Consider the following 144,179-nt stretch of genomic DNA (forward strand, 5'->3'; position numbering starts at 1 on the left):
CTGTACCAGCTCCCCTGGCTTCTCAGTGTGCCGAAGGCCACCTGTGGGACTTCTCACCCTCCATAATCATGGGAGCTAATTCCTCATAATAAATCCTCATAATAAGTAGGTAAGTGTTCTGTGCCTCTGGAAAACCCTGACCAATATGTTGACTGCTGGCTTTACATATTGTAGGAAAATTTTCAGCCCAGTGGGAGCAGTTTGTTAGAGAGATGATGGTCAATTTGAGTGGGTCGATGAACATGTGAAAATGGAGGAAACGGACTGATTATGGGAAGCTCTTCAGAAAAGTTTGGTTACAGCATTTTATAAAACTGCCTTAAAAAGTCTAAGTTTTTCAAATTATTAAAAGTTAACAAAAGTATCATTAGACACCATAGAAAAAATAATTTGAAATTGTTTAATGTATGTTTTTAAGATCTGTGAGTTACCCTTTTGTGTGGTAGTCAATGGAGGGAATTCTGTGAAGAAAGAAAGAAAGAAAGAAAGGAAGAAAGAAAGAAAGAAAGAAGAAAAAAAAAGAAAAAGCTACATCATCCATATTATACTCAACTCGAACAATGTGAAGTTTAGAGGCACCAACCCCTGAAAGGATCAAAAATCCACATAGACCTTCTGACTCCCCAAACACTTAACTACTAATAATCTACTGTTGACCAGAAGCCTTAGTGATAACATGAATAATCAATTGATATATATTTTGTATGTTGTTATATTATATTATATTATGTTATATAATATAAATATATATTACATATAAATTTTATATACATATAAAATGCACTGTATTCTTAACGTAGGCTAGAGAAGAGAAAACGTTATTGAGAAAATTATAAGGAAGAGAAAGTGTATTTATGGTACTATATCGTATTGAAAAAATCCGCATATAAGTGGATCCACATGGTTCAGACCCATGTTGTTTCAGGTGCGACTATGCACATACCCACTGTACAATGGCATATAAGAAAAGTCCTTAGCAACACTACAATCTAACTAGACATACAAGTCCATTAAAATAAAAAATAAAATTAATTGTGTTACAAAATTTATTTGATAAGCATATATCATTATTAGATTATTCCAAGGGATAATTAATTTTTCTGGAAAAATATGGCTTAAAAAAAAAGGCTCTTTATTTTATAGCTGTGACTGTTCCAAAGGCAGATATATCCAAATACAGACAGCAGTCCCAATTAGTGTCTGACCCAGGTCAAATCACTTTTTTGGTAGCTGCTTAATGAGCAAAGTAATACAAAATGTCCTCAAAGATGTTGGAATGATAGTTGCAAACCCATGAACTGGCACTTAGAAAACTTGTCAAAATTAATAGAAAAGGTATTGTCTTACGTTCTAGTTGTGACAATTTTAATAAAAAGATCTCATCTTCATAGTTAAACTCATTTTTACCCAGATTATTCAAGTAAATTAGTTTGGGCAATGTAACATCAAAAATTTATTAAAGTAAGCTATGATAACAGGCTTTTTTTTTGTTGTTTCTTTTTGCTCCTTTATTAACACATAATGTATTATTTGCCTCAGGGGTACAGGTATGTGAATCCCCAGGCTTACACACTTCACAGCACTCACCATAGCACATGCCTTCCCCATGTCCATCACCCAGCCACCCTCTCCCTACCCCCCACCCAAGCCGCAACCCTCAGTTTGTTTTGTGAGATTAAGAGTCTCCTATGGTTTGTCTGACAACAGTTGTAATGAAGAGTGTCCAAGGATTTAGTACTAGCCGTCGGCCAATCAAACCAAACAGCATAATTGAGGTGAAAACTTTCTACTTCGAAGACACCATATTTTAAAATAAAATATGCAAAGATCTAACAAGGAATTCATAACCTGAGAACGCATATCATAAAACTTTCTTAGCTAGTCACTCAGGGTTTACTGAACGTGAATCAAAAAGGTTTAAAGGTTTATACGTTTGCAGTTAGCACATCAGAGTCTTAACGTACCATTTTCACCTAAATGAGCACTGTTGTAAGAAGTACTATGGTGTTTCACATGGTCTGTAAGTCACTAACGACTAATTTATAATGACTATAGAGCAGCATCTATATTTCATTTATTCAATTTCTTTAGATGTTTATTAGTAAATTTAGGTTGTAATTCCTTTTTAACTGCATGGCACTCAAAGCAATTACGGCAACAATGAAAACATGTTGATATTCTCTGCTGTGAAGACTACACGTAAGGGCACAGTTACCGGCTCTGGGATTCATTACTGCTACCAGGCCACGGCTCCCAGCCAACCACTGAGCACATCAGGGATACTGAGGCAAGCACTGAGGAGACAAGACATTCTGACTGGAAACTCTGACAAGAACTCTCCACCGGCCTTGCCAAGACTTTCCTAGAAGTGCACGCCAATCTACAAGCCCTCTCTCCTGCATGTTTGTTACACCAGTATCTTGCCCCCCGCCCCAGGCCACAGCCCCCCCCCCCACTTTGTTCTTCCCTCTCCGTTTCAACTCAGGGGCATATACACCCCAGACAAGGTCTTGTAAGTTTAATTCTTAATCTCGGTGTACGCTTGTGGGAAGGCCTGGGTTGAACATTCATTGTTTAGAAGAGCTTCATGAGGAACTGCTTGATGTAATCAGAGTTTTTAGATCTACAGGGGATCTTAGAAATCAATTCATTTCACATAGTCAAGGGGGACAAAAAGGCCTGGAGAGGTTGGATGAGTCTTCCCAGTAAACGCAGTTATCGAAAGGATCCAAGCAAGACGAACTACACCAATTGGCGCTTCATTTTATTTTGATTCTGGTACTAATGAAATATAACTGTAGGCGGCAGGTAAATTATGTCCCGAAGCTGGGTGATGTCCGCATTATCTCTGGGAGGAAAACTCACTGCTCTTGTGATAAGACAGCATCACTACCACCAAGTCATTACCGTGTCATTGCCCAAAGGAACATAATAGAAACCCCAGAAGGCCCTGTCGAGGACTCCACTCCTGTTTATAGAGATCCTAAATGATAGGATCGTTTTTATATTTTTTAGCTCTTTAAATATATTTATTATCATAAGTACTTTTTTATTTTAATGCATGAACATTACATGTAATGTTTTCCCACTGATGACATTATCAAAAGGATATTTTTGTAATTTCTTACCAGTCAATATTATTAAACAGTCAAATATTAGGCTTCCAAGAACGGTTGCACCAAACTGCAAGGCAGCTTAAATACGAATTCATTCAATATTGCCTCCTTCTGCCTAACCGGCAAATGAGAAGTTAACGTCACCTTCACTCTTTCCCTCTGGTTCTCTATATCCATTTTGAAGTCTGATGCACCGTTGGAAACAATACTGCACAGAAAAATTATAGAAATAAGAAGAGGTCTGGAAATGAGCTGCTTTTTTCTATAAAATGCTCTATCCTATTTTTAATAGTTTTTCACACAGTATAGAAAAAGAAGTGGGGTGCCTGGGTGGCTCGGTTGTTCAGTGTCTGCCTTTGGCTCAGGTCATGATCTCAGGGTCCTCGAATGGAGCCCCTCATCAGGCTCCCTGCTCAGTGGGAAGCCTGCTTCTCCCTCTCCCGCTCCCTCTGCTTGTGTTCGCTCTCTCGCTGTCTCTCTCTGTGTCAAATAAATAAATAAATAAAATCTTTAAAAGAAAAGAAAAAGAAGGAAAAACATTCTTGTGCTCTGTAAATCACTTCACGTAGTTTTATTCATGTGAATTGCAAAGAACATTCTATTTAATAAAAATATCTTCACTTTGTAGCTTAAAAACATAGTGTATAAATTAAGTTAGAAAAAATAAAGAATGTGTTGACATTTAAGAATATCACTAATGCCCCCAAATGAGAAAAACTAAGCTTGTTGACAATTTGAGTATCAAAATTTATTTGACAAATTCTGATTTCTGATTTTGAGGCTGCAACTCAGTTTTCCATTACTCATTAAATATAAAGCAGAATAAAAAGGGACCACAAAAACACCCCCTGCTATTAGATGAGCCATAGTACCACCTTATAAATTCTCTTGAATCTTTTATTTAAATCAATATATAATTTTAGAAAGGAAATTATAATTCACTGTTAATTTACACATTAGTGAATATATTTGAACCTAGAAATGGTTATTATTTAATATAATTAATGGTTATGCTATTTAATATTCACAAAAAAGTCAAAAAAGAGATAATACTACTTTTATCAACAAAGATAACAATTCTCAAGGAATTGATTGATTGATTTAAAATATTTATTTATTTGAGAGAAGAGAGATAGACAGTAGGATGACAAGGCAGAGGAAGAGGGAGATAGAGTCTCAAACAGACTCTGCTGAATGTGGAGCCTGTCACAGGGCCCCATCCCCCCACCCCGAGATCACAACCGGAGCTGAAACCAAGAGTTAGTTGCTTAACAGACTGTGCCACATAGGCACCCCCTCAAGGAATTTAAATACTTAGTCTAAAGTCATGCAGTTCTTTTATTGTGGAATTTAGATTTAAACCCATGCATTTCTGACTGTATGTGTTTTCTTCCCAATATAATAATCTAAAATCTTGTTTTAAGAGGTACTATTGATTATTGTTCGAGTGACTATACACACTTTGATTATTCATTCACTTAGTGGCAGATATTTAGATTACTTCCAGTTTGGGATTATTACCCATGAAGAATATACCAACAATGATATAAAATCCCGGTGTGGAAATGATGCTTTGGCCAGGTCTAAAGGCCCTTATTACCTCTGCAATACACTGAGGGAAGGATGTCATCCTCTATGCATTTGGTTTTTTCCCCCTAGAAATTCCATTTGGGGGTCATTCTGTTTTCTGAGAGTGTTTCCAAAATGTTGAATGGGAGTGTTTCCAAAATGTTGAGTGGAAGTCTCCAAAGTTCTAGAGACATGCCTACCCCCCAATCTCTTGTGTACAGCCCTTACTGTGAACACTTATCTTATTCTACAGGAAAATACAAACACACATTAAAACTTTTTGTAAGGGGCCGCTGGGTGGCTCAGTGGGTTAAAGCCTCTGCCTTTGTCTCAGGTCCTGATCCAGCATCAGGCTCTCTGCTCAGCAGGGAGCCTGCTTCCCCTGTCTCTCTCCCCCTGCTTGTGATCTCTGTCTGTCAAGTAAATAAACAAATATATCTAAAACACACACACACACACACACACACACAAAACTTTTTATAAGCTGCTCTGTTTTATGCAAAACTTATCTTTAGGTGGGCTTGGACTCCAGGGGGGTCTTGCCCAACAAGGTCACCTGGGGTTAGCAACTACGGAGGAAACTATACAGTTAAACGGCCAAAAGAGCCATAAAGGGAAAACCCTGAAATATCATGTAATGATATTTGAATATTTAAGAACAAGCATTTGTTCCTAATTTTACCTTTATATATATTTACATAGCATTTTAAGGAAAAAATAACAGGAGTCATTGAGTTTTTTCTCCTTTAGAAGCAGTTCATATATTATTTAAATTTGAATCTTTTCAAAGTATTAGAGGGATTCCTCAATGATTGTAACCTTACGTTTTTAAGGAAGGCTTTGCCAATCAAGGAATTTATAATCTGGAGTAGATATCTATGATAATGGACATGCCAGGAAGCAAAGGTAATACTTAAAATGCTTTAAAAGTGGATCAATATTAGACTCGATAATTGAAAATCGTGAATATCAACCATTGGTGAGGACATACAAATGAACCACAGTCGAACACCAGCCCTGCCTAAGGTTATTCAGAGTTGATAATCTGCTTTTTTCTTGCGTGTTTTAACTAATACAACTTAGCACAGTCAGAGCCAGTACTTTTGGTCATCAGGCTGGCTGATGTCCCTCAGACCTGCTTGCTGTCGCATCAGAAACTAGTCTTTGGCGTCCCAGTAGTTATGAATTGGTCATCCTGGTGATGAGGGAGAAGAAGGCAAACTGAGGACAGAGCAAACAAAGCTGGCATCCCTCCCTGCCAAGCCATCCCACCCCACCCCTGCAGATAGGATATATGTGACATTCCCCAGGCACTTCTGGCTGCCCTAAAGCTGAGGAAAGGAAAAACAAATCCTTAACTTACAGAGATCACAATCCTGCATGACAGGAGTCTCCCTCGGTTTACAAATGTCTTAGCAAACTACAAGAACAAAGCTTCCAGAAGGAAATGCAGATACAACTAAATGTCCTTACAACCTGCAGCCACTGACAGACACTTGAAGTGGGCAGAGTGTAATGTTCCTCCCGGAAGCTCCCAACTATCTCAATGTTAATGCCTTGCCACTGGGAAAAACCACCTCAACTTGACAATGCAAGGCTTCCAGAATCCTGTGAGTCTTCTTTAACATGTGAAAACCCTTTTGAAAACCCCCCTTTTCCTTACTGGTCAGGACCCCACAGTATAGAATCAGCTACGTCTCACAACCCCTGTGCAGCTGCTCTTCCTGCGTACGGGTCCTGTCCCCTCACTTTAATAAACCACCATTTTGCACCAAAGATGTCTCAAGAATTCTTTCTTGGCGGTTGCGTCTGGACCTCACTCCACTAAACCTCATCTACATTCCAAAACCCCTTCACTGGTGTCTTTAGCATTAACTCCCGGACTTGTTCCAGAGTTAGTGATCATTCCTGAAAGCAGAAGAATATTCATTTTTCACTTCTCAAGCTTTTAAAATCTGTTTTCACAGATCTATCATTCTCTTAGACATAGGGTCTCCTACCTAAACTTGTTAACCAGCCAAAGACAGAGAGGATAATTTTGAACTTTTAAATAAATTAGAAGGTAATTTGGACCTGGGAATTAGATGTATAAAAGCAAAATGTTTTATCTCAGATACTGTCTTCCTTCCTTCTTATCCAGATTTCAATTTGCAGAGTTTGAAGCCTCCAGCACTCTTCGGGTCCTCTGTGTTCTTTTATCCCCATTTCTCATGGTGCTGCTGAGCACCACAGCAGGTGGTTTATGTAGGCTCAAGATCTTTCAAAAGAGCAGTTATCACATTTTCCAACAGCTCAGGTAGTAGGAATTTGCTTTTTTTTTTTTTTTTTTTTTGAAAGGCACATTTTTGCCAACTGTAAATGGAACTCAAACCCCTGGGAGTTTAAACTCATTTCTAGGTTTGGAATCTACATTACTCAAGTGTGTTTGAAACATGCAAAAATCATTTCCTGTTCAGCTCAGGGATGTCCAAGTGGCCCCAAACCTGAGCCAAACAAGATGATAGCCAGGAACGGTGAAATATCTTCATATTTTATTTCTGTTATTTTTCCCATTGTATTAGACATATGTGGTCCCAAGGCCGTAGAATAATTTTCAATACCTTAGAATACCTGGTATGTTTTTTTAATGATTTTCTTTATAAAGTCCGTTTCAAAACCTCACTAAAAGGAAAACAGTTTTTTCATCTTACTTTTGTACCTAAATTCTCTAGGAGGTACTATTGTTGACGAATATTTTCTATTTCATCAGGGTGGTTTGTCAATGCTTTAAATTACTAATATTTTCGAAGTTTACATATTGAAATATCTCATTACATCATCACAAACAGGGGGTTTTTATGATGAATATTAATAGGGTTGCCACCAGAAATCTGGAACTGCCCTTCACCACCGCCCTGATGAGTTTTCGCCCATTTTGAACTTCATATACATGGAGAGATTGCACTCTTTCCTCTCTGATTGGTTTCATCCCACACTGGATGGGCAAGACCCACCCATGCGTTGCCTTTTTGACCATTTGCTCATTCTCAATGCTATGTACTTTAAATAGATAAGATGTCTTCCAAATTGCCTTGTAGACCTGATGCAATTTCAATTAAAATCCAAAGAGGGTTTTTGGAAATTAATAAATTTATTCTAAAAAATTAAGCAATCTTGAGAAAGAAGAATACATTTGGAAAACTTATAATATTTCATCACTAATGATAAAGCTATAGGATTTTTGAAAATATGAAAATAGTGCGAAGAAACCAGAAAGAGCAAAGGAACATGATAGCGAGACCACAGCAGTCCTCTGATTTTTGCCAAAGTAGACATTGTCGTCTGGTGGGGAAAATATGATATTTTTAAATAAATGATATTAAGTGATAAGTGGTAATGACTTAATTAGTTATGCACACAGGAAAGTGATTTTTTACTTCGTCACATGATATGCAGAAAATTAAATTCTAAATGTGTAAGACAACCAATTAAACCATTAATATAAGTGTAAAAATTAAAACAAGTAAAACAAAAAAACATTTTGGGAGAAATACGCTCATGGTTCTGGGTAGGTAAATATTAACAATCCTGCATATGTGCGGTAATGCCCCTGGATTTCTTTTCCCTTATATGATTTTTCTGAATGAGCAACAAATTATTGGATTACAAATGTCTCCTTGAATCTTTAAAAAAAAAAAAAAAAGATTTTATTTATTTATTTGACAGAGATCACAAGTAGGCAGAGAGGCAGGCAGAGAGAGAGGAGGAAGCAGGCTTCCCGCCGAGCAGAGAGCCTGATGCAGGGCTTGATCCCAGGACCCTGGGACCATGACCTGAGCTGAAGGCAGAGGCCTTAATCCACTGAGCCACCCAGGTGCCCCTTCCTTGAATCTTTTAACTCTATTAACATCTTAGAGAAATCAGAAGTGAATTTTTTTTTAATCCCTCCTTTTTTGTTTGAAAGCTTAGATGATGTTTTTTTATTCCTAGATTTAAAAAATCACAATAATGTTTGAAAACACCTGAAAAAATTATCAATGGCAATTCTTACTTTACAGGTTTAAAAAAATCCCCCAAGGGGCGCCTGGGTGGCTCAGTGGGTTAAAAAAATCCCCCCAAAATACAAAAGTAAACATTTGAGAGAAAAGTAGGACAGTCAAAATGATGTGGGAAACAGAGGCAGAAGAAAATCATTAAAATTCCTTACCTACTGGCAAGCCCTTGAAACAGGCAGAGTGGCTCTCCTCTAGGGACTCAACTGCCCTCATCTTGAGGTTTTGCTAAGGGCAAAGGACAGTCCTAGCCTGACCAACCACCTACCCCTAACCAGGATCCTGTAAGTCTACTTCAACAATTCCTTTAAGAAACTTTATCTCTAAACCTCCAAGATAATGTCGAGAATCATTCCCCAGCATATGGCCCACTGATAGACATCTAAAGGATCTCACGAGAAGGTTTTATTACTGGTAATGAATAACCTTTTCCCCAGAAAATAGCTAGCCCCTCAAGGTCCTAGAAACCTTGCTTCCAAAATCCCTTAGAGACTTAGGCCATCCCTAATCCCCTCCCTAACTTACAAGTATATAATAGACCACCCCTCACATCCCCAGGGCAGCAGCTCTTCCTGCCCATGGGTCCTGTCCTGTGCTTTAATAAACCGCCATTTTGCACCAAAGACATCTCAAGAATTCTTTCTTGGTCATTGGCTCCGGACCTCACCCCACTGAACCTCACCTATGTTCTAGAACTTCATCAAAGACAGACTAAAAGAGGACAGTAAATTATTCTACCATGGTTCAATGTCTACAAATTAGAAGAGTCTAAAATGTTTGGTTAATAAAAAGACTTTCACATTGAATCAAATGTGAAATAAAGCAAGAAAACCATGACACAACCAAACTCAAAGCAGAGTGGGAAAGGACCAGGCACAGGGAAGGATCAGCACAACGGAGATCACAGCTGAGGACCCCACCACAGAAGGGCCTCACACCATCTCTCTCTTGCCCTTCCCCACTGCCCCCTGTGGACAGGCAACTTTTCCACAGAGAGGACACGTAATTATCACGAGAGACTCCTTACCAAGAGGAAATGCAAGAGCCATCTTAACCTCTGGAGTATTCCCAGAAAGATGTTTCATGACTCATTTTGGAACTTTTATCTGAATCCAGTTAAGGCGTTTTTGCATCTACTTACATCCATGGGACATCTCAGGGAAATTTTTAGTACTTCTTCCAATTGTCCTTCTATGTCTACCTAAACTGACAATTTCTAAGTCCCAAGTGTAATTTCTCCTCATTGTAATCAAGACTTTCTTGTTGTTACTGCATTTCCAGTGTTGCCGTTTTCTGAGGTATGATGCTCACATACTGATCCCTTTCGGTTACAACCAATTTTATTTTTCGTTTCTCTGAAACCACAATTCTGTCTTCAATAGGCAAAGCTGTCATGATTTAATAACAGAAGAAAAATGAATCCCAGTCATCAGGTCGGGGGTCCACAAATGTCTTCTGTTGAAGGCCAGATAATAAATGTCTTAGATGTCACGGGCCACATACCCTGGTGCTGTTCCTGATTCTTTTTTTTTTTTTAATTTTAAAAATGTGAAAACAATTAATAGCTATCCCACAACAACTGGCCTCCCATGCTTACTACCTGTTGTGGCATTCCAGTGGTAGGAAGACTGGTAGCCGCCATCTTGGGGCCATCTTCAGCTTTGTTGTTGGGTTCGAATACACACCTACAGAAGCACCAGTAGGGTTAGCGTGTCCCTGCCACGAGAATCGACCTTCTAACCCATGATACCAGGTTTAGGTCAGGTTTCTTTCACATTTAGTGTTATATATTTCAGTCATTTGTGATGTTCAGTGAGCAGCTTTCACTCCTTCTCCCCTTCAGTGATATTGTTTCATACATCTTTAAAACCAGTAAGACCATTTTGATACATTCTGCAATCCATCATGGGATTCTCTTCCTTCCTAAATGTTTTCTTCTTAGTGTTATTATTTGCAAATATTAGGGTTCATTCTCTTTTTTTCCATAAATTTCTATGCATTTGGACAAATGCACACTGAACTATAGGCATCATCACAGTAGCCTACAGAAAACGTTCATCACTTTACAAAGATTCCAAGTTTTATTGACTCTGCACTATCTTCTCCAACGCCTGAATCTCTGGTAGCCACTGATGTATTAACCCTCCTTATAGTTGAGCGTTTTGCAGAGTGCCCTATAAATGCCATCATGCAGCCTTTCCAGGCTGACTTACTGCTTCTAATTGCTGAAGAGTGTTAATACAACACTACTGAGGAGTGTTGCACCCATTCACCTGTTGAAGAACATCTTGGTTGCTTCAAGTCAATTATGAATGAAACTATCATAAACTTTCCACGTAGGTTCTTGTGGACCTATGTTTTTAAATCAGTTGGGCAAGTGCTCAGGACACCAGATGCCACGGCTGGGGTTAGTTTTGTATGGAACTGCCATATTTTTTCCAAGTTTCTGTACCAGTCTACATTTCCACCAGTAAGCCATGAAAATTGCTGCTCCTCTACATCTCACCAGCAAGTAGTACTGTCAGTTTTTGAATGTGGGTTATTCTAATGTGTATAGTGGTACCTCAGTGAGGTCATTTGCCTTTTCCTGGTGACAGATGAAATCGAATATCTATTCATGCAATCTCTATATCATCTATGTATCTTCTCTGGTGAAATGCCTGCTGAGACCTTTGGCCCGTTTTTCAATCAGGCTGTTTGTTGTTTATTGCTGAGTTTTAAGGGTCCTTAGTATGTTTTTGGCACAAGTACTTTTCAGATGTGTTTTGACAGTGTTCTCCCAGTCTATGCCTATCTTTTCATTCTCTCAAGAGGGTCTTTCAGAGGGCAGAGATTTTTAACTTTAATACCTTCCAAATGTTTTTTTTTTTTTTTGTTCACGTAACATGCTTTGTGCATTGTATTAAAAAAAATGCATCAACAATCCCAAGTTCACGTACATTTTCTCCTTGAAGTGGTACTATTTTACATATTACACTTAGATATAGATCTGCTTTGAGTCACTTTTTGTGAAAGATATGAGGTCCATGACTAGGCTTATTTTTTTGCATATGAATATCCAATTGTTCCAGCACTATTTGTTGAAAAGGCTACCCTTCCTTTATTGAGTCCGCTTTGTCACAAAGCAGTTGACTTTATTTGTGTGGATTTATTTCTGGGCTCTCTATTCTGCCTCATTGATCTATGTACTATTCTTTTGCCAATACCATGCTGTGTGATTATTGTATCTTTATAATAATTCTTGAAATCAGATAGCATGAGTCCTCCAACTTTGTTCACTTTTAAGGTTTGTACTGTCTATTCTAGGTTTTTGCCTTTCTGTGGACATTTTAGATTCAGGTTGTCAATATCTACAAATAGTTTACTGGGATTTTAATAGGTTTGTGTCATAGTTACCTGTTTATAAGGATGTGGGTAATAAATCCTTCCTGGAATTTACTGCCAAAAGCGAAGTTTACGTCTCTTCAGAACACAGAATGTTTTTCAGGGAAATCCATCTAAGCCTGGACCATTCCCGTTTTAATATTGGCATCAAGAAAACAAAGAAATAAATCATATTTAGAAGTCTTTTTTTTGTATTATTTTCAATAAGCTTATTATTTTAATATCTAGACCTACATCTGTATATGTGTACTCAAATACACACACACATATATATATAGTTATATGTGTTTATTCATATATAATCCAGCCCTATCCTATTAATGGCAAATATTAGTTATAATTAAGATTAGAAATAAATTAAACATAAATATAAAGATAGAATAAAGTAAAACTGTAAATAAAAATATTGATAAAATGTTATTACATTTTGTTTTGGTGGAATTTTTATAGATAGCTCGTATCAGTCCATCTTCTATGTTAAATACAGCAGTTGTTTTTTCATATATGCCGTTTTACTTTTGTTTCAAGAGATTCTTGAACTGGAGACTATCCTATATGTAATTTCAAGGTCCCCATGACCCATCGAAGAGGAGTATTTGAGCCGGATAATTTGTTACGGTGTTTTTGGTTAGTGGAGATTCCAAAGTTTTATTGGAGCTAGAATTCAAATTTATCATCTTAGAAAAATATATTTGGAAATGCACTGAAGCATGACCTGTGGAAAAGTACAACAGGGCCTACTTTTCTTAGATTGTGTTAGTAGCTAAACACTTGCTGAACAGAGAATTTGAAGATGTATTAACAATACTGTACAGTGATATTTCCTCTGATTCTGCACAGAATCCACACAATAGTTTCTCCTTTAACTCAGTGATGGAAAGAAGGAACACTATTTTTTTTAATGGTTAAACTATGTAATCTGGTTTGGCTTTTGTAGTTAGTGAAAAAGATATTTTGCATAATGCTGGCTCTTCTTTTGCACGTAAATAGCACTTTCCATCAACACCCTTGGGCAAGAACAAACAACTACTTTTGATAAAGAAGTGTGCAGAAGAGATGTGGTGTATGCAATAGAGTAGTAGACCTGAGACTAGGACCCAGACATCTCATAAAGTTTCTGCGTTCATGAAATATACTACGTTTTTTTCCTTCTTATTCAAAATGTATCTGGGGCCTATTGAGAACTAAAATATTTCCAGAAATAGACGATCTCCCTAAGCCATTTGTGCATTCAAAATGTCACCCACATAGTATTGCTAGAGTTCTTACCTCTGCTCGTATTTCGTTAGTGAGTCCATAACTATCCTTTAAAACCCATGCCAAATGGTAAACTCTTTATGACGTGTTCCTAAGTTCAGCTGGAATTCTAGGGTGGCACACATTTAAATAGACACTTACACATTGGTGTTTACTACTACATCTTGAGCAAATTGATAAAAATGTAAATATGACCAGCATCTTTTTTTTTAACCCGAAATACACATACTGCTTGACACTGCTAGACAGAAAATCTTTACATTACTGCAAATCTTTACTTATTGCGATTTTTGCAAGACCCTTTTATTTGGGGGGACAGAGTACCTCTTCAGGGGTTCCACATCTGAAAACTGGCTCAGATTTCATTAATTGAACAATGGAGCATGACTTCTTGTTAAGGTGACCACCTGCAGTCTCCTCCATTCTTGTCGTAATTTGATTTATAGATGTGAAGTAGCATCTCTACCTCTGCCTCTGAATGCCATACCCTATGAGCCATCTCCACAACTTAGTGGGGCTTGCCCCAAGGATGCTTCACTGACCTTGTAGATATTGTTGGCTATTGGCTTCCAGCAGTTAAACCCACCACCTGATCTCTATTGCTGTGGGGCCCCATCATCCTTATTATTATTTTAACAGTGACCAGATCAATGGGGAGCCCATGGATGAAAATTGCCCATTGGAGGATTGTCTATTGCGCACTTTCCGTTATGGCTAGAAAGGGCTCAGATTTATCATCCACCTCTGGTCAGTTAATGAACTGGAGACAGCACAGGGAATGTGTGGCCTTGGTGGGAACATGGCCATAGATCTCAAAGGTCCAGCAGTTGGAGGCTGTTGGCTCACTGCACTACTCAGAATACCTACCCCCACCATCTTGCTCTTTAGCAAAGGAATATATGTCAGCATAACTGAACTATAGTCCTTAAGCCCCCTTGTATCTACATGTATCCTTTTCTCTTCCACTCCTATTACAGTATTAGTAAGTGTGCTTTTACTTTCTATAGGCATTTTGCTGTTGTTGTTGTTACTTATGTTTCAGAAACAAACTTCCTCCACAATTTTGAGAAAATTATATTACCAATTATCCACTTCATTGCTGTTTCTCTCTTCCTAGATGATAAGCCTCACCGTGGCAGAACTATCTGTTGACTGATGTACCCAGGTGCCTAGAGCAGTACTTGGAATATAGTAGGTGATAAATGAATAGGAAACTTACACTCCTCTTCATCCTGTGGCATTTAAATATGTTTGAATCCCTGCCATCTTTGAAACTAAGTTCTTGCTCCATACTTGGCATCTTATATTCTCCTACCTTATCTTTCTTTACACTGATGACAGGCAGATTTCTAAAGAGAGCTGATGAAGCTGTTTTTATGCCCAGACTTGCCTCATTCCTTAATCCTACTCCATCTGGTAAACACATCATTTTGAAAAAAACCTTTTTCATAAGATGTTTAATGATCTCTGTGCCCCTGTTTTTAATGAACATATGCCAGTCCACAAGGTTGGCTATCTCAGCAACATTTCACACTACTTATCATGCCCTCTTGATTACAAATTCAAGAATCAGATGCTTAACCAACTGACTGAGCCACTCAGTTACCCCCATAATTATAAGTCTTAAGTATAGCATAGTAGCTAAGACTTAGTAAAATATTCAATAAAGGGACATTATACACATGTAAAGTCATAAAATATACACAAATGAGATAATTTTAATGTATTATATGACCTATGTTCTTTTAAAAAAGCTATTAGTCTATTTATGTATCTCTTAAGAAACTCTCTTAGTTTGAGGGTATAATAAAATTTTGCTTGTTCAAGGAATACATATGAGTGAAACAAAAACAGAATCTGAATTTGCCAAATCATTTAGGTAGCTTCTCAGGGGAGATACAGTTTTATGACTTGGTGAAGAAACAAATCTCAAATGTCAGAGAGATATTTTATTAAGTGTTTAGAAAATTGGGGAAGAAACTCTTCCTGTCAGTGTAAAACACATATGTAATCTAGTGGTTTCTACAACCACCAATAAAAAAAACTTTTTAATGTATTTGCACAGAACATTTACATTTCACATTGTAAATCAGTCAATCAAAACATTAGCAGATTCGTATTTTAAGAACAAATTAAGCAGCTATTATTTTGTCTGCAAACTGAACATGAACTTTGAGATCTTGATGAGAAATTTGAATTTATACAAGCCATGCACAAACCCCTCTATGTTATATGCCATGAAAGTTGAACTAGTCTATCTAATAGCAGAGATGAGCATTCCGAGGGCTGCTAGAGGGATTCAGATTCAAGTTTTTGCTCTCAGCCTTCAAGAAGAGAAAAATAGAAAGTCAATGGCCGGGAGTCTAGTCTTCACAGAGATGTCACATTATTCTTGTTTGCAAGTCATTGGTCCATAGTTATTTACATGGTCTTCCCTAGTGTAAAGGAAGCTGAGAACTAGAAGACTGAATGATTGATGAGCAAATGAAAATAAGTAGGTATCAAACAATTGTAATAAATTTGCACTATGGTGAGCAGAAATAATAGAATGACAGACAGTAAACAGCATCATCTTAAGAATAATTTATTGTTGGGGGAGGAGTCAAGATGGCGGAGAAGTAGCAGCCTGAGACTACATCAGGTAGCAGGAGATCAGCTCGATAGCTTATCTAAACATTGCAAACACCTACAAATCCAATGGGAGAGTGAAGAGAAGAAGAACAGCAACTCTAGAAACAGAAAATCAACCACTTTCTGAAAGGTAGGACTGGCAGAGAAGTGAATCTAAAACGACGGGAAGATAGACCGCGGGGGGAGGGGCGGGCTCCCGGCAAGAGGCGGAGGAACGGAGCACAAAATCAGGGCTTTTAAAAATCTGTTCCACTGAGGGACATTGCTCCAGAGGCTAAACCAGGGTGAAGCCCACGCGGGGTCAGCGTGGCCCCAGGTCCCGCAGGGGCACAGAAGGATCGGGGGTGTCGGAGTGTCGGAGAGCTCGCAGGTATTAGAACGGAGAAGCCGGCTGCAGAGACAGAGCCGAGGACTGAACTCTCAGCTCGGGTTACCTTGAACTGGTCGCGGGCTGGGTGAGCTCGGAGCGCGGCTAGAGGCTGGGGATACGGGAGTGATTGGGTGCTGTCCTCTGGGGGCGCACTGAGGAGTGGGGCCCCAGGCTCTCGGCTCCTCTGGGCCGGAGACTAGGAGGCCGCCATTTTCATTCCCATCCTCCGGAACTCTACGGAAAGCGTTCAGGGAACAGAAGCTCCCAAAAGTGAACCCGAGCCGATTACTTAGTCCGGCCGCCGGTAAGGGCGGTGCAATCCCGCCTTGGGCAAAGACACTTGAGAGTCACTACAATAGGCCCCTCCCCCAGAAGATCAACAAAATATCCAGCCAGGAACAAGTTCATCTGTCAAGGAGAAAGCAGGTTCAATTCCTAAGACAGCAGAGCAATTCCAGAGGAGGAGAAAGCAAAGCACGGAACTCATGGCTTTCTCCCCATGATTCTTTAGTCTTGCGGCTACTTCAATTTTTTTTTCTTTTTTCAATTTTTTTTTCTTTTTTCTTTTTTCTTCTTCTGCTAAATTTTTTAAAAATTTACCCTTTTCTTTTTTAACGTTTTTGACTAGTTTATCTAAATATATATATTTTTTCTTTCTTTTTTTATATTTTTTATTTATTTGTTTTATTTTTAAAATTTTTTTCTTTTTTTTTTTTCAGAACCTGTTTTTATCCCCTTTCTCCCCCCCACAATTAGGGGTCTCTTCTGATTTGGTTACAGCGCATTTTTCCGGGGTCTTTGCCACCCTTTTAGTAGTTTATTTGCTCCTTCATATCCTCTTATCTGGACAAAATGACAAGGCGGAAAAAATCACCACAAACAAAAGAACAAGAGACAGTACCGAAGACTAGGGACCTAATCAACACAGACATTGGTAATATGTCAGATCAAGAGTTCAGAATGACGATTCTGAACATTCTAGCTGGGCTCGAAAAAGGCATGGAAGATATTAGAGAAACCCTCTCTGGAGATATAAAAGGCCTTTCTGGAGAAATTAAAGAACTAAAATCTAACCAAGTTGAAATCAAAAAAGCTATTAATGAGGTGCAATCAAAAATGGAGTCTCTCACTGCTAGGATAAATGAGGCAAAAGAAAGAATTAGTGATATAGAAGACCAAATGACAGAGAATAAAGAAGCAGAACAAAAGAGGGACAAACAGCTACTGGACCATGAGGGGAGAATTCGAGAGATAAGTGACACCATAAGACGAAACAACATTAGAATAATTGGGAATCCAGAAGAAGAAGAAACAGAGAGGGGAGCAGAAGGTCTATTGGAGAGAATCATTGGAGAGAATTTCCCTAATATGGCAAAGGGAATAAGCATCAAAATCCAGGAGATGCAGAGAACCCCCCTCAAAGTCAACAAGAATAGGTCCACACCCTGTCACCTAATAGTAAAATTTACAAGTCTTAGTGACAAAGAGAAAATCCTGAAAGCAGCCCGAGAAAAGAAGTCTGTAACATACAATGGTAAAAATATTAGATTGGCAGCAGACTTATCCACAGAGACCTGGCAGGCCAGGAAGAGCTGGCATGATATATTCAGAGCACTAAACAAGAAAAACATGCAGCCTAGAATACTCTATCCAGCTAGGCTATCATTGAAAATAGAAGGAGAGATCAAAAGCTTCCAGGACAAACAAAAACTGAAAGAATTTGCAAACACCAAACCAGCTCTACAGGAAATATTGAAAGGGGTCCTCTAAGCAAAGAGAGAGCCTAAAAGTAGTAGATCAGAAAGGTACAGAGACAATATAGAGTAACAGTCACCTTACAGGCTAATAATGGCACTAAATTCGTATCTCCCGATAGTTACCCTGAATGTTAATGGGCTAAATGCCCCAATCAAAAGACACAGGGTATCAGAATGGATAAAAAAACAAAACCCATCAGTATGTTGCCTACAAGAAACTCATTTTAGACGCGAAGACACCTCCAGATTTAAAGTGAGGGGGTGGAAAACAATTTACCATGCTAATGGGCATCAGAAGAAAGCTGGGGTGGCAATCCTTATATCAGATCAATTAGATTTTAAGCCAAAGACTATAATAAGAGATGAGGAAGGACACTATATCCTACTCAAAGGGTCTGTCCAACAAGAAGATCTAACAATTTTAAATATCTATGCCCCTAATGTGGGAGCAGCCAACTATATCAACCAATTAATAACAAAATCAAAGAAACACATCAATAATAATACAATAATAGTAGGGGACTTTAACACTCCCCTCACTGAAATGGACAGATCATCCAAGCAAAAGATCAACAAGGAAATAAAGGCCTTAAATGACACACTGGACCAGATGGACATCACAGATATATTCAGAACATTTCATCCCAAAGCAACAGAATACACATTCTTCTCTAGTGCACATGGAACCTTCTCCAGAATAGATCACATCCTGGGTCACAAATCAGGTCTCAACCGGTATCAAAAGATTAGGATCATTCCCTGCATATTTTCAGACCACAATGCTCTGAAGCTAGAACTCAATCACAAGAGGAAAGCTGGAAAGAACCCAAATACATGGAGACTAAACAGCATCCTTCTAAAGAATGAATGGCTTAACCAGGAAATTAAAGAAGAATTGAAAAAATTCATGGAAACAAATGATAATGAAAACACAACAGTTCAAAATCTATGGGACACAGCAAAGGCAGTCCTGAGAGGAAAATATATAGCAGTACACGCCTTTCTCAAGAAACAAGAAAGGTCTCAAGTACACAACCTAACCCTACACGTAAAGGAGCTGGAGAAAGAACAAGAAAGAAACCCTAAAACCCAGCAGGAGAAGAGAAATCATAAAGATCAGAGCAGAAATCAATGAAATAGAAACCAAAAAAACAATAGAAAAAATCAATGAAACTAGGAGCTAGTTCTTTGAAAGAATCAATAAGATTGATAAACCCCTGGCCAGACTCATCAAAAAGAAAAGAGAAAGGACCCAAATCAATAAAATCATGAATGAAAGAGGAGAGATCACAACTAACACCAAAGAAATACAGACAATTATAAGAACATACTATGAGCAACTCTACGCCAACAAATTGGACAATCTGGAAGAAATGGATGCATTCCTAGAGACATATAAACTACCACAACTGAACCAGGAAGAAATAGAAAACCTGAACAGGCCCATAACCAGTAAGGAGATTGAAACAGTCATCAAAAATCTCCAAACAAACAAAAGCCCAGGGCCAGACGGCTTCCCAGGGGAATTCTACCAAACATTTAAAGAAGAACTCATTCCTATTCTCCTGAAACTGTTCCAAAAAATAGAAATGGAAGGAAAACTTCCAAACTCATTTTATGAGGCCAGCATCACCTTGATCCCAAAACCAGACAAGGATCCCACCAAAAAAGAGAACTACAGACCAATATCCTTGATGAACACAGACGCAAAAATTCTCGCCAAAATACTAGCCAATAGGATTCAACAGTACATTAAAAGGATTATTCACCACAATCAAGTGGGATTTATTCCAGGGCTGCAGAGTTGGCTCAACATCCGCAAATCAATCAATGTGATGCAACACATTAATAAAAGAAAGAACAAGAACCATATGATACTCTCAATAGATGCTGAAAAAGCATTTGACAAAGTACAGCATCCCTTCCTGATCAAAACTCTTCAAAGTGTAGGGATAGAAGGCACATACCTCAATATTATCAAAGCCATCTATGAAAAATCTGCCGCAAATATCATTCTCAATGGAGAAAAACTGAAAGCTTTTCTGCTAAGGTCAGGAACACGGCAGGGATGTCCATTATCACCACTGCTATTCAACATAGTACTAGAAGTCCTAGCCTCAGCAATCAGACAACAAAAAGAAATTAAAGGCATCCAAATTGGTAAAGAAGAAGTCAAACAGATGATATGATGCTATATGTGGAAAACATAAAAGACTCCACTCCAAAACTGCTAGAACTTGTACAGGAATTCAGTCAAGTGTCAGGATATAAAATCAATGCACAGAAATCAGTCGCATTTCTGTACACCAACAACAAGACAGAAGAAAGAGAAATTAAGGAGTCAATCCCATTTACAATTGTACCCAAAACTATAAGATACCTAGGAATAAACCTAACCAAAGAGGCTAAGAATCTATACACAGAAAATTATAAAGTACTCATGAAAGAAATTGAGGAAGACACAAAGAAATGGAAAAATGTTCCATGCTCCTGGATTGGAAGAATAAATATTGTGAAAATGTCCATGCTACCTAAAGCAATCTACACATTTAATGCAATCCCTATCAAAATACCATCCATTTTTTTCAAAGAAATGGAATAAATAATCCTCAAATTTATATGGAATCAGAAAAGACCTCGAATAGCCAAAGGAATATTGAAAAAGAAAGCCAGAGTTGGTGGCATCACAATTCCGGACTTCAAGCTCTATTACAAAGCTGTCATCATCAAGACAGCATGGTACTGGCACAAAAACACATAGATCAGTGGAACAGAATAGAGAGCCCAGAAATCGACCCTCAACTCTATGGTCAACTAATCTTCAACAAAGCAGGAAAGAATGTCCAATGGAAAAAAGACAGCCTCGTCAATAAATGGTGCTGGGAAAATTGGACAGCCACATGCAGAAAAATGAAATTGGACCACTTCCTTACACCACACACGAAAATAGACTCCAAATGGATGAAGGACCTCAATGTGAGAAAGGAAACCATCAAAATCCTTGAGGAAAATGCAGGCAGCAACCTCTTCGACCTCAGCCGTAGCAACATCTTCCTAGGAACAACGGCAAAGGCAAGGGAAGCAAGGGCAAAAATGAACTATTGGGATTTCATCAAGATCAAAAGCTTTTGCACAGCAAAGGAAACAGTTAACAAAACCAAAAGACAACTGACAGAATGGGAGAAGATATTTGCAAACGACATATCCGATAAAGGGCTAGTATCCAAAATCTATAAGGAACTTAGCAAACTCAACACCCAAAGAACAAACAATCCAATCAAGAAATGGGCAGAGGACATGAACAGACATTTCTGCAAAGAAGACATCCAGATGGCCAACAGACACATGAAAAAGTGCTCCACGTCACTCGGCATCAGGGAAATACAAATCAAAACCACAATGAGATATCACCTCACACCAGTCAGAATGGCTAAAATGAACAAGTCAGGAAATGACAGATGCTGGCGAGGATGCGGAGAAAGGGGAACCCTCCTCCACTGTTGGTGGGAATGCAAGCTGGTGCAACCACTCTGGAAAACAGCATGGAGGTTCCTCAAAAGGTTGAAAATAGAACTACCCTATGACCCAGCAATTGCACTACTGGGTATTTACCCTAAAGATACAAACATAGTGATCCGAAGGGGCACGTGTACCCGAATGTTTATAGCAGCAATGTCTACAATAGCCAAACTATGGAAAGAACCTAGATGTCCATCAACAGATGAATGGATAAAGAAGAGGTGGTATATATACACAATGGAATACTATGCAGCCATCAAAAGAAATGAAATCTTGCCATTTGCGACGACGTGGATGGAACTAGAGGGTATCATGCTTAGTGAAATAAGTCAATCGGAGAAAGACAACTATCATATGATCTCCCTGATATGAGGACATGGAGAAGCAACATGGGGGGTTAGGGGGGTAGGAGATGAATAAATGAAACAAGATGGGATTGGGAGGGAGACAAACCATAAATGACTCTTAATCTCACAAAACAAACTGGGGGTTGCTGGGAGGAGGTGGGATTGGGAGAGGGGGAGGGGGCTATGGACATTGGGGAGGGTATGTGCTATGGTGAGTGCTGTGAAGTGTGTAAACCTGGTGATTCACAGACCTGTACCCCTGGGGATAAAAATACATTATATGTTTATTGAAAAAAAAAATTTGGAAGGGGAGGCGAACCATAAGAGACTATGGACTCTGAAAAACAACCTGAGGGTTTTGAAGGGTCAGGGGTGGGAGGTTGGGGGAACAGGTGGTGGGTAATGGGGAGGGCACGTTTTGCATGGAGCACTGGGTGTTGTGCAAAAACAATGAATACTGTTACGCTGAAAAAAATAAATAAAATCGGAAAAAAAAAGAATAATTTATTGTTGAGCTTCTAAGTCTTTTGGCCAAGATCAAGTGAGAAGAATGTACTATTGAGATTGATTTGCATAATTTTTTAAAGGCTCCAGAAAGATTTGGTTCAATAGATAATGGCTGGGGAAATGACCCCAAAGAGAGAAAAAGTTTGATATTATAGGACATAAGAATAACAATAAGTGAACAGGACAATGAAGGGTTCTGAATGAAACCAGCTCTGACCAGTAGAATTGAGAATAGTTGCCTGTCATAACAAGAGAAGAGGGATGCTTGATGATGAAGGTGGCTTTGTACGTTTAATGCTGGGATAGCAAGGGGGTCCTACTTATCATGAAGTATGAATGTACCCATGTTGGTATCAACTTCTGCCTTGGGCTACAGGCAATCACAAATCTTTGTTGCATGGAAACAGCCTCTATTTATTCCTCCAGGTTTTCCACACAGTAGGAGAATGTCAATATGAATTCCTAGTTTATCATCAGGAAACACCTAGGAAATAGGCTACACTGTAGCCTACTACTACTACTACTACTACTACTACTACTACTACTACTACTGCTACTGCTACTCAAGTCAACAGAAAGAACAACCATATACTTTGATTGTTGAATATACCAAGAATAACAGAAATGGAATTTCTTTTTTATCTAATTTAAAAAAAGTGTTTATTTGAGAGAGAGAAGATAAGCAGGTGAGCAGAGGGAGAGGGAGAAAGAGAATCTCAAACAGCCTCTCCACTGAACACAGAGCCCAACTCCTGGCTCCATCTCACAACCTTGAGATCATAACCTGAGCCAAAATCAAGATCTGGAGGCTTAACAGACTGAGTCATGCTGGTACCCCTAGAAATGGAATTTCTTAGATATAAATTATAAAATAACTATATATGTAACATTTTGTAAAATATTGAAAACAACAGCAAAAGGAAAACAAGACATTAAGAAAATACTCATGCAAATCTCACACAGAGAAATGCTTCTCCTAGGTGTTGCTACACCTCTAATTCTCTCTGACTTTTCTTCTTGGAAACCTGTTTAACTTGAGATTTTGCTTGATTAAAAATCTCTACTATATCCCCAGTAATGAAAATACAAGGACAAACTTGGCTCATTTCTATCTCTAAAATCAAAATTTTCTGCATATGTGTGACTTTCTCAGCCCCAAGTAAGGAAAAAAAAAAATAGGTGTGTGTTCTGTTCTTTTGTCCTTTTTATTCCCTCCCCATGGATGTGAGCAGTAAAGATCTGTAAAATTTCCAAAGGATTTGGCACTTTAAGTTAATGAAGATAATAATGATCAAATACTTCTAGTTAAAAACAGAAAAATGGAAAACTTACATAAAGGGAAGGATGAAAGGAAAGCAGAAGTACTATCTATATTATCATGGAGCACATACTTGAAGACAATAAAACACTTGAATATAGAGAAAGAAAATGTGAATATTTTAAATAAACATATAAAAGATAATTGTTACATTATGAAAAAAATCATTAGTTTCATAGTCCTATAGTGCAGAATAATTTGTTTTTAAAATTAGTATTTCTTAAATTCTGATGGTCTCTGCATTAACTAGAATATATTTCCTTTGTCAAACTATCCTTTGATAAATTGGCATAGCCATAGCACCCTTTCAAGAGCTTATTCAAAAACCTCAATTTGAACATGAAACCAGAGATTAATAATCATGTTCAGTACATGACAAACCTTACAAACTTTAAAACACAGTATCAACTGCAGCTGGTGCACTGTCATCCTAGATCCAACCTTGAATCATTGTTATCAAAATATCGGTATAAATACATTTATACTGTAACATAATGGTTTCTGAGTTAACTGGAGCTATCTCAAACTAATTTACCTGAATGTTAGTTTACTTAAAATATTTCACACAAACAGGATGCATATTTATTGAGAGAGCATGGACAAAATAGATGCATATGATAATATCTCTAGAGCTCTACTCCTGGTCACAAAATAGGATACACACATGGTTCCGTTTTTTCTTCTGGGTGGATATAGAGAGTGATATAAACTACTGTGTTACTAATCCATCTTATGCTTGATTATGTGGGGCACTTATTTTATTACTTGATTATGCAGGGCCCTTATTTTTAATGACAGTAAAAAATGGTATAAATATGATTCTAACAAAATATCGTCTGAACAATAAAATCTGAAGGATAATGGATCAACTTTAGATAACACATACTCATTCCTGCAACCAAACTGCCCTGCTCAAATACCACCACCATATTGCTGTTCTTCAAAAAAAGCAAGTACTTCTTGCTGGGCCCATTTTTCCTGAGATTATATCTATATATATATCTATATCTATATATATACATAATATAAACTATATATTTATATATAAATATATGTAATTATATATGTATACATATTTATATAAATTATATTAATTTATATTATATAAATATATATAATACATGTATAAATATGAAAGAAAAAGAGTTTGTAAAATAAATCAGGACATTTCTCTGTTCACAGACTAATAGCACAAATTTATATCCTATCACTGTACTCCATATCTAATTGAAAACATTTTAAAATTTTTTTCCTCATAGGTAGAATATAGTTTTAACTTTTAAAAGTAAATTTCACATACTTTGGCTGAAACCCGTTTTACTATCTTTATTTGCTAAGAGGAACAGCTAAAAAGAGCTTGAGAGATAAGTAAATATATTTTTTACAATCTATTAGATACCCTTAAATCTAAGGAAACAATTACCTACTTAAACAGAACCTCTTACACTTTCTTACTAAATGACTTTGAAAAACTCTTCTTTCTTTGTGTTTATTATTGCTAAAGAGTAGCTGCTATTTGTTTATACGACAATGTTTAATTCAGGAATATTAAAAAGTAAAATAAAACTCAATAATTTACAGGAAAGTGCTGGCACAGCTGGAAAATGTCATTATTATTCTCCTTTGCAAAACAGTATTTTCATGTTTCCTACTGATATGTGATTATTGTTGCATCTGAAATGCTGACCGATCATTTAATAACATATAATGTGAAGGTATAAGCTTAGTAACTGGAGCAAAATATGTATAGACTACTACTCATTACTAAGAAATAGTGTGCTCAGGGATAGGCTCCAAACCAAGGAAAAAAAAAATCTAGACCAAATGAGGGAAAAACGACAACAATAAAATGCTTAATTTCTTTTTCTCAATTGCCAAAACAGACTATTCCTTTTTTTTTTTAAGATTTTATTTATTTATTTGACAGAACAAGAGATCACAAGTAAGCAGAGAGAGAGGAAGGAAAGCAAGCTCCCCCCTGAGCAGAGAGCCTGATGCAGGGCTCGATCCCAGAACCTTGAGACCATGAGCCGAAGGCAGAGACCCAACCCACTGAGCCACCCAGGCACCCCCAAAGCAGACTATTCTTGATGAAAAATAAGACATGATATTATTCATGTCAAATTATAGCACACTAAAAATGAAAGCCCCATGCTTCTAGAAACCAAATTATATATCACATAATATATAAATATATTATATATTTAATATATTATATTTATATATTTAATATAAATTAATATCATAATTATAATAATCACTTATATATTGTAAGTTATACTGATAATAAGTGTGTGTGTGTATATATAATTTTCTTATGTGACCATCTTAGATTAGCATTCAAAAATATGCACTTTTTGAGCACCTGGGTTGCTCAGCTGGTTGGGTCACTGCCTTTGGCTCAGGTCATGATCCCAGATTCCCAGGATCAAGTCCCATGTGGGACTCCCAGCTCCACAGGTATTCTGCTTCTCCCTCTGACCTTCTCCCTTCTCGTACGCTCCCTCTCTTGCAAATGAATAAATAAAATATTTTTAAATGCACTTTTTGCACTACTATGAATGGCTATAGTGTCAGACAGATTCATGTGTAATTACAGATCTCAACCAACAAAAAAAAATTTACTAACAATGGTAGGGAATAGCAAAACATTATACCCTGACTTTTCTGGTTGTAGCTTCATAAAATCCCTTTTTTAGAGTGATGAGATAAAAATGCATATGGTAGAGATTGGTACAAAAAAAATCCCTTAATTTTAAAGTATTTCTGTTTTTATAACTTGATAGTTATATAGCTACAAATTCTACTTGATTTATGTCCACACTCCTGAAAGTTATATACCATAAACCCATAAATTTCAAACTGATTTCTAATAACCAATCTAGAGTTGACAAGAATATCTTCCCACATGAGAGCTAAGTACAGAACAGTGACTACAGTCTTCTGAGTTTTATTCCAGCCAGTAAACTCCAATAACATGTTTCTCGGATGTCTGATGAGGAACAAGAAGGCCACAGGCCAGATATAAATCTGAAGAATCAGGGGGCACCTTACAAACCCACTGCTAACTCTTCCTTGCCCACATTCAAGGTAAATCATTTGTTCAGGGAATTTCATGTTGAATACAGAAATGTGGCTAATTGAGGCATTAAGCCTAAATTTCCACTTATTGCAGTAAATACAGAAAGTTATTTAGAAATCCACTCTTGAGTGCATAAAAAATACTTAATATGTATTAGTGTATAGTAACAAGTTCAGTGTATCTTTATCATTTAGTTATTTTTAAATTTAGAAACTGTAAATGAGATAAATGTATATCAGTCTGAAATATAACTCTTCCAGATAGAAAATTCTTACAGATGGAACAGATAGAAAATTATAATTTTCAAATTTAATTAATTATTTTACAGAAACACTTCCATATTATTTTTTTAGATTTTATTTATTTATTCACAGGAGAGAGAGCATGCATTTGCATGTATGTCGGTGGAGAGGCAGAGGGAGAGGGAGAGAGAAGCAGACTCCCCACTGAAGTCAGAGCCTGATGCAGAATTCAATCTCAGGATCCTGAGATCATGACTGGAGCTGAAACCAAGGGTCATTTAACCAACAGAGCTACCCAGATGCCGCAGATACACTTTCAATTCTGAACAAATGTTATCGCAGTTCCTCAGCTTCTTAGTTGCACACCTCTTAATCCCATCTTCACAGCATTCCTTTTAAATATGTTAATTTAATCAACACTAGTAGTATGATTCTTTGTTTTGTTTTCTGGAAGTTGATGGTGTCAGTTAACTTTGCAGATATCTGCTTTGTAATCCTTTGAGTTCATCTTCCACAGCCTTCATACCTTGGTAGTGCTTTTCTTCTCAGCACTAATAGTCCATTGTCTAGATGGACCACAATTTACTTACCCATTCATCTGTTGAAGAACATATTGGTTGCTTCCAACTTTTGGCAATTATATATAAAGCTGCTATAAAATCCAAGTGCAGATTTTTGTATGGATGTAAACTTTCAAATCCATTGAGTAAACACCAAGAATTGTGATGGCTGGATCATGGTAAAGGTATGTTGAGTTTGTAAGAAACTGGCGAACTGTCTTCCAAAGAGACTGTACCATTTTGCATTCCTACCAGCAAGGAATGAGAGTTTCTGTTGCTCCACATCTTTGCCAGCATTTGGTCTTGTCAGTGTTCCAGATTTAGGCCATTCTAATAAGTACGTGGTAATATACTTCTTATTATACTATGTTTATACATACTATCAGGTAACTACCAGAAAAATTTTGTCTTATATTCCCTCTAGAAGAATACATGGCTTATTTCTTTATGAAATATAAAAATTCAATAATTAAAAATATAACATGTGACATTACTTCAAGCATCTTTGAATACTAATGAGTTCACCTAAGTTCTGATTTCATATGAGAAAAAATGTCAGTTTCTAAACCTTACCCCTTTTTTGTTTGTAAAAACCAAAGCTGCTTACATAAATGGATTGGGCAGGATTCTCCAGAAAAGATCTAATGGGATACATACATGTGTGCACACACACATACACACACATATGCACAGATTTGTTGTAAATAATTGGATCATGAGATTATGGAGGCTGACAACTCCAAAATCTGCTGTGTAAGTCCAAAGACTGTCTGCTGACAATTGCCTCTCTCTGGGGGGAGGTCAGGCTTTTATTCTAGTTACTTTCATCTTAGTGGTTGAAGTTTAGTCACATTAGGGAAGGCCAACTACTTTACCCAAAGTTCACCCATTTTAATTTTCATTTCATCTAAAAATACCTTCAGAGATGCATCTAGAACAGTGTTTGACCACATAGCTGGACACCACTGCCCAGCCACGCTGACACATAAAATTAATCATCACAATGATATCATATGAGAGTTCTAACATTTCACTTTATTTCACTATTTGCATTACTAGTCACTTTTGTGTCCAGAGGTGTTCAAAAAAACAAATAAATGAGAACTTTCAATCGCTGAAAAATAAAATGCATGTTTTACATAAAATGTATGGTATTAGTGCCACAGATAATTTTCATCTTTAAAAACTCAGAAAAAAGTACTGTTTTTTCCTCAAAAGTTGCAATAAACACTGTAATGTTTGATTGATTCTGTTATCCTATACTAACCAATTGAAACCCAGAAACTAACTTATGAAAAGTAGTTTCAGGAAGTATGTTTCTTCGGAAAATTTTGAACATGAAATGCATTTTGATCTGCGCATTTTTTTCCTTTCCATTTTCCATTTCAAAAGTTTCAGAAGCTTTTTCATGTTTCATCCCCATACTAGGCAGCCTCAGATGTGTTTCATTTCAGAATTGTGAGGATCTTTGAATCCCATTATTCAAAGTAAAATGGAATGAATTGGAGAGTTATCAACCAACATGAAGTGTTCCTTTTTTGGAGGCAAACCTAGGATGACTTAAAAAATTTATTCAGAGAAGACCCAAATGTCATGATTCCTCCTAGGTGCGGGATCATGTCCTGTAAATTTGAGCCTTTGGCTGTGGAGGGCTCTCCCACAGAGTGCCCTGGGTCGGCTCGCATTGTATAAATGGTGGCAAAAATTTCACATCAGTCCTACCTCTTCTCTTCCATCAAACGCATCTGTCATGACAAACAAGGTGATCAAGAAAACTCACTAAACTGAATGCAGCGAAGTATTAATTGTTATTATGTATCCTATGCATATATTCACTTTTAACTATTAAAATACTTTTATATGAAACAATGCATCTCATTGGGACAACAAGTGTCAGGCTAATCAAGGAAGAATCTGTCCCCTTTGCTGATATACACTGAGAGTAGAGCTTTTTAGGTATGTGCAGGAAAGCCACGGTTTAGGGGCTCCAAACTGAAAATCTGATGGTCTAGATGTGTAACGGCATGTTGAAGACAGGCAGGGCTATAAGAGAGAGATTGGAGAGAGAGATTTTCCTGGAGATTTGTAGTACGGCGCCTATGGAATAAGATTCAAGAGACAAGGTCAATAGTATGATAGTTTGTAGCAGGGTTAGCCCTAAATATGGAGCAGCAGCAGAAAATGGGAGGAGCTAAATCTATATGAGTTTCTGTAGGCCTCAGAAAAACAAGATATTAAGCATCTTTTCATATACCGGTCGATCATTGTACATTTTCTTTGGAGAAATGACCATTTAATTCCTGGCCAATAGATATATAAAAAGATAATCAGCATCCAGTAATTCTCAGGAAGACATAAATCAAAACCATAATGAGCTATGACCCCCACACCTGTTAGAACAGTTATTACCTAAAAGAAAAAAAAATAACAATTATTAGGAAGGATGTAGAGAAAAGGAACCCTTGTGATAATATAAATTAATACAGCCATTATGGAAAACAGTATAGACTTTCCTTAAACTACTAAACATAGATATACAAAATGATCCAGAAATCCCACTTTTGGGGATATATCCAAAAGATTTGAAATCAGGATCTCAAATAGAGAACTTCACTCTCATGTTCATTGCAACATTATTTTACAATAGCAGACATGGAAACAACTTTAATTTCTATCTATCTATCATCTCTTAAATGTATATATATATATTTATGTCTTAAAAATAAATATTATTCAGCCTTGTAAAGGAAGGAAATACTGCCATTTGTAACAGCATGGATGAACCTGGAGGACATTATGCTAAGCGAAATAGGCCAGACAGAGAAAGACAAATACTACAAGATTATCACGTACATGAGGAATCCAAAATAATCTCATGGAAGCAGAGACTCAAACAGCGATTTCCAGGGCCCACGGGATAGGGTGATGGGGAGATGTTCAATGGGTATAAAGCAGTTATGCAAGATGAGTAAATTATAGAGATCCACTGGAAAACATAGCTCCCATTGTTAACAATACTGTACTGTACATTTTTTAAAGAAAACAGATCTCATATTATTTAATTATAATAAAAAGCCATATTGATAGATAGATAATTTAGAGAGAGAGAGGGAGAAAGAAATGTGTAGTAGTGCGAGAAGGGAGTGTTCTTTCCATGTTTAATGAAAGAAAATATCACTGTGATGTTCATAGGACTAAGTGGAATACACTACTGATTTGATCATAATAATAATAATTATGTTGATATAATAATAGCTAGCATATATCAAAGGGCTATTATATAATGAGCACTGTGCTAAGAGCTTTCCCTTCATGTACACGAAGCTCACAGCAGTTACAAAGCATTGTTGCTCCAGGGAGAATCTGCTCCCTCGAGCCCCTTACTTCCCTGGTAAGCAAGCTTTAGTTTCTTCAGGTGGCCAAAGGAGGTCCTTTGACTCCAGGAAGGGTGTCGAGCCTCTAGCTTAGCATGTTTGGACAGAGCCCAGCATGGCGACTTATTCCCATTGATTGCCCCAAGTGTTGAGTGTGTGACCAATTTCAGCTACAAGAGTTATAATGGGGACTCTGATGCATCACTAACCGAAGAGCTTGAGTGTTCCGTGTCCCTCTATTCTGATATTTGGGCTTCATGCTCAGGTTGGTAGCAAGAGGGTGTGACAGTTACTGATCACATTCAGACATGATTGAGCCTCTCTCTTCGGACAGAAACAGATCAACCCCTCATGCATTTAAAAAATGACAAGTTTTGATCTATTAGACATCTATGATATTCAAAAAATATTATTAAATGTAATTTTTTTCTATAAAAATACAGAACTCTAGACCCCATATGTTAGAATCTTTATGTCTGTATATAAAATTTAGCTTATGTTCCCATGGAAGTTTCTCCATGATGTAGATAACAGGCTTCTCATCTAGTGAGCTCTTGTGTTTAGTGTTCCACAAATAGTATTTTCCATTAAGATGCTTAGAATCTTCAAATGTGATTGATAATGAGACTGAATATCAAATAAAGTTCTTATTGGTTTTACCTTGTTTCATCTTTTATTTTTCCAGGTGTTTGCATAACTATCTTTTTTGTCTAATTATGATGAACCCACACAGACCTGAGGCTTCATCTGCTATTGGCAATTTCTTAGATGTGCAATTCAGGGCAAACTACGTATCTGAGTTTTGGATTCTTCATATGTAAAATGAGTTGTTGTGATGAACAAATGAGATAAAGCATATAGAGCATAGAACAACATCTGGGAAACTAAAATTTAGCTATTTTTTTGTGTAGAGTAAAAATTCCTTCTACAGAAAATATGCCTATAAATTTTGTCTTGTGCAGTGTCCAACACATTGCTATCATTTATTAATGTGATATTATAATAACCTCTTGTGTTATTATGACATTTTTCAGTGTCAGCCACAGTATTGTTGTTATATAAGGTAAAGCAATAAACTTACATAACTAGAGTTTCAAATATCTTTAATAATAACATGTTTCCTCTTCATTGAAATGAAAATACCCAGAGCTCCTCGGCCATCAATACTAAAAGTATACCCTGCTTTATTTTTCCATTACTTTACAAATGTCTATTTACCACATACTATCTTATAGCGTACATTCTTTTGTAGATAATCAGTGAATTTCAATGAGAATTTTAATAAGTCCTAAGTATTGTATTAGATTTGCTTTTGCCTGGTGTTTATCGTGCCCCATGAGAGGTCTGGGAAGAAAAGACATTATTTACTGTACTTCAGAGTTTGAGGCATATTGTGAATTCGATTCATTATTGATGTTTTTATATGCAGTGTTTTTATATTAACATTATTTAACCCTTTTGTAGACAGTTTTTAGTTTGTCCTAATCAGTCAGGGGTCCTATAGAGGTTGATTTCTTCTTCTTCTTCCTCTTCTTCTTCTTCTTCTTCTTGATACCTTCTTAATCACCAATTTAGTAGAAAAAATATGATTGAAATAATCATGCAATACAATGTCATAAAAATATGTTCAGACAACTTTATAAATGCATGCTATTTTGAATTTTAGTATTAGCACTAGTTTTCTGCAGTTGAGTCTTATAGTAAATATCATTTAACATACGTTGTAATATTATCGAAGGGATTGCAACAATATGCCCCCATAAATATTGTGCTAGATAAATGTGAAAAGACTATAATTTATCTCTGAGAAATATGGGCTTGTTAACATGGCAAAATGAGAAGAAACAAAATACTAGAATGTTCACATAAAAATGGAAACTAATATTTATTTGCATAAATTTTAAATGTATTTTATTTAGATAGACATAACCACTTATAAATGAAGATAAACAAGTTACTCATCAACCAGATTATTGTTATGTTGTAAAAGAAAAATATGGAACACTAAGAAACGTCAGTAACACAAACAATGGATTTAGAGTTTGCTTGAATAGTAGGAAAATCGAGAGAGACTAACATAGAAAAGAACAGAGTAAAGAAAATTAAATTCGGACTTTATTTCTATTTTAAAAGGTTATTATGTGAACCAAACACAGCTTTGTGGTATCATTAGGTGTAAAAATTTATCTGTGTATAATACATCTTAACCATAAGTGTATAGAGTTAGCGTAAGCAGAAGTTGACCTTCTAAGTTGTCTACTTCATCTGTTCTTTCGCTGACATTGGTACAAACTTGAAAAAGACTAGAGCCTTGGCCAGGAATCTAAGAAATATGGAGAATGTTACTAGATTTGATTTAAGAATTCTGCAGAGCCTTTTGTTTTGACGCCTAATGAAGACATTTGTATTGAGGTTAATGTTGAGAGTTACAAAAAAAAAAAAGTTGCTGTTCCTTTCATAAAGTTAGTAACTGCAAGAGAGAAAGGAGATGATGCAAAGTATGATAAAGTTGATAAATGGTGCTTTTAGCCCAGTTTGCAGTGAGGTTGTCCATCATGGGTATTGAACAATATGCAAATGTAGGACACTGGCTTAGTATACTGTTTTGTAGTACATGACAAATAACTTCTAACATGTCAGGAAATAAGTGCTTCTGCAAAATCACATCCTTAGTTATTATCTGGTGTGTGTGTGTGTGTGTGTGTGTGTGTGTGCTTGAGACTGTATGCCTTTTGTCTCTTTCTACTAAAAGAAAAGAAAAGTAATAATAGGCATTAAAAATATAGCCACCATTAGGAATCATAGATATTTCTCAAGAAGTCTAGTATATTGGCACATGTAAGTTAATTCATTAGAAATATGACCAGTCTTTATTCCCTTTAGTCACTTAAAAAATAAATAAGACCTTCAACCATGCCTTTGTGTAGAAAATGCAGTATTACTGGTTTATACATATTGCATGAGAAATTGCATAATATTTATATCCTACAGCAGCCATTCTCTGCCCAGAATGCAAATGCCAACAAGAAGCACAAATACCCATAATCAAATCATAAGTCATGTGCTATTACATCTTCCAATTAGAGTGATAAAGTTTCAGAAGTTGCCTTTGCCTATACTCAGAAGAAAATAGAAGACGCATTTCATTCCTTGTAATGTCTTCTGTGGATCCTCAAACCCAATAAGGATTTGTTGATTTCATTCGCATGATCTTTATAATCCTTTTCAAATTTGCTACAGCGCTCCTTTCCAGCCTCACCTCTGGCCATTCTGCCCCCAGAGGTGCAGCCAATCATACAGAAACAGCTGTGTTTTCCAAACCAGCCATGTTCTTGCAGCGCTTGGGGTAAGGCTTACTCCAGTTTTTCCTCATCCACCATTTCTTCCTCTCGTTTTCCCAGACTGCCTAATTCACCTTCAAGGACTTTGTTAAGTTTATCCTAGCACCATCTATTCAAAAGAAACAGACTTCTTCATTCTCTGTGTGTTCACTTTCTGCATAAAATTTAGGACACAAAAAAGTTAACTTCAAGATAATTTAGGAAACCAAAGAGAATAAACTGGAAGGACACTGGGTGACTCAGAACTGGATTTATTGTCAGATCTCAAGAGGGACCAGAAGTTGGAAGCACGGATAGCTTTAGGTTTCATGTTCTTTTTCTCTCTCTCCCTCAAGGTCCATGTAGTATTTTGTCTGTACATTTCTCTCTCTCTCTCTCTCTCTCTCTCTCTGTGTGTGTGTTTTCCCTTGTTTCTTCTTTCTGAACACCAGTTTTCTCTAGGTCTGAGCATACGACCAAACAGCCTCCACAGATACTCAAAACCTTCACATTTATGAACTCACAGTAAACTCACACATGTCCCAGAGTCCTAAAACAAATTTCACAAGTGCAAGAATCCAATCATTTGCCCTGGGTTAGGTGTCTATGCTGGTCAAAAAAGGTTTGACCAATTAGTGTGGCTCTCAGCACATATGTAACCAGATCTTTAAGTTGAAAATTTTTAAAAAGTGTCTGGAAAAATCATGCAGTGACAATTTGTAGTCTATTTTCTCACTATTATAGCTCTTAATCCTTCCTATGTAAATAAGGTAGCTGTCCTTGACAAGCTGTAAGCTATGGAGAAGTATGGATCATAGATTATTCTTTTTTTTTTTTTTTTTTTTTGCCCAAAGCAAGCTTATAGTAAGTTATTAAGAAAATTCAAATTAATTAGAATGAATGCAATGTGTTGCCCCTGAAGATTATGTCCACCAGGGTAATATCATGAGAACTTGCTAGAATTGTTTTGCAAAGAATCTGAATAAATTTTTACTTGTATTTCAAGTATCTGAACAATATCTTTCAGAAATAATGCACGAAGACTTAGATGGACAGTCTCGAGGGAAGCTGAATCTAGGCTCCTGGACGTGAGATGTCAAGGCTCACATGGCCACTTGGATTTCATTTATACTAAAGGAAGCAGTGAATATAGTAAAACAAAACTGATCACTTGGTGTTTTAAATACCTATTGTGATAACAAGCTACCCCAAACTTAGTGAATTAAAAGAATAGCCATTTTCTTCCCCCACAATTCTCGGGGCCAGGAATTTGGGCAAGAGGAAGCAGGAAGGGCTTTCTACACTTCATCATGCCCTGGGTCGCAGCTGGACCATTCAAATGACTGAGAGCTCACTGGAATGTTTTGAACGGGGTCATAGTCCTGAGAACTGGAATTGAGCTGTCAGCTGGATTTCTCAGGTGTTCTCCATCTGTGATCTTTCCTGTGGCTACCTTGAGCTTCCTCACAGCATGGTGGTCCCAGGTACATGGATTTCTTACATCATAGCTGGCTTCTCTTCCGAGGGAAGAAGCTACTTTTGTTTAGAGGATGGGCCCAGAAAGGACAAATCACAATTTCCAGTGAGCTACATTGGTTGAAACAAGTCACAAGGCCAGTCCAAAATCCAGGGAAGGAGCTAGGGTCTCAGCCCCTTGTTATGTGTAACTGCGTCATATGCACACTGAAGGACTGAATAGTGGCCCTCCTTACACACTGCCTTGCAAACAGAAATGATGGCTACATTTAGGTACCACTATGGTAATTCTTCACTGCCTTCAAAATCAATAGCAGATATCATCTGTGGCGTTTCAGTTTGTTGTTTGTGCAAACTCTGTCTTGTTCCTAATTTCCTATGTATTGATATGCAACTTTTTATCTTTTGCTTCCTTTTACCTTCCCAGTATATACACCAAAATGGTCTGACAGGTAAAAAACTAGCATTGGGATTTGGAAACATCTAGCACTCTCAAGGTGGTTTTCAAATATTAACAGATGAACTTTATTAACTACCACATGCCTCTTATTCACCATGGCCTTCTGACTTTTCTTTAGCTAATGGAAGGAAATTACTTAATTGCTTTTTTGTTAACACACATTGAGAGACTGAGAGATGAAGAAACTTAGAAAGGAGTGCCTGACTGGCTCAGCTGAAAGAGAATTTGACTCTTGACATTGGGGTTTTGAGTTCAAGCTCCACACTGAGTGTAGAGATCACTTAAATAAATAAAACTTGAAAAGAAACTTAGATAAACAGGAATCACTACATTTAATTGGTGACCTGATGGTTAGTTAGTACAAGGCTATAGAACTAAAAAAAATGCTTATATTCTCAAGTATTTCACAGTTTAATTTCAGGAATTTTCAGGAATTTTTGAAATATCCATGATGTCATGTACATGTGGTCCATGTTCCAGTAAAACTTTCTTTCCCAACAGAGATGGCCCGCTGGATTTGGTCCTTGGGCCATAGTTTTCTGACTCCTATTCTACATCATATTAAGTATAAACTCTATTGAAGTTGTTAGAGCTTGGGTGTAAATAATAAGAAACTCAACCAAAACTAGCTCACACAATTCCAGAAGTAGTTTTCTACAATGAAGAAAAACAATACAAATATGTGTAGGTTTGAAGTTCAGGGTTCAGTAAGATGCCAGTGCTACCAAGGACCAGGCTTTATCTATAACCCACCACCCTAAGCTTGTGGCACTCATCCTCCTAGTCACAGAACGAATGCTGTACATCCAGGAGTTGCAACTATATCTCAGGCAGGAAAAATTGGTTAGAAAGGCTTAATACCTATGCTCTGGATCTTTGCATTTTTTGATAGGAAGGGAAACCTACCATTACGAACATTCAGTCATATCTCCTCAGCGAGGTACACTTCACATGACCAATGTTATTTGGAAAAAAGAGTCTAGAAAGGTGATTATTTTGGTTTTATAACATCCATAGTAAAGGAAGGTGATAGGAAAGGGTTTTGAATGGGTTCTATTACTTAGTCTGTAGCATATCCCACTCCAAGATTTAAGCGGATCCTTATTATATTAAACTACAGTTAGCAGAGAAAGGCCCAAGGAGTGATGTTAGATGTTGATATATATGCTCCAGCATTGAGCTCTGAGATTGGAGCATGGAAATATAGATTCCAGCCATTACAAATATGGAAGTCCTTTGACATATACCATTTGCATCATATCATTCAACCTCCTATCTGTGGATCAGGTAGGAGGAGAATAAAGGAGGCATCAATGAAAAATAGGCAGCACTTAATCATGGGAAGAAATTTCCCCAGGTATCACCAGACACAATTAGAAATTAAGAAGACATACAGATTTCCACTTTACATTTCATTAGTCAGAACTCTGAAATATCATCATCCCTAATTGCAAAGGTGTCTGGAAAAGTAAGTGTTATTTTGCTAGGAGTATTATCACACTAATCCATGATTTTAAGAAAAGAGGGAGAAAAGAAAATGTTTCTTGGCCACTCAGTTGGTGCTGTCTATCACAACAAGTAATGTTAGAGTATGGTGAGAGTCACACATGCACTGGCTTCTTAAATCATTCTTCATACACATTTGTGGTTTGCCCACAATAAGAACTGTTCTGGATATACTTAACAAGTACACTCATCAAGAGAAACAAATTGTTGCCATTGTGGTACTTGCATTAGAGTAAGGTGCGGGGGGGTTGGGGGGAGACAATACATATGCCAAATGCATAAGCATGGATAGTAAATCAGATAATGGCCAGTGATATTAAAAATAAAGCTGAGTAATAAGACAGCCTCTGTTAGTGGGATGAGTTCATCACAATGAGCTTGGCTGGAAGGCCTTTCTGAGGTTATTTGAAACGACATTTAAGACATAAGAAGGATCCAATTATGTCAAAAATCAGAAAAGAAGCATATAGACATCGAGGAGTTAGTGACATAGCTCCTAAGGAGTGGCTTACCACATAGGATAACGTCAGAGGCATGGTGAATAAGCTCACAAGTGCATTATATGAAATTCAAACTATACACCAAGCCAGGTATCGCAGCGCCTAGAGCTTGTGGGATGCCTTTGGATTTTATTATAATGTGGTAGGCGTTAGTCGAACATTGAAATGAAAGAAATGATATGATGTGATTTTTGTTGGTAGAAAGTAGATCATTGGGGTGCCTTTAAGTGTCTTTAAGCATCTGCTTTAGGCTCAGGTTATGATCCCAGGGTTCTGGGATCTAGCCCTGCATCGGGCTCCCTCCTCAGCCGGAAGCTTGCATCTCCCTCCCACTCCCCCTGCTTGTGTTTCTTCTCTCGTTGTGTATATCTCTGTTAAATAAATAAATAAAATCTTTTTAAAAAAGTAGATCATTGATGGGAATCAGAGTCAAATCCTAGCTTTCTGTTTTACATATGCTTAAAGTTCAAATAAGAATTATTTTCTGATGACCTTTCCAAATGTTATGATAAAGATAAATCAAAAATGCATCACAACATGCTGATTCTGTTTGCCACCAGATTTGGAAGTACCATTAAAACTGATTGATTTGATTACTGTTTTGTAACCTTGAGATTTTCTGTGTGTCAACAAAACAAAGTGTCAAGAGCAACATAATTAAGTTGCCAAGACAGTCATTCTGTGTTAACTATGCCGAGAGCACGCCGCCCATTATTGTCCATTGATATTCAGCCCCATGTTTTCTCTTTTGTAATCTTTCTGAGTCTGGAAACTCCCAAATTACATTTCCAGATTTCCTTGACAGCAGATTGGCTGTTATGTCTTCTACTGAGGGTCTGCCCAGGAGCGTGGGGGCAAGAAGGAGGTAGAAGTCACTGATTCCACAGGTGGCTTCAGCACCTTACTGACACACAGCAGAGTGTGTATTTCAGCAGGAAAGTGCTGGTGCTGACTTCAAGGTTCCTGGGCATCATCAGGAGGGAACCTTGGTTTCTCCCCAGCAGCAGGGGTGAGGTGGTGTTTGCAACAGAGGGGGTAGCTCCCATGTGGCCTCATTGAGGTCTAGAAACAAGTTTCCTTCTTTAGCTAAGGAGCTAAACTGAGGTCAGATCCCTGGGAATCACAATTTTTCCCTTCTGCTGTTTAGATTTTCCAGTCTTTAAGTATATTTGAAGAGCATCAAACTTCTCTATGTCATACGTTCTCGTTAACTTCATTACATTAGTATTTTTTCAATACTTTAGGTCAGAGCATAGAGATCGGAGCAAAGTAATTCACTTAAATATGTGAAAGGTGATCACAAAATCAGATGCTTTCTAGAACTGTATAAAGCAATCCTCTGAAATCCTCTGTAAGGTGATTATATTTTTATATTTTACTTAATGTTTTGTTTGGTAGCCTGCCGGCACATTTGTTAAAGCAGATAGCCATTAGAAGTAGAAGAAAAACAATCTAATAATTATCCAAACATAACTAAGAAAATTATAATATCTTCAGTAAAATATGAAGATGATTTTTGCTCAAAAATATGAAAATATATGTATAAATCATAATAGGATAAATAAGATGAAACAAACTGAAGTATATCCACTATTCATTTAAGTTCAGTTTTTCCCAAGTACATATATGAACAGAAAATTTATGACAGTTCCTATCCAATGGAAAATGATGAGAAGAAGCTAAATTTCATAAGCAAAACACTCTGGTTTTATAGATATAGCTGCAGGTAAAATGTAAGAGATCAACACTTGCATAAGCCAAAAGATAGAAACCATATGTCCTCATGATAATCGGAATAGACAGTATTGTTGCCAGGACTATCTTACCTGGGAATGCGCCATTTAGTAGACGACTCTTCCTTGTTTTCCTAAACTAAAACCTCGTTTTTTTGTGTGTTTTTATTTTTAAACTAGGCAGCACAGCTCTTCTAGTTTTAAGAAGGACCTTTTATAAATAAATTTAAAAAATAGAGTTTAGTCTCTCTCAATATTAAACAACACAGAATAGACTGTTCATTGAAACAAATTATTATTACTTATTGCCATGAAAACAAGATACATAGCATAGTAGCCTTTTCTAAGATGTCCATTGTAATAATAATTTGAATACACGCTAATAATAGAGTGAGTTATTTTAGATTTAAAAAGATGAAATAACCTCTTCATCTTTTGTCTAAATGAAACTTACCATGAAAATTAGAACTATAGTATTCTGGATAAACATAAGGGATTGTTATTCTTGTTATTTTGTTATTGATTCATTAATTAAAGCCCCTTTTTTTTCATTTCTTCTTGGTATTTCTACTCATTCCCACCTTTACTAGAGATGTGGACTGAGTATGATAGTAGATATTTTATTTTCAATGTATGTGCAATAGATTCCTTCATGCTTAAGTAGAAAATACCACCTGAAGATTTTTAGATCAGGTTTGAAATAAGACCTTAATTTTTCTAGATGTCCCTTTACATTCAAGAAATAAAATCACGACTGTTCATGATTATTACTGAAATTCAAATTCCTATTTTTTATCTTCTGAAGAGACATGTCTTAAAATGTTATTGTTGTTATTGTTTTGTTTTAATTAATATCCAGGAAATTCTATGGGAAGGAGCACAGCACAGTAATTTAAGTATATAATCTAGGGACCCACCAGCAGAGTTAAAACTCATCTGTTAATGCCAACTAATTTACCTTACTGAAAGTCAGCTTCCTCTGTTATAAGAGAGAGATAATGCAAACCCTCTGGTTAGTTTTATGAGTCAGCCTGACTGGGCCATGGGTGCCCTGATATTTGGTCAAACATTATTGTGAATGTACTTGAGAAGCTATTTTGGGATGAGATTCACATTTGAGTTGGTGGACTGAGTAAAGCAGATTGCCCTCTAATGTGGGCAGTACTTATTCAATGAGTCAAAGGGCTGAACAGAACAAAAATTCTACCCTTATGTAAGAGAATTCTTCCTGCCTGACTGCCTTCAAACTAGGACATTTGTTTATTTTCCTGCCTTTAGACTCAACCTGAAACAAGGCTTCTTTCTGGGTCTTCACACTGATGGCCTTTAGATGGGAACTACACCAATGGTTCTCTTGCCTTCATACTCAGAACCAAACCACTGACTCTCCCCGGTGTCTAGCTTGATGACTCCCTCTGTAGATCTTGGGAATTCCATGCTTCCATAATCACATAAGCCGATTCCTATGATAAATCTCTATGTTACACACACACACACACACACACACACACACACACATCCTAGTGGTTCTGTTGTTCTAGAGAGCCCTGATTAATACAATCACCTATCTCCTATATTTGTTCTGAAGAATAAGTGACCCAATATATACAAAGCTATTAAATAGTGTCTGACAAATAAGAGTTCAATGAACATTAGATATTATGTAGGAAGTCATGGCTCTGGAAAACATTGTTATTCTAAACCTGGTTTGGAATGAAGTTCCCAAAGGGACATATGATAATAATAATTACCCTCTTCTAGTGTTTATAAAGTGGATTTCAGTCTGCATGCCACCATCACGTATCTATTCTCTTTGAAGTAAAACAGAAAGTAAAAAAGATCACATTCATATAAATTTCATGTAATAAATACTTATGGAGTATAACATAAAATGTTTCTTATTTAAAAATTAAATAAATCAAATTTTCTTAATAATAATTTTGAATTTAGAATATTAGAATAGGGTAATAGCAGATAAAAGTCAATTGTAGGAGCAAAAAAGAAACATGACAGAGACAGAATAAAACCAAGTCACGACTAGGTACTAAAAGTTACAAAATTAAAGAAAAATAGGATTTGGTGCATAGAATTCTGGTCCTGATCAAAATGGAGTCTAAGGGACTGGATTTACCCTCCTATGCAGCTGGACAACATATATGGAACCACCGGCTTCAGACATTGTGCATCAGCCATGCAAGTCTTTGAAAGAAGGGAAGCAAATGAGGTGAGTGCTATAATGCACAGATTATTACAGAGACAGTTTCCAGTCCACAGGCAGGGCAATGCAGGCAGGTCCTTGATGCCTTCCTGAGCTGAGGAGATAGAGCTGGGAATGCAGGTAGGCCAAGGTAACCAGAGATTGCCAAGTAGAGTACCAAAAAGGAGCAAGCTTCCCAGTAGGAGAGAGAGAGAGAGATTGAGATCTAGAGATTTGCAGAGGAATCTCTGGATTCTCCAACTGAGTAGGTTTTAGTGCATGTCTGTGAGGAAACTGCTCATGGCTAGAAGAAAATAAAAACAAACAAACAACAAAAACAAAAACAACAACAACAAAAAAATACCTCCCAGAAAGAAGAAAGAGTCACCAGAGTTCTAAATAATTCATGTTTCTCATTAGAGAGAGCAGAGAGTATTTTAATAAAAAGGCTAGTAGGTAGAGTACTCAGAAGAACTTACTTTGCCTTAGTAGTAGGGTAAAATCAGTCCTAGAATAAAGTTTGACATAATTCCACCTAGCAATGTTTAAAAGCCTTGAAAAGATCAAACTGTTTCTAAATAACTTAACTGAATCTCAGAACAAAGTTTAAGAATATTTACCTAAATATAACCATACTCAGCACCCAAACAGTGATTATGATCTAGTAAAAATCAGTAAGTATGCAAAAGAATAGGAACTCTTGACCAGGAAAAAAATATCACTTACCAAAAGATGATATACATGATAGAATTAGTAAACAAGAACTCTATAATAGTTATAATACTTTGTTCCTTATGTTTAGAAAGTACAGAAGAAAGAATGAGCAGATAGAGATATGGAAAATATTAAAAACTCACAAAACTAAATAATACCTCCAAAACATATAATGTTTTAGGCAACAAATGCACTTGATATAATGAACAGATGATTAGCTGTGATCAAAGAGAAAGTTTGTGAACTCAAAATGAGCAAACCAGCAAGGAGCATCAGGCTTGAATAGCTTGACATATGCATATTTATGGAATTGGAGACCCTGAAAGACAAGTGATAGGAGGAACCAGAAAGAGTATTTGATGATACATTGCTTGAGATGTTTCCAAATCTATCAAGGCAAAAACACATAATACTTTGGAGCCTCAACAAACTCAAAGGACAAGATTCATGAAGAAAACTACATCAGAGAACATCACTAGTATAAACATATAGCTAGCTAGCTAGATGACAAAGAGAAGGTGAATAAAAAGCAAACAAAGTAAGTCGGTCATGGAGATAATATAGAATCATAAAAATCAATAGTTAAATGTTAAAATAAAGAGGGAAAATCATTAAAAAATCAAAGAAGTAACCATTTGTCAAAACACAGTCCATGAAAGGAACAAAGAACAGTTGAAACATGCAGAAAACAAATACCACATTGGTAGACCTGAACCCAAAAAATGAAACATCACATTAAATGTTAACAGGATTAAAAGCACTCCAACTAAAATGGAAAAGATTGTCAGGTTGAGTAAAAGAAAAGAGTCTGCTACATGCTGCTTACAAGAAGCATTCACTTTAAATGTTAGGATACAAATTTAACAAGAGGAAAGGAAGGGAAACTATAAACCATGTCATTCTAATTTAAGGAAAGCTGGAGTAGCTATCGTAATACTAGATAAAATGTGTTTCAGAGCAAAGAGACTTACCATGCAAAAAGAAAGGCATTTCCTCATGATAAAGGTGCCATTTCTTCAAAAGGACATGACAATTCTAAATGTCTGTGGTGGACCTAATAAAAGAGCCTTAATCTTTAATATACATGAGATACTCAGAAGTGTGAGAAAGAAATAGACAAAACCTGAATTATTATTTATGGTTTCAACACCATTCTCTTAATGCTTGGTCAAAGTCAAGGCAGAAAATCAGCTAAGGATACACAACACTACCAACCCCTTGAATTTCCTCAACAACATGGAACCCTCTATCCAACAGAGAAATACATTCTACCTCATGCTGTCTCACCAGGTACCTTGTCAGAAAGGAAGGAAAGCTAATGAAGGAAAGAAAAAAGAGAGGATCCCTTGAATATTTATTTACCTGACAGAAGAGCAATGGACTCAAATTTGTGATCACCCTTGGTAGTCCTGAATTTTAAAAACTTGGTGGTTGATAACTCACCAGAAACGCAAAATGTTGCTGTGCAGTTTCTACCTCTTGCCTTTATGCACTGCAGAAGACTTGTAATGGTACCTATGCTACCAGGATTGAACCATCAGATATACCCTCCCATTCTTCCACCAGAGTGATCATTCTACAGTGTAAATGGGACCATCGGTATCATCTCCTTCCTAAAGCTCGTCAGTGGGTCACAGTTGCATTCAGTATAAATGTGCTGCGATGATTTTAAGCATCTTCACAGACTGTTTGTATTTCGTACTTGAGTTTCATTATTTTTTTTTAATCTTTTTTTCATTTTATTTATTTTTTCAGTGTAACAGTATTCATTCTTTTTGCACAACACCCAGTGCTCCATGCAAAATGTGCCCTCCCCATTACCCACCACCTGTTCCCCCAACCTCCCACCCCTGACCCTTCAAAACCCTCAGGTTGCCCCAACCTCCCACCCCTGACCCTTCAAAACCCTCAGGTTGTTTTTCAGAGTACATAGTCTCTTATGGTTCGCCTCCCCTCCCCAATGTCCATAGCCCGCTCCCCCTCTCCCAATCCCACCTCCCCCCAGCAACCCCCAGTTTGTTTTGTGAGATTAAGAGTCATTTATGGTTTGTCTCCCTCCCAATCCCATCTTGTTTCATTTATTCTTCTCCTATCCCCCTACCCCCCCATGTTGCTTCTCCATGTCCTCATATCAGGGAGATCATATGATAGTTGTCTTTCTCCAATTGACTTATTTCACTAAGCATGATACGCTCTAGTTCCATCCACGTCGTCGCAAATGGCAAGATTTCATTTCTTTTGATGGCTGCATAGTATTCCATTGTGTATATATACCACATCTTCTTTATCCATTCATCTGTTGATGGACATCTAGGTTCTTTCCATAGTCTGGCTATTGTAGACATTGCTGCTATAAACATTCGGGTACACGTGCCCCTTCGGATCACTATGTTTGTATCTTTAGGGTAAATACCCAGTAGTGCAATTGCTGGGTCATAGGGTAGTTCTATTTTCAACATTTTGAGGAACCTCCATGCTGTTTTCCAGAGTGGTTGCACCAGCTTGCATTCCCACCAACAGTGGAGGAGGGTTCCCCTTTCTCCGCATCCTCGCCAGCATCTGTCATTTCCTGACTTGTTCATTTTAGCCATTCTGACTGGTGTGAGGTGATATCTCATTGTGGTTTTGATTTGTATTTCCCTGATGCCGAGTGATGTGGAGCACTTTTTCATGTGTCTGTTGGCCATCTGGATGTCTTCTTTGCAGAAATGTCTGTTCATGTCCTCTGCCCATTTCTTGATTGGATTGTTTGTTCTTTGGGTGTTGAGTTTGCTAAGTTCCTTATAGATTTTGGATACTAACCCTTTATCGGATATGTCGTTTGCAAATATCTTCTCCCATTCTGTCAGTTGTCTTTTGGTTTTGTTAACTGTTTCCTTTGCTGTGCAAAAGCTTTTGATCTTGATGAAATCCCAATAGTTCATTTTTGCCCTTGCTTCCCTTGCCTTTGCCATTGTTCCTAGGAAGATGTTGCTACGGCTGAGGTCGAAGAGGTTGCTGCCTGCATTCTCCTCAAGGATTTGGATGGATTCCTTTCTCACATTGAGGTCCTTCATCCATTTGGAGTCTATTTTCGTGTGTGGTGTAAGGAAGTGGTCCAATTTCATTTTTCTGCATGTGGCTGTCCAATTTTCCCAGCACCATTTATTGAAGAGGCTGTCTTTTTTCCATTGGACATTCTTTCCTGCTTTGTCGAAGATTAGTTGACCATAGAGTTGAGGGTCGATTTCTGGGCTCTCTATTCTGTTCCACTGATCTATGTGTCTGTTTTTGTGCCAGTACCATGCTGTCTTGATGATGACAGCTTTGTAATAGAGCTTGAAGTCCGGAATTGTGATGCCACCAACTTTGGCTTTGTTCTTCAATATTCCTTTGGCTATTCGAGGTCTTTTCTGGTTCCATATAAATTTTAGGATTATTTGTTCCATTTCTTTGAAAAAAATGGATGGTATTTTGATAGGGATTGCATTAAATGTGTAGATTGCTTTAGGTAGCATGGACATTTTCACAATATTTATTCTTCCAATCCAGGAGCATGGAACATTTTTCCATTTCTTTGTGTCTTCCTCAATTTCTTTCATGAGTACTTTATAATTTTCTGTGTATAGATTCTTAGTCTCTTTGGTTAGGTTTATTCCTAGGTATCTTATAGTTTTGGGTACAATTGTAAATGGGATTGACTCCTTAATTTCTCTTTCTTCAGTCTTGTTGTTGGTGTACAGAAATGCAACTGATTTCTGTGCATTGATTTTATATCCTGACACTTGACTGAATTCCTGTACAAGTTCTAGCAGTTTTGGAGTGGAGTCTTTTGGGTTTTCCACATATAGTATCATATCATCTGCGAAGAGTGATAGTTTGACTTCTTCTTTACCGATTTGGATGCCTTTAATTTCTTTTTGTTGTCTGATTGCTGAGGCTAGGACTTCTAGTACTATGTTGAATAGCAGTGGTGATAATGGACATCCCTGCCGTGTTCCTGACCTTAACGGAAAAGCTTTCAGTTTTTCTCCATTGAGAATGATATTTGCGGTGGGTTTTTCATAGATGGCTTTGATAATATTGAGGTATGTGCCCTCTATCCCTTATTATATCCCTTATTATAGTCTTTGGCTTAAAATCTAATTGATCTGATATAAGGATTGCCACCCCAGCTTTCTTCTGATGCCCATTAGCATGGTAAATTGTTTTCCACCCCCTCACTTTAAATCTGGAGGTGTCTTCGCGTCTAAAATGAGTTTCTTATAGGCAACATACTGATGGGTTTTTTTTTTTTATCCATTCTGATACCCTGTGTCTTTTGATTGGGGCATTTAGCCCATTAACATTCAGGGTAACTATTAGGAGATACGAATTTAGTGCCATTATTAGCCTGTAAGGTGACTGTTACTGTATATTGTCTCTGTGCCTTTCTGATCTACTACTTTTAGGCTCTCTCTTTGCTTAGAGGACCCCTTTCAATATTTCCTGTAGAGCTGGTTTGGTGTTTGCAAATTCTTTCAGTTTTTGTTTGTCCTGGAAGCTTTTGATCTCTCCTTCTATTTTCAATGATAGCCTAGCTGGATAGAGTATTCTTGGCTGCATGTTTTTCTCGTTTAGTGCTCTGAATATATCATGCCAGCTCTTCCTGGCCTGCCAGGTCTCTGTGGATAAGTCTGCCGCCAATCTAATATTTTTACCATTGTATGTTACAGACTTCTTTTCTCGGGCTGCTTTCAGGATTTTCTCTTTGTCACTAAGACTTGTAAATTTTACTATTAGGTGACGGGGTGTGGACCTATTCTTGTTAACTTTGAGGGGGGTTCTCTGCATCTCCTGGATTTTGATGCTTGTTCCCTTTGCCATATTAGGGAAATTCTCTCCAATGATTCTCTCCAATAGACCTTCTGCTCCCCTCTCTGTTTCTTCTTCTTCTGGAATCCCAATTATTCTAATGTTGTTTCGTCTTATGGTGTCACTTATCTCTCGAATTCTCCCCTTATGGTCCAGTAGCTGTTTGTCCCTCTTTTGCTCGGCTTCCTTATTCTCTGTCATTTGGTCTTCTATATCACTAATTCTTTCTTCTGCCTCATTTATCCTAGCAGTGAGAGCCTCCATTTTTGATTGCACCTCATTAATAGCTTTTTTGATTTCAACTTGGTTAGATTTTAGTTCTTTAATTTCTCCAGAAAGGGCTTTAATATCTCCAGAGAGGGTTTCTCTAATATCTTCCATGCCTTTTTCGAGCCCGGCTAGAATGTTCAGAATCGTCATTCTGAACTCTTGATCTGACATATTACCCATGTCTGTGTTGATTAGGTCCCTAGCCTTCGGTACTGTCTCTTGTTCTTTTGTTTGTGGTGATTTTTTCCGCCTTGTCATTTTGTCCAGATAAGAGAATATGAAGGAGCAAATAAACTACTAAAAGGGTGGCAAAGACCCCGGAAAAATGCGCTGTAACCAAATCAGAAGAGACCCCAAATTGTGGGGGGGAGAAAGGGGATAAAAACAGCTTCTGAAAAAAAAAAGAAAAAAAAAAAAAGAAAGAAAAAAAATTTTAAAAATAAAACAAATAAAAAATATAAAAAAGAAAGAAAAAAATATATATATTTAGATGAACTAGTCAAAAAATGTTAAAAAAGAAAAGGGTAAAAGTTTAAAAAAAATTAGGAGAAGAAGAAAAAAGAAAAAAGAAAAAAAAATTGAAAAAAGAAAAAAAAATTGAAGTAGCCGCAAGACTAAAGAATCATGGGGAGAAAGCCATGAGTTCCGTGCTTTGCTTTCTCCTCCTCTGGAATTGCTCTGCTGTCTTAGGAATTGAATCTGCTTTCTCCTTGATAGATGAACTTCGTCCTGGCTGGATATTTTGTTGATCTTCTGGGGGAGGGGCCTGTTGTAGTGACTCTCAAGTGTCTTTGCCCGAGGCGGGATTGCACCGCCCTTACCGGCGGCCGGACTAAGTAATCGGCTCGGGTTCGCTTTTGGGAGCTTCTGTTCCCTGAACGCTTTCCGTAGAGTTCCGGAGGACGGGAATGAAAATGGCGGCCTCCCAGTCTCCGGCCCGGAGGAGCCGAGAGCCTGGGGCCCCACTCCTCAGTGCGCCCCCAGAGGACAGCACCCAATCACTCCCGTATCCCCAGCCTCTAGCCGCGCTCCGAGCTCACCCAGCCCACGACCAGTTCAAGGTAACCCGAGCTGAGAGTTCAGTCCTCGGCTCTGTCTCTGCAGCCGGCTTCTCCATTCTAATACCTGCGAGCTCTCCGACACTCTGACACCCCCGATCCTTCTGTGCCCCTGCGGGACCTGGGGCCACGCTGACCCCATGTGGGCTTCACCCTGGTTTAGCCTCCGGAGCAATGTCCCTCCGTGGAACAGACTTTTAAAAGTCCTGATTTTGTGCTCCGTTGCTCCGCCTCTTGCCGGGAGCCGGCCCCTCCCCCCGCGGTCTATCTTCCCGTCGTTTTAGATTCACTTCTCTGCCAGTCCTACCTTTCAGAAAGTGGTTGATTTTCTGTTTCTAGAGTTGCTGTTCTTCTTCTCTTCACTCTCCCGTTGGATTTGTAGGTGTTTGCAATGTTTAGATAAGCTATCGAGCTGCTCTCCTGCTACCTGATGTAGTCTCAGGCTGCTACTTCTCCGCCATCTTGACTCCTCCTCGAGTTTCATTATTTAATGAAAATTATCTCATGCAGTAGGATTGTTCTTCTTTCTTCTTGTCATATGTTACCCCTTGAGTCCTTCCTGTCATTACTATTGACTTGTCTGTCCAATACTAATACCTCCTTTAATAGTTCTTGATACTGAAATTTGGCTTCTGTGGTCTTCCTGTGGTCTCCCATTGCCCCTCATATTTACCACATTGCAGAATCATCAATCTGTATTGTAATTGCCTGTTTACCCATTTGCCTTTCCCACTAGACTCTAAGTACCTAGAGGCTATGGGCTGGCCTTCTTGATCAGCACACAGTGACGCCCTATTCTAGGTGGAGGGCACAAAATTGGTGCTAAATAAATATTTTCAAGGTGCATCTTAGCTGTAACGACAGAAACTCCACAATCCGCGTAGGATCGCAGTTTATCTGCACAAAATGCATAAGTACCTTTGATATGGAAAGTGTGCTCCAGTAAGTGGAGCTAATGGCCAGATGTTTCTGAAGGCTGGTGACTGCACAAAGTCTTTATGCAAATGTCTGTTTATGGGGTCTGAGGAGGGTGGGATACACAGGATTCATGCTGAGGCTTTTAAAGGAAGAAGATCCACATTTCTATTGATCCAAACTGCCTTAACCTTCCCACCAACTTGACTAGACTGGAGATAAGTGTTTTCCTGCCACTGGAATCCTCACCTCTGTTTCGCTTGTCCTCACAGATTCCTTATGTCCTAATCACAGAGATCCCTCTTCTTCTTTTCCTAGAGCATTTATTTGAGAAAACTTGTTGTGAATTATGTCTCTACTCCTTTGAAATGTTCTTAAAAGCCTCTTGGCAGTTTCACAACCCAGGATTCTCTCAAGGGTCTGGGAACCATTCCATTCAAAGGTAGTCATCAAGGAAGACAGCAGCTCATCTCCCAGACACTTTGGAAGGATGGCTTCCAAAAGGGTGCCTCGCTCCAAGTTGCAAAGCTACCCTGTGTCATGAAGCTGGGAAAAAGTTTGCTTGCTAATACTACACACGACAGTGCAGTAGTAGCCTTGACATATATAAAACAGTTTTCCACATGGAAATAAAGCCGGAGGAACATCAGAGCCCCCTGGGTCTTATAGGTCATTTGTAGGTTATCCTGGTACAAATTCTATTAACCAGAGAGAAGAGAAGACATCCTCATAGAAATTCTACTGACCACAGCAGAGAGGAGTTATCTCCTAAGGGAATTCTGTTTCTTATCTAGTTAGATAATTGTCACAAGCAGTTGACAGGGGAAAGGAAACACAGTGTTAATAATAAACAAATATATATATATTTGTGTGTGTGTGTGTATATATATATATATATATAGCTGAACTGCTCTGAATAAGAAATCAAAGTATCATGGTCTCTTGGGAGTTCGTTCTAGGGAACCACAGGAGTGACTGCACAGAGGCTCTCTCTCCACCTGAGCTCAAAGACCCGGAACATATGCGTTCAGCTTTTGAATCACTTGACATGACTGTTCTTGTCGCTTTCTGCAGCTTTCAGCTTGTACAGGCCTGAAGAACTTTAAGAAACATTAATGAAAAACAGAGAGAAAATTAAGACAGACTCTTCAGTCCCTGTGGTGCTTTTACTCCTGGTTCACTTCACCCATACCCAGGCTTAACGTTATTCAGCTAAAATTTCTGCACTCAGAAGTAATCCTTATCCATGATGCAGATGTAAGTGAAACATCTCAAGAGAGTGCTTCATAAAACCAGAGAATCAGTATATTAATTTGCGGGGAGAGATAAACTAGGGTGCACCATTAAATTCCCTCCTGATACACAAGTTGCCAAAAAAAAAAAAAAAAAGTCAAATTTTCCAGGTGGAGAGATTAAGAACAATGAAAATTAGTTATGCATAACAAATATTCAAGGTCATCAGAATTAAAGGAGGTATGCATTTCCTCATTCCTCTTATATAATACATTAAAATTCACAAAGACTGATGGATATTTCTTTTAACCTAAACCTCTGTGCCTGGGCATCACCAGCATTCTCCTCTTTAATTTACCTTTAAGAACTTTCCATAGATCATTAAGCACCATCAGTGACTGATACATTTATATTTTAGATATGTTCATTACAATGTATTAGGTAACTCTCACATCTCCTGACAAGATAAAACAGGCTTGCTGTCATTTTCTGTTGTTGCTGTTGCCATGCCTTTAAGACGATGTTGTCTATCTCTTTGATATTACATTTTGTCTAAATTTACACGTGATATCTCAAAGGGCAATCCATAGCCCTCTTTTCGAAGGATGTAGAGTATGTGTCTACACATCTGATATTAAATTCCTCTATAACAAGAGCCAGGGTGTTTAAAAGAAAGCTGTTGACTCTCTTTTGAGAAATAAAATATTTCTCTGTCTATACTTTGAGAAGACTTTGGATAAAATGTCAAATGCCTCTCCATTTTAAAAAATGGTCCGTACGTAGGAAATGACAAGTTACTGAATGTCCAATTTTCAAACCTTGATACTATTTAAATAGTAAGACAATATTTGGCTCAGACAAATTTTTATTTGTATAGCATTATTAACTGCAAGGATCACTTTCTCATCACAGTTTGGATTTCTAAAAATTCCCTTCTATGGATTAAAAAAAAAAGGAGCATAGAAAGCATATATTTAAAATATCCAACTTCCTGTGAGTTGGCAGAAGTAAAACGAAGAGGAAAAAGTGGAATAGAAGTATTAAGTTGTCATTCACTCTCCATGGATGCATGTGACCATGACGACAGGAGCTGGATAAACACATACAAATGGGCAAAATAAAATCGTATTTTTAAAACACATCTTAGTTCATGTGCTATATTTGGATGAATAATTTCAAATATCTCCATTGAACACAACATTAGAGCCATTTAAAAATTCATTATCATTTCCAAACTATCAGGTAACTTATTTTAAGTGAAAAAGTACATGATTTGGTCAATACGATTACTTTTGTAGCAGCAATTGTTGTGTAGTCACAGACTCACTCGGCAACAAGGAAACTCCATAATCATCTGTGAGGAGGAGAAATTGGTTCCCAGGACATTAAGAAGGCATGGGTTCTCCTGGGTCTTGCCCCCATTTAGAGCGAGGATCTGGCTTAGGAGAAGCTTTCCACTTACAAAGACATCGAAGCAACAGAACCTCTGGTATCTCACCACCTCTGCTTGCAAATGTAATTTTCGACTTGACACCCTTCCATCACAAGTTTCAAAGTTTCCACAATGTGTTTGTGTTAGTGAAGGTGCACATCAAAATTTAGTGTTAGATGAAGTTAGCCCATCTTTTACAGAAACATGTCCCCACAAACAACTGCTTTATGTGGCTATAGAAGAGTGAGCAGGCATTTCAGCAAGAGGGAGCTGTGGTCCTCAGAAACGTGCTGGGTTCAGCAGGCTCCAGCACCAGGAGCTCCTGCGAAAGGCACAGCCCAAGTACTACCAGTGTTTGCTCTCTGTTGACCTGATCTAACTTGTGATGTCCTGAGGATAGAGCAAAGCCTGCTAAATAAAATGCTCTCAGGGAGGCATGGTTGGTTCAGTCAGTTAAGCATCCACCTTTGGCTGGAATCATGATCAGAGGGTCCTGGAATGGAGTTCCCCATCAGGCTGCTTGCTCAGAGGGGACCCTGCATCTTTCTGTGCCTGCCACTTCCCCTGATTGTGCTTGCTCTCCCTCTGACAAATAAATAAATAAAATCTTAAAATAAAATAAAATAAAATGCTCTCAAGTCAAATATATGAGGGGTTAGTAGGGGAATGTTCACTTCTTTAATTAGAAGCAAGTAGGAAAGAACCAGAGCCACCAGCATGAGGAACCAAGGGCAAAAGTCTGGAGCTGTAGTAAAGGGAGGAGGTGTCCACCCAGGGTTCAAATGAGCTTGAGAGAGGACCGCACCCCCCTCCGTTTTTCAGGTTATGAGCTACAATATTGATAATAGTATTATAATATTGTATACAATAGTATACGATATTGATAATAGATAATAGTAATAGATAATAGATAATAGTACAATATTGATAATAGTAAAGGAAACAGTAGTCCTTCCTAAATCAGAGAACTTGTATTATATATTTATTTCACATGTAGATCTGCTACCTTTATGAAATAAATACATTTTTTGCTTAATTAAAAAAAGAAAAAGCTGAAAAAGTGGACAAGTGAGAGACCTAGTTCTTAAAGCAAAATGATATTTGAACAGATAATACCTACATGTAGAGTTAAAATCTCTAAATATGAAATTCTAAGTTATTTCTGGTAACACTCTGTAGGAGCTAACAAGCATGGCTTTATATATAATTCATATTTCTATGAATTAATCTTCTCAAACCTTTATTGACATCTGATTGTATAAAGCAATTGTTCCAATCAACTGTTATTGAATTTAACAGAATAATTTAATATTACCCATTAATATTAAGAATGAGTAGAAAAACTGTATACACTGGTGTCAAGTGTGACTTTTTAAAAATTTTTCTTCTATTTTGTTTTTTTAATTTCACGTAAAGATTTGAGTTACTCCAGGCAGAGATTCAAAGATCAGTCAAATCCAGTCCTTGGTATCAAGAAATTTTGAGTTAACTGCTTGTGTAATGGGATGGTCACAGAGGTAGAAGGGAAACACCAATAACTATATGAAAAGAAAAATATCAGAAGAGTCATCAGAAGAATCAAAGGTGACATTTTATTGGGAACCCTGGAGGAAGATTAGAAAACCGTCATAAGAGGTGTCAGGATAGGGTTTCAGGTATCATGTAATAACATCTTCTACAATTGATTTTCCAATCACAAACAACTGAAAAGGAAACAATAAAGAGAAATTGTTCGAGAGTCAAAAAGCATTTATTCTTGAATTTTCCTTTTTTAAAAGAAATCTTGGGAAAATCAACCCCAAATAAAAAAAAGTTTAGTGATCATCTCATGCATTTCAATTTTTGCTTTCATTCCTTGAGTTAGAATAATTTGTAATTGAATATCCAGAAAGCTACATACATCACAGACTCCTAGTAGCCATAATCTCTGCAGAAGGAAGGACAAGATGGCCATTGACCCGATAGTCTATTTCCACAGGAAACGATTCAGGATTGGGATGATACATTCACAGGAACACCACCAGATCAATGTTGATCCAACCACCCTTAAAATCCATGTTCCCTTGAATCTATGCAGTCTACACCATCATCATTTTTTAAAATTTATCGATTATATCCACCTAACTTATCAGATCATCAGATGTATTTCTTTGGAGGGAGAGTGATATTAAAAAAAACACAAAAGAAGTAGACACAAATAAGTTTTTTTTCTTGAATGGCTTTATTGCATACACCATATATCTCACCCTCGTAAAGTGGGCAATCCAGCGTTTTCAGGGTATTCACATAGGTGTGCACTTCCCCTGATCGTCAATTTTAGAATATTTTTACCACTTCAGAAAGAAGCCAAGTGCCTGTTATTTATCCTCCTTACCCCAATTTACCATCACACTCAGCCTGAAACAGCTATTAATTTGCAGTCTGTCTGTAGATTTGCCTGTATTGGGTATTTCGTGCACATGGAATCATGTTGTCATTGCTTATAGCTCCATTTTACAGAGTAAAACACACATACTTACCCTCAAAAAGGTTGAGTAAGTTTCCCAATGTCTCAAATCTCCTAACAGTGTTAGGATTTGAATGCAGAAATCTGATTCCAGAGCAATGACATTGATCTTGTTATGGCAGGTGTTAATACATCACGTACCTCATTGTATTTGAGGAAAGATGGGCAGGAATTGAGATCAACTGAGTATACCTGTTCGGAGGAGATTAGATGATGAGCTGCTAGTATGTTTAAACTGGTTTCTCTCCCAAATTTTGACCCATCTGATAAGTTTTGATTTTATTACTAATATAACTGATGCCAAAGCCCATGAGAAGTAAGGAGTCTTTTTTTTTTCCTTCAAGAATTACACTCCTTTAGAAAACCTGTAATACAATATAGTGATTGAAATCAAAGCACTGGCTTCAGCTGTAGTAACTGTATCTAACCCTTACAACAAAGGCAACCTTGTCTCCATTGATTGGATCTGTCTGAGCCCCCAGAGCATATCACTAACCACAGTAGATTATCCATAGATAGATAGGTAAAGAAATGCTTTTTTAAAAATGTTCAAGGGGCGCCTGGGTGGCTCAGTGGGTTAAGCCTCTGCCTTCAGCTCAGTTCATGATTTCAGGGTCCTGGGATAGAGCCACACATCCGGCTTTCTGCTTAGTAGGGAGCCTGCTTCGCTCCTCCCTCTGCCTGCCTTTCTGCTTACTTGTGAGACCACAACATCTCTCTCTCTGTCAAATAAATTAAAGAAAATCTTTAAAAAAATACTCAAATGGGTTAATATAATAAAATGGGTTAATATAATATGGGTAATATAATAAATGGGCTAATATAATAAAACACTATTTTTTTCTTTTTACTTTGTTCTTCACATTTTCTTCAAGGCCTCGTTAAGAGAAATGTGCTTCTTACTTCTTTATTTACCTTGTGATTTTAAAATCTTTTTTTTTCTTTTCTTTACCTTTTTTTTTTTTTTTTTTTGAGAGATGGAGAGAGGGGGCAAAGGGAGAGGGAAAGAATCTTAAGCAGACTCTATGCTCAGCACAGAGCCTAACATGGGGCTTGAACCCACAATCCCAAGATCATGATCTGAACCAAAATCAAGAGTCAGACCCTCAACCCACTAAAACTCCCAGGTACCCCAATAATTTTAAAGTCTTATGGGGAAGAAAAAAATGGGAAATAGAATTGCTCCTGGTTTCTATTTTTAATTCCTTTCTCAGGTATTGGCTATGCTTTTAGGTATAAATCTTGCTGCTTGATTAAAAAAAAAAAATCACAGGTGTATTTTTTACTACATAACAGTTTTTTAAAATTTATTTTCAAATTTGTTCTTTAAACTACACAATTTTAAAAGCAATCAACACATGATTTATAATTTCAAAGAAAATAATCACAAAAGAGAAATTGTTTTAAAATAAGTTTATTTTTAGTATATGAAAGATCAGAGGATCAAGCAGATTCTATTGCTTATATCATAGAGGCATTTGTTGTGATATTTGTTCTTTTCTCTGTTCTGTTTTAATACCAAGACTATTTGATGTTATGAAGGAGAATGAGAAGAAAAGTATATCTTGAAAGCCATTTAAAAATTATAATTTTGCAGTGTTAAGGAGTATTTACTTTTCTTTATGACTGCATCACCAAGGCATCTATGGAGCAGATGGTAATAGGCACTATGTCATTAATTTCTGTACTGGAACTATGCGGGGGGTAAATTATTTTTGGATAATTCAAAGTGTTTTCTTTCCAAAAAATATCTATGTATGTGCAACTGTTTGTTTATGGGAATTTCCTGATTAAATAAAATGCATTTATGCATAAATATATTTATATGTATATATGTGTTTGTAGGTACTGGATTGGTCCTGGTTATGAAGGATAAAAGATTACATAATAAAGAGATACAACTTTATAGTGTGGAAATTATGGCCGCTAATTTCTATCTTCCAAACTTGCTCACCATCTTTCATAAGGTGATCTATGTCTCCAAGAAGGAAAGGAAAGTTGTTCTTTTCAGTCTTTTTTTTTTTTTTTTTAGATTATACTTATTTATCTGAGAGAGAGAAAGTGAAAAAACATGAGCCCAAGCTGGGGGGAGGGGCAGAGGGAGAGACAGAAGCTGACTCCCCACTGAGCAGGGAGCCCCAATGTGGGGCTCAAACCCAGAATCTGGAGATCATGACCTGAGACAAAGGCAGATATCTAACCAACTGAGCCACCCAGGCACCCCAAGCTCCTTTCGTTATTATTCAAACCAACCATTGATTTAAAAACAAAGAAAAGAGGATTTTTTTTAAAAAGGTGCCAAATGACTAGAAACAGACAAATTTTTAACAGGTTTCAGAAATGTACCAGAAATCATCCAGAACATATTGAGTATTAAGCCATAAAAACCTGAAGTTGTCACAGGACTATCTGCCCCATTTCACCCTGACTATTCTAGAATAATCTTAAAATACCTGACTTCAAATCATTAAAAATGTGAATAAAGGATCACTGAATACCAGCCTTGATTTATTATTTTTTCTTAAGATTTTATTTATTTACTTGAGAGAGAGAGAGTGAGAGCATGAAGGGTGAGGGGCAAAAGGAGAAGCAGATTCCCTTTGAGCAGAGAGCCCCACCAGGGGCTTGAACCCATAACCCTGTGATCATGACCTGAGCCAAAGGCAGACACTCAAATGACTAAACCCACCAGGCACCCCACTAACGCATTATTTCCAGGGATATTCTAGGGGAAGAAGTGTTACATGATCAAATAATCTTGGAAAAAATATATTATATATAATTGTCTTAGAGAACAACACAGAGTAGCAAATGGTTATTGTGAAAAATCCAGCTTAGCATTTCTTACAATTATCTTAACACTAGACCTGTTCTTGCATGTTACCGAGATACAATTAATATGTATGTCATAACTGATCTTGTGTTTTAGAAAACAGTAATTTAAGATCCTTCAATATGAAAACTTAAATCAAATGATGAGACAGTTTCTCAGATCGCCCTTCTATGTAAGAAAATGTGTGTGGATTGGATAACAGTGTAAAGTAACTTTGGGGATTTTGGACTTTATTCAAAATGTGTTCTTTTGGGGTGCCTGATAGCTCAGTGGGTTAAGCCTCTGCCTTCAGCTCAGTTCATGATTTCAGGGTCCTAGGATTGAGCCCCGCATCTGCCTCTCTGCTTAACAGGGAGCCTGCTTCCCCCTCTTTCTCTGCCTGCCTCTCTGCCTACTTGTGATTTCTGTCTGTCAAATAAATAAACTTTTTTTAATGCGCTCTTTTGAATAAATACAAATAGCAATGACTTAAAATAACCTGCTCTTCTTGAAATTAAAAACAGCATCACAAGGGAGCAACAAGTTAGTACAAAGGGAAAGAGGAAAGAGAAGAAAGAATGCTGTCCCTAACTAGGAAAAAAGAAAAAGGTGTTTCTCAGATGTTTCCAGAGAAGCTGAGCTTCTCATGTTCTCTCCAAGGCACCATTACAATAGTCCTGAGAGTCTACTAAAAAAAGACAAAATCAGTGATCATTTTAGAGCTAAATATCAGAATTCAGCATGTACTGGTAATTCTAGATTATTTATGTGTGAGGGGAGAGGGACGTTTCCCCTAATCTCATGCAAAGGTCACAGTCTCCGACTAGAGTCACCATCCTCTGAATGTCAACAGAAAGACTTGTCCCGAAAAAGAGAGGAAAACACTCTGACCCGTGCTCATTGTATATTTCCTCATTTATAAACCAGAGACTGTCCTAAAGACCCATTCTCTACTGGCAGAGCACGTGACCTGAGCCAACCAATGCAGTAACGGCATACTTTGGACCATTTTTTTCTCTTTAGCGACTAGACATTGTTCAACACTGCTAGGATAATAAACAAATCAAGTGGCATAGCAGGTACATTTTGAGATGAATAAGTAAGCTTCAGGGGTTGGGCGAGTCCCTTGAATACAGAGAGAGAGATTAAGAAACCTAGAAGCTAATGGTTAATGAGCTCCCCTATGATCCTTCTGAAAATGTAGACCCAATCTTCTCCTCAACAGCGGTCAGGAGACCCCCAAATCAAGAAATACTGTTATCAGCAGACTCAGCACCTCAAATAGCCCTCGACTTTCATACATATCTAAGAAAAAGAAGCTCTCGGTAGTGATAGTTTAATATAATAATAATGGTGATAATGTTAATAAAACTATTCATTAAAAAAAGAATGAGAATTGTTTCATAAAGTATGTATGCAAATCCCCACTGAGTTGATTTCATGATTATCACATTAACACAGTGCTACTTCATCCCTAGGCACTTGAACAGTCGGTGATAAATCGTCAGGTCACTGCTGTGATTCCACGTACCATAGCCCTGTCTTTAGACGGTATACGATACCTCTACGAAATATAGGAGCCTGGGAATGGCATATTTTTATCACCAAATGTAATCACTATTCCTAGACTCTCGTATTTATTTATTTTTAATATTGTGCTTTTCTGTTTGGACTATTTTATCTTACTTCTGCGACGACAGTTACCAATCTACAAGTGCATGGGGTGACCTAGCTAGAGAAAAACGATTTTTATCAATACCTGTTATGTCATGGGATATCATGTTGCAATGGATTGTGGATTTCTACATCTTTTTAAAAACAAATATTAACTGATATGTATGCTTTTATTAAACAAACACAGGTGTTTTTATGCATTCAATAACTTGAAAGGCATTATATTCTATGGTCGTATTTTTATTGGTCTTGGTATGGAGACTGTAGTTGAAATTCATTTTGCCCCACAACATAATTTCTTCTGACAATTAGTCATTGCTTTGAATTTCTAAATAACATTGATTGAGATATCTTCTCTCTAGGAAGATATTTATTCCATAGAAATACTTCATATTAGAGATACCAAACGTTGCTAAAATACAGAAATGACATTATGGTTCCATTTCCATCTAAAAGAAAGTGAATGAATGAATGAGTGAATGAGTGTGAAAATTGGTATCCTTAACTCATTTGGACCATATAGCAGCAAATATTGCAGTATATTTTTCAGCTGAAAATGTCACAAACTATAAATATTAAAGTCCTTGCACTTTTTTACAAATAAGACAATGTTCGATCCTTAGCAAGGGTCTACTTGTGGATGTACACTTACTTTACATTCACTTATATAAAGATGAGGACGATGTATAAGAAGGTAATCGTGTATAAAGAGTCCTCTGACTTATGAGGCCAACCCAAATGGTCTGGAGATCCAAAATCCTGGCAAAAGATTATATTTGGATATCTTCATTAACACAATTGCAGATATTTCTTCCAAGGTAACTAAACCCAAAGTGCATCAGAAAGCAAAGTAATTATTTTGGTAAATAACTTTGGCTAACACAGAACGGCAGGGAGGTCTACACACATTACGTAACTGATATAAGTCACCTGCTTAACTTTCTCCAACTGCACATCTGTTCAAATCCCAGAAGTATTAGGCCCCACATCAGGGACTGCTGCATTTGCTTTGGGAAAGTGGTTAAGAGGGAGAAGAATGGACACTCTTCCCACTTTAACCCTCTTCAAGTCCTGTGAACTGACACAACTCACCTAATATCTCTAAAAGTCCCATTTTGTATTGTTATGGGGACAGCTTCCCAGTAGTATTATGAAAACACACGCTGTATAATGCATGTGAAAATACTATAGTCTTTAACTCCCTATACCAAGTAGAAGGTGTCTGTAGTCAATTATGCCCATAAAGTACATGGTCTCACTAAAATAGTTCTGGAAAAGGACTGCTGTCTTTAAGAACAAAAACAAACTAAATTTTAGAGAAAACATGGAGAATGAATAACTTACTTGCACAATTATTAGGACACTGTCTACAGAGTTCTGTGTAGCAGAACTACACTATGGCTGTTAGAGCTTGTCCATTGTTGACCTCTGTCCCAGAATTCCAGTAAATTTACCTGTATTCATAAAGCAAAGCCTTCCTCCATTTCTCTACAGGCAATATGACACTTGCAAAAGGTGGATCATGACAACCTCTGTGTTAGGGTTGCATTGATTTTTTTTTTTTTTCAGACATGCAAAAACACTTCTGTCTCCATCAGAAGGTAGCACCATAGCTGGTCCCTGCTATTTGCATTTGATGCATTTGAAATTGATGGGGGTACCTGCCGAAAGCCACTGGGGAACTGAAATCAGGGAAAATGCTTGATTATCTGTATTGGGTCACAAAGTACATTTACAATTTTGAAAATTGGTCTTTCACAAAAGAAATTTCTGTTTAGTTAAATCTGCCAAAACTATATGCCTGAGGTTCATTGCATATGCATACATTAGCGAAAGTCCCAGCACAGCATATTTTCAGTAAAGATCATGTTTTCTTTTATAAAAGTAGAATCATTCTTTTTCCCCAGAAATTTTTTAAGACTAATCATTATCTGTTCATTTTATGTCAACAAATACAAATAACTCGGATCATGTTTAGCTACGGTAGAATAAGACAACCTCTGTTTTTTGTTTGTTTGTTTGTTTTTCAAAATTTTGCTTCCCGCCAGGACAGATTTGTAGGTCTGAGCAATTTACAGGGCCAGAACTCTGTAGCTTCTATAGCTACAGAGGTTTCTGTGTTTACTTTTCCTGTTTGGCAGAGTACGTCTGTCTACAATGATGTGTTGTTTTCTATTGGGTAATGGACAAGTCCTCAGGTTGGGGAGCGTTTGACTCTGCCTCAGGGCCAGAAGGTAATTCCTGCCCCATGAGCTCCCCTTTTCTCCCGGAGAAGCTGGCGCTATTTGCCTGAGCTCTGAGGGAAGATATGTGTCCTGCCCACCATCCAGACCCTTAGGGCTGTACCTGACACGAGAGAATGATCCAGAAGAGGGCAAAACTTCATGTGCATGTACCACCAATGTGGGTATTTTGACTTTCCTACACTGCCCCAGACTTCTCATGAGCATCCTTTGAAAAGAGCTTGCAGTTCACTGCAAACATCCTTTGTGTACGAGCCCCCAAGTGTTCTAGGTGTCAAGATAACCCCCACATGATCTGTAATGATCCATTAAAATTCTAGCAGTCTTCTTACCCATTTATATGGTGGTTATCTCTATTTCTTGCATTTGCCAAAGCTGAACCATTTCTAGTGTTTCCCCAGAGGGGCTTGTCCATTTTCAAAATTTAGTCTACCTGTTTGCTTTTTGACCCCAAGATTCTGATGGGTTCAGGAAAAGTTATTGTTCTGTGGATTATCAGAGTTCTTCTCATCGATACATTCAGAGCAGTGTCCCTTAGAGTTTGCTGTACCTTAAGCAGAAGGAAAATGTCACCAATGCTTTTTGGTGTTTTTGTAAATTCTATAACTTTAATAGCTCACTATCTTTATGTCTGATGAAGCTATATAAAATATTTCTTCCACTTTAAATTAACCATGTGTTTATTAACATTGCAAATTCACTTACTATTTCTAATACTTCAAAGATTCCTTTGGATTTTCTCGACACCTAGGTGGCTCAGTCAGTGAAGCATCTAGCTCTTGACTTGGGTTCAGGTCATGATCTCAGGGTTGTGAGACAGAGCCCTGCATTAGACTCTGTGCTCAGCGGGGGTATGCTTTAATATTTTCTCTCTTATCCCTCACCCTTTGACCCTTGTCGTGCCTCCCTTCCACTCTCATGCTCTCTTTTTCTCTAAAAAAAAAAAAAAAAAAACCAAAAAAGAAGATTCCTTTGGATTTTCTAATGATTTATTTATTTATTTTGGCAAGGAGGGGTAGAGAGGGACACGGAATCTTAAGTAGGCTCCATGCTTACTCTGAAGCTTAATGTGGAGCTTGATTCCATGACCTTGAGATCACGAACTAAGGCAAAACCAAGAGTCAGACTCTTAACTGACTCCACCACCCAGAAACCCCTCCTTTGGTTCTAGAAGCACAGAGCTGTCATCTGCAAAATATTGACATTTTATTTTTTCTTTCCAGTTCTTAATCCCCTTTGTGCCTTTTTCAAACCATATTACTAATCTAATGCAGTTCTGAAGAGACATGAAGATAGTCTATATCTGTATCATTCCCCAATCTCAGGGATACAGTTTTTGAGATATCACCGATTAAGAAATATTAAGTATTATGCTACATATAGTTGTTAGCATATGCTCTTTCTCATATTAGGGATAAATCCTTCTATTCTTTGTATGCATTTATCTTTATAAATAATGGATTTGTGTTAAATTTTATCACATGCACTTTCCCTAATCTAACAAATTGATCATCTATTTTGCATTTTTCTCCCTGCATGCTCTGTTAATTTGGTGACTATTTCATTGACCTAGGTATTTTCAAACACCCTTATATTTCCGGACTAAATCACAGTTTAAAACAATTATTATTTCGATCATTTCCTATATTCCTGGATTTTATACATGAAAGAGAACAATCCTTAGTCTGCAACATCCTTATCAGGTGTTGATATCAGTTCTATCTATCTACCTATCTATTATCTACCTATATCTTTATCTACACAGGTGGAGAATGTCCATTTTCCATTCTTGTTTAATGAAAGATTTTGAATAAATTTGATATTCCAACTTCAATAGTTGTAAATATTCATAGGAGGGGATCTGTCCTTGTTTATGGATAGTCTCCCATTTGTAATAATTGGGTCAGATATGATCCTTGTGCTTTCAATCTATTTTTCAAAGATTTGAGGAGGTGTCTGCTGCCTCCAATATGAAACCAGCCACACAAAACTACAAGGAATGTGATGAATCAAGGACACCAAAATAGCAATACGTTTCTAAACCAAGCTCAAAGGAAAATAATTTTGCAATCCAGCTGATAAAGCATTTAAAATAGCAATTCTGAAGGAACTCAACACGGAAAGGCATAAGCAACAAAAACAAAATGAACAAGTGGGACTACATCAACCAAAAATCTTCTTCATAGCAAAATAAACAATTAAAAGAAAGAAAGAAAAAGCAACCTATGGACTGGGAGAAAAACTTGCAAAAGGTGTATTGCATAAAGGGTTAAAATTCAAAGTACATCAGGGACTTATACAACTCAATAAAGAAAAGAAAGATCTGATTAAAAAAATGACAGAGGACTTAAACAGATATTTTTTCCAATAAGACACATCCAAATGGCCAATGGGCATATGAAAAGATTCTCACTCATCACCAGGGAAATGCAAACCAAAATCAGAGAGAGCTTCCATATCATACCTGTTGGAATGGTGTTCATCAAGAAAACAGATAGCAGGTGTTGGTGAGCGAGCATGTGGAGAACAGGAAAGACTCTGCGCTGTTGGTGGGAACATAAACTGCTTAAACCACATTGGAAAACAGGATCTACTTTCCTCAAAAAGTAAAAATAGAACAACCATATTATTCAGGAATCCCACTTCCAGGTATAGATCAAAGGAAATGAAATCAGGATCTCAAAGAGATATCTGCACTCCTATGTGCATTACAGCATTATTCACAACAGTTACAATATGGAAACAGCTTAAATGTCTGTCAGAGGATGAATGGATCAAGAAGATGTGATGTATGTAAGTACAATGAAATATTATTCAGCCACGAGAAAGCAAGAAATCTGCCATTTGTGACAACATGGATGGACCTTGAGGGCATTATCCTAAGTGAGGTAAGTCAAACAGACAAAGACAAACACTGTACCCTATTACTAATAAGTGGGATCTAGGAAAGCTAAACTTCTGAAAACAGAGGAGAATGGTGGTTATCTGGGGTTGGCAGCTGGGGGAAGGTTACAAACTTGCAACAAGTAGGTAAATGAATCCTGGAACTCTAACACAGAACATAGAGATTACAGACAATAATACTGTAGCATAAACTCTGAAGTGGCCAATGGATTAAATTTCTCACCACAAAAAAGATACAGTAATTATGTAAGGTGATAAAGGTGTTAGATAACATTCCAATGGGAATCATATTGTAATATATAAATGTATCAAATCAATGGGTGGTACACTTTAAACTGACACAATATTGTATGTCAACTAGATCTCAATTAAAGAAAAACAGTGACAGCTAAGCAGACATCAGTAAAGTGATGTGAAATTGACAGCGGGGGGGGATATGAATATTAAAGGAACTCACTGGTCCGTATTCACATCACAGGAAGGGAGACAGCCCAGCTGGACAGAATGTTACAAAGTAGGAAATAATTAGAAGGACACTCCACTGCCAGTGATGTATCCTTGACAATAAACTTGAATGTGGACTTGAATAGATATTATATATATATATATATATATATGTATATATATCACATTCATAATATGTATTTTCATTGCATAGATTCAAAATTTGTTTCCAGATGTTATTAAAATATTTTGTACTGTTTCCAATTTTATAATACACATAATCATGCTTGTTAGATTAAAATAAAAACTAATAATTCAACCCAAGATATTTAAAAGCTATCATCTTTGATATGAGAAGGTTGACCTACAAATTAAATTAATAGATTCATTCATTCTGTTTTGACCAAAACTCATGCACTTAAATGTAAAACTCAAGTAATTTGGTTGTATAAAATATGGTTGACTTGAAGCCAATCATAATATAAAATAATTGTAGGCCCTCACATTGAAGATCACATTTATTATTATAAGCCATAATTTAATACTTAGACATGCTTTTTTTTCAATGAATTGTTATGCCATTTTTACAGATATGAAAGCTGAGAATAAAATATTTTCATTGTTGGAAGTCAAATCCTGGGCTCTTTTCACCACATGATTTTTCTTGCTACCTAACTACCAACCATAATATAATAATATCTGCTCTGTCCCAAGTAATATCTGCAGGGCTAGTTCTGCAAGCTGTGGCCTTAAACTAAGGAGCCCCTAGACTGCTCTAGCAGAACGGAAGCATCGCTCTTTCATTGCATTATTGTTAAATTGGCTAGAATTTGGAGCTACACATTGCAAAGGTCATCTTAAATTCATTACTTATTTGTGTGATCTCTCTTTTTTTTTTACTCTTTTAAATTAAGCTTTTAATTTTAATTCCAGTGTAGTTAACATACAGTGTTAGATTAGTTTCAAGAGTACAATACAGTGATTTAACTCTTCTATACATTACTCAGTGCTCATCGCGATGAGTGTTTTTAATCTCCATCACCTATTTCTCCCACCCCTCCCACCCCCTGCCCTCTGGTAACCATCTGTTTGTTCTCCAAGAGTCTCTTTCTTTGCCTATCTGTGTCTCTCCTTTTTTTTTCCCCCATTTGATCATTGGATTTTTTTCTTAAATTCCACATACAAGTGAAATCATATGTATCTGTCTTTCCCTGACTGGCTTATTTCACTTTGCATAATGCCCTCAAGCTTCATCCGTGTTGTTTATCTGTGTGATCATGGAAAGTACATTTTATGCCACTTGGTTTTGAGCTTCTTGAAGGGAGATTTAGAAATTACATTAAAGAACATCTGACTATTCTCTGTACACTTTAGCAAATACATTATTTTTTAAGAGGGTCACTGCTTAGGTAATGAAATGAATCTCAACAGGGCTATACTATCGCACTTTCTTCTTCTTTTTAAAATTGTATTTAATTTTTTTTTCAGTTCCAAAATTCATTGTTTCACACTGTCTTCTGGTCCTATCTAGGCACAGACATGCCAACAATGGCCAGCAAAGTGAAGACTGGGAGCACTAACGAAGGTGAAGGAGAAATATCATTACTTCCAACACAGAATTCTTTTTTTTTTTTAATATTTTATTCATTTATTTGACAGACAGAGATTTCAAGTAGGCAGAGAGGCAGGCAGAGAGAGAGAGGAGGAAGCAGGCTCCCTGCTGAGCAGAGAGCCCGATGTGGGGCTTGATCCCAGGACCCTGGGATCATGACCTGAGCTGAAGGTAGAGGCTTTAACCCACAGAGCCACCCAGGTGCCCCCCAACACAGAATTCTAAGTCAAAGCAAGAGAATGATTAATCGCTTCATTTGAAATATCTTACAAGGAAGGCTAAAGACCACAAGCATTTACAATAATAAATAACACAAAGAAGTGAGAAATACAATTTGTGCTCTTTGCTTCTCAAAATAGTGTGTCTCACTCTTGCCGTTCCCTTTGGTTCCCCAGTCCTCATTAGGTGGATGTAAGAAATAAAAATAACCGATTTTTCTCCAGGTTTCTTATGGAATTTCTGGACTAAAAAAATCTCTCTGATAAGATCTTATATATTATTCATTATGGAGCCATTAAAGAAAAAACCCTTAAAAGCTAGAAGTATACTAAGGATTGGGTCTTCCTCATTTATTTTGTAAGCTTTGAACACACAAGAGAGCAACAATATGCATATATACACTCATACTAAAAAGAAATCTTCTAATCAAAATTTTACTTGGAATTAATGCAGAGAGAGCAAAATACATGTTGACTCACTTCTACAATACCATAAATGCAAGATTACGTCCACTGGCAGCATGAATTTAATAATTTCTAGTCATCAGCCAAATTTTAAATGCAATCAAACCAAATGATAATTTTTATAACACAATAAACTGCAGCAACCTAATAGTTTAGAAAGTTAATTTACAATTACTAACAAATACTGTCTTTGCATTCTTTTTTATAAGTCTAAAACTATCCTAAAATAAAAAGTTGATTTACTAAGTCACTAAAAAAAGTATGCACTTTCTGCCCTTCCAACCAATACCTATTTTAAACTAATCTTTGACTTTCAAATTTCAAATGTTAACTCCTTGTGGATGCTGGATATTTTTAGTTGAAAATTTTATAGCCGCATTTCATTTGCAAAGATGTTGAATACAAGTGGTTTCATTAATAGAGTTTTTCTTTGTGGAACTTTTTTTCTGCCAGTGCTATTATCCTAAACGTGGGTATTGATGGTGTTACCCGTGGAATAAGCATTATAGCTACATAACTTTCAGATATTTTATATAAATCTTTGCTATAATGTCACTCCTGGCAACCAGCTGTGCTGTGATATGTCACAATGATGAATCATCAAACATGTAAAAACCTAAAGGACAGTTATATAAGAACCTGTATTAATAAACATAATTTTCACAAGTGCAAATTGAACATTTGCATATACTCTGAAACCTTCTATAGCATTTACTCTAAAGTTTCTCGTACAAGACCATATTTTAGAATCATAAGGATTTGTATATGATATTTCACAGAGAAATCCTGTCTGAAAACATATTTAAGACTGACAATTGTACAGTGTGTGATTATGTTTTAGCAAGGCTTAATGTGAGTACCTTGCAACATTACATTGGACTTTCTGTCTGTAGAAGATAGTGGAGACTCCTTTCTCCCTGCTCCTCCCTGTTCAGAGCAAATATAAACCCAGAAGATGATGTAGAGGCAACCAAAGTATAAACCTGCAGTGTGGAAAGAGGAAAGCAAATGGTTAGGGACATTAGGGCTAGAGCAACATCATAGGAACAGGGAATCCTACAGCTACTCCCACAGAAGGAAGTGACCCGGACCCAGCATTTCCAGATGTCCCCAACAAAGGACAGAAGATGGACTAAGTATGCTCATTCTTCCAGCAGTTCAGGCGAGAATCCCATCAACAACACCAGGGGAGCCTGGGAATACCGGTGAGAAGGACTGATCAGAGGACCCCTGGACAAAGAGTCCAGGGAAGGTTTGTTCCTGGCTAGACCACTGGACCAGAGACTGTACTCCTCACTGAGAGACAACCAGTCCCACCACAACTGCCTCCAAAGAAGCACCATTAATCTCTTGGACAAGAGACTCTTTCCCCAGCTAGAGACAGGCAGCTTGGCCTGAGGAAGCCCTTTCTGGCCTCTAACAGAGCCCAGGGACAGGCCCAAAGACACAATACTGTATCAAACCCAAATTGCTCCTCCAAGTTTCTGATAATTAGATTGTCACTGGACCCACAACTTGGTAATGGGTCAAGATCTGGATACTAGACCTCAACGGGGTGACCACACATTCAAATAAAGATCTAAATTGGACCCAGAACCTCCTTACCCAATAACTCAAATGTTCTGGATACAATTAAAAACAAACAAACAAACAAATGGTCAGCTATTGTACCAAGAACCAGGAATTTTGTAGGCTGAATAAAAGCACAACAAAAACAAAACAGTTAACTGATGCCAACACTGAGACGAACTGGGTGCTAGAATTCTGACCAAGTTTTTAAAGGATGAACCATCTAGAAATTTTTGAGCAACCAATAGCAAAAGATCTTGAAAGAAATGAAGAGACAATCTCAGCAAAAGAAAAAAAAAAAGAAAGAAAGAAAACCAAAAATTGAAATAACAACTGAATGAAAATTATAGAACTGAAAAATGCTATAATTAAAAAACAAAGCAAACAAAACTTGTCAGACTGGTTTAATAGCTGAGCGGAGAAGAAGAAGAGAAGACAAGGATGAAGGTATTAACATCAAAATAATTTCTCCAATCTGAATACAGAGAAAAACCAGACTGGAAAAGTAAAGGGAAAGACAGAGCTTCAGGCACCCGTGGGACACGAACAAAAGATTCAGCTCATTAGATTGCCAGAGAGAAAGAGGAAAGGGACTGGGGTGAAAGTGTTCTAGGAAATGATGTTTGAAAATGTCCCAGATTTTGCAAAAGACATAAACCCACAAATTCAAAAAGCTGATTAAACTATAAGTAATAAAAACAGCAAGAAGGCAACAAAAGAATTAATATAAGACATAGATATTGAAAAGGAAGAAATAAATTATCCCTAGTTGCAGATGTCATGGTTGTCTACACAGATACTCCTGAGGAGGAGGAGGAGGAGGAGGAGGAAGGAAAAGGAGAAAAGGAAAGGAAGAGACGGGAAGGGAGGAAGGAGGGAAGATAGAAAGAAAGAGAGAGAGATCTTTAAAACTAATAAGTGAGTTTATTAGGTGGCAGAGTACAAATCAAGGAGCAAAGGAGAAACATTTTTATATACTAGTGGTAAGGAGGTAGAAACTGAAAATAAAAGCACAATAGCATTTATCATCACTCGGAAGAAACCATAAGCTTAGGGATAAATTTAAGAAAATATATTACAGGATATGTATGCCAATATTTCAAAATGCTGAAAGAATTCCAAGAAGACCTAAATAAATGGAGACATAGCATGTTCATGTATTAGAGGACGCAACACAGTAAAAATGCTAATTCTCCCCAAATTGATCTATAGATTTAAAAGAAATTCTATTAAAATCTCAGCAGGGTTTTTGTAGACATAGTAAAGCTTATTCTAAAATGTATATAGAAAGACATGGGCCTGAGGAAAGCTAAAAATGATCCTGAACCAAAGTAAGTGGAGAAAGCTATGGGATATAAAACCTGCTGTGTGTCACTGTCGTGACCAAGCAAGCAGGACGCTGGTGGAGGGACCCGCCAACCTGGGGCTCAGGGAACAGGTGCACTCCTTATACAATTGGGGGGGGGTCACTTCTGTGTTTGACTCTATGGATGACATTGCCGTCTTCATAATACTGCACAATAATTTTGCAAAATGCTTCTGCAGGACAAAACGAGGTAAAGAACAAATGGAAATTTCTAATATTTTTTATAGCTGGCATGCCAATCTCCAAACATATAAAAATAACTAGTTTAACTTAGAAGATGGACTGCAGTTCCTTTTCTTATCTTTAGAAAAATATAGAATAGGTAATGGTGTTCGACAGTTTGGTTATCCAGATTCTGAAAGTTGTTTTAAGTAGGACTTTTTCGTGGCCTCTGTATCATTGCCATCATCACTCAAGGGGAGAATCCTAGTACCCCTGCTGCTTTTGTTTGTAGTGGCATTCCAAGTGACTCCTGCCAACGCTGTTGAAAGGAATTGCCACGGTGTGATTGTAGCCACTAAAGGGAAATTAAAAAAAAGTCTTATAGACTTAACATATACTCATTGTTAGCCACAAAAGCACATTCTACTTTCTCATGTCTAATGTCCAGAGGAAAATGGTTGGGAATGCTAACATATTTTCTGTGATCTGCCGATAAAACATATTTCTGCTTATACTGTCTTTGGTGGAAGTTGGACCTGGCTAATTTAATGGGAAAAGGAGCACATTTCTAGGAAGGCTGAGCTCCAGTGAGGGAACATCACCATAACGATATAAAAATGAGCAGAATAATACAGAGGGAATTATTTTCTTGGTCTCTTAGGAAAAATATTAGATACCTATTTATTAACCATTTTGAAGATGGATATTTAAGTGTTCTAGACACATACTTTATATAGTATGTGCATTTCCATGAAATTTAAAATGATACAATATAATGCATTAAAAGACAATATGAATACATAGTGTTGTGTGTAAAGTAAGCTATCCGTAGAACATTTGGATTTAAACTGACATTTTTCCTCTCTTCTATTTTGAAAGTACTTGATTCTCTCACTTTGCATTTAGCACTGTCCCTCACTTCCAGAACTAATGATTACCCAATGCTCTCCGTAGTTTAATCACCCGGGATTCTGAGGAACAAGTCAAATCCGCAGGGGCTGCTTTGGTTCACTTGACGGATCTTTTCTGCAGAGAACTGAAGCCCTCACTTGCCCTCTAAGCTAGTAGTTGAGTTCTCTTATTCAGGATTTCCTGTTTGTAACTCGGGCCTCACCTGAGTCTGAAGGAAAGGGTTTTTTATGCATCAGTTTTCATCCAGTCAAACCCAGAGGCTGCTGTTACCCCCACCCAAGAAATCGTCGGTCTCCCTCACCTATGCGTCCTTAGTCACAGACATAATGGCAGGCAGAACCTCCACTCCCCCATAGCACTTTTTCCCATGAAGACATGAGCATCCCTTATAGAATCCATTCACTGAGTCCTTGAGATGTCCCCACAAATTTTAACATAATTTTCCAGTGTACATACAGTATGGTAACTATTTTAAGTTGTTTCCTTAAAGGTTGAAAGATGAAAAACAGAATATGATATGTTGGTAAATAACGGATTATGTAACGATTTCATCACTCTGTAAAATTAGGACACTATTTTGGGGAAAAAAACTGTCTTTAAAACCAAATGATGTCAACTCCATTGGAAAATCATATGACTTTTAAGATATCAGGTTGTTGAATCATGGTGAGTCTTAATTAGAGAGAACTTGAGGGGTTGATGACAAAGAACTGTACACGGAGAAGCCATATGTCTCGGCCACGAAATGCAGACACGAGCCAGAGGACAAGGACACTTATCCAGGAAAATCAAGTTTCTGCTGCTGGAGGTTGGCTCTTCTTCAAACCAGGAGAGAATCTACGGGTGAATAAAGAGAACTGATACAGAAACAAAGCAGTAGAAATGGATAAAATACATTTCTATGAAGCATCGTAGAACAGAATGGAATTAAAAACAGAACAATTACTTCTAATGCATGAAACTTGGAGGATTTCCCTTGCTCCTTCTTTTCCCTTCTCCTTTCCTCTTTTGTGTTCACATATGTGGAATTATTATCTATCTATCTATCTATCTTTCTATCTATCTACAACTCTTCATACATGATACTTGTTATAAACTCAATTGTGGTACCCCCCAAAATTTGTATTTTGAAGCTCTAACCCACAGTGTGACTGCATTTGGAAATAGTGTCTTTAAGGATGCAATTAAGTTTAAATGATGCCATAAAGTTGAGGTCTTCATCTAAGGAGAGTAATGTCTTTGTAAAAAGAGACACCAGACAGAGCTCACTCTCTCTCTCTCTCTCTCTCTCTCTCGTCTCTTCAGAGGAAAGGCCATGTAAGCACAGTGAAGTGAACCAGGAAGAGGGCTCTCACCAGAACCCAAATGTGCTGACACCCTGATTTCAGAAATCCAGTCTCCAGAACAGGGAGAAAATAAATGTTTGTGGGTTTTAGTCACTACGTCTGTTATTTCTTGTTATTACAGAATGAGCTAAGACAATACCTGTTATGTCGTATAGCCAAACCAGGCAAGATGACAGAAGTCATTTGGACTAAAGATGTTATATTTGAGAAAAGTAGATTTGAAATGTTTTTGTGCAATGTACAATATGTGTATACATATTTTCAATGTGATATATAGAGAGTTGACAATGATGTGTATATTTAGCACATTATCTAAAATATATCCAGAATTACGGAGAAAATTAGGGACTAGAGGGAGAGGTATGGCTAAGGTTGTAAGGTTAAGTGAACATGAAGTGGAGCCCAACTAAAATGCAGGTCTGTAAAAGGGTTTTCTCACACCTGTGTTTCTTTCCAGGGAGGTCTAGAAGCCTAGTACTGACTTAGGGCCTAGATATTGGATATGAAGGGCTAGCTAGTTATTTTTAATGTGCTGTTTCAAGTTCAAAACATCTTTGCGTTTAATTTCTTTTTGTTGTCTGATTGCTGAGGCTAGGACTTCTAATACTATGTTGAATAGCAGTGGTGATAATGGACATCCCTGCCGTGTTCCTGACCTTAATGGAAAAGCTTTCAGTTTTTCTCCATTGAGAATGATATTTGCGGTGGGTTTTTCATAGATGGCTTTGATAATATTGAGGTATGTGCCCTCTATCCCTACACTTTGAAGAGTTTTGATCAGGAAGGGATGCTGTACTTTGTCAAATGCTTTTTCAGCATCTATTGAGAGTATCATATGGTTCTTGTTCTTTCTTTTATTAATGTGTTCTATCACATTGATTGATTTGCGGATGTTGAACCAACCCTGCAGCCCTGGAATAAATCCCACTTGATCGTGGTGAATAATCCTTTTAATGTACTGTTGAATCCTATTGGCTAGTATTTTGGCGAGAAATTAAAGGCATCCAAATTGGTAAAGAAGAAGTCAAACTATCACTCTTCGCAGATGATATGATACTATATGTGGAAAACCCAAAAGACTCCACTCCAAAACTGCTAGAACTTGTACAGGAATTCAGTAAAGTGTCAGGATATAAAATCAATGCACAGAAATCAGTTGCATTTCTGTACACCAACAACAAGACTGAAGAAAGAGAAATTAAGGAGTCAATCCCATTCACAATTGTACCCAAAACTATAAGATACCTAGGAATAAACCTAACCAAAGAGACTAAGAATCTATACACAGAAAATTATAAAGTACTCATGAAAGAAATTGAGGAAGACACAAAAAAATGGAAAAATGTTCCATGCTCCTGGATTGGAAGAATAAATATTGTGAAAATGTCTATGCTACCTAAAGCAATCTACACATTTAATGCAATCCCTATCAAAATACCATCCATTTTTTTCAAAGAAATGGAACAAATAATCCTCAAATTTATATGGAACCAGAAAAGACCTCGAATAGCCAAAGGAATATTGAAGAACAAAGCCAAAGTTGGTGGCATCACAATTCCGGACTTCGAGCTCTATTACAAAGCTGTCATCATCAAGACAGCCTGGTACTGGCACAAAAACAGACACATAGACCAGTGGAACAGAATAGAGAGCCCAGAAATCGACCCTCAACTCTATGGTCAACTAATCTTCGACAAAGCAGGAAAGAATGTCCAATGGAAAAAAGACAGCCTCTTCAATAAATGGTGCTGGGAAAATTGGACAGCCACATGCAGAAAAATGAAATTGGACCACTTCCTTACACCACACACGAAAATAGACTCCAAATGGATGAAGGACCTCAATGTGAGAAAGGAATCCATCCAAATCCTTGAGGAGAACGCAGGCAGCAACCTCTTCGACCTCAGCCGCAGCAACATCTTCCTAGGAACAACGGCAAAGGCAAGGGAAGCAAGGGCGAAAATGAACTATTGGGATTTCATCAAGATCAAAAGCTTTTGCACAGCAAAGGAAACAGTTAACAAAACCAAAAGACAACTGACAGAATGGGAGAAGATATTTGCAAACGACATATCCGATAAAGGGCTAGTATCCAAAATCTATAAGGAACTTAGCAAACTCAACACCCAAAGAACAAACAATCCAATCAAGAAATGGGCAGAGGACATGAACAGACATTTCTGCAAAGAAGACATCCAGATGGCCAACAGACACATGAAAAAGTGCTCCACGTCACTCGGCATCAGGGAAATACAAATCAAAACCACAATGAGATATCACCTCACACCAGTCAGAATGGCTAAAATTAATAAGTCGGGAAATGACAGATGCTGGCGAGGATGTGGAGAAAGGGGAACCCTCCTCCACTGTTGGTGGGAATGCAAGCTGGTGCAACCACTCTGGAAAACAGCATGGAGGTTCCTCAAAATGTTGAAAATAGAACTACCCTATGACCCAGCAATTGCACTACTGGGTATTTACCCTAAAGATACAAACATAGTGATCCGAAGGGGCACGTGTACCCAAATGTTTATAGCAGCAATGTCTACAATAGCCAGACTATGGAAAGAACCTAGATGTCCATCAACAGATGAATGGATCAAGAAGATGTGGTATATATACACAATGGAATACTATGCAGCCATCAAAAGAAATGAAATCTTGCCATTTGCGACGACGTGGATGGAACTAGAGCGTATCATGCTTAGTGAAATAAGTCAATCAGAGAAAGACAACTATCATATGATCTCCCTGATATGAGGACATGGAGAAGCAACATGGGGGGGTAGGGGGATAGGAGAAGAATAAATGAAACAAGATGGGATTGGGAGGGAGACAAACCATAAATGACTCTTAATCTCACAAAACAAACTGGGGGTTGCTGGGGGGAGGTGGGATTGGGAGAGGGGGAGCGGGCTATGGACATTGGGGAGGGGAGGCGAACCATAAGAGACTATGGACTCTGAAAAACAACCTGAGGGTTTTGAAGGGTCAGGGGTGGGAGGTTGGGGGAACAGGTGGTGGGTGATGGGGAGGGCACGTTTTGCATGGAGCACTGGGTGTTGTGCAAAAAGAATGAATACTGTTACGCTGAAAAAATTAATAAAAAGGGAAAAAAAAAACATCTTTGCGTGCCTGGAGTCAGTCTATGGACATTGTGCAGGCATACAGGCTTCCCCTGCTATCCAAAAGTAGAGCGTTCCTATGAAAACTTTCATAAACCGAAGTGGCATAAAGCAAAGTAGTCACCATTAATTTCAATAGAAAATGTTTTGGGCATTTCCAGACCCTCAAAAATAACCTCTCTTAGATTTCGTTTCGTTTTGTTTTTGTTTCTCTGATATTTTAGGACACATCTTGCTAACGGATGCACAAAATCAATCAAGATAAAGCGCGGATGCTCGCAAAGTTCCAAACTCTGGGGGCTTGAAGATGACATGATGAGTGTAGTTCCCGTGGAAGGCGCTGGAGGCGCCACTCCCGCCTGTGGGTTAATGCGGCCTCTGTACCTGCTCCACTGGGAAACAAAGGCCGTCGCTGTTTTTGCTTTTAATCTTTTTCGGTGAAACTAAACATCCTCTTCTGGTTTCTTTCAGTTAACAAAAGCAGGTACTGATGTAGGCCTTCCGTAAAAGCGAGAGAACATAGCATGGACTTTCAAACAGTGGGGACTGCCCGTGTTTAGACTGGTAAATTATTCCTGCTTTAACAGGCTTTACAACCTGGTTGGGCTCAGTGACTAGTGGATTAAAAACAAATCACGCAGGACCTTTGCCCAGGCTCCCCTTCAACCAAGCTCCCTCACACAAGTCTTAATGGTTCATAATCTAAGGCAAAAAAAAATGTCCTATCCCGCGGAGAAAGGGCTGGAGCGCTCCTCCTCTCCCTTGCTCACTCTCCCTCCTGTTATTCTTTCTTGCTTAAAGCCTCACAGGTTCCTCTTAGGAGACCCTGGAATGACTTCCAATGCGCTGACCTCCTGTAACCAATGCCCCAAGTCATCGGGCTGGTGATGGAAGTCCAGTCTGGGCTAATTTCTCTACCTTTCTCAAGTCTGTATTCTCACTATGTCTCCTATCTTGACACAACAGAATGGATATAATAGAAACAATTTGTGAATGTTACTGCCCTGAATACAATTATCCCATCTTCCACTTTATCATGTAGATATTCTTACCACTTGCATCCCTAACAAAATATTCTCCTCAAATGTTTATCCATTAGCATTCAGTTCCTACTTTGTCTCCAAGAATGCTTCATTACCACTGTAATTCTTTAGTAACTGAAATTTACCTAAAGGAACTGACGTTTATCCAAAGGTTTTCATTTTGTTACTAGAGTCTGCTTGGACTTTTATGAAGATTAAAGTTCTAACTGTATCCTTGTAGCTAAACGGGGAGTACCTGCCATTATACCTAGGGTTTAATGCTTGCGGAGTGGCCAGAGTGCTCTGAAGAACCCACTGCTCTACATAATTTTCAGTGGACATGTCAATTCTTGGTAATCCACTCAACAATTCTATAAAAACAGAATTGCCCTTTTTCATTGGTGTCGTATATTAGATACCTATTTTTCCTATGACTGAAATTCTACTGTTTGCTGAACAGACTACTATCAGCACAAATCATTTTGCCTTCCTCAGGCTAAACCCCTCATTTCCACATTTACATCTTAGGGAGAATCACTGCTATTCTCTTACTATTCTGTAGCAGTGAACACAATGGTAAGAAAGCTTCAGGAAACTTCCATTTACAATGATTGTTTTTACACAATGTTATCGCAATATCGGTTCTTTCTGTTGGTAAATTAATGCCAAAATCAGAGCATAGGCAACAATTATGGAAGTCTAATCATTTATTTCCAAGACATATGATGCCTTTTAGTAATTAACAATGTTTTCTTTTAAAGCTGTAAAATGGAAGCATTTTATCTTAGTGCTATTTCAAAGGGCTCTTAGATACAATTGTGTTTATCAAATAGGAAGACAAGATCAGAGCATAAATGATTTATTTTTATACTTTAATTAAATAATGTTACATAAAATGTGGTAATTATAAAAACAAATATCTCTGTTGCACCAGAGTACATTCAATACAATTTTCTTTTATATAGATTGTATAGTTTAACAAATGGTATATTTATGGTATGAAATGTGGTATGAAATGGTATGAAAAGTGAAATATAGTGTCTGTATATTTCTGTATTCATTTTCTGTTGCTGTGTAACAATTACCACAAATTTGGTGGGCTCAAATAGGTTCATTATCACAGTTTCCTTGGATCAGGGATCCAGCCTATTTCCAGTGGCTCACCCTCTGGTCTCATGAGGCTGAACTTAGTGAGTCAGCTGGTGGTATAAGCAAATCTCAGCTTAGTCCCTTTGAAGGTACCTGTCACAGCAGATAGCAGGATGATGACTCTGCCAGTCACTTTTCTGCTGGATACAAAAGACTCACTGATCTTCAGTTTCTCCAGTTTTTCCCATTGTAAGGATAGGAGCAATATTTCCAAGCTCTTTCCATGTGGAAGCTGAAACCGGAAGTCCCAAGAGCCATGTGGAATTATTTTTTAACAGTGTTCTACCTCCTAAGCTATTTTTTCCCATAACATCATCTGGCTTTAGATAATGACTAAAAATTATGTTAACTTTTTGCAATCTGTTTTTAAGAGGCTTAAATGTTTCTGATAATTTCTGGTGTGGTGAAGCCTTCTCTTCCTTTATTGCTAAGAACACCACAAAGACTTAATATTATCTGTTGTTTAATAAAATGCCATAGGAAAATGTAGCCCATTAAGGGGATCTCAGCTTCAAACAGTTTTGTAAATATAGAGGAAACTAAAAAATGAAATATGTTGAAGTGGAAATGGGCGGGATCAATAATTACAGCTTCGGGTATATGAATATTCTTGCAAAAATTATATGAAAAAATAATATCTGGAGCACTTAACCATATGATTGAGTATGAATGTTATAAATAAGTGATATGAAAAAACAATTGTGGAAAATAACATGCCGAAGGGATTAAGAATACATTTATTTCCAAGCTAGGGGGAAAAGGAAGTAAGAGAGTAGCAATGAATGAGTAGTTCTTTAGACAATCACCCATCAGTTGTTTTATTTGTGGTTGAGAAAAAAGATTAGCACTATGAAAAATGCACAAGTTGTCATCAGTGTTGAAAGAGATAAAGAGAAATATAACTTGAATTAATGAAAGGAAATGGCAATGCTAAATAATAAGAACACATGTAATGTTTGAGTTTTACCAAATTTTAAGAACAGCAACCAGAAGTTATTTTATCTGTAATATTTGAAAATGAAGTTTTAAAAAATAATTGACAATATATTGCTGGAAACATTTCTACATAGACACATTAAATTGTATGTGTAAATTGTATGTTTTTTTAAAACAAAATATATTCTTATTTTAAGATGTTTGTTGGTATTGCCATTTTCCCTAATTCATTTCTTCTTTGTTTCCAAGTAATTATGCTCTGTCATTCAGCATCAAAAGAAACCATTCCATTTATTTCAGAAAATTATATCTGAGCTGCAAACCATGGTAGGATAAAATAATGATCCTTTGTATAAATCTTGAGCAAGTCTTCAGCAAATTCTACATCCATCATGACTGAAATGGAGAAGTCACATCTTCAGGCCATACTACCACTGTTGTATCACAGGACGGGAGAAGTCCATGCTGGAGAGAAGGATCAGTTTTGCACTAATGTTATTTGGTATTGCTGACCCACATTAAAAAAAAAAAAAAAAAAGCACACTAACCTTTATTGATTTTTTTTTTTTTTAAATTCTTCACAGACAATAGATTCCATTTGTATGCCCTCTTGGGCTGCCATAATGCAATAATGCAGACTGGCAGGGCGGGGGGTGGGGGGGGCTTAAACAATAGAAGTTTATTTTCTCACAATTTTCAAGGCTGGAAAGTCTCTTGTCAGCAGGTTTGGTTTCTCCTGAAGCCTCTCTCCTTTGTTTGCCTCCTGCTGTGCTTTCCTCTGTGTGTGTGCACCTGTGGTAGTTCCCTCTCTTCTTATAAGAACACAAATCATCCCATGCAATTAGAGACTCATCCTTATGACCTCATTTAGTCTTGGTTCTGTCTTTAAATGCCCCATCTCCAACTGTAACTGTATTTGGGGCTAGGATTCAACATTTGAATTTTGGGAGGACATAATCCAGTCCATAGCACCATTATTGACTAATCCAGCATGCCATAGCATAACTGTGGGTTGTTGATTTGTCTCCTGAAGCAAATCTGCAGGTTGCATTTCTGAGGAAAAGGCCTGTTTCAGAGACAAAACTGGGTGTGGTCGATCCTATTTTTGTCTGTAATTATTTCTTCTCTTCCTGCCTTTGCCATGGCTCACTTCCCTACCCCACTGACGTGAGTCTTGGCCACATTCTAATCTTGCTCAGTGGATGTGGGATGAAGTTACAATTGCCAGTTCCAAACTAAGACTGTAAGAGGCACATGTTTCTGCTTCTCTCTCCACACTCCTGCCGCTGACCATGAGAAGACCTTCCCCTGAGTGACTAACACTCTTTCAGCCTGAATCCTGGGATAGTAAATCCTATAAATAAGTGTGAGTAAGTCTGAACACACCCACAGACTGAAGCAGACCTACCTCAGCCAATCCACAGAACTAAGGAAAAGGAAAATTATTTGTAAGACACTGAGACTTGTGGTCTGTTCATTATGAGCACTATCACAGAAAAAAAGCTAAGCCAAAGGTCTTTATATATGCTGCTGCTCTCCCTAAACCTCACCATGAGATCTCTGCAGCAGTAGCTTACAAAGAGATATTAAGTGCCTGTGACTGCTGTAACAAATTACCAGGGACTCCATCATTTAAAACAGAGCAAATTCATTATCTTAGAAAAGCCAGAAGTCCAACATTAGCCACGTAGGTTAAAAAGAAGATGTCAGCATGACCACATTTGTTTCTGGATGCTCAGCCTTTTCCCTGGTGCCTCATCTTTCCCAGCACTGGAGGCTGCACAGTTCCTTGGTTCACAGTCAGAAATGGAAGGACCTGTCCTGCTCGCGCTGTGCTCTGCTGGCTGGCTCTTCTATTCCCTTCTTCCATGTTTAAGAGCTCACAGAATAAGGTTGGCCAAGCCACATAATCCAGGTAATCTCCCTATTCTAAGGTGAGCTCACTCATAAATTTCAAGTATCTGTAATTGATTCTGTTATGTGACAGAAACATTGGATTTATTGCTTAGGATTACAATTCTGTGGTCTGTGAGGACTCTGTTTCAGGTGTCTCTCCAGCTCTTGGTGGCCTCTGGTCTTCCATGGTTTGTGGAAGGTATTCATCCCAGTGCCTTCACAGCTCTTCCCCTGTAGGTATCCATCCATCCATGAGTCTTTTTTTATAAGCACATGATCATATTGAATTAGGACCTAACCTAGTATCCTCATCTTAACACAACAGTCTACACAGAACCTATTTCTAAATAAGGCCATATTCACAGATACAAGGAGTTGGGAATTAATATCTTTTGGGAGACCAGAAAACAATCTGCAGCACATATTCACAGGCGTAATACCATTGAGATGCAGATCTCTTTGGAGGTGATCATCTTCCCTCACCACGAGTGATTTTGGCTACCCAGAAGACATCTGAGATACAGGAAAGAGGCTTCTAGTAAAATATACAGGTAACTAGTAGTCATAATGAGTATTCTTTCTTTTTCTTCTTTTGTCTTTCTTTCTTTCTTTCTTTTTTTTCTTTTTTTTTTTTTTTTTGACTAAATATGTCTTTACATGTTCCATCTCGGTTTCCTTGATACTAAGGAGATCACGTGCGCTCTAAAGGATGCTTTGCGTATCAAGAGTTTACTAAGAACTTTCAGTTGCCAGGCTTTTCCTGAGTGTACTATAGAAATGGTGTGGATAAACAAGTGGGAAATTCCAGGAAAATTAATTTCAGAGAATACTAGTAGAACCTCTGTTTCTGTTGTCTGTCCTCCATTCTCCTCCGGCGAACCCTTCAAAGGTTCTGCTTTCATTATAATTAAGGCTACCAATAGCCTGTTTGTCTGTTTATGAATTGTTTTTTGGAGGTTGCCTTTAGTTTGCCGACTACTATAAATATTAAAATACCTAAGTTCCATTGTATGTGTTAAGAAGAACATACTTATATTTTCTATATGAATTGCCAAGGTGGATATGAGATTCAAGAGGAATTATTGAGTCCTGGAGTTGCTACATCTCCTTTTCAACCTCAGGAATCCTTCCATTGAAATACAGCAAAATCTATTTAATCTAAGTAAGCCCTGTTTCAGCAAATACAATTTCTGTGTTTCTGAGATAGTGAAATATATACGTAATTAATCTACTATCCTATCAAGACCAATAAAAATTGAGCAATAAAATATAATCTGATTGTGCCATTAGCAAAAATGAATTTTTTATTATCTGTTAGCAATAGAATAATAAATTATTTTTCAACAGCTTTTTAATGAGATGGAAGATAATCAAGGTTTGCAGTAAAGTGTTGTAGTATCCAATTTGAATGATCATTCTCTTCCCTGTGAAAAATGAAGTCTTCCCATCTTTCTTTGGAATTACAAAACCATTTAATATTTGTGAAAACTCATGAGATCACTTGATAAGAAACGAATACAACAATATCCACTCTTCACTACTATCCTAAACAACTCTAGTAGCTTAATCACTTAAATGAACATTGTTAATTTTTATTGAGGCACAGACAGATTTAGTTGTTGATTAATGCACTTGGTCTATTAATAATAACTTATTATTTGATTTTATGTTCTCAGCATACCTTTTCTTTCTTCATATTTTTATACATATATATGCCTAGGCATATACACAGAAAGTAAATGGGGATTAAGAGGAAAATTTTATAATTACGTGTTTATATCTGTGTTTATAAATGGTCAATTGTCAAATATCTCCATCATAAAGTAAATTTTCTCACAACTTCATTATCACTATGAGACCATTCTCCTAAAGTTGTCCTTTAAATAATTCTACTTTCAAGAGTTTTATCCATGCTTTTCTACTATGCTTTCCTGAATAGTATTGTGCAAAAGTACAGTGGGCTTTAATGTATTTTAATTTTTTATTTCACTAACAGCAGATCCCCCCTTCTCTCCAGATTCACTTAAATGGAATTTACCACAGTCAATCAGATAAGTCAGGTAAGGGTAGAGCTGCCTTGTGAAGTAAGGATGTTGGCCTGGAAGTAGCACCATTGAACATCAAGGCACCACAGACTATAGCTTTAAAATCACTATCACAGTGAAAAATTGGGGGCTTTGGAACTAACATTTCCTATTCTCAGATGTGGAATAAGCGGTCCTGCACTTCTATGCTCTAAGCAGGTTAACTCCTTTTCCTACATCTATAAACAAAGATAAAACTACGATGCTTTCCAACTGTTTCCATCAATACTTTGAAATATTATAATGACCTTACCACTGAGCTTCAAAAAGAGTTTCTTTTAAACATCTACAAGGGAATAGACAAACAGCTCCAACTCAAATGTGGCCAACCCTGAACTGATCTCTACTGTTCTTCATAACCCACTTTATTCTCCAGCTGACTTCTCTTCCTATAAGCAATATTTTATTAAATGTCTCTAAGTATTACTTCCACTCCATCAAGCAGAGAAACAAGAATATCCATCCATGAGGGCCATCCAAGTGGCTCAGTCCATTAGACGTCCCACTCTTGATTTTGGATTAGGTTTTGATCTCAGGGTCTTGAGATTGAGCCCCATAAAGAGCTCTCCACTCAGTGGGGAGTCTGCCTGAGATTCTCTCCCTCTTCCTTTGCCCCTCCCCCCACTCTCTTTCTGAAATAAATAAATAAAATCTTTAAAAAAAGATTTTTTACACACAATATCCAATTTTTTTTAAGTCCCATTGCTAATAAATTCCAAAACTTTCTTCAGTCTCATCTTGCCCATTTTTTGGAACTGCTGCAATCAATCTTCCAACCTCTTGTGGATGTATTGTGCAAATAGCCCCACAGCATCTCTCCATGCATCTACCCACACAAATATGAATATGATCAAGCTGTTCCATTACATTATTTTACATAATTTTCTATTGCACATGAGTTAAAACCCATCCCCTTATAATATGTACAAAGTTCTTTGTCTTCTATTTCAGGTAAATAACTACAGCTTTATTTTACACAACTGGAAGCTTGCTTTTCATGAGCAAATAAATCACAGGATGAAACTGTGACATGTTATTTTGCTTTGCAATCTGATTCTTCCTCAAGTAGCCATGTTTTCAATGACCTGAGGAGGTCTTGATTATGTCTGCAAAACCCACACTATCTCTGACCATGCTAGCTTTCTTGGGTTGGACTTCCCCAAAAGTAGACTCTGAGAAAAGGATAAGTTTGGCTGATTTACTTAGAGTATGAGCTCAGGAAGCACAGAGAAGGGAATGGAGAAGTGAAACAGAGAAGGAAACGAATCACAGATGCATCCTTAGAACATATGTTATTGAGCCGATTACAGGTATATGAAAACTGGAAAGAGAACAATTTAACAATGGGGCCAAGATTACTAGTAGGTAAAAAGAGTACAATTTTTTAAAATATTCTATTTATTTATTTGAGAAAGAGAGACAGAAACACAGAAAGAGCATGAGCAGAGAGGAGCAGAGGGAGAAACAGATTCTCTGCTGAGCAAGGGGCCCTATATGGGACTCAATCTCAGGACCCTGGGATCACGACCTGAGCTGAAGGCAGATGCTCAAACCACTGAGACACCCACATGCCCAAGGGTGCAAAATTTAAATCAGGGGTTCATAATTTGACTTTTTGGTGATTAATTATGCCATTTGGGGGCTGATTAAGTGCTATTTGTGAAGCTGGGAATACTAAAAATTTAAAAAAAAAAGCTGTATCTTGTGAATGTCAGAGTATCCTAAAGTCATGTTTTTTGAAACCAGTTATTGAAATTAGATATTCTGTATGGGTGATATCCTGCAATTAATTATGATATTGTGCATTGACAGGTTTTATTCCTATTTCACCATCTAGTGATCATAGAGAAAGTCACTAGAAAAAAATGTGAATTTAAGGATAGACTCTCCATTACTTAAAAGATACTTCTTAAAGGGTCTACTCTTAAAAATAAAATTATTCATGAACCACGGTACTGTCGTCTTATTTTTACCCTTTCCATATATTCATGTTTTATTACTTACTTTTAAACATCCTGTTCTTAATCTTGTCATTATAAATTCCAAGTTCCCTGCCAACTTCAGTTCAAATGTTTGCTTGAAATTACTTTAGTGAAAGAAATGATTCTGGTAAAGAATAGTATTATTCATTCATTCATTTATTCATCCACTCATTGATCCCAGGACTATGTATCGGGCACCGTATTAGTTTTTCAGGAATGAAAGATAATTAAGCCATAATCCATGCCTTAAAGATGTCAAATTTTAATACTAATAGTAAAAAAAGACAGAAAATAGCACCTTGGGGCACCTGGATGGATGAGGGGGTTAAGCCTCTGCCTTTGGCTCAGGTCATGATCTCAGAGTCCTGGGATGGAGCCCCACATCGGGCTCTCTGCTCAGTGGGGAGCCTGCTTCCACCTCTCTCTCTTTCTGCCTGCCTCTTTGCTTCCTTTTGATCACTCTCTGTCAAATAAATAAATAAAATAGTAAAAGAAAAAAGAAAGGAAATAGCACCTTATATTACATTATGAGAACTGTAATATAAGGGATGTTCTAATTGCTTGAGTAGACCTCAGATGCTGCTGTGTCTGGAAGGATGAATTAGCCAGACAGACAAGGAGAATGACTCTGATCCAGAAAATGTGAATAGTGTGAAAAGACAAGAGAACATGACAAAGAATATGCAGTACAGGGCAAAACAGGTATTTGTGTTGTTTAAATTATAAAGGGCAGAGAAATAGAGCAACAGCAGATGATGTAGAGAACAAAATAGAGGCTAGAAGAAATGCCAAGATATGGTCAGCACCAGTAATAAATGTGAATATTCTCAAATCATCTGAGTTCATTATCACTTCAGAACTGTGTGTCCCAAATGTGCATATCTAATTTCTGTTTAAGCACTTGATATGACAATGTGTTAACATTTATATTCTGCAACAGTGGATAGGCAAAGAGTGAAAACAAGCATGATGCCTATCCATTTTTCAGACATAGTGAATTGCATAGGTATGATCAAAAGTCTGAATTTCTGAATTAAACATTAGTTTTCCTGTTTTAAAGAATAATTAAATCATTAAAAATTTTCCTTCAAAGGAAACTGTTAATTGGCTCCATTTCAGAATTACACATAAAATCTGTATTCAACAAAACTAGGAAACTCATCTACAATATTAGTTCTGTTACCAGAATAGGTATGACCTCATGATGATGTTCACTATTCAGAGAACAGAAATGAAGATGACTCGTCCAGAGCAAAATAATGATTTTGCCACGAAATCATCTGGGCCCTAATTGTGTGTACTGTTTGCTTCTCCAGCTCCACTTTTATAGCCATTTCAACATCCACACAGATTGTGGATGAATCTCCTGCTCCTGTAGTTCTTGTCCCTACTGCTTTTCAACAATCTTTTTTGCTATCCAACGCCTCCTTATTCAGGCAAAACTTGAGTTATTACCGATGATCAAATATATCCAAGATTTTAATTCCGAGTGCCCCATTTTCTTGCCACCATCCTATCTTGTGAGCTCACACGTCTTCATCCCCCCATTCCTCATGTGCATTATTTTAGGATACACAGTTATCTTCAAGGCAAGGAGCAGGGACAAGTCAGTCTGCATCACCATGTCTGGACCAGAAGTCTGCACTTGGCTCCTGAAGATAAACAGCTGCTTTCTCATTTGCCATCAATATTTCCTTTTTGTAAAAAAATAGATTATTCAAAACACAATATCCTAATATCTCCCATTTTGGGGAAAATAAACAAAAGCCCAAGACCTTTAGCCACGGTCACATTTCTTGGCTCCTTTCACTGTAAAATTCCTGAGGATTTCTCTGTGCCTGGAAGCCTCACCCACCATTGCCCATTTTCTTCTCATTTCCCTGAAACTAGACATTTCTTCCAGTGTGTGATAGGAACACATTCCACGGAAACTTTTTTTTCAGAAAAAGATTTTACTTATTTATTTGAGAGAGAGAGAATGAGAGAGAGTGCATGGGGGGAGGGGGAGTCAGAGGGATGCAGACTCCCTGCTGAGCTGGGAGCCTAATGAGGGACTTCATTCAGGACTGACAGATCTTGGGACTCGAGGAGCAAGAATTGAGTTGAAGGTGGTTGCTTAAGGAACTGAGCCACCCAGGTGCTCTCCACTAAAGCTGTTCTTACTGAAGTCACTAATGATGGCCATTTTCAATAAATCCATTTCTTTATTTTTAATCTTTATCTTTGCTTCTCAGCCCCATTGGCCATGATTAATGTTTCCTTCCTGCTGGCGTCTAGGATACCACACTGCCGATTTTCCACAGAAACCAGCAGTGTCTCATTTTAAGTCCCTTGGCTGACTCTCCATTCCCTTCCAGAAACTCCAAAATCTGGAGTGCCCAGAATGTATTTCTTGGTTCCTTCTCTTTCAAAAATGATTTTTTGCTCCAGAGGCGATGCTCTCCTCATCCATCATTTAAATGCTAGTGATTGCCATATTCCTGTCTCTAGCTTCCACTTCTCTGAATTTCAAACTTCTGTGTCTGATTGCCTGCTGGGATTTTTACCTTAGAATTCTAGTAAGTAGCTTAAAATTAACATGCACAAAGCTGAACTCTTAATTCACTGTCATTAACATGCCCACCCCCCCCCCAGCCCTCATTTTCCTCTTCTGAATAGATAACATCACCGGATGATGAAGCCTAAATTCTTGACTCCTTCTTCCCCCGTTCATAATCAACACTCAATTCTCAGATTGGTGCACAGCGCACAAAAGCAAAAACAGACACATGAGATTGCAACAAACTAAAAAAAACTTTTGAAGAGACAACCTACAGAATGAGAGAAAATATTTGCAAACCATATATCTAATGAGGGGTTAATATGTTAAATACATAAAGAACTCAAAGAACTTGATAGCAAGAACCACATGACCCTTTTTTTTTTTTTTTTTAATGAACAAAGCCCTCAGACAAATCTCAAAAGAGAAGACATACAAAAGGCTCACAGGTATATAAAAAAGTGCTCAGCATCACTGACTATCAGGGAAATGCTAATCAAAACCACAGTGAGATCTCACCGCACACCTAATACAGAGACTGGCATCAAAAAGACAAGGGATAACAAGGATTGATGAGGCTGTGGAGAAAAGGGAACACTTTCCCACTGTTGGTGGGAATGCAAACTTGTACAGTTACTAGAGAAAACAATAAACAATATAGTTCTTCAGAAAATGAAAAATAGAACCTCTAAGCAATGAAGAAAAATGTGATGTTGGTCAAAGGGTAGAGTTTCACTTATGCAGGATGATTAAGTTCGGGAGATATAAGTTATAGTATAGTGACTACTTAAAAATAATACTGTATTATATATTTGAAATTTGTTGAGAGTAGATATGTGTTCTCACCTCAACAAATGGTAACTATATGAGGTTTGGATATGTTAATAACTTAATTGTGGTAATCATCTCACAAAGTATATGAATATTAAAACACTTTGTATACCTTAGATACACATGACTGTAATTTATCAATTATGTATCAATAAAACTAAAAGCCAACATGAAAAATAACTTCCCAGATGACTCAAACATCCATTTCACCACTCTAGCCAAATTGCCTTTCTGCTTTTAGCTGAAGAATTCAAACTCATTCCCAACTGTGTAAATGGTATCACATAGCTTCCCCCCCACTTCCCAGCCAGCCCAGGAACGCCTCTCCCACAAGCTAATGATCTGCAGTCTGGGAGCAGATTCTTCATTCAGGACTGACAGAGAAATACCAAAGATTGCTTCAAGATGGACTAACCTGGGGGTCCACTTTCTGTAACTGAGCTTCCCTATGGAATTGGGTTGAAGCTACTTTCTAGCTATCGTCACACTTTCTCATAGCTTCTTCCCCTCCCTTATCTTGTTTCCCTCATTTCCCTTTTCTTTCCATGGAATGAGAATCCTCATCTTGGGCTTCTCTTCTCAGGAAACCACTTTAAGGCACCTCAAGAGGAAGTCTCTGTACTTGCTCTTTGTATCCTTGCTAGGGATGCTCTTTCCAAAGATTCTTACAACTTCTCTCTTGTTTTATTCAAGTCCTTTCTCAGACATCACTTACTGACAGCTGCACCTATGAGTATTTATATATACCTCTTTCTTCCCTCCTACAAACTTTATTATTCAGCTTCTGTGGTTCATAGAACCACAATTATGTATTGATCAATATATATATATTGATTTGAGCATTTGTATCTTCCCTACTAGAACATAACTTAAGTGAGGGTAAGGTTTACCTCTGTACTGTTGGAGGTATTGTCATCTTTGTCAGCTCAGTGTCATCGGGTGTGCTTAAAACATAGTAATGATGAATAAATACTTGATGAATGAACAAAGCAATGGATAGGTTTAAATTTGATTCTTAGGAAGCCAGGAAGAGCAGTAATCAATGGCGATTGGTTGATTACATGTTCTTAAGCTGGCGTTTTGGGATTTCTCCAAATACTCCTACAGGTTCAATCTACTGAGTGATGATAGGTTATATGCTACTGGGCAATCCTGATAATTCTGTTCCATCATGAATGTGTGAACGCTCATCATAAGTCAACATCTCATCAACTCTGTCAACAAATTAGGCATGCAGTGGTACATTTAAATACTGATTACTTTCCATAATATGGACATTATGCTAGACATTGGGATACAAAGACATACACTCACACTGTACAGGATCATAGTGTAATGATGAAGGCAAGATGTGTTCCCATGCTTAGATTATATTGTGATGGCTATTAAGAGAAGTGGCCACAGGTGAGTGTAACACAATGTGCTTGGGTTAAAAGGGAAAGGAATAGGACAAGAATCAGGGAAGACTTCATATTAGTAATACAGGAATAAATACTTGAAAAGAAGGTTTCCAAGCAGACAAGGAATAAAGGATGAAGGAACAGCAAGTCAAATCATGACATAAAAAGCATGATAAGCTCAGAGAAGTTCCAGTAGCTTAATACAGACAGAATCTAGGGTAAAATTAATAAAGTGTCAATAAGTGAGACCATAAAGTGAGCATATTTTCAACAAGTCAAATTGTTTTGGTTTTGCCTAGTGGTTATGGAGAATTATGGAGGGTTTTCACTGAGAATGGTTTAGATCTCTCTTCTTAAAATGACAACTTTAGGAGCAATAAAGAATTTGGATGAGATTTATGAGGAATTAAAAATAACAATTGCCTCTCTATATTCCAGATAAAGGATTTTAATGCTCTCAACTAAAAGCATTTGTAACACAGCGAGAAGGATTCATTAAAGAACAATTTTGGAGACGTGTTAATATAACTTTGAAAGCATTTGGTTGTGGATGAGGGAAGCAGTGAATGCCACAGATGGTTAAGTATATCCAGATAGTCTATTGTTTAATTAAAAAAATTGAATAGCAGAAAAAATATTAAAGAGAAGTAAGATAATCCAATCAGTCATTGCAATTACACTCTCCATGATGCCTGACCGTATGTATTCAAGGTAAGTGAAGGTCAAGTGGTTTTCGTCAAGTCTTCAAAAATTTAATCCTTACATATTCATTCAGATCTTGTTCCTGAGACTCAGAAATTTTGAGAACTCATTACCCTGATCTTCATGTTTTCTCTTGAGGTTGTATACTAGTATGAATAACTAGGGAAGGACTTGACATTTATCTTTTTGAGAGCATTATAGAAGTCTCAACCCATGCATACCTATTTTCCACATTTGTGCCTCTCTCAGAAATGCAGAAAGTTAGCACTTTTGCAGTCTTACATTTCTGCATACTGATGTTTGCTTCTGATTACATTAGGCATCCAGACATCTGGGAGCTCCTCCTTCTCCTCCAACTGGGTGCCTGTAGCAACAAGAACGCCGGTCTCTGGGATATCAGTTATGAACACAGTGCAGTCAGTTAAAGTCAGAGAGCTACTGAAGGTGACAACCTAAACAATGAATCTTGGTATTCTTTGGCCTATTGGCACAGTTTGTAAGGTTTATAAAATACATATTTGAAAAAATATATATATTTGATAATATAGATAGCGATATAGGATATATATATATACATATATAATAGGACAGATAGGATTGATAGGGATATCAAATATATATATTTAAGGATACTTTAAGGATACTTCCAGGATAGAGTAAAATTACCCTTAAAAATATTGTTGTAAAATATGCATAAAATTAAATGTGCCTTTTCAACCATTTTTGAGTGTACAACTCAGTGGTAATAAGTACATTTATTTTGTTGGACCAACACCACCCCATCGATCTCCAGAACTTTTTCATCTTCTCTAACAAAGTCTGAACTCATTAATAGCTCTGCAATCTCTTCTCCCCTATCCTCTGGCAACTACAATGCTACTATCTGCTTCTATGAATTTGACTACTCTAAGAACTCTATGTAAGTAAAATCAAACAGCATGTGTCTTTTTGTGGTTGGCTTATTGCACTTAACATAATGTCCTCAAAATCTTCCATATGGAAACGTGTCAGAATTTTCTTCCCTTTTAAGGCTGAATAATATTCTATCATATCTGTTCACCATATTTCATTTATCAATTCTTCTATCAATGTATACTTGGGTTGCTTCTAACTTTACTATTTTGAATACTGCTTCTATAACATGGACATACGTCCACTTGACTTCCTGACTTCAATTCTTCTGAGTATATACTTCAAAGTAAGGCTGCTAGATTATATGGTAATTCCGGGTTTAATTTTTTGAAGAACTGCCATACTGTTTTCCACAGTGGCCACAGCATTTTACATCTGCTCCAGCAATGCACTAGGATTTCAATTTCTCTATATCCTCACCAATATTTTCACTTTTTAAAAATGATAACCATCTTAATGTGTATGTGAATGCCTTTTTTAAAAGATTTTATTTATTTATTTGAGGGAGAGAGAAAAAGCACAAGCAGGGGGAATGGTAGGAGGAGAGGGAGAAGTAGATTTCCTGCTGAGCAGGGAACCTGACATGGGGCTGGATCCCGGGACCCTTGGACCTGAGCTGAAGGACGACACTTAACCCACTGAGCCACCCAGGTGCCCTTATGTGAATGACTTATAAGCAAAGGTTGGTCTAAGCAGTCCTAAAAGCAAAGTCATGGTCCTAAAAGCAAAGTCATGGTATTTTGGTAACTTAGACTGCCAACTCCAAGCTTAAGTCTCATTATCTGTAGCAAATTTTGTAATAGAGAATGGGTTATATTTCAAGGGTCTCATGACCACCCAGTGATTTGGTTATTAAAGTCATGGATGAGGTTTATTACAGCAGACACATAATGTAGGAAAAACAGGGAAAATATATACAGAGGACATGGCAGAATGGTCATTCACAGGCTTCTAAAGCCTCCTTTCTGTAAGGACCACATGACACACTTTTCTCTCCAGCCTCAAACAGCAAAGACACATGCAAGTTCTCTCTTCTGAGCGCAGCTCATTCACATCTTGAGATCTATAACTCTTAAATAGATCTATTCATGTAACTACATGACCAGCCATTGTGCAGACTTCAAACTAGACACTAGGTGTGTATCATGAACATTCCTGTTTAAACAGTGCTGATAGCCGGGTACCTTTAGACCCACTGTCTCAAGCATATGGAATAACATCTGTAATCAGAGATTATGTGAATATTCGAGTGTGGTGAATTGTTAGAATTTGACTCATGATTGTTTCAGTGGCTACAGAGATAAAGGATGAGTAAAACAGAGCTGCTGTTTTCACACAGAGTGTGAATACATAAAGGAAAGCATGAGTATATAAGTAGATATTGAGTATATACGTAGATATATACATGCAATAAAAATATATTAGGTGGAAAAAGAAACGAAAATTTTAAAAAATCATTATCTATATGGGAAATTTTGGATGCATCTCTAATTTAAATTGTACACACAATGCTTTCGCAAAAATCTCTCCCATGAACAGCCTAAAAAAAGATACATATGTATACCATCCTGTGTGATCTGTGTAAATGTCAGCACTAATATTTCACTGAATCAGAATTTGCTCTTTGTCAGTGCATAATATTTAAAAACTATTGACAAAGTTTTAAAAACAGAAGATGATTTCCAGGAAGCAATACATAATATGCAATGCTAATTTGATAGAATGGATATTAGTTGTCTGTTACTAGACAACTTAGAATTACTCCAACACTTGGCAGTTTAAAATAACCAATACTCACTATCTCATGGCTTCAAATAGGAGGAATCTGAGTACAGCTTAGCTGTGGCTGCCTCTGTAGAAAGGTCCCTCAAGACACTGCAGACAAGCTATGGACCAGGGCTGTAGTTTTATGCAATGTCTCAACTGGTGGGAAGCGAATGCACTTCTAAGCTCATTCTCTTGGGGGTAGGCAGGCCTAGGCTGTCACACGTGGGCCTTTCTGCAGGAGTACCTCATACCCGGGCAGATGGCATCCCCAGAAGTGAGCAATAGAAAATCATGATTGAGGAGAGGAAATATCCCAATATGGAAGCTACCATTCTCTTACCATCTAAGCTCAGAAAATTGTCTTTGTAGAACCTATTCTCAGAAGATTTCCCATCACTTCTGCCACATGCTGTTAGTAAGAAGCCAGTAAGGAAACCCACCGGTATTCAACGGGAAGGATTACTCAGGGTAATTAGCGGCAGGGATCGTGGGGAGTACCTTAGAAGCTGCCTCCGTATACTGTAGATCCCACAACAAATTTCTGGCTTTTTAACTTCTTACATTTCTTTTATGCTGGAGAGAGGGAGTCTTTGGTATCCCCAAATGCCAGTATATAAATTCGATGAAGAGTCTGATCAGATAAAAAAATTGTTAAAAAATAATTTAAATTAATTATTGCCAATTAATTGAATGATGTTTTGGGCAGGACGAAGTGTAACTAGATCTTCACCCACTCCATATTTGAGATTCTCAGTCTAACACTGAAAGCTTAAGTGACCTCAGGTGTTGGACTTTGACTTTATCTCTTTAGGGGAAGAACTGAAAATACAGCTGGAAAAAATGTTTGACAGCTCATTTTCAGCTAATTCTAATTAGGTTATATAAAGGAGAGTGTGAACCATCCAATATCATACAGATAATAATGTAAGTTAAGTGGGAATGTAAGACATTTATACCTGATGATATAATTAAGAAGATCATTTTTCATAACTCCCAGAAATGTGAACATCATAATTACTGGGAGTGCCACATTGTAAAATCCCAAACACACACCCACACAAATGCACTAGGTCAGAACTTCTGGAGAGGCCCTGTATGAGCAATGAATTTCACAGGTGATAATGATGTGCAGTGCCTGCTGATGAGACAAAGCTAAATGATGACCTAATAGGGTTTCTGTCTATGGCCCTCTCTATGCATTCTCTATCTCCATGAATGGAGATGAGCCGGCAGGTGTCCTGTCCAGTGTGGAGTCTCACAGCCCTGACCAGTGAGAGTGCACATTGGAACTGCATAGCCCAGTGCTGCTGCAGATGGGACTCCTCTCTCTCTTTCTCCTGCCACTTCTCTCTGGTGCAACATAGGTGAGTTTTGCACCACATCTGGGAATTACCTCACCATCTTGGATATATGGCTGTGAAGTTATGACAGTTTCAGTGATTCACTGAACTCCCTGGCCCAAATACCACATGAGCAAGAGAATGACAGGGTGAAGTTTAATTATGGAGGCTGCTGCGGTGGAGTGATGTACGCAGGAGTTCAGGTGGAAGACTGTTACAGGATGCCACAAGGCCAGAGAGGCTTAGACTGGATGGGTATGGGCACAAGGAATCAAAGTGGCTTGGCCTAGGACATTATGAGAAGAAATAGCAAATGCTGATAAATTTAAAATATAACTTCATCATATATTTGACATGACTTGCTAATGAATTAAATGCAAGTGTTTGAGAGAATTCATGAATAATGCCTGGAGTTAGATACAAGTACTTTAGTGAGGTATTTTTTTTTAAAGATTTTATTTATTTATTAGTCAGAGAGCGAGCAAGCGAGCGAGAGAGAGTGAGCACAGGCAGACAGAGTAGCAGGCAGAGTCAGAGGGCAAAGCAGGCTCCCCGCCGAGCAAGGAGCCCCATGTGGGACTCGATCCCAGGACGCCGGGATCATAACCTGAGCTAAAGGCAGCCGCTTAACCAACTGAGCCACCCAGGCGTCCCTTTAGTGAGGTATATTAAAGAGGAGATTATTAGGCAGAAGAAGCGAAAATCTGTTCTTTAAAGATTTGAGATATCTACTAGAAGTTCATCTGTTATTGCCAATTAAGTGGTTAGGTGCTCAGTATTTGGAATTTTAGGATGTTTAGGATGTAGATAGATAATAGATACAGACATGATATAGACTCAACATTGATACACACACGTATGATGTAGGACAGAGATGTAGATGAAAGAAAGAACCTAATTAGAGATGAGGAAACTCTGTAGTCATTGGCTGACTCATAAATTAGACACTTCATTTCTTTATAATCTGTCAACACCTAGTGACTGCTTCTGTATCTACTCTCATGCCATTCTTCCCCAATCACTGTGCTCTAGGCATTTGGATATTCTCTTGTTCCGTCTCAAGAGCAAACTCATTTCTGCCTTAAGGTCTTTACATTGGCTCTTCCCTCTGCTAGAATGTTCTTTTCCCTCATTTTCTCACATGGCAGTGTTCCTCCAATCATCTGCACTGAATTTCATTTGATTTCTGTTGAGAGTCGTAAACTCATTTTCAGTTCCAACTTTACACTACTGCATGATGGTGGTCATCTGTCCTTTTATTCCTCTTCCAGCCCCTGTCATTTCCAAACAATGAAGGGACTTTCTGTTTCATCCTTCAAAGTTATTTAAATCTAGTAGCAAAATAGGGATTTTCCTATAAGTCTTAAGATTATTTATACAATCTGCATAAACACGAACCAAAACTGTGAATGAAATCTGTGCTAATCATTCTCATTTCATTGAACCACAGAAGTCCTGTTGGTTAATAGAGGTCCTCAGACACTAGTGCACATCTTCCAGAAACACCTTAGTTCTTGAAACGTTGGGTGGAAGACATTACAGAGATTCACAGGCACACTACCAAAGGGGCAGACCTGAATGATTGACAAATTGACACATCACGGTGCTATTCCCTAGAAATCATAGAGCCTTGAATTTTAAAGATTTTTTTTAAAATTTATTTGACAGAGAGACATGGTGAGAGAGGGAACACAAGCACAGGGAGTGGAAGAGGGAGAAGCCGACTTCCTGCTGAGCAGGCAGCCCAATGCGGGCCTTGAACCCAGGACCCTGGGATCATAACTTAAGCTGAAGGCAGATGTTCAATGACTGAGCCACCCAGGCACCCCCAGAGCCTTCAATTTTAACCTATAGCTTTTATCCACTTCTTATGAAACTATACACTGAGTGCTTTCAGAAGGTTATAATGAGTTTTTCTTTTGAGAGTTCATATAAATTGTTATGAAAGTGTTAATGACATTATGGTATTATGTAGCATGACTTAAGAGAGCATCATCTAAATGCCTTCTGATAGCTACTGTTAGAAAAAATTCAAGCACATTATACTTTAGATCACTGTTGTCCAATAGAACGTCCAGTGATGATGCAACATTCTGCATATTGTGTAACCACAGGTTGAACACTCACAGGCAGTGAAGCAAACTGATTTTACTTCATTTTGCTTTCATTCCCTGGAATTTAAATTTAAATATTTGCATGTAAATAGTGGTTACCACTGTGGACAGTATAACTATAGATTTTTTGAATAAGACAAAATTCTTCAGAAACCTTCTCTTCAGGTGAATCATATAATTGTTATGATTCACCTTTAATTTTGAAGAGATTGAAACTATTGTTTTTTTCAGTTTCTACCTCACTCATGTAAACTATTTGGGAGAAGTTGTATTTGACTTTCAAAATATTTGATTTTCAAATCTTAAATGTAAGACTATTAGACTTCCCTCAGAATTACAAAGCTGTATTTTATTAATAATATATAAACAAACTTTACATTGGGGAAGATATGTGAAGATGTCAGGATTTTTCTAAGAGAAGGTGTTGATGAAAGCACAACCTTAGAAAAACAAAGAGAAATACATGCATTTTCTTCAATAACGAGGTCATGATTTTAATAATAATAATAATAATAAAACAGTTGATAATCAAAATTCACAAAGCTCAGGTAAATTGAAAGCTAAACAAAATAAGTTCCTTTAAAGGACTCTGTAAACAGATAAATTGGTTCTCAAGGGAGAAGTAAAGTATAACTTCTTTTTCAAGAGTAAGTTTTGGTTATTAAATATTTTTTAAGGACAGTCAGAAATGACATTTCATAAACTGAAACTCTACAGAGTATAAATTATAGCTGTGTCAGCTATATTATAAAAAATATTTCTAAGATAAATAAATTGCTAAAATGTATGAATGAGACATATAGGAATTGCTTATTAGTTTTCATGTAGTAGAATTTTTAAAAAAAAACATTTAGTTAAATTGAAAACTTGGATGTATTTTGTTAAAAATATTGCATTGATTTCTAGATGGTTAGTTTAGCAAAAATTCTGGGATCATAACTGATAATAGAAGTATCTACTATATGCAGAACACAGTGATATAACACGTTTGTTCTGAGCCATCCAAAATAGAAAAATAGAGTTTTGAAGGTTGAAAAATTTTTTAGATTTCCTGTATATTTAGATCTTTGAGGAATAGATGCTTTTTTACAGATTATAATTTTTATTTATTTTTAAAAAATATGTTATTTATTTATTTGTCAGCAAGAAAGAGCATGAGTAGGGGAAGCAACAGGCAGAGGGAGAGGGAGAAGCAGGCTCCCCACTGAGCAGGGAGTAGACACAGAGCTCAATCCCAGGACCCTGAGATCATGACCTGAGCTGAAGGCAACCGCTTAAGGACTGAGCCACCCAGGCACCCCAGATTATAATTTTTAAATTAAATTTCTGACACATTTCAGTATAAAACAGAAGATATATACACTTACAGATATAAATGTACACATGTATTTAAAGTTGTATTTTGTTCCAACAAAGAAATAATTAATAGAGACCTGTATTTGTGAAAAAGATGAAAACTGAAATGACTGGAGACCAGCTAGGAGACATGAGTCAGTAGCTTCGACAGTTAACTTGTGAGCTTACATAACCGTGAGCCCCTGGGGAGTTACTGGTGTCTCTCAGATTCCATATGATGACAGGAGAGCTGTGGTGTCACACATCTCTCAGGTTCAGGCTCCATGGGAAAGAACCAGAACCTTTGCAAAAACCTCCCAGAAGTCTACTGGTCGTGAGGGACTCATGAGCCTTAGCCCGGGTTTTCATTATGGTCAGGGGAAGTAGAGAGCAGTTCAGGAATGTGCCAACTCTGCAGTGAGGTGTGAAGTCGGCCACTGGAGTCTCTAGACAAGGGACAAATCCTCACATAAAATCAGAAGCTTCCAGAAACGGCAGCAATAGACACATTTGAAGTTCTGACATTCGTGAGCCTGCATAAGCCTTCAGGTGAGTAGAACCTCCATCTTCCTGAAGAAGCATGTCTGAATCCTAGAGAGAGGGAGGTTGATGACTGGATTAAATGCTGTAAAACAATAGTAATAACACATTTATTACTCCCCTGGGAGGGGCTCAGTGTGTCATCTGGGTGTTGGGGGCAGCATTTGGCCAGGTGGGGGTACCTGGCATCACCCAGTGGGACCACAACAGAACCCAAATGAGAAACTATGGCACCACAGGAATTAACTGTGATACTCCAGGAGGTGTTTGGTTTGGTTTTAGAAGCTATTTTTAAAGTAGTTACATGTCACAGCAAAGTCGGGCCAAAGTATAGAGTTTCCATATATACCCTCCCCCCACACACATGCATAGCCTCCCCCACCATGCCAATCAACTGGGTTACTAAGCTCTATCACTCATTCCAGGAGCTCAGAGTTTTTCAATCAACTCAGAATCGTGAAAGAATCAGAAAATGGGATCCTCTATTTTGGTGCATCTGATCTATCCTTTAGACCTAGAGTTTTGGGTAATTATATAAGCATAATATAACTGTAGTGCACTACCCAAGATGATTATTCCAAGGAACCAATCACCAATTAACCATCGCCTTGAAACTCTGTAATTACCCTGCAAGCAGTATTGCTTAATATAAAAAGTCATGTGCCTCATCTCACCCCTGCCCCACCCCTTGCTGGTGACTTCAGAGAGCCAATCTCAACGCAGAGTACAGCCCAGCAGTGCCTTCCTGGGAACACAGTTCTGCCACTGTGCATTTGTGGACGGTGTGGAAAGTGATGCCCTTCATTAGGAGACGGGCTTTTTGTTTTTTTTAAAGATCTTATTTATTTGACAGAGAAAGATACAGTGAGAGAGGGAACAGAAGCAGGAGGAGTGGGAGAGGGAGAAGCAGAAAATTGTTGTTCTATAACAACAATTTTGAGTGTCATGGAAATAACCATAAGTTTCCCAGTGCCTTACTTTGCACCTAGAAGCTAGAGTCTCTAGTAAGGACACTTGCACTAATAAATCTAACCGCTTCTATAGTCATTTTCCCATCAACGAGGTAAGTCCTTTATAAAGGCCTCTGAGGTATGTGCTGGCATCAGGGCCCAATAGGGTGCCGGTTGGATTTCTCTGAGCCCCCTCACCTTCCTGTATTTCGTCATTTTCAAGCTCAAGGCTCTGACTAGTTCATCATCAACGTACTAAATTTTTATGAGACCTTGCAAGATTGTGAACTGTGCTGTTTCTCCTCGGCCCCCTGCAAAATCAATATTTGAGTTTGTTTTTTAAGTACTTCTGCCACTGCTGGAAGGGATCAGAAATGATTTCAGTAGTTATAGAAAAGCCCTTGGGTTGGTCTATTACATGAGTGAGGGATTTAAGATTTTGAGGGTTTCATTCTCCTTCTTTTCTCAGCTGCCTAGTTCTCTTTAAATATGGCATCCTCACCCTTCAGTACAAAATCTCCACCCAACAGCCTTGAATTCTTCAAGCCCTTAACACTAGGTCTCTGTATCAGTCAGGATCCCAACAGGAAAGAGAACATTAAGAGGGCAAAAGAGGAAAGTTTGATTAAGGGAGTACTTTAGAAGTTGTGAACAAGATGAATCATTCCATCTCAGGCTAGCAAGAGCAGGAAAGCTCTTCTTACAAGTGCGGAGATAGGTAGGATGGCCTCAGACTTCATGCCCTTCCCTGAATCTTAGAAGGTGATCTTATTTGGAAATGAGGCCATTGCAGATACAATTCATCAAGTGATATAATTAATTAAATAAAGATGGAGTCACACTGGAGGAGGTGGGGTCTTAATACGATTCATGTCTTTACAAGAAGAGCAGAAGCCACAGAGGGACAGACAGGCAGACGGAGCCCTGTGATGACAGGGGAAGGACTTGGGGTAATGAGTCTACACAGCCAGGGGCACTGGGATTGCTGGCCACAGTAGAAGCTAAAAGGAAGGCTCAGCAAGGTCAGCAAGGAGGAAGCCAATGACCACTTTTCCTGGGGTCCAGCCTTCTGCTAGTGCCTTCCTCTGGTGCAAAGCAACCCAAAGCCGGAGGACAAAGGAGTCCTGAGTGCCAGCCTTGCAAGCCTGAGATGGAGGGAGAAGGGATGCGGGTTTTGTCTGCAGGGGTGAAGGGAGACAACCCTGCCTTCTCCTAAACCCTTGACATGAACTCTGTACTTTAGGCCATGTGATAACTCAATTAGCCATTTTTCCATTTCGTGATCTTGAGTAACTCAGAATTAAGGTCAAGGAGGAAGAGTCTGGCTCAGAAAAAGGACAAGTCTGCATGTGCAAAACTCATGCCCCGTGAAAGTCTGGTCAGAACACCATCATTGCGCCTTCACATCACAAGCCTCCCCTGCAAGATGGGCAGACCTCAGTCTTGGCACCACTGGGATCCTGGAGTCCACCTTTTTGAGAACTGCTTCTTGAAATCTTTTGTGCCTATGACCTCCAACCAAACGCAGTTTTAAAAGAGCCCCCTCTGTCCTCCTGCCTCTCTTCTTTTCTCCCCTCTGTCTTCTCCCTTCTCTTTTCTCCTGCTTCGACCTCCACCCCCGTCTTTTCTGCACTATTATTTTCTGCATTCTATTTCCAGAGCAGAATATCTGCCAGATCTAATATAGATCACACCACTTTGCTGTAGCTCTAAGTATTGGAAAGTACAGTTTGGGGTATCTATAGTGGGGGATGAGTTTCTGCCCAACCAAGCTTAAAAAAGACATTTAGTCCCTGGGCACACAAAACATTACACTCCTACAAATTCTTGTAAGGAATTATCATACAAGCTTCCACATGTATTATTCATAGCCTTCTTTTATAATAGATTGTTAATTCTCAATTACTGTAGAAAATTTCATCCCAAATGAGTTGAATTAATTATTATGTGATGAATTTTTAAACAAGAAATTTTAAATAAAATATTTCTGATTTTCAAGTATATGCTACTGACATAAACTCCTAGTATCCCTGGAATTATTCAGAGTTCAACATTCTGTGAAATTAATTAATTGTCTATTTAAACAACTTACAAAATAAATTGGTTAAAACTGGGAAAATTTGAAAATAGAGTTTAAAACCTAATAGAATGTTTTATTAAAACATCATTATGCCTGATCTCCCAGAACTATAATTTAAAACTCAGGGATAAAATTTCAGTTACACAGAAATTTACATGATGTCTGTATTTCACTATTTTTGTTCCTTAGAATTTGAAATTGGGAATTCCTTAAAGAATCACATCACATTAACATGATCTCAAATAATACCTCCAAAACATTTAGCCACATCGACTAAGATAAAGATGAGACACTTGCTATAATCTAACTTCCTAAAATTTCTCAAGTTTATTGGCAGGGATCAATATGAAAAACATTTATTTAGAAGAAGAATGTACTTTCCCCAAAGGAGGTCATGAGTGAGCCCAACACATGCCTTCTGGCTACCCCATATGTCCACTGAGAAGGCCCAGGCACTCACTGTCCCTGCCCCTAATACTCAGAGCTTTTGCAGGGCTCCCTGTCAAGAATTCAGTAAGACCTTAGGCCAGTTCAGGGCAGCCAACAGGGCAGCTCAAACTTAAGGTTCCCAAAAAGCACTCTATACCTCTGTTTGGTACTTTTCTCCATTTGTCTATAAGTGGACTCTGAAAACCTGCACCCTGTAGAAGTCAAGAGCACTGTCAGCAAAGCCCTGTATCTTATTCTTCTGGAATACACCTTCTTTTTCTGTTCTGAGGACAACCTTGTTCTGCCCCACACATGCTGTTCCCCTTGTGCCTTCTAACCATGGCTGCTTTGCTTCCCACTGATGTGTGTCCTTGGGCCAGGAGGTGAGGTAGAGTTTTCCAAGAGTCTCACAACAGCTTCCAGAGAATTCACCCTCCTCCCTTCAAATAACATTCTTACTCTTGTCTTTGTTGTTTTTATTATTATTTTACCTACTACTTGCATTGTTCCTGTCATCTCTTAACTCTTAGGTCATGGTTGTTCATTTCTGGATAATTCTGGTACAACACAAGAAATACATCTGCTGCTACATTTAGTTCTTGGTCATTTCACTCTACATATAGAAGGTCTTTCCTGCACTTTGACTTGTCGCTTCTTTGCACTCCTCTCCTCTACCATCCTTACCCTTGCTCCAGGGCCATATCCTAGAAATTGCTGTTACCTAAAACCTTCAAAGAATCCCTCATTGCCTCCTAACCACCTGTCCTTCCTGCTAACTTCCACTTGTCTTTTGCACCCAACACACTTTCTACACAAGCAGGGCATCTAATTTGTTATTCTTACCATCTTTCCATCATTCTTTGTCCATCTCCAGGAGGGTGAAGAGTCTCACTGAAATTTCAACTCAGCTCTTACACATTTTCCTTACATGTGCCGTTCTGTCCCCCACCCCCCATTTCCTGTTTGTACTCACTTAGCAAAAATCTTCAGATTCTTCCTGTATTCCTAAAACTGAAGCTGGGTAGAGAAGATCAAAATCACTCTGAGTTACCTCATTTTAAAAACTAATGAATTGTTGAACACTACATCAAAAACTAAGGATGTACTATATGCTGGCTAACTGCACATAATAAAAAGTTTAAAAAAATAATGACAAGTAGAAGATCACTAAGTACGTAAATAAATAAAATAAAATAAAAATCAATGACCACTGACCTACATGGTTTTTCAATACTACCTGCAAATTACATTATATGTTTCTGTTTTATTGGTCTTTCTTCACAATTATTCAAATTATCTTGTCTCTTCTCAAACCTCTATATCTTCTGTCCCATGTTTGCTCTCAGTTGATAACTTTGCTTTTTCCTTCTCCAAGAAAATCAAAGCAATAAGAAGAGAAATCCCATAGCCTGTCACCACCGTATTGAAACATCTACTAACATTGGGCTTCTCATATTCCCTATATGCTTCCAACAGTAGATGAGATATCCCTGTTCCTTTCTGAAGGAAAGGAGCAGAAACTTTTCTTAGATAAACTGCTCCAGCAATTCTCAGATCTATCACCCCATCATCAAATTCTACCTCATTACTGAAGCATTCCCATCAGTACAGAAATATGCTACAAAATGTACTTTCTTCTTTATAAACAAAAATATACCCCCAAACTTTTAATTTTATTCCTTGCCAACTTCCACTCTATATCTCTTCCCCTTGCAGCAAATATTCTAGGAAGCATTCTCTATATTCTCTTTTTCCAATTTCCTCTTACTTTCTCTCAACCCACCACTCCAACAAAACTGCTCTCAACACGATCATCAGTGACCTTGATGCAGCTACAACGAATGCTGAGTTCTTCATTGTGCTTTATTTGACCCAATGATAGAAATGGACACAGTGGACCACTTTTTCCTCCTTGATACACAGTCTTTCAGTAGATTTCCAGAGCACATCATTTTCTTGGTTGTATTCCTACTTCACTGATTACTGTCCCTTGGTTTATTTAAAGGTTTCTTCTTTTATACTTGACTTCGTCATATTATAGTGTCCAGTGCTTGGTCTTAATATCACTTTTCTTCTCAGTGTATACTCATTCCACAATTCATCCAGTTTCACAGCTTTTCAAGTCATCCTCATGCTCAAGTCTCTCAAAATTATACTTCTGCCTCAATGTAGCATCCTCTTCAATTCATATATCCAAGCCACTGCTTAACATCTTCACAGAGATATCTCAAACTCAAGATAACCTCAACTAAACTGATGATCTTTCAGTCCCCCCCCCCCCACAGAACTCAAGTCTTAAATGTGTTCAGCTTAAAACATTGGAGCTATTCTTGGCCTCCTTTCTCCTAGGCTAGCCTCAACCAGGCAAAGGAGAACCTCCAAAAGATGTAGCGAACAGGGGCGCCTGGGTGGCTCAGTGGGTTAAGCCGCTGCCTTCGGCTCAGGTCATGATCTTGGGGTCCTGGGATCGAGTCCCGCATCGGGCTCTCTGCTCAGCAGGGGCCTGTTTCCCTCTCTCTCTCTCTCTGCCTGCCTCTCTATCTACTTGTGATCTCTCTCTGTCAAATAAATAAAAAATCTTTAAAAAAAAAAAAAAAGATGTAGCGAACAATCTTCAGAGTAGGTGTAGACCCTGAGCACTCTTAACTAATTTGTCTGCTACCCTGTAGGACATGCACTGTCATCAGTCATCATTTGTTGGATTATTGCAATCACCTCATCTCTGCTGCTTTTCTTGCCCCACAATCTATTCCTCACGGAGAACCAAATGAACCTTTCAAGGGATAAGCCAGACCATGTCACTCCTCCACCCCAGACTCTCTGATGCCTCCCCTTTTAATTCAGAGTAGAACCCAAATCCTTCCTAAGGTCTATGAAGTCCTACAGTCTAGGCCCCCCACCAAAGCTCTCTGATCTTATCTCCCACACATCACCCCTTCCTCTCTTTGACCACACAGACACAGCATTCTGGCCATTCCTCAAACACTGGTTATCCTCCCTTTTTAGCTGGGTTGCACTGCCTTGTTGCTGTGCCTGAAACAATGTCCCCTACATATCCTCACTTTTGAGTTTTTGGTCAAATGTCATTTTCTGCATGAGGTCTCCCTAAGCATCTGAGATAATACAATGGCCCCTTTCTCCCTTGGTTTTTCTGATCCTTCTTAGCCAATTTTCCTTCTTCTTCTTATTATTCCATAGCACATATCTAACATACTGCATAACAAATGTATTTATTGAGCACATTTTAAATTCATCTGTGTCTTCTGCTAGACTATTACTTCAAAGAGCAGAAATCTTTGTGCATTTTATTCACTGATGTATCCCAAGATCTGAAAAGTGCCAATTTCATTATAGTGCTCAGGAACTATTTTGAATTCCTATATCACACGTTATTGACACAAAACTTAACATGTTGAACTGAAGTAAATAGCAAAATGCCAGTCTTCATCTGCTTCACTTCTGGGTAGATACCCATGAAGGACTAGAGGAGAGTTCTGTTTCTTATCACTGAAATGTTATTACAACAATTCACACCTAGATTATGGTGTGAATATTTTTATAGAACAAACTTTTAATTTACATGTCCAGAACACAATCTCTTTCCAAATTAACAAGAATTTGTTTCATACTTCTGAGAAGAATAAATACTCAAATTTTATGACAATGCCCTGACACGTCACTTCCTCCTCACTTTTTTTCTAAAATTTGATGTTTCAACCTTGTCATGCATCATTCAAAATTTTTCCTCAGCCAAAGCAAACTGTTTCATCATACCATTCTGTGTACTGCTGTAGCTCAGAATCTCCCATGCAGTCCCATTCCATGACATGTGAAGGCATGGAACAGAATTAAGCTGTCAGAATTTTGCCTTTTGATTATCTATGTTTGAAACAAACAAACGAACAAACACATAATCATAGTAGAAAGCCCTCTCCAAACCCATTTTTTCATATTGCAAGGGAAAAATCTCCAGGAGACACATTACATTTAGAAGACTAATTCATATGGAAATGCTATTTATTATTTCAAGGAAAGGATTTGCATCTCGCCATGTTGTAAATCCTTGGAAGTTGTATCCACACTTAAGATAGATTCTCTCTCCCTACCAAGCGTCGTTCACTGCAGTGGTGTGTGCCCAGTGGGCAAAAGGAAAAGTGTTGATGATGGGAACATCATAAAGTAAATTATATTGCCTTCAAGGCATTATCTACAGTAACTGCACATTCTATTCTTATTAGTGCATTATATCTTGATAAAGGATTTGTCTCAATAAGCCTGTAGCACTAACTTACTTGAATTGATTATATATATCACAGTTTAAATAGCTTTCATCTGACCCATTTTAAATTCATTGCTTTATAATTTCTTTATGAGACAGGATAAGTAGGAGTAGGCAAGAGAATTCTGTTCTATTACATTCTGATTTTTTACATGTTGAAGAGTGTTTTCCATGTGCCAAAGTCATTTAGGTCTATTTTTCACTATGAAGGAAATTATAAAGAAAAATAAGTTAAAATTAAATTTATTTACTTAATTCTATAACTAATTCACACTTTCGTCCTCAAAAATTGTAATTACTAATCAAGAATTCAATTGAAAAAAGTTAATGATGCTTTGAAAAGCCTTTTATAATTGCTTTTATACCTTCTTTAAGAGTATCTGCTTCATTATATCTGCTGATTGTCTCCTCTTTATCCAAAGTAAATATCATAAATCTTTCTAATTTCATTTATAAATCCATCCTATATTTCTTACATCTTTGTTAATCTGTCCTTAGGCTGTCTTTTAAGATGTTTATGGGTTAATCCCAGCCATTACACACTCAGCATGCCTTTCCCCTAATGGGCCCCTGAGAGGCCTCCCTAACCCCCTCTTGGTTTTCCGAAGGGACTGATAGATGAATGAATAAACTTTAAAAATAACAAAACTTCTTGGTCCTGCTTTTATTTGTTTTCGGTTCTTAGAATAACTTAGCTCTTCAGTGTATCAATTATAAGGTTTTATTTAAGTCCATGCCATGGAGGGTTAATGGTTAACCCAGAAACAATTGCCATGCTTTGACCTTGGGGTGAATCGTGTTTTATTTCTAATTAAATAAGCCTAAGTGTATTTCTAACAAATGTTATTTGCTTAGCTGTCTGTTCTCAGTTCTTATCCTATTGTTTATTTCTTGACAGGAATTATTCTTTTTTTTTAACATGGCTTATTCTGTAATATATACATACATTTTCTGAATTCAACTTATTTCCCAGAAGATGTGTGAGATGAGCAAAATGCCTATTGGGAATGTATCTCTGTCCTCTGGCTCTCTGGCAGCTCACGCCTGTAGGATTCATGCTCTATGCCTCCACAGATTCAAACACTGACAAAATTGCTTGTGTACTTCTATATTTTTCTTTTTAATTTGAAGTCAGAGTATGTCAAAATATATCACTTAGTTTTTTGGAAAACTACAACTTCTCCACTCACTTTTCTCTTGATTATTTTTCTTTTCTTTTTTTTTCTTTTGATTGCTTTTCTTCACATGATTACTTGGAAATCTTTCCAGAAAAATAATAATACATCTAAAACATTAGATAGCAATTATATTTCTAAAAATGAAATGAACAGTAGAAAAATATTTTGACTTTTGCAGTTTATTTTCCTTTTTCAATTAAAAACATAGCTTAAATATGTTTTTAGGAATGCCTTGTTTATAGTCATATATTGTCCTATCTTTCTGAGAAATTTAAAACAAGAGCGATCATATTTTTAACATATTCATAGAATTGCTATATTTCACTTTGTAGAATTTTCTAATTCAAGCATTTTCTGTATTAATCAGCTCGTCACAAAACAGCCTTTGATTGAGATGATTGGCATTGATTTCAATCTCATTAACACTGCTGTCAAATTAACTTTTACTTTATACTGTTTCTGACATTAGAGTCACATTTCAAATTGATTTTATGTTTAAATGTGCATTCATATCATTCCTCTTTATTAAAAGACGAGATTTCTATTGTGACATTGAGGCTCACACTCAGAAAAGTAAAGTGAGTCTTCTCTGCTTGTTTGCCCAAGGACTGCCTCTGTGTCTATTACTTCAGACGCTCACCTTCAATTCTTCAAGTCCCACCCACTCGCGCCCCAGTCCTGCACCTGTCCCTGTTGACTTCCATTAAAGTTTCACTACCAAAGTAAGCACTTCAAATGGCCCAGCCACGTTGTACATAAGACTGTGAGGGTGTCTCCCCCCCCACAACCCAGAACTCCGTATATTATTCGGACCTCCCTCTAACTCAATATTTTTTACCCTTGTTATTTCATTATACATGATCTCCTTCTCATGGAGACTAGAACAACTTTTTAACTGTATAAGGCAATTTTGTAATACTTAAAGTAGAATCATTCCATCATTAGAATTTTAGAAAATGAACCGGCAATTGGACAAAGTTATGTCGGATTAGGGCTCCTCACTCCTGTGCTAACCAGGACTTACCTAAATCTTTCTTCAGTTTCTGTAAGCCCCAGGAGTTGCCATCATTTCTGAATTTTCACTTCTGAGCTCACATGAGTCTAAGAAATGGAAGATTTTTCAAAACACATTTCAAAGGAAATTCCTAGTGAGAGAGTGAACTATTACCCGAGACAGGTCTATGTCACTAGTGAAGTGGACATTTACAAATAAAGACTGTCTGTGCTTTAAGCCTATTGAAAGAGCAAAAGGAATATCATGACAAGTGCTTATTGATAATAACTCATTTTTGGGTCTCCAGGAAAATTATGACTCCTTAGATTCAAAGAAGAACCTGGTGCTTTGCCCCATAAGGACCTACTTACCTAATTGAGATTAATGTTTATTTCTGAATTACTTCTTAGAATTTATATTGTCTTCTACTGCAATCAGTTTTAATAGCAGTGATATTTTTTCTTATATTAAATCTTTCTAGAGTATTTAAATTAGATGGCCCGAAGAACAGAGACAAGAATGTATCATGCTGTCACAGTACCTGCTATTGGCATGCATAATGACAATTACTAACAACTGTTATCTTTTATATTAACTAAAAACATCCTCAATTTTTAATATCCATTTTATTGTGCCTATCATCCAAATGTTATGTATTTGGAATGAATTAATAGCCTTAAAGAAGACCTCTCTATCTTTCCAGAGATAAGAAAACAGAAACTCAATTCAAAACTGAAATATACATAACTAACTTAGAAAGTAAACATTGTCATCTCTGAGGAGGTATTGTCACTTCTTATTACCAAAGAGTAGCATGTCATGAAAAGACTCCTAAATGAATGCAATTATATTTTGTCATACATATTTATAAAACATTTATTATATGCCTGGTACTGTCCCATTCTGGAAAACAAACCTTTCTAAAAAATTGCTTATGAAGTGGAAACTGATATCAATAAATAATCACATACTCTTAAAAGAATCACATACTCTTTTACACAAATGTATAATTAAATACAAAAAGGAAGGAAGGGAAGGAAGGAGGGAAGGAAAGAGGAGGGAAGAAAATCTGGAATGTCCAAAGTTGATACAGTGCAGGAATTCAAAAGGAAACAAACTTTAATTGATTTTCTGAATGAGTCCCACAGATAAAGTTGAAGAAACATACATTAAAAAAATAAATAAATAAACTAACTGAAATCATAGAGTGCACATGAAAAACAGGCCTTAGTGATTGAGACAACATAAAAAGCAAGCTTGTTAACAATATTAAACTTACATGACTATATCGCTAAATAATCTCAAATTTGGTTTGTCATTTTCAAATTGTAAAATATGAGAAAATATGGAAGTTCTAGAAATAAAAGTTATTAATTGATATTAGAAGTCCTCTGAGTGTATCAATAGATTAGACACAGCTAAAGAGAGAAACGGTAAGCTGAAAGACAAATCTCAGTGAAATTATTGAACTTGCAGCACAGGAAAACAAACAGATAAAAAAGATAAGAGGAATGTTGAAGAAAGGGAAGAGAGAACTGGAAGTTACATGTTCACTTAATTGAGACTGCAAGAATAACTTAAAGGGGGCAATATTAAAAGAAATATTAGATGAAATATTCCTGAAGTGATTAAAGGCAACAAGTCCCATTTTTGAAGGAGACATAAACAGGAAATATTTAAGATGTAAAGCGTTAAAATGTGATATTTAAAACTCAGGAGGGAGATGTCAGATTCAAAGCGTTTGAAGGCTTTATTGTATGGGTGAAAGTAAATAACATTTATACTTTAGATTAAACGTGCATGCAAAAATTCCTTGAAAAACTCACTAAAGGAAAAATCAATTGAGATTTTTCTAAATTTGTTAAAGGAAAAAATAATTTTTTAAGATGCCCAAACAGGGTAATATAAAGGAATAAAAAAATTAAAAGATGCAGAAAAGTGGAACAAGCTGAACACACAAAAGAAAACAGTGTAGGTAATTTTGAATATATTATGATCACAATAAATATAAATGATTGATATATGTCAATATATAACAATAACATCAATTTATGCAGTTTACAAGAGCCTTGTAAGCCTATGGACAAAAATGTTGGAAGCAGACAAATGGTAAAACATATACAGCTACCAAACACTGACCCAAAAAGGGGGGTTGAGAGGTTGAATCTGTACACATGGAGGGAAAAACGCTATTAATTTTAAAAGCACTGCTAGAAACTAACAATTGAATCAATGATTCAATTCATTAGGAAGAACTTTACACATCCCAACACTGTGATTTCATAATGAGAAATATATATTTAATCTCTATCCTTCTTTTCAGGAACTGATGTCCTAAAACCTTTGGAATTTCCCAAGTGGTGAGCAAAATAAATATCTTTTGTTAGGTTAATGAAGTGACTTTTGGAAAACACCTAGGAATTGGGGCTGGTTGCCTAAGAAGCCCAACCATGTGATTACAGGGTTAGACCTTTCTGGGGAGGGGACAAGAGCTGGTTGTTGGACCAATCACCAATGGCCAATGCTTTAATCAATTCTGCCTATGTAACAAAGCTTCCATAAAAACCCAAAAAAGGCAAGCTTCAGAACCCGTTTTGCTCACCCTATGTATTTCTTCATCAGGCCATTGATTGATACCTTTCAAAATCCTTTGTAATAAAGTGCTATTTTAGTGAGCAAATGAGTTTCCTGAGTTCTGTGAGCCACTTTAACAAATTAATTGAGCTCAGGGAGGAGGTCATGGGAGTCTCTAATCTCTAGCCAGTAGATCAAAAGGACAGATGATAAACCTGAACTTGCCACTGGCATCTGAGGTGGAAAGCAGTCTTTCAGTCTCTCAATAACTGATAAATCAACCAGAAAAAAAAATCACAGTTTATAAAGAAGTCAGGGCAACACAGCTAATTAGCTTCACACATGTTCATACGGAAACCATTTCACCACAAATTGGAAACTAATCATTTCTTCCAATGCATGTAAATATATTTCAGCACAGATAACATATATAAATTTTGATCACAGTAGGCCACATATCAAAACTTAACACATTTCAAAGAATTAGAATCAGATAGGCAAATTTAATAAAATGTACAATGAGGTTAAAATTTGATAATTGTTTAATAACTGAAAAACTCAGGGAGCAAAAAAATATTTTAATTTTTTTTTAAATAACTAAAACCTTAGAGGAAGTACTTTAGCTTTAAGCTTCTTAAATTCCTGAAACTAATGAGATAGGACATCCAACTTAAGAAATTAAAGAAGAGAATAAATCTTAAAACACAGAAAGTAAAATAAGAGCAACAGAAATTTGTAAAACAGAAAAAATGCAGATCAACAAAACTAAAGTCAGTTTTTGCAAAATATTAACAAATTGAGAAAATTTTGTCAATATTAATTTAAAAATGAGTGACACAAATGAACATCAACAACCCAAGATGCACCAAACGTTAATAAGATGCAGAGAAAGTATTTGGACAAAATTCAAAGAATATGAGTAATTTTTTCTTGCACGAAACAAGCAATAAGCAAATTCCTTAATCTGAAAATGGGGCTCTAACATTGTCTTATGCAAACATGGTACTTACAGAGGAAAGGTAAGTAGTTCACTTAAAACTGGGGGGGAAACCCCACAGAATGTTTACTGTAGCAAATTACATTCAACATTGTAGTAGAAATTTTTTTGTAAAATAAATATATAAAATAAAAAACAAAAAACATGAGTGTAAAGATCAGAGAAGAAGAAGTACTGCTGAGAAGTTCAGAGATGATATGACTATGGAGACAGAAACCAAGCCACAAATGATCTTTAGACAAAAAATAGATTTTATTAGTTTGAGTTGTGATATCAATACAGAAGTTAATTGTATTTCTATTCAATAGTATGAACTGGGAGAAAATGTTAATTAAGTTCATCAACAAATAAAAGATAATATATAAGTAGAAAAGGACAAATCTAAGTAAAGGTAGACATAATTTTACAGTGATTGTTATAAGCCTTTAATAAAAGAAATTGTAATTATGAACAGAAAAAAATAGTATAAAGATGTCAATTTACCACAAATACACTGTAGAGTTAATAAAATCTCAATTTAGTAGAGTAGTTTATCCCTCCCACTGGAAAAGTTTATAAGATTATCCTAAAATGTACTTAGAAAAACAGAAGAACTAAGAAAAGTCATGAAAACTCTGAAAAATAACTAATCAGATGATCTTCTTCAATCAAATATCCAGACCTTAATATTCCAATAGGAATTAAGACATTAGAGTAATTAAGATTACATATATATATATGGATATGGATAATAAAATAGAATGATAGAATAGAACAGAGAGCCCAGAAATATGCAGAAAGTCATGAGTCAAGCCCCACACCAGGCTCTTTGCTCAGCAGGGTAGGGCATAGAGTTTGCTTGAGAATTCTCCCCCTCTCCTTCTGCTTCTCCTTCAGCTCTCTTTCTCTCTAAAATAAATAAATGAATCTTTTTAAATGTATTCTTTTTAAGTAGTTAATTTATTTATTCATCAGAGACAGAGTACACAAGCAGGCAGAGCGACAAGCAGAGGAAGAAGCAGGTTCCCCGTGGAGCAAGGAGCCCCACTCAGGCTCGATCCCAGGACCCTGGGACTATGACCTGAGCTGAAGGCAGACACTTAACCAATTGAGCACCCAGGCATCCCAATAAATAAATAAACCTTAAAAAAAAAACATGAAAATACAAACTATAAGGAAAATATAAATAAGATTTTTAAAAAAGATTTATTTATTTGCGAGAGAGAAAGCACACGCAGAGTGAAGAGGTAGAAGGAGAGGGAGAAGCAGGCTCCCTACTGATCAAGGAGCCTGACGAGGGGCTCGATCCCAGGACCCTGGGATCATGACCTGAGCCAAAGTCAGACGCTTGACCAACTGAGCCACCTGGGTGTCCCAGTAAAATATAAATAAAAGTAACTAGAAATTTAAGGCTTTTGTTTATCACATGTCATGATAGAGAAGATGAAAACACACATGCACAAAGTGAGGGAAAATGTAATATAGCCAATGAAATATCAATATACAGAATCCCTGATATATGTTAGATGATCGATGATAGATTAAAAAAAAAAGTAAGAGAATCACAAATGATTCATTGGAATAAAATAAAAACATGAATAAGCATTTCAGACATAAAATAAAAAAAACATGGATGGCAGATAAAAATATGAAATGTTGACTTCTGTCATTAGTAATCAGGAAAATGTATATAAGATATATTAAATACATAATAATATATGATTTTTAAGAACACTGTATTTCTAAAAATTAATGTCAGGCAACATCATTTGTTTTTGAGAACACAGGAAAATTAGAATAATTGTAAAATTCTGTAAATATAAATAATTTAAATCATTAGAAGTTTTTGTTATCATCTAACATTGTTGAATATCTCCATTGTCTATGAACCAACAATTTCACTCATAAGAATGTGCTGGACAGAAACGTGATATTCCCCCATGGGATATGTATGAAAGAATGAAAGAGAATGGAAAGAAGGAAGAAGTGAAGGAGGGAAGGAAGGAAGGAAGGAAGAAGAAGGAAGGAAGGGAAGGAGGAAGTAAAGGAAGAAGGGAGGGAGGGAGAAAGGGAGGAAAGAAGGAAAGAAAATGTTAGGGAATGACAACTCCATTGACAAGAGGATAGATAATTTGATTAATAAAGCAGAGCATTACAAAGCAAGGAAAATAAACTGCAACAAAATTACATAAAATAATCTTCAAAATGAAATTTTCTTTTTTTTTTTTTCAATGAAGGGAGGTTGCAGAGAAATACATATAACAGAATGACTTTGGTCATATAAATATTATAAATGTGTATATATAAACAATGCAATTATAGGATCTTTACCCTTATGATAAAAAAGTCAAATAAAGCAAGGACATTCCTAGCATAAAGTCCAGCATGGTGATTAATCTTCATGTAGGAGGCATTCCTGTGTTAATTAGGTGGTGGGTCCCCAGTAGTCATTTCTAATATCCCTCAAATTGGGTAAACACATTTTATATGCTTTTGTTTGTTACATGTTTTGTATCCAAAAAGCAAAGGTTGGGAGTGGGGAGAGAAAGGAGCATTCCAATCAGAAAGAATGACTTATTTAAAGCTCCGTCAGTAATGACTTCATAGTACTTGACAAGATGAATGATGAATGAACATCATGGCAGAGTCCAAAAAGGAGGAGAAAATGGCCCTAGATAAGAGTTGGAACCTGGGGGGTTGGGAGAGGCCTGAAGTGTGACATTTGATGACCATACTGCACAGTTTTATCTCGATCCAAGAGTGACTATAACATGGGATTTCCCTCTTGAAAACACAGCCCTGGGGCTGTATGGGGAAAGACAGAAAGAAAATAAGGTGGGAGCTCATGAAGTGTGCAGAGTAGACGAGACATGGTCAAAACGATGGACGTGGAGACCAGTAATGTATCTGAGAGGTATTTAGAAATAGGAAAATCAAAACCCTGCACTAAAAAGGCTGGAAGCAACAACATTCTCTTTGTAATGAGAACACTGCTGCTTCACTTCTATCTACCACTCCCCATAAAAGGAATCAGGAGTTCCAAGGGAAATGTCTGATTAAAAGTCTGGGGGAAGAGCGAACACTAGTCTGTGATAGCTCCTCATGCCAGAAATCAGAGAAAAGGCTCAAAATTTAAAGAGGCAAATCAAAAGAAAGAAACCTGCTGATCTGGGTGAGACATAGTAGCTTGCAGCACGCCAAAGGTCCTAACGGGAATGAGAAGAAAGACAAATAAAACACACAAAGAGTCACCTTTTAAGAGCATCAGAGGGCTGTTGAAGTAGAGAGGACAAGAGAGCTGCGAATGCAGATCTGTGATACTCTCGAAGAATCCTTGGAGGGAACTGCCCGTTCCCGCCTCAGCCAACTGGTCAAATCGAGCATCACACATAGCGGGAAATCTACTAGAGCAGTCCCTGATGGGATGCAGTAAAGTCATACTTAAAATCATCCCTGAATCCCCCAATAATTTCATGAAATATAGTCAAGCCTCCAGACTTCTTTCCAGTTTGTAGGAAAGGCAGGCATGAACCCTGGAATTAAACATTAAAAGAATCAAACAAAGAATGAGAAAGAGTCTATAAGAAAACTAACCTTTCATGAGCCTTTCAAAAGTCAGTGTCCTAAGCAAGATGTGGGCCCCTTCAAGGCTAAAAGAGAGGAAAGAGTCAAAAACTCGCAAAGATTAAAACTAGATTGAATCTTGATTTTAATTTGAAAGAGAACAAATATTCTCACAGCAATTGGGTAAATTCAAATGAGAACTCAATACTAAATGACATTAAACTTTTTATTTTTTTAATTTTGATAAATGTACTGCTATGGGTGGATATTCTAAATATTCAAAAATCTAAGTATCCATAGCATGATACAATATAAGGGATAAAATGGGGAGGGATGAAAACATTCTTTTTCAAGAAAACTACTATTTAATTAATGTAGAATGGATGGAGAAAACCCTGCTTTTTGCAACTCTGCATGTAATTTCTTCAGGAAATTATTGTTAAAGGGTGGTCATTGTCCTCACTCTTCAATAGATGAATGCCAGTGCCTTTGGAAAGGATATGGGGTGACCTCTGCTTTGTACGTTAGACTGTATTATCACCAAAGTGTGTGAGGGTGTGTGCAGGGGTGAGACAGAGAGGGAAGACAAATATGGCCGATTATGGCAATTTTCTTTTATTTGCATGGTAGTATTCTTTTTGACATTTCTTTAAGTTTAAAATTTCTGTGTTTGGAAAATTGAGACTGAGGGAGCCTATGCTACTTGTCAAAATTTAAAAATAAAACAAACAAGCAAAAACAGAACTGGCATCCATAGAGTGAAGATGCTGTAAAACCAGGCTGGCTGCAAGTTACTGATAATGCCATGTGTTAACATCCAGCAGAGATCTCTGGTCCAAGAAGAAAATGCGCAGATTAGATAGATGGACAGTTAGCTAGCTAGATGATAGATGATAGACAGATGGATAGAGAGATGATGGATGATAGAACAATAGAGAGATGATAGATAATCGATAGAGGATAAATAGATAAGTGGATACTATTAAATATGTAAACTCACAACACATTGGAAGAATTAAAAAAGGGAACTTTTTATTTACTTTTGTATTTCCTCCTACGTATTTTAACAATCATCCTAAAACTGTTCTTCTGTGAACCTTGTATAGTAATCAAATATCAAGGATTAACCATATTTTAATGAAATTGACTTATCTCATTCTAGATTAACCTATGAAAAAAGTATTTACAGCGCATATCTTTCAGCAATAAATATTAATTTCAATCCTAAACTCTGAATTTATAGGCTGGGAGTGTCAGGGTGATGATTTTTCCTAGACTTGTGGGATGAATAAATGACTTGATAGTTTTTCCCTGAGAAGTGCGTGAGTTTAGATAGCTCATTTTTACAATTTCAAGGGAGTGTAGAAATCACTGAATATCTTGGGAAGGATTAATAAAATGTGGTGACAACAGCTTTTAATACTGGAATCACTCTCACAGCGGGCCTGCCTTGTGCACAGTGAGTAATGAGAAGTCAGGGAGATGAGGCTGAACAGGGCTAAAGGAAGGGCAGAGTTCCTGTCATTTCTGCGCATGCCTAGAAAACCCCGAATGAGCATGCAGGCGCAGTTTCCAAAATGCAGCAGGTGAGTATGGCAAATGTTCAGTGCTGTTTTAAGCAAAGCTGAGATCAATTCTGATTTTTTTTTTTTTTTTTGGTTTTCCGTATGAATCAGGACACATAGACTCCAAGGTTCTCCCAGCAACATCATGCTGAAACAGAAACAGCTTTGCATTTTTCCACATTCCTAGATCTAGTGGTCCTCTTTCTTTCCCATTTCGTGTTCCATGTAAAAGAAAGTTTTTAAATGCTTCCACTTCCTTGGACACTTAAAATTTATATTTCATTTAATTTATATTTATTTATTTATCTTACCTTATTTAATTAATACTATTATATTTATAAATTTATATTAAATTATGTTACATTTAATATTAATGCCATCACACTATTCACACTGAGTACATAAATCTTCTCAGAAATTTTCGTTAATAGAATCTATCTTGAATGAATCAGAAGTGAATTTAGCAATTTCTGTAACATTTTGTCAAATAATCCAAGAAGATATTCAGGAAATACTTAATTTCATAGCAACTTTATTAAACGAGGTTAGCTATCTAATTACTGCAATTCACAGAAATAATGTCCTCATTTTAAATTATATTTAATGGTAAGTTCGCCTTGTGCCCAAAAAGCAAACATAATGTAGTATCAACAGTTCTGTATCCTTTTCCAGGAACATAATGTCCTGACTACAGCCCAGGCATTAGATTTCTTTCCTTCCTTCCTTCCTTCCTTCCTTCCTTCCTTCCTTCCTTCCTTCCTTTCTTTCTTCTTTCTTTCTTTCCTTCTTTCCTTCTTCTTTCTTTTTTTCTTTATTTCTTTCTTTTTTTTCTTTCTTTCTTTCTTTCTTTCTTTCTTTCTTTCTTTCCTTCTTTCCTTCTTCTTTCTCTTTCTTTCTTTCTTTCCTTCCTTCCTTTCCTTTCTCCTTCTCCTCCTCTTCCTCCTCCTCCTCCTCCTCCTCCTTCTTCTTCTCCTCCTCCTCCTTCCTTCCTTCCTTTTTTTTCAGGCATTAGATTTCTGTGTGCCTTGCCCATCGTTGTAAACTGGTTTGTTGCTGTTTCCTTATTTCTCTGTCTCTCTCTCTCTCTCTCTCTCTCTCTGTGTGTGTGTGTGTGTGTGTGTGTGTGTGTGTATGAAGTTTCTCTGACCGCTTAGAAATGTGGATCAACCAGAATTAAGTTTCTAGTAATTTCCTAGAATTCTTGCATCTCTCTGATTCCACATTCGACTGGGCTCTTTCACCTGCACAAAATCCTAAATTTGTAACTTGATCTTCATAACATTTTTTAGGAAACCCAAACACACATAGCATTTCTTAGAGGAACAAAGTTCCTGACAGGCAGCAAGAGGACTCACCAAATAGGAGCACGAGGTTTCTTTCCTTCCCACCCTGCTCTCTTTCATTCGGGCTCTGTGTCCTCCAACACTGGCTCTCCTGGTACCTGATTCTTATGCCACTCAGAGGCCCTGAGCAATGGACTCCAGCCTCAGACTCCGACCCCTTCTGGCAGAGCAGCACTGCTGACAGGCCGCTCCCCTTCTTGACTCTGCTGGGATTCTTGTGAGGAATTACCCCCAGACTCTTACTCAAAATATTTTTTTAATCACTTCATGTGGATTTGCCTTAAGAATGAACACTAAAACAGCTTTATAAAACGATCATGTTACTTTGTTGTTGTTTTCTGATTCCATGTACTTACTGGTGAAGAGTAATTCAGAGTCATCGTTTCATTTGGTCTGTAATACAGACTGGAGAACCGAGCCCAGTAGTGTATGCTGGTTGGCAATCCTTTTCTGACACTAACCCCATGGATTTATGGACAGTCGTCTCTGTGGCTTAGGTTTTTCTTCTACAAAATGTGGATGATGGTATAATATTTCCTAGGGCAGCTCTAAAGTTTAAGTTAGTTACAGTATCAAAAGCCCTTCATGAGAAACCTGGAACCTATCAAGCATTATGGAAATGCTAACTCAAGTTGAGTCATTAACTCATCCTCAGATACCTTAAACTTTGTGGTTGATGACGTTAGTGAATATGGTGTGTTTCTGAAGTGCTGACCCATCCCTCAGACGCTCAGAGTTGTGCATGATTTTATGCATTGGTAAGAATTTTGATTTTGTTTCTCTTTCCAGGAAAATTAAGAAATAAATGCCTTCCATTTTTTCCCTTTCCTTTTTTCTTTTTTTTTTTTTTTCTGTATTCCCCTGTATCTAAGACCATGTTATACATAGAAATCTTGGAAGATAGTGAGTGAATGAGACTAGGTCTATTCCTGCCATTCCCATAATTTTATTTCTTCCAATATCTCATTTATATCTGAAGTCTAGATATCATCTATAAAACTATAAAACCACTATTTACACGGTTCTAACTAGCTATCTCAAAGACAACTTGAATTCAACATTGGCTACATTCAAGTCTTCCTCATTTCAGTGGACTCTAACATTACCAATTTACATCCTTAAAGGAAAGAGGGAATCCTCTAGAATATGACCCTTTTCCTTTACCTCACATCAAGCTCAACACCAAGTTTCATTGCTGTTTCTGCTAATAATTCTCTTATGAAAATTTTCATGAAACTTTGCAGCGAGAGGGGTTACAGAATAGTAATGATCTGGAATTTTAATTGTTAAACAAACCATCTATGTTTATATTAATGTTTGACACTGCATAAAAATTATGTGGCTTTAAAATTTATTTTGCAAAAATACAGTGCTACATGTTCCCCATATATCATTAAATATTATTTTTAAAACACTTCCCTTGCAGTTGTACATGTAATTTGTATTTATTGTAAGATTTTGATTAGTACCATAAAGTAAACTTTAAAGAATAAGTTTATAGTTACCCATTGGTCCAAAGGTAATTGTTATTAAAATCTTGAGATACAGCATCCAATTTTACAAATGCACATATATTGACACGTGTGTAACTTTCGATATGAGCCTACCTATATGCACAATTGTGGTACTGCAGGTGACCCCGCCAGAACTGTGATCCTCGCAGATGTTTGAGCCTCTGTAAGAAAAGAAAAAGCCAGGTGAGGCTGCCTTATAAAGTCAAGAGACACTCGTATCATCTCTCCATGTAGTGTTTCCCGGGGTTTAACAGCATTAATTTTTCCCCCCAGAGTCTGACAGTATTAATTTTTAGTAAATGGTTCCTTATCTCTTATATAAATTCCTAAAATTAGAGGTTTGGTTTATTACCTTTGTTTTCCATCCTTCATAAAAGTGCAAGACAGATGCTTCCCACTTCTCCGACAGCAAACACTCAGTGATTTAAAAATCATTATCAAGTCCCTCTCTGCGGTCTAGTGTTCACAGAACCTTTCCTTACAGTCCTGTGTGCCTATGTCTTTACTCAGTAGGGTTTTCCAGCAAATTCACTGTCTCATTAGTAGGCGGAATTCTATATGGGACACAGTACTCTGTTAAGAATATTTGATTCCTTATTTGCAGATGGAAGGAATGTCAAACCCTAGAGGAAGTTGAGATTTGCGCCTTGTCGTTCAATCGGACGGCATTCAAACCACTCTGCTTCAGGAAAAAGGATGGATACTCATAGGCATTTTCAATGGATAGAGATAGAGACAAAGATGTTTAAAAACAATACACTGTTCTGCATTTACATTTGGGGGTGTGAATAGCAGGCCCCAACACAGTCCCAAATTAATCCTACCCAGTGATTCACAGAGGTCCTGCCTTTACTTGTCAGCTTTCCGCTGAAAGATAAATGAATAAATGATAAATGAATAAATTGTGAAAAAAGCATCTCGTCATCATTAATCACACTAAAAATAGTGACAGCCACAGGAGAAGCTGTTTTGAATAGAAGCCAGAGCACAAAACTGGCACCTAACACTTAGCTTCTTAACTATTTTCTTACATTCTCAAACATTCCTTTTAGAAATTAAATTTATATTCATCTCACCTTCAGAAACTTTGGTGACAGAAATAGTGCTGAAGAAGTCTGATTTTAAGATGTGATATTTTAACAGTGAATCAGTAAACTATTACGGTATTTGATCCTAAGTTTTACAAGACACATAAATGTACAAATATACAACATATCTAGATATATATCCCCAAGAAGGAAAATATATGAGAGTGAAAATTTGCACTGCAATCTGATTTAAAACAGAAGTGTCGTAGGGAATCCGTTTCAAAACTGAAGTTATTCTGTATTTTTTAACGTGCCTCATCTTAAACCTCTCTATAGATTCTTAATTTGTTAAAACAAGGCAACCTGTTATTTTTCCTTATGCCTATGAAGAATATGTGTTATCTCGAAACAAGCAAATTTTTTTCTCAAAGTCAAGCCTATGGTGCTTTTTATTTTTTTCCAATGTCTTTTCATGCTTCCCCATCAGTCACAACTTCCAAGCTCAAATTCAGGAAAGTAAAGCTTCCCTATCCCTGGCTTACCCCTGTGTCTCATTGGCTACTGGTAAGTGATAATGGCGAAAGTAAATGAAGGAAGTATTAGTCATGACAATTAGACAAGTGAAAGAGGTTAAATAGAGAAAGATACTATTTGGGATCAGAGAGACGAGCACCTTTGTCTAGCTATCCCTCTGCTGCTCACAGGGAGAACAGAAGAATCGCAGCAGGGAGAAACACTGGTCAACAGACCGCAGAGATGTCCTGTGCTGCTCCTTGATGGCTCAGCCTTCACAGACCACTTCTTTTTCTTAACAGCGTCCCCACGTGGGGACATTTCGATGACATAACAGCCCCTTTGTTCAAACCCAGAGATCAGATCACTAGATGATGTCCATTTAGCCTAGTTCCCAAACTGGCTTCTTGTGATCTGAAAATCTATGGCTCCAGAATGAGTACAAAGACTCCGTAAAATGCCTAGGATCATGTAATATACAGAAAACAAAATAAGTGCAACGAAAACTGCCAGTTAGAAAAGGTGGACAGGGGAATCACATATCATGTTGCCATAATTTGCTGAAAAGTGGTAACAAAGAGTTGATGGCATGTATGCAATCAAATGCTTTCTGTTGTAACCAGTCTGTCCCTGGTCCTACCCCTTGAGAGATAATCCCTGCCCCCTCCAAATCCCCGCCTCTGCACAGAGAGTAAACGGGGGCACTTTCTCCTTCGGGAAATACACTGTGTGAGAGCTTCAACCCCTGCCAGGACAGGTTTGGAGGATTAGGAAACTTCTCTTGGAGGCCTGAGCAATCACACACACTGCCTGGGCTTCTGGGGTCCCAACCGCCCCTTAAAGTGATTATCCAACCCAGGGGTCAGCGAACTTGGGCCAAAGCTATTCCACTGCCTGTTTTTCGTGTAGCCTGCTATCAACATTTTTTTTTTTTTTGGCGTTTAAATTGTCCTTAAAAATCAAAAGAAAAATTACAATTCATTACATTTAAATTATGTGAAGTCTATGTTTCAGCATCCATAGATACTTTTCTTGGACCACCGTAGCCTTCGTTCATCTGCTCAGTGTCTACAGCTTCTTTCCTGCTGAGGTGGCAGAGATACGTTCCTTGTGACAGAGACTGAGCCCCAGAAAGATCTCTACTATTTACTGTTGAGCTCTTTACAAAATCCGCTTGCCACTCCTGACCTAGGTGCCAGCGTGGGGCCTTCTGCCATTTTAGCAGCTGCTTTTGGATTTCTGTTTATCTGCAGAGCCCTCCTCCTATGCACTAATGCTGGAAAAGCCACAAACAGTCTCCTGAAGAACGGGGGCATCTCCCTTACCACCAGAAGATATCTTATTCTTTATAGAAGGAGAGGGGAAGGAGTCAGGACGAGGCTGCCTTCAAATCAGCCCTTTAGCTCCTCCCTGCTCCTAAGACCCTCTCTGTCTTTCTGCTTCTAGGCACTAATTTGGGGCAGGGTTAGGGGGGAGGAGTTAATTGTTTCTTTTAACCCAAGTTCGTCATGATACAAAGGTCCGTCTCCTGGACTTCACACCAGGCTGAAAGACTTCTTTTGTCAAGGTTGTACTGGACTATTTTTCCTCTTTGTTTTCAGATATGGCAACATAGCTTGATCATAGTTTCTCTCCTGTAAAATTCTACCAAATGTAGCAAGAAGTAGTCAGCATATGTCAAAGTACTGATGTCATTTTACTAAATTTTCTAAAGCTTCAGATTTGGTATGCAAAAATATGAGTCTCGAGTTATTGTAGGTGACAAACTGTAGACGTTTTATTAATGTTAAACAAGAGTGTGAACTTCCTAGTCGAGGACAAAGAAATAATACTCCCGATTCCCCATCTTGCTCAGACCACCACATGTCTCAGTGTCTCTTTCTACTCTTCTTTTTTATGTGCCTTTGGTTATATTGGTCTGGATTTCTTGGGCACCAAGTACAGAATCTGAACTCAGGTTAAGCAAAACTATGTATTGGCCCATGGAATCAGGAAGCCCAGGAGTGGAGTTAGCATTGATTTATGCAGGGATTCAAATGATATGATCAAAAGTCTTTGTCTCCCCCTTAATCTCTCAGTTCTGTGTTTTTTGTCAATGTTGCTTTCATTTGTGTATCTGAAATCTGATTTGTTTCATTTGAATCACCTACCTAACTTGACATCGATACCCTGCCCCAAACCAGGTAGAGATGGGGTTCTTCCCCAAAGGGAAAGCAGTCACAAAGAAATGATATTTTACAAGACAATCTGAAAATATGCCTTGGAATTTAAAAAGAGCATCCAAACCGATTTTTTACATCATGTGAATCAGGAAATGGAGTGGAGAATAAAATCATATATATGCAAGAAGGTCCGCAAAGAGATGATCACTCAAGATTGTTCTGATGTAAAGTTTAAAACAATCTAAATTTCCATTTGGTGGGAATTTTCAAATTGATAAGTTTAACAAAAAATGGCACTTTCAAAATATGAATACTAAGCAGGCACTTAAAAATATGTATTTATATAATTAAATTAGGTGTAATTGTGTAGAGGGAAAAAGTAATTACAGTACCATATCTACAGGTTATTATTATATATTTATTTACAACAAATTATACATTTCTAAGTTACTAATATATATTTTAAAGCAAAGAAAATGGTAGGAGATAATAAAGAAAGATAACACCGATTTTCTCAAAAACAGCATTTTGGCGGTTTTGCGTTAGACTTTTCTCTGAAACCATTGCTACAGTAATGTCTTTGTGTATGAACTATGTAATTAAAATAAATATGCCTTTAAAATTACAAAGTATACATTATAAACTGTTATTTTATTTCTGGAAAATCTGAGAAAAATCTCTTTAAAATTGTTTGGAACTAAGATTCAATGCCTGGTTATAAATTTAATATATATAAAATCAATAACTTTCACTACAAAAAGTATAAACAGAAGGCTGGAAGATATATAGGATCAAGTTCAAATTTATAGTAGCCATGAAAAATATACACTACCTAGGAATGAAATGAAACAAAACCTATGGATTTACAGAACAAAAATTGTCAATTGCTTCTTAGGTACCAAGAAAAACGTTCAAAAATGTGAAAAAAATTTCACAATATATGCTAAAAGATACATTTCTTTATAATACATAGAGTTCTTTCAAATCATATATAAAAAACCTATGTGTTTGCTTTAAAAATGACATTCACCCCCCAAAATAATAAATATTTTATACACATGCAAAAATAATACATTCAACTTCACTGAAGGGAACACTGTAGTAGCTGCCGTATTTTCAATTACTCATTTCCTAACACTAGTTGTTTTACTTCCAGGAATCTCGTCTAAAGATGAACTCACACAAAGGCACAACAGTGTACATGGGAAGTATTTTTTGACACATTGTTTGCCATAGAAGCAATCAGGAAACCTGCTAGGCATCTATCAACATAGTATTGGATAAATAAATTATGTACAGCAACATAACAGTATTTAATATGAAATCAAACTACAGGCACACAAGGTCGTGTCTCAGTGTGTGTGTGTGTGTGTGTGTGTGTGTGTGTGTATTGAGTGTGAGAGAGAGAATGGTTGAATGGTTGAATAAAGAATTCCAGAAAGCCTTAAAATTGTGTCATTGGTGAGGCACTGGAGTAAAATGGTGTGTTATTGTGTGACCATTTGTACTGTTCAAAAAAAAAATTAATTTAAAGCAGTGCCTGAGTGACTCAGTTGGTTAAACATCTGTGTTCAGCTCAGGTCATGATCCCAGGGTTCTGGGGTCAAGCCCCGTGTTGGGCTCCTTACTCAGCAGGGAGCCTGCTTCTTCTCCCTCTGCCTGCTGCTCCCCTTGCTTGTGCTCTCTCTCTCTGTCAAATAAATAAATAAAATAAAATAAAAATTAATTTTAAAATACTCACCAAGAGCATTTTAGTTTACATAGCAAGATTATTATCAGCATTGAATGATAAAATTTGAAGCTTCCAATTATCTAGTATATGTAAATTAAAATGGCCAAAAATATTTTCTGAAGAAAATTCTGGCCAGGTTTACAGATTTAGTCTTACATCTTAATTTTAAGAAGAAATTATTATTATTGTAACCATTTTCATTGTCGTATAGGAAAAAATCGTATTAGATGCACATTAAGGGCACAGATTTGGAGTCAAACAGACCTGGGTTTAATTCTAACTGCATTGTCTAGATATGTGACCTCTGTCAATATAATATATAAGGGAATTGGTTTTTCATCTATACATTAAAAACATAGAGTTTAACCTCAGGAAGCTTTTGTGAAAGAATCAATGACACAATATATGTAAAATACTTATTGTGGTATCAGACATTTATACGTATTCAAAAATGGATATTATTATTCTTCCCTGTAGTTTTTATGCTTATTTGAACTCAGACAGCTAAATCCCAAGCACTTGAAAAACAGTAAACATGCTCTTTGATGCTAATTAGCTTTCAGTAAGTCAGCAGAAATAACAATAAAGTTGCTCAAAATACCTGTACTTTATGTATATGCCACAGAGGTAATTCAAGGCTCTCCACTGGAAATTTGAAGGGAATGCCTAGAAAATACTACCATTGTACTTTAATCCCTGCAGTATATGTTTTATTTGCTTTACATATTGAAGTAACTTTTATTCGAAGAAATGTTCTATCAGTAAAAGTGGAAAAGTTGAAAAAAAAAAGCATCTTTAAAATATTGCACTTGATTAAATCAGAGAAGAAAAAGGATGGCCACATAAACATTTGTGCCTCTTGCATTTATTCCAGAAGCCTACGTTGGGAGATGTTCTAAAAGATGTTTTTGATTTCATTAAATACTGTATAATTTATGAGTGTCCTTGAAAGAAATGCTGTGTTGTCTTATGATCAAAATAGACCTATATTAAGGGGTGCTCTAAACTCAGATGTTTCCAAATCAGGAATAACTATGGAGCACATGAGTTATGGACATGGTGACTTGTGTGATGGACGCCATTTCCTTCTCCAGGTTGGCTTCTAGAAAGCTGAAAGCTAACTTCATGGCCCACTCACAGCAAACGTGAAAGGATTTTACAAATTGATTTTTGTATTAGTCTCATTTGGGGATCCATTTCATGAGTCCCTAACTTCATATTGCTCTTTTCTTTCCCACCTGCTTCTATTCTAGGACACCGTAATGCATTTTATGTATCCATCATTTCAACAAATACTTATTGATCTTCTACTAATGGCCCAAGACCTGGGATGGGCACTAGGAGTGCGGTGGATTGCAAAGTACTTGAACTTGCCAATAGGAAATGCATATTCCGTGTTGGCTTCCTTTAAAATGTAATATTCTAATTAATTACCTATTAAAACCTGGTCACAGTGGAGAGGGAAGGTAGATCCATAACCAGAAGAAGTGCCCATTCCAGTGAGGAAGAACCACAGTGTCCCCTTGATGGAGAAGTTCTAACATAATCAACCTGCCACCTAGAGGCTGGCCCCTTGGCATGGGGACATATCTGACTCAGCCATCTTTTCCACCCGGTGCTGGTTGTCATCAGAGCAACTCCAGGGATAGGAATCATGGGATTATGCGAATGTGTAACATCCAAGTACTCTGCCAACTTTGTCCATAACCCGTTCTGAAAGCATGACTGCACAAAGACGTTGACTTACAGCCGAGGGGCACGTCTTGTCCACCAGATAATTGGAAGCCTAACGCCACCCTCTCCTGGCCTGCAAAGCTTCTGCTGAGAAATCTGCTGACAACCTTATTGGGGGTGGGGAGTGTTCCATTGTATATGAGGAAGGTTTTGTTTTTATGTTTTTTGTTTTTTTGTTTTGTTGTTGTTGTTGTTGTTGTTGCTTTTCAGATTTTCTCTTTGTCTTTGATTTTAGATAATTTTATTACAAAGTGTCTTGGAGAAGATGTTTTTGCATTGAAATTGTTTACAGACCTGTGCATTTCATGAACTTGCCTGTCCAAATCTCTTCCAGATTTGGGGAGTTATATCTTTAAATGGCTTTTGGACACTTTCTCTTTCTTTTCTCCTGCTGGGACTCCAATAATACCTAGCTTGTTTCTTTAAATGGTACCCTATGGTTCACTTGGTCTTTCTTCAGACCGCAGAGAGGTTATAGACTTCTTTGACAGCATCTGGCACAGCTGGGGAAGCCCGGCACTCACATCTCACTTTCCACCCCTCACCTCCCACCATGGGAGAAGTCACCGGCCAAGAAGGTCTCTCCTGACCCCGAGTCCTGTCGACGATGAGGGAGGGGACTGGGTTAATGAAGCTATTGCTCTCACCCTCTTCAGTGTTTCCTGCTTCAGCAGTTTGCTGGACCTTCTCCACTGGACTCCCCAACTTCCGTGAAGGTTCTCTCACCCGTGGGTAATCCCCTAAGCTGGTGTTACTCCAGCATGTTGCTAGCATTCCCACACATCTATGCGTTACTGCAAATGGCAGTGCATTACTCGTGATACAAATTGAATTCTGACATGACCCTTGAACTCCGTGCTCCTTGGTGTACCAGCTATAAAAACGATGCCCTTGAAAGTGGTTAACACCTGTGAATAAGAAGCAGTATTTACTCCCCACAATACCGCCAGATTATGCAAGACTCTGTCTCAGCAGACTAAGGTGAGGTGTTTTCCTGATGGTCTTGAAGAACTAAGGTGCCTGCCAAGTTGTGGGGGGACCATCAGGTGATGACCTAAATGCAACCTCGGGAGCTGACAGGGTCACCAGTCAGCAACCAGCAAGAACACAAGGACCTCAGTCCTATGACCACAAGGAAATGAATTCTGCTGAGAAGCAGGGAGCATGGTTGAAGATTTTTCTCTGATTTGAGCCTCCAGAAAAGCACACCGCTGGTCAATACCTTTATTTAAGCCCAGGGAGGCCCTGACTTATGGAAACAGTCAGATGATGTGTTATGATGTCTTAAGCCATAATTTGTTACCGATCAATAGAAAACAAATACAAGGCCCATTTCCATATAGTAAGAAGGACGAATTCCCTCTAGCTGTTGCCATGATAGCGTCAAGTATCCAAGAAAAGTGAACCAGAAAACCAATCAGCTGAGCTTCTAGGAATATGTGGGCAGAACACACAGGGCAGGAAGTGTGAAAGGAGAGTGTGCAGATGCCAGGAAGAGAGCTGCATTAAGTGCAGAACACTTCCTTCCAAACCACTGAGACCAATCTTCTCAGTCCCAGCTGCAGGAGGGGATAGTTCACACCCCAGCCAAGACACACACACACACACACACACACACACACACACACACACACACACATCTGGTGCCAGTAGCAGTGCTCGCCAGGGCAGTGTGTAAACCAACGCCATGTGATGGGTTCCAAATATCACCCTGTCTCGGCATCAGCTCTGCTGCTGCCTGGAGAGAGCTGAAGAGGGATTACTGCCCTGCTCTCTTAGTTATTTACTACATGCCTTTCCTGCAGGTTAGAATAGTGAAAACCAGCAGCAACCAAATACGAAGGGTTCTGCACTATGCACCAAGGGCTCTCCGTATTTTCTTCTGATCTGAGCACCTTGCTAAGTGCACCACATCTGCCACTTAATATCAAAGGAGAGCATTGATACAAATTACGTGAGACCCATGCATCAAAAGTACAGTAATGATGATTCTATTTATCTTCTGCAAATTCCATATAAGAATATGTTTTTGGCTTCTTGAGTGTATTGGGATAAAGCTTCAAGTAGCTTCTTGAAAACATCATTGAAGAAAGTAATGTAGGTTGATCAGGAATAGGTCCCATTTTCCAGCAACCGTATTAGGCCACATCTAAGTGGGAATTTCTTCCTCATCTCAAAGAGAAATACCATTTCTACGTGGCTCCAAATAAGATATGCATATTATCATTTAGAGTCTGAAATCAAAAGGATAAGATCTAAAGTCATGTTGGAGCAGAGTTGTGAATAATGAGACGTATAAGGATGATGAATATTTTTAATTTGATATCTTGAAATGGGAAATCAAATCAAACTTTGCCCAATTTAAAGTAATCATTCCATTTTTTTTATGGTGAAGGGAAGAATGTTCAAAATATCCCTGCCCAACCAGCTTCTTGCCTGACTCACAGACATAGGCAATAATTTCATGTGTTACTGATCCTGGAAATTTGAACGATTGAAGTCCTGATGTATTTTTAGAAATAAAAAAATGTGCCTGGAATAAAATCTCACAGCTTCATAATATTTGTATGTCCATGGGAAAGCAAATGTTCTAGACAGAACTAATAAAAGTACTAAAAATAGATCAAACTATCTAAAGGACAAAAATCAGAGAGCATCAGCAAAATATTTTTGCTGTGTGTGCTCAAAGTAATGTGTATTTGTCCTCAGCAACACTGGCAAAACCCTTACATAAAAAATAATTAGGGAATTCAAAGGGGAAAGATAGCTACTAAAAATATTTACTATAAAGTGGGGGTGGGGCCTCTATACAAGTAAGGAAGGTATAAACATTATCACTTGACACTATTTATTTTATTTGGTTTTCCTAAGCAATGGTAGATCATTTACTGAAATTAACAGTTTTGATAAAGAAGTTTCACGTTTTTATTTTGATGTTAGAAAGTCAGCTACAGAAAGAAACCACAAGACTTTCACCTCTGCAGTCTTAACTTATATTTGAAACTAAAGATAAGAGCCACATTGCTTGGGATGCCTGGCTGGCTCAGCTGGTTAAGCGTCTTCTTTTTGGCTTAGGGCATGATCCTAAGGACCTGGAATTGAGTCCTGCATCAGGCTCCTTGCTCAGCAGGGAGCCTGCATCTCTTTCTGCTGTTCCCCCTGCTTATGCAGGCTTGTTCTGTTTCTCTCTCTCTGTCTCTCTGACAAACAGATAAAATCTTAAAAAATGTGATTTAAAAAAGAGTCACATTGTTTTTTAGCCACAATAACAGAGAACAAATAAATAGAAATTATGCACATTAGGAAAGCCTAAGGTATGAAAAACTAATAACTTTTCCCCTAGTTCCTAGAATCTATTGTCAAGCTAAACAAACAAAGGAAGACAGCAGACAAGCCAAGTCTGTCTGAGTGGGATAACGCAGGAAAAGGGTCCTGCTGCTCATAGCGTTCTAGGACAGTGTTTACAGATGTGCCAGGGTCAGACCACAATTTAGAGAGAAGGACACAACCCATCAGGAAAAGGAACTGAACAGCAGTATAATATGGTAGGACCCTGGGTCTGGCACTAATCTAGATCATCTGAATTTAAGACTAGGGATGTCACGACTTTGCTAAGTTAACATTTATTAAGTGGAGCACCAGGGACAAGACAGCGAGCTGTGATTCAACAAATAGACAAGTTTATGACTCAGAGGTCCTGGAGTAAGTACATGGCACCCACCCCTCAAGGGACCACACAGCAAGGTCAAGACAGGGCACAAACAGAGAGAGGCAGGGACTAGGGCACATGTCTTTATTAGGGTCCACAGGTGGAGTGCTTTGAGGTTCCTGAGCTAAGCCTGGATGGATCAATTCAAACCAAAAAGAGCAGTTTTGATAAGCCCCAGAGGGGTCTTAGATAAGAAGCGCACAAGGGGGAGGGTCTTGGGGGCAAGGGAAGCTATTGATCACAAGGGCTTTTGGAGAAGTCATGGCAAGAACTTACATTTGCTTATATCTCTGCAGGCTGCTGTCTGGTTTCTGTGGTCACATAAACTGATAAAGAGCATCAGTTTAAGGATCTGCAGGCCACTTGGCCAAACAAAATGGACAGAGTCAGGGATACTTTGGAGAAGCTTAGGTAAACTCTCCCTAAGGGAGCACTTCCCTGGCTGGTGTCTTCACACTCCTGGGTCCTAAGCATTAAAGTCACAGCTGTAGATGTGACAGGGACTGATGTATTCGTTTTCGGGGGCCACCATAACTAACCACTAGAAACTAAGTGGTTTCAAATAGCAAGAACTGATTCTCTCACAGTCCTGGAGACCAGAATCCTGAAACCAAGGGGTCAGTAAGTTTAAGGGGTAAGTAGATTTAAGTCCTTAAATCTTAAACTGTGAGGGACCATCTGTCTGTTCCATGCCTCCCTACTGGCTTCTGAGGGTGTGTGGACCATCCCTGGCATTCCTTGGCTTATAGAAGCATCACTACATTATCACATGGTGTCCCGTTGTCTGTGTGTCTTCATAAGGCCTTTTTATAAGCACAACTGTCTTTAGATTTAGGGCCTACCCAATCAGTATGATTTATCTTAAGTCATTACCTTTGCACACTTTGTCACATTCTGAGGTTCCAGATGGACACGAACTTGGAAGAGATGCTATTCTGCCAGTAGAGTGTGTTTTTTCTGGCCCTTCAAAATTGACATCCATCCCAACATTTCCTGAACTCATAACCCATTCCAGAATTAATCATAAACCCCAAATCACATCTAAATGTCAATTCAAGAAGTTCCAAATCTTATCATCTAAATCATTTAAATCAAGTATGGAGAGACTCTTGATATGATCCTTCCCAAGGAAACATTTTTCTCCATCTGTCAACCTGTGAAACTAGAAAATGAGTTATCTCCTTCCAAAATAAAACAAAGGGACAGGCATAGGATAGACATTCGCATTCCACAGAGAGGAAATGGGGAAAATAGAGAAGACATACACCCAAAGCAAGTCTAAGACTATGCAGGGCAATTTTCTTCAGATTTCAAGGTCTGATAATAATTCCCCATGGCTTGATCTGCACACTGGGCCCATGAAGCCCCAATCAGCCCCGGCTTTATGTTAAGAAGGGCCTATCCCCAGGCCCCTGAGCAGCCTGCTTCCTTCTTTTCACCCTCCTTCCTTTGCAATCCAAGCTGGCCGTGGTTTTGTTGATTCAACATTTAAAAATCTTGTTGGTCTGTGATGTCAGGGGGCTTACACAGGACAGCTCCTTTCCTGGTAACCTCATCTCTATTCTTGGCTTCTGCTGTGGCGGTTGATTGGATCAGAGAGTCATGCACTTACTCTACTATTTAGAAAAAGGCTGTCCACCCTTGATGTTCTCTCTATAACATACATTCTCATTTTTTTCTTTTTCAAAACACAGACAATGACGGGGCGCCTGGGTGGCTCAGTGGGTTAAGCCGCTGCCTTCGGCTCAGGTCATGATCTCGGGGTCCTGGGATCGAGTCCCACATCGGGCTCTCTGCTCAGCAGGGAGCCTGCTTCCCTCTCTCTCTCTCTCTGCCTGCCTCTCTATCTACTTGTGATCTCTCTCTGTCAAATAAATAAAAAAAAAAAAATCAAAACACAGACAATGAGAATTTTCCACATCATCAAATCCTGGTTCCTTCTTGCTTATAAGATGCTTCCTCAATTTCTCTCACTCTTCTCACATTTTCCTATAAGCAGCAAGGAGAAATAAGGCCACACCTTCTATATGATTCCAGAAAATCTCCTTAGCTAAGTATCCAAGCTTATTAATTACAAGTTCTCTCTTCCATCCTATACTAGAAGACAACTTATCCAAGTTCTCTGCCACTTTATCACAAGGATCCCTTTCATCCAGTGTCTAATAACGCCCTACATTTCTTTACAAGACCTCGCCAGCAGCACCCTTCGTGATTATATTCTTCGATGACAATGTATGGATTCTCTAAGAGGGCACTTTCTTCATTGTCCTCCTCACTTCCTTCTGATTCGTCACCAGATTTGCCTTTAACTTCCACGTTTCTACTAACAGTCTCTATGAAAACTAGTTTTTCCTATACACCAAGAAACTCTTCCAATCTTCACCCATTGTCCAATTGCACGGCCTCTCTACACACTCATAGGCTTTTGTTACCACAGAATCCCACTTCCTGGTATTAAGATCTGTGTTAGTCTTCTTGGATTGCCTTAAGAATTACCCTAAATGTGAGGCTTAAAACAACATAAACTTACTCTCTCGCAGTTCTGCTCCTAGGGGTCCAAAATCAGTAGGTTGACAGGGTTGGTGCATTCTCTCTCATCTTCTGGTGACAGCCAGAGATCCTGGGACATCCATCTTCACATAACCTTCTTCCCATGAGTGTGTCTCTTCCCATGGCCTTTCTTTAAGGGCAAATGGTCATTTGATTTAGGGCCAACACTTCCAGTATGACCTCACCTTAATTTAGACAATTACATCTACAGAGACCCTGTTTCTAAATAAGGTCACATTCTGGAGATTCCAGGTGGATATGAATTTTTGCTAGGAATTATTCGGTGCAGTACCACTGACATTCAACATGCTTATACCACTTCAGACTCTGGGTTGTGGTACCAGACTCTCTTCACTGTTGCTGCTGGAGAGATGGGATTAAGTCTTGTGACTGTAGTTGTGCTGTGTGCAAGAATCTTAGGCCTATGGATGAATTGTCTTAAGTATTTAGCTACGGTAAGTTTCCATGAAACGTTGACTATAGGAAACCAGTGAGCTAGGAATCGGACATGCTAAAGTCATCCTTACACAAGGGAACTCTTTCCCCCTTCATCTATAGATGGAGAGTGGTCATCTGTCATTTAGTGAAAATAACTCAAGTTCTAAAATGACGTTCCCTAACATTTTCCAAAATCTGAAATAAATAAATAGGGTATTTCTAAATTATGATAACTTTAAAATTAAAATGAATGTTTTCACGGCTATTGGAAGAAAAATAAATGAAGTAGACCCAAAGTATTATATTTACTAATCGTCTCACATTTGACATTTGTGGTCTGTATGTGTACGCATGTGTGCATGTATATGTGTGTGTTAAAGTTAATGAAGTTTGATAATTCTTTTTATTACCTAACCAAAGTTGTCTGAGGTTAGAATAAGTACAGTCACACCAAAAATTAGGTCAAGTTCTAAACCATGATGTGTTGGGAAGAAAATTTACAGAATATTATTTTAGTAGAAGAGATAGGAGATGTATCATCTCTTCTGAAGGTCTTGTTTAGTGCATCTCGTCTGCTAATGTTCTACAGGGTCAGGTATCAAGTAGTCCCAGTCCAAGGCATCAGGACATTTTATGATGAAGCCTTTGATTGATAGCTGTTCATCACCTACTAATCATGAGTAAATAATCACGTCTTGTATAGATATGTGGTGATAATGAGACTACGTGCACAGTCTGTGTATGCAAACAAATAAGTAAACAAATAAATTATTATTAAGCTTATACTTTCAACTGATGAGTTTAAAAGGAGCTTTCATGGGAAACAACTTTCAGTTGCAGGATTTAATTTATTTTGATTGCAAATGTGAGATCCTTCCTTACATTTTATAAACCCATGAGAGCTGTTCAGCGAAAGCCAGTTAGCAAGAGCTAAAAAGGAATGTCTTTTATTAAACCAAATCACTTAATTACCGCTCCCAACCTGGGGTCATTATGAGCTAGACAGACAGCAAACTTAATGAGAAAGAGGGCAAATATGCTTAGACTGTGCAATCGGGTCAGTTTCCCAGGTGATGTTACTGATTTCCATAAAGACTGAGGATTAATTGAATAGGAAGAAAGCATGATGAGATGGACAACTTTCCAGGATTTCTGAGTGGTGTGAAAAATATGTCTTTATTATTGTATGAAAGTGTGACTTCATTATTATATTTGGGATAACATTGTGATTATGACATGTAATCAGAATATTGGACACACTCATGTACTGGTGTATATGTTAAAATACTTTCTAATAATTATTTGATTCCCTACCTAAATATGTTACTTGTGGTTTTTAGTTCAGTGTGAATGCCTATTATGTAGTCAAATATGCGGGGTATGTATGTGTATGTATGGGTGTATGCCAGGAAGTAAGCTAGTATGAGGATACAGATCCTACATTTAAGATCTTTCTTTAAGGGGCGCCTGGGTGGCTCAGTTGGTTAAGCATCCAACTCCTGGTTTCAGCTTAGGTCATGATCTCAGTGTTGTTGGGATCAAGCCCTGAGCATGGGCTTGCTCTCTTTCTGTAAAATAAATAAGTAAATCTTTTAAAAAATAAGATCTTTTTTAAGAAATAGAACTTTCAATAAAAAGTAGTAAACAGATCAGATATTATTCATTGAATCATATAATATACAAAATAATATATCATTAACCTTGCAATGCTTAGCATGATAAATACTATAGTCATTAGTGTTAAATTGCTATATTATTAAAAAACGTTTTGGCTTTTTTAAGAATCTATAATCATTATTTACTTTTGACATCTAAAAAATGTTTGCTGGATCTTCTCATCCTCATTCTACCCTTGGATTGATGAATAAATTTTAATGATAAATTCAAAATGATAGATACAAATACTTTATTTTCTATTTTTCTGATACAAATGCTTTCTTAACAGCAAAATAACTATAGTTTTTCAAAAAAATAGAAAATGGCAGAAAAAGATGGATGATAGAAAAATAGTTATAAATATAGACAGACATCCACCAAATACAAGTAAACTTTTACTTTTTTAAATTATCTTTAAGTACTTGGTGTTATATAAGATTTGTAAAGTGGATCAAAGTTGCTCTAGTTATTATACCTAGCATCAGATCAAATAAAGTTGACTCATTTATTGGTTAAATTTCAAGGAAGCCATTCTATAGTCTTTTTTTTCCCTCTAAAATTATGCTTTCATACCAAAGCCTTGTCAATCTGAATTTTACTAATGGATAAATGATAGAACCTAGATTTATAATCCCTTAAATAAATCATATACCAAAGATCCTGCTCAAAAATAGAGAATTAAAACATTATGTCTTATTAAATTTTATTAGGCTTAATTTTTTAAAGATTTTATTTAGAGGGTGTTATGCTAAGAGAAATAAGTCAATCGAGGAAAACAATTATCATGTGATCTCACTGATATGAGGAATTTGAGAAACAAGACAGAGGATCATAGATAGAGGAAGGGAGGAAAAAATGAAACAAGATGAAACCAGAGAGGGAGATAAACCATAAGAGACTCTTAATCTCAGAAAACAAACTGAGAGTTGCTGGAGGGATGGGGTGGCTGGTGATGGACATTGGGGAGGGTATGTGTTATGGTGAGGAACAAAAAAGATTTTATTTATGTTAGAGAGTGAGTGAGAGAGAAAAAGAGAGCACAAACGGGGTGAAAAGCAGCGGCAGAGAGAGAGACGCAGACTCCCACTGAGCAGGGAACCCTACAGGGCGATCTGTATCCCAAGACTCTGAGATCATGACATGAGCCGAAATCAAAAGTCGGACCTCAACAACTGAGCCATCAAGGGGTCCCTAGGCTTAATTTAAAAAAAATTAATTCCAGTGTAATTAACATACAGTGTCATAGTCACCTCAAGCATACCATATTGTGATCCAACAAATCCACATATTACCCGGGGCTCATCAAGAGAAGTGTACTCTTAATCTCCATCACCTTCTTCACCCATTCCCCCATCCACCTCCCCTCTGGTAACCATCTGTTCGTTCTTTGCAGTTAAGAGTCTGCTTTTTGCTTGGTCTCTCTTTTTCTCCTTTGTTCATTTGCTTTGTTTCTTAAACTCCACTTCTAAAGAATCGATGCCATCCATGGTTTTAAGCGAACATGCACACGCACACTCCCACACACACTCATATGCACACTTCCCTCGTTTTGTTGTATGTATAAAGAGTCACATGCCTAACCTCAGACAAAGAGAAAAAAACAAGACACTTGCTATTGGTACGTGTGGGCAGGAGTATAGGGACTTGTACATTATGGACTCAGTGTACGTGTGTGCACTAGATTTCTCCTCTCTCTCATCAAACTCCTTCCCTCTCACTTGAAACAAGCCACACTGCTCTCTTGCAGCTGTTCCATAAGCCCCGCAACCCACTCTCTGTACCACCTCCCGATCCCCACACATGACCCAATTCTTCCTTGGGGTGGACCACACTCCCTCAGGCAGAGTTCCTGACTCTCTCCTCTGTAGGCAGTTAGCATTTTGTTCTGTCTTATCCCATGTCATTAAGAGCATTTTTACATGATGGACCATTTATATGTCTGTTTACACAGCTAAACTATGGATTTCTTTAGAGAAAGAAAAAAAGATAAGTACATCATTTCAGCTATATAAGCAAGTAGTTTGAAAGATAATTGGTTGATCCTGAAAACAAGTTTTGTTCAAAGCTTGACTAGAGAAAGTATGTTATGCATCCTTCTGGTTATCCTAGTTAAATGTAAAAGTACATGATTATATCATTTTCCATAACAGAATTAATTGACCAAGCTAAATACAGGACAGGTCATTATCATTTCTTTGCAGCCAGTTTGGCCAGAATCCAAGCAATCAGATGTGTTGTCAGATGTGGCTACTGACGTTAAGTAGAACTGAGTAATCAGCAAATAAAAGGTCACTTATTCACTGACCATTAAAATGGTTATCCGAATGTGAGTCCCAAATTGCAAATAAGTGGTGCTTTTTCAATATATTATTTATATCACCCTAGGTTGTAGGAAAATACTGTAAAATATCAAACAGGAGCTATCCAGACTGTCTCAAAAATCCCAAAGTTAGCAAATAAGATTTAAAACCCAGGCAGGTGGTATCTCTGAGAACTTGAGTTTTGAATGAAGGTAAGCCTAAGTATAATGTTTGACTCTACTAAGAACTAGCCAGGTGACCTTGTGTACCTGACTTACCTTCTCTTAGCCAGTGTCTTTAAATCAAACATGGACAATACAACACCTACTTTCAAAACGTGCAGAGAAGAACGAGAGTTTTTACAAGCACCCAGCATAATGTTACACTGTTGATTAGATTTTCTAAAAACTCCCTATCTGATATTTAAAAAGAAATTCCCTTAATTTGAGAAATGTTTTGTATCAAGATTTAGATGTGCATTCCTATGGTAGTGAATCCATTTCTGGAGGTTTCAGAGAACTCTTGGCAGGGCGATGTTCCCTTCCACAGTTTTATCACAATATGAAAACACTAGATGCACAAAATTAAAGTTCAGGTTAATCAAAATATTGCTTGACAAAGCAAATAATTGAATTGCACTTGCAGTGCACTGTGGTAGACAGTAATTAACATGCAGCATCTTCAACATTTGAGTGCAACTTCCAATTTCCATTTTAACATCATAGAATGCTGTCTACACATTTTTTAATGGTGCCCATGATAATAATATATTCTCTTTTTAATCATATTCCACGTTGCAAGAAATGAAGCTTGCAATTTTCCCAGGTGCTTACCAAATTACTACTGCAAGCTAATTCTCATCCCCCAAGTTAAGAGTTTCAACAGAGTGCACATTAACAGCCTGCTTATGTTCTTCCTGTACAACAGAAGGTAAGTTAATATGTGCCTCAATTATATCCAGTTTGTGCCTTTATGGCACCCTGCGGGCAGCAGTAAGAAAGCTGTAAATGTACTTATCCTGCTTTTTTAATGGTCTACTGTATTACAGTAGAGAAAGACTAGAAAAGTGGAAAGGAGCAGAGGAAAAGAAACATAAGAAAGCTACTGGAGTAAGAAATAGAAAAAGCATGTATGATGGGGAATCAAGAAGAAAGGCATATTAAAATCATTAATTTAAAAGCATCTCAATTAAATGTAAATTTGTATTGAGACATATATATGTATATATATAAAATACATGAAATACACATTTACATGCCCTAGTCTATATACATTTCGTTTGACATATCCTTGTTTATTTTGATGAAATAATCAAGAATATCTTATTTGTCAAAATGGTCTATAAATCAAATCACGTAAGGAGAGATTTATAGTCTCTATCAAGAAACAGACCTTAGGATACTTCCAACTTGTGCGGGGCCAATCTACGAATCCCTATAAACTCAAGACAAACCTGGTTCCCTTCACTCCTCAATAACCTTAAGCAGCTAGGTTGATTTCCCGTATGGAATTTGAATTTACAAAATAGAGACCCAAGACATCTGAAGCATTGTCCCACATATGTGTATGAGTTATGAACTTACAGGTCTATGATAGGATTTAAAAATCTCTTCAGAAACTACAAGTTAGGAGGGATATTTTCTCTACTTTTCTTCTGGCATTCAATGTATAGTGGTCTTATTGAAACAGTGAAATTTCAAAACAAGGTAGATAGAATGGTAGTGTAAGTAATTTCTGTTCTGAATACTTTTCTGCTTTCATTAGGTAGTACAATGGGAATTAAAAATTAAAGGTGATCCAAAAAGTTTAACACATTTTTAAAGCTACCAAGCTACCCTTTAGACATATAAGGATAAAATTGATGGCAAAAATTTTTCTAAGTTAAAAATATAGAACACACATAAAGCTTTGATCACATTTTTTTCATTATTATATTTCCAAGATGCTTAAAAAAAAGACATTAAAATTGTTTGCCGAAGGTGACGATTTAAGCATTAAATAATTTTTAAACTTGTTGCGACCACAGGAAAAATGAGTGCTAACAAAATAAAAATCCAAGTAGTCAGCGTTTAAATTCTTCTCCTGCTCACGAAACTGGCGTGGGTTCCTTTTCCTTCTTTTTCATATGCATTTGATTTAAACTGACACAATTTGAAAAACCCTCTCTTGTGTTAGCTTAAGGGTGTTTTCCAATCCTGATGTTGAGCAGGGACAAAGCAAAACTACTATCTTCCTAATTTTGTTTATGTACTCAGCACTCGTTATTTATTACCTTCGAAATTTTAGTGATTTGAGCAGCTCTCCAGGATAGGAACTGAAGGCGCAATGTACTATAGCGGTGCCCACTGAGCCAAAGATGTGTCCAATAAACTTAAGAGGTCAGATCCCTTCCAATTCCCTGTAGATACTGAGTCAAATGGTAAGACAGCTAAGTAGTAGAACTTCTGGGTTGACGGAGAACTTAGAAGTGACTTGTCTCTGTTGCTCTCCTTTTCAGTTTTTGTAAGTGATGAGATACTTGTTTCTACATTACAAATATGATTAATTACCCTCTCCTTAAGGGCCTTCCGTGGCCCACCATTGCATTAAAGTCAAGATCAAATATTTGCATGAATACACACAGAAATTTATATTTTGGTTTTTCCCTTTCTTTCTAGATACATATTCTTGTCACTGTCCGGCGCAAACCCTACGGGCTAGCCACCTGAGTCCTTGTTCCTCAGTCATTCCTGTCTCTGAAAACATCCGTGCTCTGCTTCAATTACTCACCTTAGTCACCACAGGCTTATCTATCTAGAAGATTCTGAGGTCGGTCTTAGGTCCAGCTAAGGTGCTGACTTATAATTTCTCCTTTGATGCATTCTTAAAACAAAGTTATTCCTTTCTTGTGTATGTGTAATTTCTTTCACTGAAAATGATTATTAAATCAAACAGTTGTTTCCAAAACTAGAGTGTTCCATATTTTCTCCTCGCTCTCCGTCAGAGAGCTTTGAGTGATAATCCGAGATCGATATGCACGTGAATGTGGTGTAAGCATCTTCAACAACTCCAAGCCTTTATTGCCTACGACACATAAACTTTAAAGTCCAATTCACTCCTACGTATATGTAGTCTTTAAACATTACGTGTGCATTTCAATCTTTACAGTTGTTAAAATACACGGAAATCACATGAGCTAATGGTAATAAGGAGGGTCAACCAGTGTGTTAAGAACACCCGAAGGAGCCCGGACGGAAGCCTCCCCCTCACGTGCACCTGTGCGGCAGACTGCTGACCGTGACAGGAGGACAGGAGGTATCTCCCACGTCTAGTCTGTGTTTTATGGGATGTTCGTTATGGAGGAAATTTCATCAACAAACCTTAGATACTACTGATTTGTCAGCATATATGAGTTAAAGCAGTATGAGAATTGACCTATATAGTGAGATATGTACATTCCAAAAGGCAAGTATTCGTCAAAAACACATTTTAACCTGTGAAAAACCTTCATGCTATCTGCTCTGTGGACGTAATCACTAAGACCCCTTTTAAAAATGAAGAATTCTGGGTGCCTGGGTGGCTCAGTGGGTTAAGCCGCTGCCTTCAGCTCAGGTCATGATCTCAGGGTCCTGGGATCGAGTCCCGCATCGGGCTCTCTGCTCAGCAGGAAGCCTGCTTCCCTCTCTCTCTCTCTCTCTCTGCCTGCCTCTCTGCCAACTTGTGATCTCTCTCTGCCAAATAAATAAATAAAATCTTTAAAAAAAAAAAGATTTAAAAATGAAGAATTCTGTTGGCAATACATTGAGATGCCATTGGGTACTTTTGCAACGTCTTGAGTTAATTCAAAGCTTTTTTTTTTTTTTTTTTTCCCAAAGAAAATTGTAAGTGCACATAGGAATGCCAATGACCCTTTCTATATGGCTAACATTTGTTTGGATTTGCAGGTGTCCATCTTTTAGTGAATGATAAATATCGATTTCAATCACACGGTCATCTACAGACATATTTTTTCCTACACATAAGCTGAAACAGATGGATTTTAGGGTAAAATACGAATCTGACTCAAAATTTCCAAAAGAAGAGCACATCTTCAACGAGCATTTAAAGCCTAGAGTAGAGGTTCCCATACTTTCTCAGGTCAAGGTGTTCCTAAGTGTCTCAGTGTTTTTTGGTTTTGTTTTTATTTTTGTTTTTATGGCAACCCCTAGCCCAAATACATACATATTAGTTCCATGTATCAAGTAGTTACATCTAAAAAACTTAAATTATTTGAGTAGCTATTTAAAAAAATTTTTTTAAATTAAATTTTTAAATTTTTAACTGTTAAAAAATAACAGTTTTATTTCATGCTTCAGTCCCCATAGTTAGAGATTCACGGGATGTACGTGACTCCATAAATTGTGGAATCAGATTACGTACCCCCCCTTTCCCTTTTCAACTGATTTTCTCACAGAACAAAAGAGCAACCACAAAAAATTGTTTTGCTAAAAAGACATCATTGAAAGGAGAATCGCTTGACTATATCACAAGTGTGATCTCCAGCTAGTAATCTGTGCTGTGTCCAACAGGCGTCATTGGTTTTCTCTCAAAAGTTTAAAATAGTCTGTAGCACAGTGGTTTGGGGGCAGGATCCCTCAGAGTCCGACCTGTTTGTGCAACCATGGCTCTATGACACATTTTATCATCACATGTGTATTTATCAAAGTCAGTATTTGCAGTATGGATTACATTATTTTAACAATATTTGCTACTAACCCCCATTGGGCCTAGTCTTGTGGGAGAATTATCCTTCCCACCCAGGTGATGTCAAGATTGGTCCTATGACTTACTCTGGGCAATGAAATGTGTGTGTAAAATGACTTGTGGTCCTTCCAGGCGGAACTTTGATTCCTTTTGATCCCTCTCATTCCTTCTCCTCTGACATGACAAGGCATTCTCCAAATAAGGGCTCTACCTTAGGACGCAGGGCACAACCCTAACCAGCCTTCAACCCGTGCAAACACGATCATATAATATCTGCAATTTTGCAAGTTACTAAGATTTGGGGGCAATTTATCACTACAGCTTAAGTTAACCAAAGTTAATTGACATAGATATTTCAATCATCAATACATTTTCAATTACTTCCAGCTAAGACTTACTGAAGCATTTTAAAATTTCAGAGAAGGCATTTAGTGAACAGATAAAATATTTATTTTCTCTCATTTCTATCAGATTTTTTCTATTTAAAAAAATGCTTGAATATATTGTGTTCCATAGAACATTGACTCACCGTGATGTCATCAGTTTTAATAAATACATTATACATGCACACATAGGTATACATACACATTTACATGAATCATCCAGACACTTTTCTGGTCATGAATTTATTCAACAGATGTTAGCTGAGATCTTACCATGCAACCAGTAATAAATTTTGAAGTGTCTTTGCCTTTTGACCCAAATATGGTAGAAGTGATGGCCAGTCTTTTACAGTGTCCTATTTACAAAGGCACAGATGTTAAGATTTTAGGAAGGTTTTTCTCTACAAGAAAATATGCTTTCTGTTTCAGATGATAAAATGGCTTCACATTACTCATCTTTGTGTCATTGGAAACACTTGCCCTTATTTCTTACATATCCCCCACTTCTGTAAATGTGCTGAACTGAATTCACTAATTTCGACCTTAGCTGTCAAAAATACAGAAAAAAATTTATTTGTTTAATAAGCTTGCTATCTATTCACTCTGTTTTTATCTTGAGATTTCCTATTTTGCATTTTCTTTATTTGTGTTAAGGCAATGCGAATATTTTGGAAGCAGATACAAGATAAATTATACACAGACTGTGTTCTCTCTTAGAATCATTATCTTATTCTACTAGGTCATTACCAGCAAAGCACCTGCATTACTTGTTGTATTATAGGTACCTGAATGATGCAAAATTCTTGGCTAACATAAAACCATCGCAATAACCAAATCAAGTAACAAAAAGTGATAATGTAATAATCCATTTGTCAAACACTCCTCTCTTCCCTCCACCTAATTTACAAACTTTACAGAGAGATCTCAATCCAAACAAACCTTGCCTGACACAATGCCACGCACACCATGACACTAAAAAAGTAATCCTTTTCTTTAGAATCTTCCAATAATTTTGATTTTAAAATGATATTGAATTTAAATGATAGGGCATGTAATATTTTTATTACTTCCAATTCCCCTAATTTTCTTTGAAAAAATTATTTATTTATTTGAAAGAGAGAGAAAGAGAGTGGGAGAGAGAGAGAAAGCACACACAGGAAGAGTGGCAGAAGGAGAGAGAAAGAGAGA

The sequence above is a fragment of the Meles meles genome, chromosome 12 (assembly GCF_922984935.1).
Source record: "Meles meles chromosome 12, mMelMel3.1 paternal haplotype, whole genome shotgun sequence".
NCBI lineage: Eukaryota > Metazoa > Chordata > Mammalia > Carnivora > Mustelidae > Meles > Meles meles.